Below are 143,481 nucleotides of genomic sequence, written 5' to 3'. Positions count from 1 at the left end.
TTGAGATAAGTCTCTGGGAGTACATTTGAAGTTTTAATGAAGAGTTAGATTACAAAAAGCCATAGCGGGAGTCTTATATAAGGAAGCTTTAAAGTTGGTTGCAATGTATTAAAAAACAACATTCAAATAAATTATTTTTCACTGCAGTATGCCAAGCTTTTGGAGATAGAATTAAAATTGGGCTTTCATTTTATACCAAGCAAAGCATAATATTAGACTATAATACTGCATATACTAGTGAGATCCAAATGCCCATGGTGTTGCAAGAGAACATTTTCCCTCAGGCATTTGAAATTTAATGCTTCTTTAATATTCTCTGTTGGATATTGTTAGAATGGAATTTCAAATATTTCCTGCAATTTGAGTTAAAGATTACTGAATAATGCTGAGCAGCAAAAAATTTTTGAAGCATACATCTAAAGCTGGCGTAGTAGCTTAATGTCCTGTTGTTTCTTGCTTTAGCAAAATTAATTTCTACAGTCTTCAACCCTGAATTCAAGCACCACCTGGAGATTCAAACCCATAATTTAACTGTAGCGTATTTCTAGCTGCCTTGCCTAATACACTGAGGCTAGACCCTGGATGCCAGACAGCTATAAAAGGAAAAGGCCATTGCATAGCAATACTTTATATTCTTTTAAGTCAGGCAGAATTCAACTGAAACAGTAGCCGGCCCATTATTGTAAATAAATGGGATTACCTGCCATGAAATAAATGTACATGGTTTTGCCTATATTAAAAGTATATAGAAGTACATCCTGAAAGAGTAACATCTTTCCAATAGGACTCAAAATATTCAAAAGGCTTTTATCCAGTTAAGTTACAACTTTTTCACCATACATGTGTTAGTGAATTACCAGGGCTGCTCAGGAGCTAAGAGTAGGCTGCAAATTAAGGCTAACAAAAAGATGCAGCTGTATCACTCTAGAAACAAACTAGAAAAAAAATTAACCAGAATCATGATTCCCTTTGCTCGATTGCTTCATGGAGAAGCTTTCTTCACCCAAAGATGAGGTTACTTTCTTTTCCATCATTTGTGTCCACACTATGATGTGCAGGATGCTCTTGATTTTGTTCCAGGGCCATGGATCCCTTATCATTCATACTGGGCACACACTGATTCACTCCTTGGCTCTCCTATAGCAAGGTTTTTAACTCCCCTCAAAATGGTTCACAACACTGCTTCAGAAAGCATGACTACCACAAGTTCATATGAAATAATTCCTCAACACCATCCCTGCAAGATAACGCAATTCTAATTGCCTTTGTGATATGCTCAAAAGTTTGTAACATTGATCCTCGGCCTCACGCTATAAGAAATCCACTCTAATGGGGTCCAGCACAGCCCCTTTTGACACTTTGAACTGAAAAAAAAAAACCACCACCACCAACAATGTATATTGCATGTTTCAGAGGCATGGGAAACCTGAAGTTACGCAGCATGGGTATAGCCACTAGGTGCCACATAGCTGGATCCAAGGGCTTTTCACTTTTATCAAGAGATGGAGGCAGTCCAGCCTTACAGTGTGCAACTGATCGTAGGCAAGCATGTGCAGAAACTGAGTACTTGGGTTTACGTGAGCAGAATGAATAAATACAATTTCTTCTTTCTTTCTTCACACATCATTTAAAACTCTGAATAAGAACACTACTAAGAGCAACACTAAAGCCATCCATAGGCTCTGCTGCTGTTTACAAATCAATTTGGTAAGGTTCCAAACGCAGGCCAGATAGTAAAATGGATGTATGAAGCTGCAGAAAAAAACATCCATACAGGAAACAAAGGGTTTAACTTGCTCTTACACTTCTTACTGATCAACTCTTGTTTTAAAAGTTATGTTTTACCCAGAAAAAATATCATTAAGATAAAAATATTAACTATGGTAACATCTATTGGTATTTCCCTTATGTAAAGGTTTGATTTTTTTAAAAAATTAACTTTTAAGAGTCAATAGCATAAGCCATCATTCTCCCTTCCTGGATACTTCTTTTGATATTTTACTTAAAATAATTCTTAAAAGAGAGAAATTCAATCTGCATAATGATAGCTATTAATAACTTAATTCTGTGCAAATACAGAAACAAATACAAAGGGATATTGTGTAACAAGCTGAAATATTTTAAATAAACACTGTGTTCATAATTCACGGAAATAATGAGAACAGTTCAACATAGAAGAGCATCCATCAGTCATTTGGACAGGATGGATAAACAAAGCCAATGGACTCACCCACCTGCACTGAGTCTAAAAAATGTGAAGTAACCATTATGGCTGGTAACTTTTCGTATCAAAAGTTATTCTTTGATTATCAGGTTATCATGAACAAATGCCAAAGAAAATCACTATGAGAAAAATTAAGCACTGATTTTCAGTAGAACCTGTTTTACCACTTGATTAAATGTTTATGTTGTTTGAAAAAAAACTACATGGACACCAGCTTAATGTCGAGGTTTAATGTGGGGTTTTTTTGTTTGTTTGTTTGTTTTTAAAACTGTTGTAATAAATTAATTTAAGAGTATTGTGCTTGATTTTGCACAACTTCAGTTGTCACTCAGATAATTTATTCCATGGAAAACCAACCTACTCTTCTGATTGGATTTAAAACACATCAACAGTTTTACTATGTTTTATAAAACTAGAGGAAAGGGAATGAAAAAACTTTTGTATAATAGCAATAGTTTTTCAATGTTTATATAAAAACAACAGCAACAGATTTACAATTACTCATATGCTTTCAGGTAGCATGTTAACCTGTTAGTTTTACTGAACAGCAATGTATTAAAACAAGCCGGTTTAATAATCTTCATTCAAATGTCTCAAAAACGTCGATGCTATGGATATGCCTTGGAAACCCACTACATAAACACAACAATTTCATAACACTCAAAAAACAAAATGACACAAAGAAATGTACCACTTATTGTGATAAATGCCTAAGTGGCTTTTTTTTTTTTTTTAATGTGAATCCCTAATCTGACATTCTTCTCAATAGATTTTAAATGGGAAATCACATTTCCAAATGAAGTTGCTTTATTATGCTCATAAATCTGTACAGAAAAAAAATAGATGCTCTTTACTGCAAGCATTTCAAATAGCTAATAGAATCCATGATGTCCTGATTATGGATTTGCAGTTTTTGTCACTAATGTACAGTTAGCTTCTGTGCTCTGGAAAACTGCTTGACAGAGAGAGCCAGACCACAAATACAGAAAAGCGACTTCTGCCATACTCATGCCATTCTCCTGCTTGCAAAGGATGCTCTTACTCTTCCCTTCCTTCCATTTCCCATCTCCTGATGGTTTGCAAAAACCTCTACCACCACAGCTCACTTACTATGGGACGAAGTACCTAATTCACCCAAGTTACAAAGCACAGTCAACCTCCACATGTCAGCCTTAGTGAGCAGAAAATCTGTGCTGCTGATACATAGTCTCTGCATAATCAAGAAAAATACAAATTTCTGCTACGTGAAAGGAGTGAAACCAAGAAGACTATTTGTCAAATGTGTAGCAGGTGTTTGTACTGGTGGTGTACACAAAAATAAGCAACAAAAAAGAACATTCTGGTCATAATTTGTGTTAAGATTTAACTCATGAATAGCTCATAAATATTACTAATAGACGTTACAAGTGCGTTATACGTCATTTGTTTCTTCACACTACGCACATGAGTACAGAATGTTACATGGCATCCTATCCACCTACTGAAAACATACTGGAAGCTTTATAAATAACTTAATGAATGTTCGATTACCTCTAATTACGTAAAAGCACACCCAAACTATTAAGTAAAAATGAAGCTACAGGATGAAACAAACTGGTTCCATAGATAGAAAGTAAAACTTCTTAAGAAAGTTTTCTGAACCACAGCAAAAATATATAAAATAAAGTCAGGGTTATTAGAAGAATGTCTAGATACTTGACTTTTTTCACACCATTTAATACCTGTACAGTATCACATAACTGAAGGTTAGAAATGAACAGTGAAAAAGGAAGAATTGGACATTCGAGTTGGGAATAAAAAAAAAATCTTGTACAAAAACATCAGTTCCTTATGCAACATATCTATTTTCATTTTCTAAGCTAAGATCTTTATTGTTCTTGCTTATATCTACATGTTTATCTTTTTTAAAAACTTACAGATTTCTCATAATTTTAAAAAAACAGGTTTTGATCCTCTTAATCTCCTTTCACTATTTTTTTAACACTTTATTTCTGAAAAATCCTTTACTATTCCCTTGGATCATAATGGAGAGTAGGCTTCCAAAATTGTTCAAATTCTACTATTATTTCTAGGATTGAAAGCAGCAATTATATAGTTTTGTTTTTTTTTTACTTAGTCTTAAACAATTCAGGAATTACTTATATCACATAGGTTTAGCTACCTGAGACACATTTTTGTATAAAAACTGTAAGCAAGTGCATTAGGTAAAAGAATAACTGTATTCTAAATGGAGAAAATAAATAGATAACTTCACAAATTATTGGAAATGAATGTAAAAACTTACCCAAAATAATTCAATAATTTCTATAGATGGCAATGAAGAAAAAGAAAATCTGATCCAAAATATAAAGAACACAGCCGCCTGTTAACAGAGAATAATTTATTTTAAAATATTGAAATATATATATGTGTACTTATATAAATAAAACATAGAATTCTGGAAGAGTATCCTTCAAAACTAATAGTCACGTTGAGAAATAATACTTAATCCTCACAAGATGGAGATCGAAACATCTTGAGTATTAATTGCATTGTTTAATTACACCAATTTCCACATAATTCAATTCTACTGAGTGAAAAAACTGTAAAATATATTTCAAGAATCATCTTAGAGTCCAATCTGTGCGCATGCTGAAGTTCCATTACTTCTTTTGCACTTAATTTTTTGCATTTACACAGCTCTTTGTCTGCAAGCGCTACTTAAGAGATATACATTAATAAAATATGGGGGACGCATTAAAGAATTTTTAAAGAATTACATGAACATCTCACCATCTCAAAAAATAGAAGATGAAACAGTGGCAAGAGAACTAAGAGACAGTAACAAATTGGAGGAAATCTGAATACTGTAACAAAATTGATCGGGAAAAATGGTGTTAAATTTTCAGTGAAAATATCGGAAACATTGAAAAGGTGTTAAGACTAATAAATCAACAAAAAGAAATCAAATACATCACAGCTCTTGAAGATAAAGAGCACACGGATTTGGAAGAATGGGATGCAGAAACTCAAACACTGTATGTTCATAGATTCCTGCAGTGACGACAATCTGAAGTTGATGACATGAGCTAAATGCAATAGGAACGTGACCAAGAACCAACATTTCCTGGCAAGAACGCCAGAAAGGTTTATATCCAGAAGCAGAGGATTTTAAAAATTAATAAATATCAGGAAAAAAAAGGTGTAAAAAACAGATGGAGAAGAAGGAAGCATCTCGCATTCCTCTTGTTTAGATTAGTGCAGTTATGTTTTGCTTGGAAGACATAAAAGCCTAGCAAATATAAAACAAATTTAAGCCAAGAAAAAAGGAAATTGCAGAATTGTTATATTTTGCTAACTAGGAAAATTACACCACATTCACAAAAGGCAAAACTTTAACATATCTTCAGTTAAGTCAGCACAAAAGACAGAGTTAAATTGGCTTAAGACTGCACTATCTGGGACTAATTATAAAAGGAACAGATTTAAAATAAACTGATATACACATCTCTGACAAATCAGTTTCAACACTACGTATGTTACCTTTATTAACAAATAAGCCAAGGAGCACAAGCTTGGACAGAAGAGGACAGAGAATGAAAACAGATCCTTACCTACAGAATAAATTTTAATTAGCTTAACTGAAATCCATTAAACCAATATAATCTGCCACATTGACAAGCAAATCAGTTTACAGCATGCTTACATTGATTTAGCTGAAAATTGATAAGGAATCAACTTAAAATGAACTCATTATAGCAAGTGGAAATTACCTTATGTGGGTCCACACCAGCTTTTATGTAAATTTACATCTTAAATAATCTTAAATAGCAATAATTAAGTCTGTACAATGTCTGGGTGCAAAAAAATACTAGAGCCACTAGTGTAAAGCATCTTAGGAAGCTCTGGGAATACGTTTTGAAACTAGGGGCCCTTCTACATAACAGGCTTCTCTGGGTTTCACAGCAAGCCAGAGCCCAGCTTTGCTTGCAGCTATTTAGCTTTGAAATTCACCCCCAGCACAGAACTTGGGTATAAACTTCATTCATGGTAAAAGCGTACGGTTAATAACGGGTACAAGTCAGTACAGTGTTGAGGAGTTTGGTATTTAAAATAAAACTGAGCACAACTATACCTTTCCAACTCTGACACCGCAGTTTTCTGTACGTCAGAAGCTGCCAGAGGTTCAGCTAAAGTCTCGGCCAAGCCACAGGAAGCCTGGAATTGTGGCATAAGGACAATTAGCGATGAGACTTGCTAAAAATGAGCACACTTTGCACGACTAGCACAAACATTTCCATTTTACACCCGCTGCCCTGGAGGAGCAATTTACTGCTCCCTGAGGGGAAACTGACGGATGTCAGCCTGCGCGCTGCCTGGAGTATTAAAAACCAAATCACCTACGAAGCCTGGAATAGGATTAACACATAATCCTGCCGCAAAGCGTTGGGACGAGCGAGCCTGGGCTGAATTATGGGATTTGTCCTCTGAGGAGCCCTGTGGGGACCCGGGGACGAGAACATCAATTGTGCCACCGCCGGCCCGGCTGCGGGCACGGACAGAAGGCTGGATCCTCTCCCCCTCCCCAAACAAAGCACGACCACGCCGATTGTTTTATGGTTTTATTATTTTAACTGCCCGCAGCCCGGTGACGGGGCCCCGGCTGTGAGGGAAGGGGGGGGGGAGGTTCTGAGGTGACTGGGGGGGAGGGCAGCCCCGGGGTCTCTCGCGCGCGCGCCCGTCACCTAGCAACCACCGAAGCCCCGCCGCCTGCGCACGCGCGGTGACCTCGTCCCCCCTCCTTCCAGGCCGGGGATTTCCCGGCATACCTCGCGCCCCACCCCCAAGCCTGGCGCATGCGCAAATCTCCGCGCTGCCGTAGCCCCCGTCCCCCTTCTCTCCGGCGCGCATGCGCAGTCGCCGCCTGCTGCCCCCGAGCTGCGTCCGCTCAATGAACGGGCCCGGTGGGCCAATAGCGTCGGGGGGCCTGGCGAGCGTGCCCCGAGGCACGCTGGGAGTTGTAGTTCCTCCTTAGCAGCCACCCGCGGAAGGCGGCGGGACGCGAGACTACATTCCCCGGGCGGCTGCGCGGGGCGGCGCGCCCCGCCCCTTGCCTCTGTAACTCAGCGCGGCGCTGCTGGCGGTCGCAGTCGCGCCGTAGAGGTGACCTCGAGGTTGACGGGCCCGCCGCTCCCAGCCATGGTCGGTGCCGTTGGGGGGCCGTTGGGGGGCCGTTGGCGGGCCGTTGGCGGGCCGTTGGCGGGCCGTTGGCGGGCCGTTGGCGGGCCGTTGGCGGGCCGTTGGCTCGCTCCTTCAGGCGGAGGTGGTCGCGGAATGGCACCCGGCGGGTCCCCGGAGCTTCCCCAAAGCCCTCGCCTCGGCTTGGGCCCCGCGTTCGCTTCCAAAGCCTGTGAGCGTTTGCCGGTTTTGTGGGGCGTCCAAGGGGCCGCTGCGGTTGTCTTGTCAAGGAGAAATGCCGGCGAGGTGTTCGCATCTCGGGTCTCGGCCCTGCGTGCTGTCAGAGGTCCAGGGGGTTTGCTAGGCTCTGCAAGTTGTCAAGGAGCTTCTCCAGCTCTGCACTGAGGGTGCATGGATGAACGGGAGTGCTTGGGTTTGTATGTACACGCACACGTGTGCATGCATCTTGTACAGAGACCTTGCTTTCCTTTATAATCTTGAAAGTATTTCTTTTCGCTTTTTCACCTAGCCATTATACCTTCTCGTTCAAACGTTTAATTTTAGTACTTATCTACAAAAAAGATGTCTGCGTGACCTGAAACTTGCCTTTTTTTTCCAGTTATATCCTAAGATTACATAAGCCTGTAAACTTTGTCTGTTCTACTTTTTTTTATTATTATTATTATTATTCAATATATCTGTTGTCAGGAGTGACCTCAAGTCAAAATGTTCTGTTTTGCACTTGAGCTTTCAAAATGCTGGCTGCCATGAGGTTGTTGGTCTCCAAAGGATCTCCTAGTTGAAGATGTTCCTTTGGTGCTCAGACTCTTCAGAGTATTGCTCTTTTCATTCTTTCTTTCAATATTCTAGGTATTCTTCTGCTGTTGGGCAAAGGCTTCAAACCTCTGAAACAAAATCTTCTGTCTATTGATGCAACCGCTGTTAGCTAAATGAAACGGAAAAAATTTTTAAGGGCACCTTCCTGAAGGTCACTTGGGAAGGAAAGAATTCCTTTGGAACTCTGTCTGTGAACCACAGCGCTGCTGGGTTACTAAAGTACACGGCTGTCTTGATTCCTTCTGCCGCATTTCCAGACAGATTTATTGTGAGTGCTTCCCTGCTGCATTGGGGGCACAAAGGGAGGCCCCAGGTTTCCAAGGCAGTGCGGTTAGTTAAGCTCACTGGTACGCTTGAAGCATTCTTGTCAGCAAGGTGGGATAGCTTCGTTGGCATTGACGGTCAGGAATAATGCAAAGCTGATGGCGTGTTACAGAAAGTAAACTTCAGCAGCAATAATGCTTATTCAGTTCTTTAGTAATTGCAATTAGTAATGCAAAGTCCATGAGTAGTGTAAACAGGCCGTAGATTTTTCTCCTTTCCACACCTGGTATATAGCAGGCTATTTAATATTGCTCTTTAACCAAACTTTGTAACCTGCTGATCTGTTTTGCACTGTAGTGCTATTGTCATGTATGGCACTGATATTTTAAGTCTGCTGATATCACAGGTCATTATATTAGGTCAGCAGTAATCACAAAGATAATTTAGGCATAGAGTTCTTAAGCCAAAGTTGGATTGGGAGAGGTGTTAAACCCACAGTTTCATCATTTGGTAACAGAATCTTCACTTTTATCTGTGATGATTTGGAGGCGGGGGGATCCTACATGATTGTTGAACTAGAACATTAGGACAAACATATCTAGGGTTGCAATATTTACACTTTTTTGCTTCCTTCTTATGATTGTTCTCTTTCTGTTTCTTAAAACTCTTAAATTACATATCTGATTTACGCAGAGTGGAAAAAACTTTGGAATTAAATAGCTCAGTTAGATTTGTTATATTTTTTTTCTCTAGCTCATGTCTACCTGAGGGTGAATAAAGGTCACCTCTGCAGTTACCAACGCATGAAAGTATTCTTGTTGGAGGCCAGCGCAGGAGCCAAGTCACGGATTAAAGTGCCTGAACACAAATGTGTGGCACCTACAACTGCCATGCAGAGAAGCTGTCAGCTCGAGAGCTGCATTCTTCTCTAAGCTCCCTACTCCAAAAGTAGCCTCAGATGCTCAGTGCTACCAGTTCTTAGATGTGATGTGACATTAAGTTTTCTAGGAAGAGTTAACTCTTATTAATCCAACATACTTAACCTTGTTAATCCAACATACTGAGGGCTTGGAGAGAAAAAACTAAATAGGAAGAACTCCTCACTTTGTTAGCTGTCGCATTTCTTCCAGCCCAAAATAGAGGGAGGACAACAGGAAGGATGGTAACAAGCATTATTTTTTGAGAGGGTGGATCTGCGTCAGACTGAGGGTTTTTTAACAAGGCTAAATGCTAAGTCTGTCCCAGGAAAAAATAGACCTACCTCTGGCATTTTTATCTTCTTGTTCTGTTGCTGTGCTAAATATGCACCATAATGTTAGTAGATTTATTAAAATTTTTAATGTTTAAATCCCAATAACATATAAAGTGGAAAGCATATAGTGGAAAAAAATTTTGTTGAATTTGTTCACCTTCTGTGACACCAGCGTAGATTGGCTCACAGTTTGTGAAGGAGAAAGAGCCTAACTTCTTAGTCTTCTATTTCGGCAGAAATTCTCATGTCAAATTCAATGTTGATTTAAGTTACCATGTAACACCAAGAAAATGCGTTTGGCAGTTTTCGCCCTGAGTTCTGGCGTAGAACGTGTAACACAGGATCTGTTTTTATATGCTACTGAGACAGGATTTTACCAGGCCAAGTTCTTGCAACGCAGTAATTTTTCCAGTACTTACTTTCTAAACTGATATATGATTAGCTGCCTTAAAACGGCGTTCATTGTTCCATTTGCTTAAATAAAATGTAGGGTCTCCTTAAAAACACCTGGAAATGTTGGCAGCTAAACCTGCTTAGTCTGTGCTGCCCATCATCATTCAGACATTATAGTACATTTGTAGGGTATAACTTCCCTACTCTAGAACAGTGCACTGAAACTAATTTTGAGATTTTAAAATGGGAAGAATTGATTTTCAGCTTTCTTCCTCTCTCTTCACATCATTTTGGTGAGGTCTGAGACTCCCAGTAGGACAGGCTCGAAAGAAAATAATGCAGTTCAACACCTTAGCTGGCAGCTATTTAACTAAATATTTGAAGAGTGTAATGCAAAACAAAGGTGAAGTCACATTGAGTTCTACATCTGTGTGTTCAGGAGTAGTAACTTCATCACTTCTGCTCTCATTTTATCTATTATGGGGTAGAATGGGATGGCTGCTGGGTGGCCTCATTTTTGTGGTTATCTAATGCTAGCTTGATGCAGCTGTGCTTGGCTGGTAACTACTGCAGGGAGTATATACTCAAATCCCTAAATTATCTCCCTATAAATATTCATAGCAGGAATGTTGTTGGGAAGGATGTCTAGAGGTCATCCAGTCTGACCTCTGTCTTGCTCTGAGGTTGTCCACGGCAGCCCGACAGCAAATCTTTTTTACTGCTGCTAAATTGGGCATTGCATGGCTTTTTCATCTGAATCTTGAAAGCCACCAAGGGTGAAGTTTGCACAAACTCTCTGGGTACCTTGTTCCAGTGCAGCAGTACCCCCTTAGCCAAGAATTTTTCTCGTAATGTCCACGCTGAACCTTCCAAGCTGCAATTTGTAGCCTCCTTTTCTGCCATCTGCCATTACCAAGAAGCATTTGGCAGTGTTATTTTTGTAGCCCTCCTCGAAGCAATGCTAGGCTGCTGTTGGAGCACCCTGTGTCCTCTACCTTTCCAGACTACGTGCAGCTTCCTCAGCGTCATCTTACAGCACGTGAGAGCTGGGCTCCAGCCATCCAAGTCATGCTTGTCTGGACCCTTCCTGGTTTTCGACATTCCTCTAAAATTCAGAGCCCCCAAACTGGATTCGGTATTTTAGCTGCAGCTTCTCTAGTGCTAAGCGAAACAACTGCCTGTAGTCTGCAAGCTGTACTTTGTAATGTAACCCAGTATGCAACTAAATCGCTTCAGACATAATTAAATGTGTAAAGTGATTTGTCTGTAACTTGAACAATCATCTTTTAATTATCTGAAAAAAATTGAGTGTGTAATTCCAGCAGGCTGGTCAGAGTCTGCTTGTTCCTGTCTTAGCATAGTCTACCGCAGCCATAATGCCTATAGGGAAAAAGGGAGATGCAAAAAGCAGGCTTAAAGAATATCAGATTATGAACAACAGCCTTTGGCAGGTTTTGCCTTTTCAGTATTAACTAGCCTCTGGAGTTCCCAGTGTTCTGGTTCTGATTAACAAAATGGACTTTTGCTGCTGAGTAAGCCTTCTGGTTGTTGTTTGTTGTTGTTCTTAGTTACAATATAGCAGCATGTTGGCACAGTGTTCTCCCAGTCTTTTTGGAGTTTTTGGTTACTTTGATAATGGACAGTTATATCAGGGTTATTAATGTCTTTATTTGTCCATAATGTAGCTTTTGTCTGTGGATTTGTTAAATTGCTGTGTAACAGTTTAGAGAGGCATTAGTTATAAGTCCAACAGATCCCTTGGCTTATGGCATTCAGCAAGTTTTTGGTTGCAAGTAAGCATTCAAAATGCTTAATAAAATCAACCGTCAGTATTGTAAGAATCTGAAAACTGGCAAAGTGCAACAACTTATGAAATGTCTCAGTGAGGTTAAAGTGTAAGCGGGTAGTCTAATGAGTGGGTACGTGTTGCAAACACCTTATGCTAAAAAAAAATAGCACTGTTAAAAGGCATACAGAGTTTTTCAGACTGTCATTCCTGGCGTTTTAGGAGCTTTTCCAGGAGTGTTTCTTGTTGGGGATATTTTTGAAAGCGTGGTTTGTTTCTGTAAAGGCAGGTAGAGAAGTTGCTGGTGGTTCCAGCGTGATCCCAGGAGCTGGCCTTGATCCACATTTAGGCACATGATATCATCCAGGTTAAATAACCTTATTTCTGTAGTAACTTAATTTTTACTGCTCTGAGGTGGTGTGAGCCTGCACTGTGTGGCTGTGGATAAGTCTTCCCAACTTTCTTCCAGGGTGAACCTATCAGAGTCCTGGTGACTGGAGCCGCTGGGCAGATTGCTTACTCGCTGCTCTACAGTATTGCCAAGGGAGATGTCTTTGGCAAAGAACAGGTAAATGTCAACTGAATTTTCACTCCTCTCTGCTGTGCACTAATGAATAGTATCAAAACTGCCGAGTTCTACAGAGCTGTAAGAGGCTTTTTTTTATTTTTTGTAGGCACTCAATTTTACCAATATGCTAGCACTTTATTCTTTAGGAAAAATGAGTCCTGCTCTGTTAGGCAAGCTTATGTAGTTGTTTGTGGAGAAGTTTTACAGCTTGTGTAAATGGATTTGAAGTTGATACCCCTTGCACTAGATAATTTGTCCTGTTATCTGCTAGAAACTTAATCTTCAAAGCAGGTGACTGACCAATTCACATTCAATTGTTCTTTTACAGCCGCTTGTGCTTGTGCTGCTGGATATCACCCCCATGATGACTGTTCTGGAAGGTGTAGTGATGGAGCTGCAAGACTGTGCCCTGCCACTGCTGAGAGGTGGACAAAACAAGTTTTTCTTATGTTTTCGTATACTTAACAAGATGTTCTAACATAGCTACTGGATTTATAAGTTTCTTTAAATGGTGATAACCAGAAGAAATATTTGGACGATCCTTTTCTTGGTTTTATATTTTGTGGAAGTTAAATTCATTTGACTTAGGCAACGTGCTAGAAAGAGTGTCATGAAGTACATCAATTGACTAAGTAGATATCTGAGTTTTGGTGTACATAATCTAAACCTTGGTAGTTAGCATGTACAAAAAATCATCACTAACCTCTACATATACATATACATTGCATTCTGGCCTAAAGGTGAAATAACTTTGAATCTTTGGCTATGGCTACATGCTTCTACCAAATGAAAAAGCTTTTCTTTAGAAATACCTTCTTCATAAAGAGACAAACTGAGAAATTGCTCCTCAAGTCACATAAGCAAGTTAAGTTCATCTGTTCTAAACAAGCAGAAGAGAGGGAGCCAGTAGAAGCTACAGTAATTATTGCAGTACTTAGTTGAAGAACACGTACCTTCCAGCTCTTGTACAAATCAAACCTTCTTCAGTTTGAATTGTTGTTAAAGGTAAAGGAAAACCTCATTTATGTTGGTACTTGGTACTTTACATTGTAAATTAATTATTTTGGCAACAGTGAAGAGCAACATATATATGTATGCGTGTATGCATATGTATTTATAAATATGTATACACGTATGTATTTAGAGAGAAACAAAAGGTATATTTTGACATACATCTTTCTCCTGTACTTAGAATTTATAGTTTTAAATATTTGTATATAGAAACTGTTGACTAGTATGTATTTAATCTTTGGCTTTAAGGCCAAATTACTGTATTTGTATTTTTGGAAAGGAAAGGTGCTGCTGTTTTCAGATTGCATTAAATATTATTTATGAACTGAGGAATAATCCAATTAATGCTTTGCCATAAGTATTTATCTTACTCAGATTTTTGTTTTCCCCTTTCCTTTTTTAGAGGTCATTCCAACAGACAAAGAGGAAGTTGCATTCAAAGACCTTGACATAGCAATTTTGGTTGGCTCCATGCCGAGGAGAGAAGGCATGGAGAGGAAGGATTTACTCAAAGCAAATGTGAAAATTTTCAAGTCTCAGGGTGCAGCTTTGGACAAGTATGCCAAAAAGACTGTCAAGGTAAATACAGAAACTGAATTTTAAAAATTAACTCTTTAGTGAGTTATTTAGAGATCTAAATACATTGTAAAATGATACTGTGCAAGGTGGAGCCTATTCAGTGAAGGCATTCCTTTTCTTAAGCCGTGGAGAATATACCACAGTCAAGGTTTGAGATATGGTATGTTAAATAGGTAGATGACTTAGTTCTTAATTCATTCAGTGGAAAAGGTAAGTCTTAGAATGTATCGCTATATTCCACACATACTCTGGAGTGGTTACCAGCAATTCTTAAATTAATAAATAAAAGCCTATATTTTAAAAAAGTATTCTGCTTGTCCTCTCTTCTCTGGGAGAACTGTATTATCCGCATGCAGCTGCCTACTTTGTATCCATCTGTGGCTTTAACATAATGACCCTTAACTTCAGTGTCAATATGGAATTACAGTTGCACAAAAAATTGGCTTTATTTTAGTTGTTTGTGACTTGGTCTTTGGAACATTGGAAGCTTTTAATTGTTCTCTCTCAGATCGCTTCAGCACAGTTAATGGGATCATGTGGCTGCTCTCCTACTGCTCTTAATCTCGGACCCAAACTCCAACTGTGCTTTGTAACTGACTTTTTAATGTCTACTTCCTCTGCTGATGGACTTCCTACTGCTTCTAAAGACTTGTTTGCTGCTTTATACAGTTGGAATAAAAACTATCAATATAACTATTGCAGAGTAATGGAAAATTTACTGAACTTATTTTCAAAAGGGGGAAATACAAAGGAAGGTTTGTGGATTAGCTTGTGTGATTGAGATTATATGGAGCTAGACGTTAATCATTTGAGGCATATTAGTAGATGAAGGGTGCATAAAAATTGGTTTTCCCATTGTAATAAATCAATCTAAGTTCAGGCAATATTTTACTTCTGCCTATGAACATTGAGATAAGCAACTGTTCTAATTATAAAGCAATTATATAAAGCAGTGACAGCCAGTCTAGGAACAGTTTTTAAGGTGATAGTGAATTTCCTGTTGACTGACTAGTATCTATATATCGTGGCTTTCATGCATCCAGTAGCATGGAATTTGAATTCAGGCTGTGGGTCAATGTGCAGATCTCTCTGGAAGTCTTGTTCTTTCACATTTGTCGAACTGTAAAGGAAATACCTAGCTAGAATTTTTTTCTGTGCGCATACAGAAGACTCAGTGACTATGAACAACACTTATAAAACAATCATGTTGGACACAACCAAGAGATTGTTGTGTCAAAGGCAAAGCCATTCCCTATATACAGTGTTTTTGTATTTCACTTGAAGGAGTTGTTTTGCAAAAACAGTATTTCTGACTAAGTATATTTTTTGATGCTTCATCAAGGTTGTGGTAGTTGGGAATCCAGCAAATACCAACTGCCTGATTGCATCAAAGTCAGCCCCATCAATACCAAAGGAGAACTTCAGTTGCTTGACTCGTTTGGATCACAACAGAGCTAAATCTCAGGTAAAAAGAACCTTTTCAAAGTAGAATGCTTTCTGTTGTGTCTGCTAAATACAAACAGCAGCACTTTCAAAGAAGTTTGTGAATTGAGAAGTTTAAGTTAATACAGTGGATGTCTTTAATTTCCAATTAGATTGCTCTCAAACTTGGTGTGACTTCTAATGATGTGAAGAATGTCATCATCTGGGGCAACCACTCCTCCACTCAATATCCAGATGTTAACCATGCGAAGGTAAATGTGAAAGGGAAGGAAGTTGGAGTTTATGAAGCGATAAAAGATGACAGCTGGCTGAAGGGAGACTTTATCCTGGTAAGATCTTGATTTTTCTTTTTTTTTAAAAAGAACCTTCTGTGCTTCTGCTTTCTCCTAACTTCACACAAAACTGTAAACTATATACCTAACTTAGTCCACCAAGCTCTTCCTGTGTCAGAACATCCATTTATCTAGAGTAAATCATCTTCAGATAGCTTGTCTTAATCAGTTATTTGCTCTTGAAAATTCAAGCCGTTATGAAACTTGTGTAAACACCGATAGAAAAATCCACTTAGGTTGCTCAAATGATTCAACAAAAAAAAAAAATTTGGTCATAACTTAGGCGCAACTCATCTGACACACAAGCACTATTGGCAGCTCACTGTAGTGGCTTTGTGGATGAAGCAGGCTGCTTCCCACCCAGCCACCAAAAAGCCTAGCAGCCCTCCCTGCTGTGTGTGTGGTGCACCCCGTTCCCCCCTCCCGCAAATCATAATCTATGGCCTCATCATCAACATTTCTCAAAAATCTGAAGGAAAAAAAAAAAGGAAAACATGCAAGTCTTTTAATGTGGGTTAGTAATAAGTGAAGGTATTAAAACAAAATAATGGTAGTAATAGACAGAGAACAGCCTACCTAACTGCAATATAAAGTGGAAGAGAATTACTAAAACCTTTCAACATGACTCCAAGCAGATGTCCATTGGTTGGTATTGCAGTGTTACTGGTATGTTGACAGCCAAATTCTACTTCTTAGCCAAGACACATTTAGTATGGGGCTTGGGGTGTGTTTTGACACATGACTGTGCTCTGTCCTATCTTGATTTGGATACAACTTATTCTACTCCATGCTTGCTGATAAAGAAAAAATGATTGTATAATAGCAACCAAGGTTCATGAGCCAGTGTGTAAGCAGAAACCTGTTACAGGAGTTTCTCATTGACATGTCCTTGATCCTGTCTTGGCCATGCAAAGTGCAGCAAGATACTGGTTTTGCATTCTAGGTACATTGTAATGCTGATCTGTGCTCGTATAGTTTGGCTAAGATAAGGAGGGGCTGAAGGAATCTTCAGGGACTATGTGAATTTTATGCATTAAGTACCATAGGATTGAGACCATCAAAAGTTCATGTTGGCATTCAGCTAAAAACCCAAATTCCCAATGAGGCTCTAAGAAGTCTGTTACTATTGACATGCTTGAAGTCTCTTGGTGGTAAAAGCTTGAAAGATCTGGTTAGTAAGAGAAGTTAGTGGGCTGCTAACAGTAAAGCAGGTATAAAGAAGTGAGCAAGCCTTTAAAATATTCCATCGTGTTCTTGTCTTAGCAAAACTCTAATAGTATTTCTGCTTTGTATGCCATGTTCGTTTACTGATAGAAGAGCATCTTGACTGATGAAATTAAATCACGCTTGGAAGGCGGATTTTCCGTATGGCATTCACTAGCAACAGTTAGACCAAACCGTGATTTTGCTGCTTATAATTTATTTATTTTCTTAATTGCAGACTGTTCAGCAACGTGGAGCAGCTGTTATAAAGGCTAGGAAGCTGTCCAGTGCAATGTCAGCTGCCAAAGCTATCTGTGATCATGTGAGGGACATCTGGTTTGGCACTCCAGCGGTAAGATGTAACTCTTGAGTAAGTCCTTGTTTGCCTGATGCTTTGATTACATGCCAGTGTCTTTGAACTCAGGCATCTATGTGTGTTGAGAAGGGGAATAATCAAACTCTCTTCTAGTCTGTGTCAGGAGGTGCAATATATTGGAAGTTAAAATTTTGCTTACTTTTAGCAGTGAGAAAATTATCTTTGTTCTCTCTTTCAGGGGGAATTTGTTTCCATGGGAGTCATTTCTGATGGCAATTCTTACGGTGTTCCTGAAGACTTGCTATACTCATTCCCTGTTGTGATCAAGGTAACTCGTCTGTATTTACATCTAAGTGTTTTCTGCAAGTCCTAGCTAAGTTGTCACAGGAGCTTCTTTAACAGCAGTGCTTTTGGTATGGAACTGCAGTGGCTGGGACTTGAGGGTTTTAGCAGTCTGTCACAGAGAGGACTGTTGTTCACTGTTTTGGAAGTAGTTGTCAAATAAGTACAGCAAAGCAATCTGACATGACTAGCTACTTCTGGAAGTTTTCTTTGAAAACAAAATTCACTTCTACTTGTTGTAAACTTTTTCTGACTGCATAGATCATGTTTGAAAAAGCGGTCTTACTCGGTTCTTTTACAAGTTCAGATCTTTATCCAACAGCAGGAAAATACGATTTTTCATTTAGCTGTGAACAATGCTTACCACCTTTACTAAGGTACAAACTCAGTGTTGTACATCATTAAGAGCAAGCTAGTTTTAAATTAGCCAATTTGAAAATTCTCTTCAAAGGTGACATTTAGTTCTCTGTAGTTCGTAGACTGTAAAGTTTCCTTTGTGCACACTGAGTGAAGCTTGTTCTCACGTGGAGGGCTTTTCTTTTTCCCCAAACAGGACAAGACCTGGAAGTTTGTTGAAGGTCTTCCTATTAACGATTTTTCTCGTGAGAAGATGGATCTGACTGCTAAGGAGTTAACTGAAGAGAAGGAGACTGCTGTGGAATTCCTCTCTAGTGCATGACTAGGTGATCCAGAAATACAAGATCACTTGACAATGTCAGAATCTAAAAGTCGTCTCTAAGTCTGCTACCAACACTATTACTGTATTCAAGTCAACTGTCTGTGGCAATTGTGCATTTTAAAGTTCATATGCTCACTGGTACTGTTGTGCCTATTGAGTTATTAGCGAAAAAGATTATTAAGTAAGTGAAACTAGTTTGTTGACCAAACTTTGTTCAATACTAGTTGCTTTCTGTGTATGATAAAATAATTGAGTAATTGTTTGCCTCTGCCTTGGCTAGTAACGCACAACTTCAGTTTTGATTAGAATTTGGCACTATTGGAACATATCCTGGTCTATCATCACTTCAGCATCCTATGGCTCAACTGGGAAGGAAATTAAAATGCCAATAGGTTTCCTTGAACTGGTAGTTCAGTGACAAGTCTATCACTGGGCATACTCCAAATATATACTGTTCACTCTGGTCATGCTTACAATGTTTGTCAAAAATATTAAAAGATGCTTAATCACATAATGTCTAAGAGTAGTCTGTTGGACTTTACTTGCATGTTTTAATTGTGTAGGTAGAAGAATTTAATAGTACAACTTTCTAAAATAGGTTATTAAATTTTATTTTTTAAGCTAGTTATGAGAACTTTGTTAACTCACACTTCCATTTGTCTCTCCCAGGCAAAATTACTGTATATCAACATCAGACATGAAAGCCTGAAGGCAAATTTATACTCCAGCACTACAGCTCCAAAGCAGTTTTAGTACTGTAGCTCAGTACTAATTTGGTTGTGGCTTCAAAGGCAATCAGAGCCTTTTGTCCCAGGAGACAAGAACCTCGCTTGGTTAAGGGCAAGAAAGGTTAATACATATGCTTGAGAATTCTTACTGCAGCCTCCAACCACTTCACTGCAGGAAGCTATTTCAAATATATTGAACTGTAATTATTCCTTTGCAATCACAAGTGAATGTTTCTGCAACTCTTCTAGACTCCTGTTTTGTCTATATCTAGTGTAGTAGCCCACCTTATGTATTACAAGACTTGGACTAGGTTTGCTCAAGGAATTTCTTAGATGTGCTATGTGTTCTACTTGTTTTCTGAGCACTAAGTACATCCCACCATGGCTGCAGAGTACAAACTCTCGTGGTAATGGGATTTTTGCTTAAACAATGTTGGTGTTAAGTTTTTGTCTGCCCTGTTCCAATATCTGTCTTGTACTAAAGTAAATCTTGAGTCTGTCACAGCTGGATTCATCTCATTTCCATCAGTTAAGGACAACAAACCAAAAAAAGGATTGAAGAAATAACCATTTTAGAGAGGGAAGGAAAAAATACCAGACCTAAAAGCCTTTATATATTCTAAGCTAAAGAAGTGGCTTCTTTGGGGATTTATTAATTAGAATATAAAATAAGTCAGCAAACACCAGTAAGCTAATCCTTAAAATAAGTTGCTCTTGTAACACCACTGTAGTTGTTAAATAAAATGACAGTATGTTGCAAAGAAGTACTAAACATAATCAGTTGAAAGGGGGGGGGGGAAAAACAAGCATTTTAGAAAATGGAGCAAAGATGAGAAGCAAACTTCATACATCTCTTTACATGACAATTTGGGAACTCCTACAGGAATTAGGGAAGTAAGGAAAGCTGCCAATGTGATGAGTGCCTTCTGGTGCTCCACACACAGTCAGTAAAAATTTCATTTCAATGTGAGCCAAGGGACCAAAGGTGTTCATGCCAGTAATTACCATGATGCATCTTGTTTTAAGGCAATGTGTTTTACAGTAAATGTTACAGGGGATAGCTGCACTTCGCACAACTCTGCTTGACAAGGCTATGGGATAGTGAAAGGCAAAAGTACAGATCTGTGCCTCGATATCATAAATAAGAGGTGATAAATCTTGCAGTGTGTTTTGTGCCATACCTACAGAATTATTACAATATGGGGAGACTTTTTTTTAAAGAAAGGGAAGATCTGGCTTTCCAGGTTGTGTTTTTTTGGTTGGTTGTTTTAAAGCAGCCTTTTCCAGGTGAAAACATAATCACGTAAAGTGATGCTTACAACGCTCGGTGTGTCAGAACAGATGCATAATTGACCTTAGTACTTGATGGACTATCTGGTCATACCCTCTCAAGTTAACGCTACCTAAATTGATTGATCTCATATTATGAGTTTTAAGCACTGTTTGTGTTTCTTCCATACTTCTGTGAAATAATTCAGAAATCTTACTAATTCTTATTGACCACGTGCTTAACTACCAGCCTACTACCTAAAAGCTCTCAAACTAGTGAGTGGCGGATATTGTTTGCATTCGCTCTACTTTCTCTAGTTTTTAGATTTCTGGGAGATGCCTCCCTCTATGGTTAGCTATCTCTTCTGCAAAGTGACAAAAGCCACAAGAAGTGCAGTGTTTCTGCAGGCAGCTTTGCTCTTGTAGTAACAGACATATGAAAATATGCAGATGAAACCAGAAGTAGTAGCCATCCCTTTTCCTTCTAGCCTAGAGGCCGTTACAGCTTTCTAGTACAAGAGGAAACTTGCATCTTGCTTTTCATTGAAATATTCCTATTCTGGGATTATATTTTTGAGTAGTAATGTGCTGGAGGACATAATGTATGAGAAGAGGCTGGGGTTGTTCAGTCTGGAGAAGGAAAGGCTCAGGAGATGTTACTGTCAACAGCTACTAAAACAGAAGTTGCAGAGAAAGCAGAGCCAGATCTCTCAGCAGCATGCAGTGGAGGGTCAAGAGGCAACAGATTCAAGCTGGAACACCAGAAACTGATTAATCAAGTCTGAGGATGATCAAGTACTGGAGCAACCAGAGGTGTTGTGGAAGCTTGGATGTAGCCTTGGGCAGACAGGTACAGGTTGGCCTTGCGTTCAGCAGGAATTTGGGCTGGGTGGCTTCTGACCTATGTGTCTATGAAAGCCACTGAGCCTTAGACACCCCCTCCATCTTCTAAGCAACTCTAAGTGGGTAAGTTAAAAGGCATTCTTCAGTTAGCAAGGAGGGTACTTTCAGTAAACACAGAGTTCCTGGGTAGCAAGGAATCTCACTTCCACTTTATTAGCTTAGTTACTTCCCCGAGAGAACAAAAGTTAGGGCTCCAAGCAGCAACTCCAAGATGAGGACGCATAAATCTTCCTTGAGAATCGAACCCAGGGGAAATCAAGATTTGAATTGCAAAACCCACTCCTGGAAGGTTTCTAGATAGAGCAGCTAAGAACATCAGGGCTGCTGGCTGAGCTCATGCATCAGCAGAAAGGCTCCCAGGGAGGAGAGGAAGCTGTTCTGCATGACTGGCATGCTTTGTCGTGGAGTCCCTGGATGTTTGGCATGAGAAGAACCTGGAAAACCCTGCGGATCCCAAATCCTCCCTCCGTGCTATTGAAAGCTTATCAAGACAGTTCTGCAAAGCTGATCTTCGTGTGTGCTTTCTTGACAGTTTTCCATTCCCAGCAAGAATTCTTTGAGAGAAGAAATAAAGCTGTTCCCCAGTGAACAAAAAAATTGATTTTCAGTTTTTCTTGCATTGTTGTTTTTCTCCTCTTGCTATTTTTTACAGTGACTGCAGGTGAAGCTAGAAACTCTATCTCATATAAACAAATCTAAACATTATGCTGATGCTTGCCGTAAAGATTCACACTTTGGGCTTATAAATAAGGCATCATGTCACAGTAAATCAACGTGATTTGAATCTCGCATTGCATAAGGTAAGGCAAAAGAACTCTGGCAAGTAAAACAGACACAGCATGCTCTCAAAGTACCTAACTTTACAAAAATTAGGACAATTCTACTGAAAAGAGTTTATTAGCAACATTTTTTCCCCTTGCTGCTCATGTTTTTGTTTGGTTTGTTTGCTTCAATAGAGACATTTTACATTTGAAATAGCAAATCCCAAAGTATGACTGCTGCTCAGACGAAAGGAAAGTGGAACTTCTGTAAATATAACTATTTGCAGCTCGAAATGCAAATAACTATTTTGTGTTAAATACCCACTTCAGTTGAAAAACATTCTGACAGTTTTGAAGCGTCAGCTTTGCGGAGGAGCATGGCAAATGGTACATGCAGCATCTAGTCCATGATCACATCGTGTGTTCCCTTCGCATGATGATGGCCAAACCTCACCTCTTTGGCTGTGTAGATTGTTTGGTCCAGAAAGGCAAAGAGCACAGTAAGGTGGGGAAAGAATGAGGCTTGATCAGCAACAAGGAGGGCGTAGAAGAGAATTTAAACTCTCAAAGGTTTTATCTAAGTTGAAAAGAAATGTCCAAGAGGCAAAGTTAAATTTATCTCTGACATTAAAGGGAAAATTGACTCCAAAATAAACGTAGGCCACGTCCGGGCACAGCCACGTTATGCACATATCCCCCAGGCACATGGGGATGTCCGTCAGGACAAGGATGAAGAAGGGCAGCACACATTAGGTGATTGAAAATATATAGGTCTACTGGGGTGAAAACCAGGAAAAATAGCTTAGTAGGAAGTAAAAGGTAAGATTCTTCCAAGTTTCTACTTTCTAGATCAGCAGGTGGTCCTCTCAGGGACATACGCTTCTTCTATTGATTTCCCTGTACCTCAGGTGAGGGCCCCAGAAGGGGAGCACATCTCTGGATTGGTAGCTGCTCTCCAGCTTTGTAAAGAAGTGGAAGCTGCAGCAGGAGGAGAGTGGTCACCAGCTTTGCAGCCCAGCTGGAAGCCTGAGTCCCAGGAGGATGTGCAGGAGGTCAGTGGAGGACAGCTTGCAGTTCAAGCTGTAACAGGGGTCAGGGAGCCTCCAGAGGGGTGCTGCTTCTGGTTACACCGTGTCATTGCGACAGGACAGGAAAAGATAAGGAGTGCGGGTCTAGGCGATTTCAAGAGGTGATTTTACTGCATCCAAATTTTGCCATTGTGCCTTTCACGTGCTTCATGACTAAAAAAAGGGCAGGTTGTTTCCCAAAATAGCCTAAACTAACAGACTTGCCACCGCACAGCTGTTTGCAGACTCAGAGTTCAAGAGCAGCGGGGTTGGGCACGAGCTTCCAGCATGGATTCGTTATCAGCTAGAGGAGAAAAAATAAATTTGGCAGCTGACTTAGGAGCACGCTGGGTATGTTACACAGCGCTCTGGTGCTACTCTGGCTGGGTGCGTCATAGCATCCAGCTTTTGGGATGATTTTCTAATTCAGAATTGTCATTCCTTATTGACAGGAGGGTCCTTCTTTATCCCCTCTTTCTGGTGCTCTCTCCCCATCGGCACTGGCCGTCAGTCACAATGCATCTTAAGCATTTTGCCTGGTGAGAAGCACAACTCCACAGGCTGCGGGTGGTTGTGCAGGTGGTTCCTAAGCAGGAAAACCTTGGAGAAAGGGGGACCGTGGAGTGGCTGCTTCTGCTCTCAGCTGGTCTGGCATGGTCCCTGCCCTCCTCACTTCGATATTATCAGTGACTGCTCTGGAGAAGGGCAGTGTATGTGTCCCTGATATGATTTTACTCTAAAAACAATTTGTGATTAAGCAATCTGGTATTTATGCCAGGATAGAGTTGAGGAAAGCAATTTTAACATGGATTTTTGAGCTGCATGGGAGACAGTGCTTCTAGCTCTGCTTCATGGGTCAGACAGAAGCAGAGACAGCTTCTGGAGCTTGTTTAGATGCACGTACTCTTCTCACCAACATCATTTTTATGCATGAAGATTCAGGAGATCTCGCCTGCACCGTTCACAGAACAGAAGCAACAACGCTGTTTTGGTAATGAGAGCAAACCTCCAACACAACATCTTTTCCAGGGATGCTCAAATGGCACATCCCTGGAGTGACACCAGACTTCTGGAGCAAATGCTCTTATCCCAGAAGGTTGTGTCAGCCAGTTGTGACTCCTTGTTCCACAACCCCTCTGGCCAGGGCTGCTCCTCTTGTCTAGTTAGTCTTGGGACCTGGGTATGCTGAAGACTGGGCATTAAGCTTTTTGGCAGTAGTGTTTTTCAACACCAAGGCAGCCTTGAATCCAAAAAACTAAATAAACGGGTAAATAAATACATGAAAAAAAATCAGATTTTTATGGAGCCTCCAGGTGGAGCTAGTAGAGAGGGAGTTACACTGGGAGGACTTTTCCCCCTCAATCCATGAGCCTGAAGAATTCAAATACTTGACCAAGAAAAAATAAAAAGGCAGATCTTCTTCCACTTCTGCAGTTCCAGGTCTGGAGCAGCCAGGAAACACTCAGCAGGAGAGGTGAGGTATCTGCTACCCCGTGTCCCCACTATGAAGAGGCCCGTGCCAAGTCCACACTGGTTGGACACCTACCTCCAGCCACGGGAGGACAAGTCTGCATGAGGTGCAGATTCCCTTGGGCAAGAAGAATAAAACTCAGACACACTTTGTGACAGACAAATTGTGTGTGTGCATGAGTGTGTGTGTGTGTGTTACTCGTACTGGTGACCCTCCCTTCCATTCCCAAGCAGGAATAGTACTTGAGATTAGGTTATAAATTCAGGAAATGATTTCTGCTCCTGGCTCTGCAGGAGATATCCTCTCCACCAGCAGCCAGATAACCTGTCTTTGCCCCTCAGTTCCTTTTCCCAAACCAAGATGATAACATGGGGTGAACAGTATCTAAAAGTTAGCTGATATTTGCAAAATGAGCTGAAATCCTCAGCTGCAGGATGTTATTAAGGGTGTTGTCAGTTTCCTTCCAAAGACTTTGGAGGAGACAGGGTGACTGTGCACCAGGTAACACTGACATAAGAGCTATACAGAGAGAAAAAAATATGGAGAAGTTAAATACAGGTGAAGATGGTGAAGATGGCTAAGTTACTTTTTCAGGCTTTTAAGGAAAAAAATAATTAATAATTATTATTATTATTAATAATAATAATAATAATAATAATAAAGTGCCTCCCTGTAGCAGCAGGAGGAGAGGGCCCATGTGAAAAGCTCATCTCAGAAACGGCCATGGTCCACCTCTGCAGGGCTGGGTCCTGGTGATATTGCTGCACTGAAATATCCAGAGGATGGGGGGAGGCACCTGGTGTGTTTCCAACCGTTCCCATTGCTCTCTGTGCAGCCGCAGGAGATGAGGTTGGCTTTTTTGGAAAGTGATTCATCTGTGTTTTGCACAAATAGAGAAATAATGAATACAGGCTCCACATAAGCAATGCTGCTGTCTAGCACTATCCATCACTGCAAAACTGGGCATGGGATAAATTAAGTTTCTCTTGAGCGCTCAGTCTGATAACAGTAAAATCCAAGCAAACATTTCATTTGCAGCAGCTGCTACAAAGCAATTCCCCCGAGTGCCGGGTGCTCCCCATAACCGAACCCCCCGCAGCACCATTGCTGGGCTGGTGGCAGGGGGCACACCTCTCCACCTGAAAATTTGGGGATTTCAGCTCAGCCAATTATTGTTCCCTTAGGAAGGCTTCTGTCACATATGCATTCTACAGTTATTCTGATTTAAATTCCATATTCGATGCCCATGCAAAATGCATCTAAAATTTATGTAACCCACCCAAAATCCACGTGAATATTTCAAAATAAAGATTAGGATCATATTCTGGCAGATCATCACAAGCTTTCTGAAGCGTGAAGAGCTCTGTAGCAGTATTTCTGAATTCATGCATGCGACTTTCATCGCTTTTATAAATTTGTTTGTCATTATAAAAATACAATGATTGTATATTGTCACATTGCTTGTCAGCAGCCAGTTGTTCACTAAAGTGTGTAATAATGGCATGCTTGCTTCTACTTCTGTTTCTTTATCTCTGTCCAGCACAGCCTAAGCGGACATCTCCCTGGCACTGCTGGAGTTTGGAGGTATGCCGGGAAGAGGATATTGTACTTCTGCACAGCAAAACCGACATTGCCTTCTGCTCTGCTTCAACACCGGACACATACAACAAAAAGTGCACAGTCTCTAAAATACCATCCCTTCCTCTGTCACCTTTATATCCTTCTCTTTCGTGGTGGAGAGAAGGAAAGAGACCTATGTCATCATCTAGGCACACGTGCCCTTTGCTGGAGGCAAGGCATGTGGCTTTGCCATCGCTGGGCTCCTGCATTAGTGGGGAGTGTCTAGGAAAGCCTGGTGGACTAAGCTGTGCCAGCTCACGATCTTATCCCCCTGTTTTTGTCAATTTTCTGCTTGTGTTGGAGCTCCTACCCATCTTGAAGCTGTAACAACACTCATGTTGTCCTGGAAGAGCAGACCTCAGTATCCTCCCTGCAAAACATGTTCTTCTTCTTCAAAGATTTACAGGAGGCAATAGTCCCTCTTTAGCTGCCTAGGCTTACCTGTCAGAGCTCGGGGTGTGTAACCATTGCTGAGTAATCACCTGCTTCTTTCTTCTTCCCACTCCAGCTCTGGGACTGTCTGCCAGCAACGCTGCAGAGGTTGTGTGGCAAAAATAAAATGTGGGAAAGGACAAATGGACACACATGCATGTATGTGCAAGTATCTGGGCATCAGATGGCAGCATCCAAACCCGATTGCCATTGTGAGCCTTGTTTGAGGGAGCTGGTTTGTGGTTGTCTGAATGAATGTTTTAACTGCAACTGTAGTGTGCAACATTTCCCTGATTTTCTAGTCTGCACCATTTTGTTATAAATCAGAAATACCTACTTACCTGCAAGACTCTTTGTAAGTGGTAAAGTTCATGTATTTTGATCATGTTCAGGATCTCTGCTTAGGAAAACAGAAAATTTTACACAAGGAGTCACTAGCCAGGGTTGCCTTTGCCACTCACCTTGGAAAGTGGAGGCTTTCCTGGAGTGCTGTGACTGTTTTTGCTAGAAGGATCTGACTTTCTGCTCAGCGTGTTCTTTCCACAAGAAATCCTCTTTGATTTGCAGTACCTTGGGAAAGCAGCACGTCAGGCATCAGGGTGGTTTTTCCGAGGCTTTCTTCTCCCTCGCCAGCTTCCCATCTCTTTCCTCTCACTCAGGTTCCCAAGCTCTGGCTCTCAGAGCTGTGTTTTCTTTAACAGCAGGGTGCCGTGTATCTGTTTGTCTTTCTGTCATCCCACGCACACACACACGCTGTTTTCATGTTGCCTGCCACATGTGTGGGTCTGGCAGTCAGGTTTTCTCTATAATACCCCAGTCAAGAATTTGAGCCAAAGAAGATGAAGCTTTTCTTTCAGATGCTTGCTGATTCACTTGGTCTGCTGGCGTCTGTTGGGCCATCTCGGGGGCTTTGCCACACAAGCTGGGTGTTGCTTTGGCCACCATGCCTGGGTCTGGGCCCTTCCACATTTCTTCCACTTTCTCAGGTGCTCCACAAGCCAGAAGCACCATCAGACACAGGGAAACAATGAAGGAGGTGGGCTTGGAAAGACCTACAGCCTTCTTTTTGTCCCTCCACCCCACTTCAACCTTCCCCCTCCAGCTGGTGAGCAGTAGACCAGAAGAAATTATGTTCTCTACGGAGAACATGGAGCTTTCCTGGCTTGCTGGCTGGGGCCTGGCTGGGAGAGCTAGTGGTGAGGGAAGAGGACCTTTCCAGAGTCATCTGTTCTCCTGCATTTTGGAAATGTAAACCTTATGGTTCTCGAGCCCACTTTGCACTGACAACTGAGGGAGCCTTTGTGCAAAACAGGGCGCAGGCCTGTCACGCCTGTGGTGAAACAAAATGGCGGAGGGCCGGAGCTGTGGGGGAGGCTGGTAAGGCAGACCCGCTCCTCATCTCCACCACGTATCTGCCAGAGGTTATCTTCACTGGACAGAAAAGGCCCAAGCTGCTTGCCCTCAGTCTTTGTTATGGCAGGGGAGGGAAGCAAGGCCTCACCACACCCCGCTTTTGCCTTTTCTGGGCCCTTCTTGCCATGAGCCACGTGGCTGCCTTGTCACCTTGGTGAGGAAATCATATCTGGATGTTCTTGTAGAAGCACTCTGTTAAGTTACTCACACATTATAAATATGCGTAAGAAACAAAGTAAACAATGTAAAAATAGTTACTGTTTTTCCATGTGGATGTCCAGGCATCCAGGCAGTACCTAAGATTATAGGCAGAGCAATAACTGCAGGGAGGGACGTCTTTTATTGTAGGTGCTGATGCATTTGGGAAAATCAGCCTCTGTTAGGCAAACAGGTCTTCACAGGAAGAACAGATCCTTTTTTTTTTTTTTCCCAAGTAGAATATTTGTTTTAGTAATAAAGCAAATACAAATCTCTGAGGGGAAAAAAATTATGGTATTATATAGGCAACGCCAGGAACAGAAAGACCTCGAGGTCACACAGAGAGAGGGAGCAGGACTTCCCCTGAACAGGCCGAGTTCACACACATGTCACTTGGCTCAGCCACATCCTCGGAGCTGCGTGACACACGGGGAGATGGTGGCATTGCAACACAGTGCCGGCAAAGCAAACACACGGCTTGTTTGCCTTAGGCTGAGGTGGTGAGCCATGCTTGAGGGACGGAGGTTCCTGCTTGGGGCAGCGGTCTGGTGACAACGAGGGCTGATGGTGGGGTTCTGGATGCGTACAATGGATCAGCTGCAGGCGTGTGAAGACTGCAATTGTGGTCCGCCAGGCCCGTGGGACCTGCCTGGGACCCATTTGTCTTCTGTGAAGCCAGTAAGGCTTCTGTAAGTCACACTGCACCCGAGCTGACCATGCCCATGATAAAAATGCCCATGCAGACTCTGTAGCTCAGGAAGTTTTGTGCAGGCACCGGAGACATCTCATAAAAACAACACACGGTCCCAGATGATTAGTCTCTCTCGTGCTAAAGAAAGCAGCAAGAAGAGATCAGACAGATGGGCTTTCCACCAGGAGGCCAGCATGACAAATGCACCAGAAATGAATAGCGTCACCTCTCTCCAGTATAAAAAAAATAAACAGATTTTCTCCTCTGTAGGTCATCCCAGACTTCTTTCACACTCAGCATGACAACAGTGAGTCTCTCACAGATCTTCACCCAGATTCTGTCACATCCCCGCCCACGGCCAGCTACCACCACAAACCAGAGGCCAGCGTTTACCACAGACACACGGCAAGCACAGCTCTAGAAGAGGAAAAATATCTGTGGATGCATGCACACATTGTTGGTTCCAGAGGGACTACTGCCTCTCCTAAGTCCTTGGAGGAAAGGGATGTGTTTTGTAGGAAAAATATTAAGGTTTCTTCTTCCAGAAGGGTAACATGAGTGCTGGTATAGCTTCACGATGGGCAGAATTTTTAAACAGAAAATAACAATTTTCCCTCTATGCCTAATAGACATGTGATGGAATAAATAACTTAATTAAAGTCTCCATCAATGAAGTGCCCATGTTCTGGTCTGGTTTTGATACTCCCTGGCCTAACTGCTGATTTCTCAAAGATGTGTGTCTTAAAACCTTAGGAATTTGAAAATGGATTCATGGCTTTATTATCCAGCAGCAGGTCCATTTACCATATTGCTGTAGAATCACACAGGTTGTAAAGGATCATGAAAGTTCCCTGCCTGGTACAACACCTGCTCAGAGCAAGGTCAATGACAAGATCAGACCAGGTTGCTCAGAGCTTTATCCTGTTGGGTCTTGAAATCAAAGGTGGAGACTGGGCAGCCTTTCTGGGCAACGTCCTCCAGTGCTTAATTAATCTGGTAGTGATTTTTTCTCCCCTAATACCTAGTGAGAACCTCCCCTGTTTCAATTCATGTCTGTTGTCTCTTGTGCCCTTGCTGTGCATCCATGAGAAGAGAGCGCCTGCCTCTGTCTTCTCAGAACCTCCTTGTAGGTGTTGGTAGATGACTTTTAAGTTCACCTCAAGCCTCTTCTTCTCCAAGCAGAAAAAATCTCAGTTCCCCAGCCTCTCCTCATACACCATCTTGGTGGTCTCCCCTGTGCTCTCTCCAGTTCGTTAACATTGTTCTTGATTCAGAGGCCCCAAAACTGGCTGCATCATTCAGACGTGGGATAACAAGTGCCAAGGAAAGTGGAACATCACCTCCCTCTATCAATCAACTGGCTGTTGGCGTGACCGAAAAGTGGCAGATACTCAGGGTGACCAAATCTCTCATGCTGGGTTTTGTCTGAAATGGGTGTTAGCAGCTAAAAATCATTAGGAGAAGAGTAAGCATTTGGCAGAAATTATAGGCCAGACTTGTCCCGTTTAGATCCCACCTCCAAATTTGACTTCATGTTTCACCTCCCAGATGGGACCAACAGTTTTAACCAACAGTTAAAATGTTTTGTGCAGGTTGTAGAGCCAAGGAAGAGGTGCAGTTTCCCTGAAGCCAGCCAACAGCACCCAAACCGGAGGTGCCTCTTGAACCACGAGGTGTCCCCACAGGGCAGCTACATGGGCTTGGGAAGGACACAGAGGGAAGCCACAGGAGAGGACTCAGCCCTGCAGGGTTGGACATGCAGATCTACCTCTTGATATTTCAGAGATTTTTTAATTATTTTTTTTAAGGGGAGTAATGTTTTCATTTTGTATTATGGTGGAAATGGTGCTCCCCTTTCACTTGGAGAGAAAAATACTCAATCTTTTCCAGTCTCCCTTGGACTCCTAACCAGGGTAGGTGAAATACAGGTGCAGGAGAAAGCAGAAGTGTCATTTGCCTTGTCCTCCCCTGTTCCCAGAGCCCTGGTTTTCCTAGGTGGCAGCCAGGCAGAGGCAGGGAAGTGATCTGAAGAAATGATGCTTCTTGGCTAAACAGTAACTTCACAAAAAGTGATCATTTTGGTGCAGAAATTTTCCATGACAGTTCCCATTCTTCTGATCCAAAGCGCAAAAAGGTGGGGTAAGGCTATTTAACTCCTCATGGAGATTATAGAAAATGGGTCTTGAGTGTTTTTGAGTAGGTTCCTGCAACTGTATGACTATTTCTACAGGGTGAGATTAGGAGAGGTTCCCTTTGTGTCCCAAATTATGCAGGAGGCTGGGCATCTTCCTGAGCAATTCAAACCCTCTCAGGCAAAGAGGACAGCAGAAGCAAGAGCTCTTTGTTAAGCTCTGAGCTACTTGACAGGCACAACCTAAAGCACCACTGCTATGTGAAACTAGCCCTTCCTTTCTTTTCCTTTTCATCCGAGCACTGAAACAAAATGCATCGTTTTGATTCACAGAGAAGCCTTTGATGTTGGATGAAAAACCCAGACATTTAATTTATTTTTGGTGAAAGGAGGAAAAATGGTGGCCCCGCATTCATGTTTCTGCACTTCCGTACCTCACTAACTGGCCCTTCCTCCATTACTGGTATTAATTTAATGAGGTTGTTATCCTAAAACATAACAAAGATTTTGGCTGGTGTTGATGCTCTTCAGCACTGTTTCCCCTCCCAGACTAGAAAAGCTGATAGAAGGAAAACTGAGCAAAATCTGACCAAAAAATATGTCTGCTGAAGCTTCTCTCCAAACCTACCAGCTAGCTGCTTTAAGACATGGCTCTGAGTAACCCATGCTGAATAAAGTCCTTGGATTTTTAACCAGGTCTTTAACCTGGATAATGACCTTGGTCATGCAATGAGGGACTGTGAGTAACCCCTTATCTTGGGATTTGGCATGGAAATTGCTGACGATGTGTTCAGCGAAAGCAGAGCTGGATGGTGTGTGCAGGGTGACTGCCCTCCCATATTTGCTGTGGGCCAGACAGAGGTACCCAAGTCTGAAGAGTTGCTGCAGCTCCTCTTCCAAATCCCTGGTGGTCTTGTTACAAAGCATCAATGACACTGCCAAAACCCTGGGAACTGACACGTGTCCCTCTTGAAGCACCCAAACTATATTCAGATATTCATCAACACAGCTGTTACCCATATACCTGACTCCTAACTATGCCTGGCATAGAGATAATTTGGGCAAAACTGCTTGAATTCTATGGGGGGAAAAAAAAAAAAATAAAAGGAAATGTCAGAAATATTGTCTACAAAGTTCACCTACTTACATGCGCTACATACCTTTATTAAAAACACCAATCAAAAAATCCCCAAATACGTCAGCAGTGAGAGAAGGGCTGCTGTGTTCTGTACCTTTATTATCCATTAAAGACACATGGCTTATTACATTTTTTCACATTATGAGCCGCCTGATTCCCGGTAGGTCCACAAAGGCGCTGATGAAGTCCACACCTACTTGGACACAAATTTTCTCCCAAGGCAATGGGAGTGATACCTGGGCAAATAAATTGGAGTCTGACTCACAGCGCTCCTACGTGGAGTTCCTCGGCCCATTACGCGGGCAGCGCTGCGGAGGCACAAGGAAACGGTCAGGGAAGTGACTGCAGAGGAGCCATCCATCCACGTATATCTTCAGGCACACAGTTAAACAAACAGAAGAGTGGCAGAAGAAGCCATAAATGATTACTCAGAGTTTACCTTGGCTCTTTTATTTAAATGAGCTAGAAAGGTAAACGTTGGGGTAACATGGCACAGACTGAGTTATGGATACTCTTTTTTAGGAAGATCTAATTGCAAAAAATCAAGAAAACAGAAAAAAGGTCAAGTGACCTCAAAATGAAAATCAATGCCACAAAGATGTAACCTGATCAAAGCTGTCTTGTGGTTTCCCAATGAATTTTGCTATTGATTTTGACTGGGGTTTGGTCATGGACTTCAATAAAAGCATGGCCAGGCACAAAATCGATGCTTCTTCTCACCCTTATTTTCAGTCCATTATGTACTATTGATAGCACCATGTATTTTTCATCATGACAAGTATTTATCTTACCCTGGTTACTTCATGAGCTTCATCTTAAGATACCTTTTGCCTGTCCAGCAGGTAGACATTGTTCTGCCCAGATAACTTATTTTTTAAGAGAGCTGTAATGAGACCTCTCGTCTTCAGTCCTAGCATCCTTCCTCAGCCTTCCTTTTCGTTTAGCATTCTGTGCCATTATCTTCCAATTGTTTCAGATGAAAGATATGTTCTTTTTCCATTATTTTTTTTTCTCTTTTAGGAAGCACTGAAAATATTGTGTATATTTATTAACAAAAAGAGCTTTCTTAAATTTTTCTCTCAACAGAAGGTGTGTTTTTGACTCTAGCACAGGCTAACCTACTTTTTGGAAGTGAAGTAAAAGAAACTAGTCAGGAAGAGTGATTAACAGCATGAATGTCAAGAGAGGGGAGACAGGAGAAAATGAGGAGGTGAGCCAAATGAACCAGTAGCCTGAAGCTCACAAGAACAGTGGCTGAACACCAAAAAGAGAAGACGCGAAAAGGAAATGTGTGACTGCTGTAGAAAAGCAACCTGGCTGGGAGGGAGGACGTGAAGGTCACCTCAACTTATGAGGAGCCGATGAAATGGCGGTGATAGGAGAGGGAGGAGAGTCAGGCTGTTCTGAGGGAGAATCTGAGTGTGGGAGAAGGGGAATATGGGCAGAAATAGGGAGAAATCAGGTCAGCAGAGAAAGAAGGATGGATTAGTAAGGAAAAAGCAGGAGGGGAGAAGGGACAGAAGGTGGTGGTGGGAGGCAGATGTAGGGCAGAGAAGAGCTGCGTGTTTGGAGACATGGGGTGGATGGAGTCCATCCCATCACCCAGCCCAGCACTTGGGCAGGTGCGAGATCTGAGGCAGCGCCGTCACGCCTGATGCCTGAAGGAAGCTGGCAGAGGACCAGGCTTCAGCAAATGCCGTGATCAGACAGCTGCGAGTGCACGTGGCATGAGAAGTGCCTTTGCCACGAGGTTCCTCTGCCGTGTTTGCTTTGGCGAGGCAAATGAGCGTAACTGCAAAAAGCAGAGCACGAGTGGCAGCCAGCCAGCCTGACTGGGGAGGGGGGGAGGGGGTGGTGTAGGGGGGGGTTATCTTGCCCTGCTGGAGTCGCAGCAAGGAGGCAGGGACAGAGAAAAAATGTTGCTCAGGCAACTCTGGTTTTCACTGTCAGGGCAAAAGCCAGGTTGCAGGAAAGGCTTAGGAGGAAATCATGTGGAGCAGAAATCAAGACGGAGGCACTGGCAGCTGGGGAGGGGTGGAGCTCGGAGGTGATCCAGGGCGCAGAGTTTATTTCACAGAAATCTGTGAAATACTCATGAAAGGGGCAGTTCCTCCACCTCCAGTTCCACCACCACTGAGCCAACACTTTTGGTTAACACTTTTGGCATGTCCATGTCACCACCAAGACCTCATCATGGTGGGACACGTCTGGACATCCAGCAAGGACCCGCTGCTGCCAGCTCTGGCTTGTTTGGAAATTCACCCACAGCAAAAACACATCCTGCTGCGCATTTGCATACCTGAAAGAAGAGGCTTTTCTTTCATTTTCAGGCATCTACCACCTAAAAGGTTTTATCTGAGCCCATGAGCTGACCTCCCAGAAGCCTGGAGAGCAGGTAGTTTCCCGAAAGTGTGCTCATTACATCAAATGGGCATGGCACTTTGGTACTTAGACTTAAAGGCTTCTCCTCCATTTATAGCACTTGACTGAATCAATATTATAAAGACAAATTGGCCAAATGGCTGTTTCCCTTGAGTGCACACATTTGTGTTAGCTTTTGTACATGAGCATAGCTCTTCAGAGATTTCTGACGTTTGTGTGAGAGGGGAAAATCATTAATCCCCATCATCCCCACCTCTCCTGACTCCACCAACCTGCAGAAGACGCAGGGGGTGAATTTCCACAATCCTGTTCATCCCCTCAGAGTTAGTCTTTTGGCATCCTTGTGTAGCTGTGTAATCACTGCTGAAGTCGAGCTGTTGACGCGCTCGCCGCTTCTCAACAGATCTGCCAAATACAAAGGAGATAGAAATTAGCTGCAATTGCATACAGTGCCTATCGGGGTATTGTGAGTGCAGCCCTCACTTTCCAGGTGTTTCTTTTCCTCCTGTGGTTTTCTAATGACTACCCCGAATTTGCCTCTTTAGAGAAGAGGCCAACAATTTCTCTCACTGTTCTGCAGGTGATCAAAAATTTTGTCTACACAAAAAGCTGCAACCGGTGCTTTACTGAAGAGTATTACAAATACAGAAACTGAAATCATCCTGCCAGCGGTGAGAGGAGTGGTTTGGGTCTATCTGCCTGGACAGTTTCACTCAAAGGCATGTGACAGCCCTTCCCGAGCAGTCACCGAGCAGACGAGGTGGAGAAATGCAATAACCAAGAGCCTATAAATCAGTCTGGAGGCGTTAAATGGGAGCTAGAAGAGAAGGCTGGATGCTGCCATGCTATTTATAAATTATGCCATCATTACGCTCTTAAGGCCATCCCAAACAGAAGCAGAGCACGAGCTCACAGCCTCACCCACCCCCAGCACTGGGCACTGCAGCAGCTCCACGCCGTTCAGCCACTGCACTCTGGGGAGAAGGAGCCTGCACTGGACCCAGGGCAAAGCAGGAGTATTGAGGTAAGTGTTAATGTTTAATGGCACGGGCTCACCAGCGTGCCGACACGTGCAACATCAGAGGCCTGAGCTCATGCACTGGGATCCATTCACGGAGTGCACATGCTGTTCTGTCAAGGACGAAGTCTCACACTGTAGAAAGTACCAAAGTCCCTTTGATAAGTTGAATTGGCTCAGCACTGCTCTCACAGACAGAGGAAAAAAAAAAAAAAAAAAAAAGGTCAAGGAAGTTCTGAAAGGGCTGGGTTCCTGCTCGGGCTCTCACCAGCACAGCAGCAGAGGCTCCAGCCTGGGTTACACTGCAGTGAGCCCAAGCACCTCTCATGCTGCCGTTTCGAGCCCCAAGCAGCAATGCTGCAAGGTGCATCGCCTATCTGCCACCCCTTGGGATAAAGTCACTTTTCCATGTAAAAGCCTGTGGAGCTCGCTTGCTTCCTTAAAGAAGAACAGAGAAACTAAAACTACCTGCCCTGAGCCAACCACCTAGGCACTTGTAAAGCACTGCCAGCAGTCATAAGTCCCCCTGATGTCACCACTGTCAAAAATACCTGGCTTGGCTTCAAGAGGGAGGGCAGGTAGTGGAAGATGTTATCAGAAAGGAGAAGGTGTTTTTGGTGCTTGTTCCCTTTCGCACGGAGCTGTTTAACTGGCTGCAGTGCCAGACAAAGTACAAAAGAGGAGATTTGAGGTGCTGAGACAATTATAAGTTAATGAAGTCTTGGCTGAGGCAGGAGGTGACACTAAGAGACCTGGTTTAGTGATGGGACTTGGCAGGTCAGGTGGGGCTTGGTGATCTTGAAGGTCTTCTCCAACCTAGATGACTGTAGATATCTCATCGTGTCAGGAGGCTGCCCAATTACAAGTAAAAAGGCACCTAGAAAGTGCCTTTTACAAGTAAAAAGTCATCTAGAAAAAATGGCAAGGATGTCTGTATTTTAAGCTCACTGTCCAGGGACAAGCCACTCCACAGCACGGGTCATGAGCGCTCTTAGCCTTGGCTGTTGCCCACAGGACTTTTTCAAGAAGCTGACAAAAAGCGACAAATCAATTTTATTATTCCATTTCACTCTGTGAAGCTTCTGCCTCTCTTCCATGCCCCTACCCACATGTGAGCATCCTTCATCCTTCCTCCTGCTTGGCCCCACAGCATCTCTGCTGCCACTCCGTTTGCAAGAGCAACATTCAAACCCAAGAACAGGCAATGAGCAGATGTTGCATTACTGCTGCTCGAGATTTCTGCATCGTCTTAGGTGTGCGGCCATCTGGGGCAGACTGTGGTTTGGGAGAGGTGGTAACCTCGGAGGCTGAGCAGAAGTCATAGCGACAAACAGGCATCTGTTAGAATCACAGCCCCGATGACTGCCCCTCCTCTACGGGGGCAGGAAATGTCGCCGTACGCTGGGTACGTGCTGTACGTTTCAGTCAGAAAAAGCAACGCAGAGCCTCACAGATGCAGGGTGCTTTTAGAAATGAAGACCCAGAGGCACGTGTCTGAGGATGTGCGTTGCAGGTCTGTCTTACGGGAAGAGGAGAATCTCTTGGTGGGTCTCATTATGGGCTGAATTTACAAGATGGTCGTTTTATTGCAGGAAAAATATATTGTGCTTAGCAGGAAAAACTCCTGGTAGACTGGCAGGAACGCACGGAACAGAGAGGCAATGAAAAGATTTAAAACTACAGCATTGTTAGGACTAGAATTCCTCTTGGTGCTCACAGCTTTGTCCTTGCGTCATGCGTAACGCCTATATGGCAAACGCTTGCGGGCAGGAATAACCCACTTTCTCAGAATTTTACAGCAGGAACTGGGTTTGGTCCCTGCAGTTGTTAATGTGACTCAGTTGCTTGCTTATATCCTCATTCGCAAGATTAGGAAATGAGTTCTCTATAACTGAGATTACTGGCCATTTCGTTTTCATTTATCTGGAAATGAAAAGTTGTTAGCAAAGTTAACAGCAGCTGAATATCAGAAGAACAATATCTGGTAAGAATTGCTGACATATATTTAGTGTCTGTCCCCAGTAAAGTATTTGAAGAAGGCAGCTGGATAAAACCAGATCTAAAAATAGCACTTCTTAAGAACTGATGACAATAGACATGCTGTCTCCTGCGCTAGGAAAATGTGCTAGAGGTTTATTGTCATGTTTATTATTTAACCACAGGACAGCAACTCACAGCCACTGGAAATATTCCACTTAAATCCCAGCGTACTGCTGAGTCCAGCAAGGATATATTTTCAAGAAGATGTAGAAAGAGGGGTGTGAGGAATTGTAAGCCATTATGTTATCACAGGCTTGGGGGAAAAATAAATAAAAAAAAAGGTATGGAGACATTCAGATGGCCAAAGCTCCCCCCAGAACACATACAGGAAAGATTAATGTGAGGGATGCACTGCCAGACTCCTCCCTGTCTGGCATCCCTCCTGCCTGGCCGCGCTCATACAACAACAGGGCATTAACTTCCCTTCCCACCAAGCATTGCTGCCTGGTCTGGCATTTAGCTCTGAAGCATCCCATGCCCCCGCAAAGTGAGAGCCCTGAGCTAATTCCTATTTGCTGTTTGTGCTGGAACTTCAATATGCCTAGCAACCCTGGATGTTTTTTCCATGTTGGTTTACCATTATTTATACATGTTTGTAGGAGCAGATGCAAACATGCAAAAGTTCCCCTTGGAGCTGTGCCAGCAATTTACCCACAGAAGGGACTTGGATCCTGTGCGTGGGATTACCCCTGACCATCTTTGCTGTGCTGGTGTAAAACCAGGCTGGTTTGGACCTTTCCCTCCTGAGATTTTGGAGCAGTTCCTCCTGCAAAGGCATCTTCTTGGTGAGGGACCGGGCAGCCTGCACCTCATGCCCTTGGAAAACGTGAAGCTTTGGTTAGGTGCGGCTTTATGATTGTCCTGTCCAGGCTGGGAAACTGCATCTCAGGTGCTCTTTGGCACTGGGAGCCAGCAGCAAAGTCAGCTTGCACCCCGACTCTGAAACTCTGTCCCCCCGATCACATCCAAGCTGCCTGGGAGGAAGGTCTCCGGCCACGCCGCTGAGTGGGACGCTCTGAAGGGCTGGGACAAAGTCCGGTGCTGCTGATGCAATTGCAGCAGAACTGCAGGTTTTACAGAAGTGGCAGATATTTTAAATTCTGATATTTTAAATCTGGTATTTTAAATAAAAATAAATAAATCTGATATCTTAACTCCCGATATTTTAAAATCAGTCTCCATATTTTCTGCTCGCTAACACACTTTTTGTTATATGCCTCCATTCCTGGTTTGGTGCCGGGTCTATAAAACATCTAAACCCTCCCAAGCTTCAGAGGAGGTGGCTCAGAAATGAGCAGCTGGACCCATGTTTTAGCAGAAACTCCAAATCAGGATCTGAGCATCCCATGTGTGGGAGAAGAGCGATTTGAATTTAGATGGCTGCTGTAGCATTTCTCTGACCTTGCAGCTGCTGTGCTTTAGGGCTTGGTATGGCTTCTGTCCTCTGCAGGGTGCAGTCCAGCCAGCACGAGGGCTATGAGGGAGGCTTTTCTGCTCTTCCCCAAAATGTTGAATTACGCAGAGGGCTGCAGCTGAGGAAGACATGGACACCACTGCCCACACACTGGTGCAACAGGGCCAGAACCAGTGTGTGAAAGCCAAGCATGCTGCAGCCCATAAAGCAGAGAAGATCTGGGAGAAGGAAACGGAGAGGGAAGAGACCTTGCAGATGAAAAGGATGGAGCTGCCCAGGGGAAAACAGAGAAGGAAAGCACAGTGTGCTTTTCTGTGCTGGCTGCACCCAGGATGTGACTGTTCAGTTGCAGCTACACCAGTAGAAAGTGTTTTGAGCTTGAGCTGCGAGGTTCCTTCACCCCTGTCCACCCAGCCTGCATCCTTCCGCAGCATCTCTCCCGGTCCAGATGCTTAGACAGGTGAGGGCAGCAGGGCATGAAGAAATCTTTATATCTTCTTATTTGTTTTAACATGAGATTACAAGCCATGCAAACATGTATTCATCTCTAAACCAGGAAATGCTTGTATACACAAACACACATACATGGATGTGTGTATTTATACACAAGCACCTCTTCGCCATGCAGAAACCTGGTGCTTCATCCTACTGAACCCACAATTTCTCCTAAAAGAGCTGTGGCTGCGATCCAGACTCTAGTTGCTTTGTTGTTGGAGGCATCCACGCTCATCCTGTCCCCTCCATTAACTGTCTGGCTGTGGGGCTGCCACTCCGTTTTATCCCACAGCTTTTACAGGCCCCCCCAGCAAAAATCCCCATTTCTGAGGAAAGTCCTTCCTCAGGCCTCTCATCTACCAATGCACAAAGGTGGCCACAGAGGATTTTGGCACCCCTCCTTGCCCGAAGCCCTGGTTCTGGGGAAAGGCCACGTGTCTGGGCTGAAGGAGATGGAGTCCCAGTTTCCACCAGCCAGGGTCAAGCCACTCTTCCTGATACTGCCAGCTGGGCATACTGGTTTGGCCAGGTTTTCCACATTCTTGCACCTATCACGGGTTCCCCTGGTGAAGTAGCGCTGCCTCTGCCCTGGGAAGTGAGTGGGAGGCAGTGTGGAGAGTTTGGGCTTCTCCTCAAAAAATCCCATGGCCACCCAGATGGTGGCACCCAGGACTTGGTGGTGCCTGAGGTGAATGGAGGTGCTGCTCCCGCCGCTCATCGCAGCACGGTTCGGGGCACCGGCCTGGCTGAGAAACAACCTTGCACCCTGCCAAATTTTGCATGGTTTTACTGGCAATGAAACATAAACCCTTGGTTGCACCTACTTGCTGAATAAAAGCCGTGACAGATGATGCCGTAATCCAAATGTCGCTGCAGCGGTAACCTTACACCGAGTGACTGGGGCAGCGGGTCTCATGACTATTGTCGTATTTTTGGAGCTGCACTTCACCCGGAGATAAGGCTTCCTTTTGCAGCTCCCTTCCCACCAAGATTATTGCTGTGTGTGCCTGGTCTCCGCCCTGGGACGCCCTGGGACATGGGATGGAGCAGCTCTCGTGCTGCTGGGGCCGGTGGGGTCCTCTCCCAGAAGTTGTTCTGCGGACAACAGTGTCCACAGTTGTTTTGAGTTATTTTAAAACCACTCAGCAGGTCGTTTTCTTTCTCTGTGCCACTGATGTAGAAAAGTTGAGCTCTTCTTTTCAGGTTTATATCGAGTTTAAAATATGCCTCAAGTTTAGGGAGAGCTCAGATGTGGTAAAATCGACCTGGGGAGGAGTTCTACCAAGTCATTGAGGCCTTCTCTTAAGACAACTCTGGAGGCGCCCACAATGGACTCCACAGGGTTTTGTTCTGCTTTTATCGGATCGATATCAGTCAGCCCTTCAGGTGGTTGCCTGATATTTATTTATTTATTTTATTAAAGTTTTTGGTGGAGGACCTGGCCCTCTGTTAAGAGAAAGACGCTTTCAGCTTGGTCGAGGGCAGATGAGGCCTCTGAGAGCCTCATCGGATGCTGGCAGTCAGTAGCGTGTGCAGGCTGGCCCCTTGGGCCACAGACAGATTCCTCCCATTTGCTCACAGAGCACTTTGCATTATCCTGGTGTATTTTAAGGCCAGGTCAGCGTAAAGTGGCTTTTGTATTACCGAGTATCAGACCCAGCGATTTTATAACTCCACTTACTGCAGTTCTCATAATCAGCTTGAAGGCTCTAATTAGCTGCAGCAATGACTCAGCCTTGTCGACAAACCTTGAAGGTGAAGGGCAACATGCTAGAGCTGCTCTCTTATTAGGGAAAGGCAGAGATATATCATGCTTTTTTTAGGGAAGAGCCAAGCAGTTAAAAAGTTTACCCTGTCCCAGGTTTCACTGGCGATGCGCTGACTGCATCCTATTTATTTATTTTTTAAGCCATCCGATGTGTTCAGAAGCCAGATCTGCCTCTATTCTCACCTGATCAGAAGTCTCCCTAAATCAGCTTTAAAAGATCCAATTGCCAAGTGGCGCAGCTTCCCAGGTGCCACCTGTTTGACCTCAGTAGAAGGTGAACAGCAGAAAGGAGGAAGTTCTTGAATACAAAAAGAGTCATGCAAGTACCACACAGGAATGCACATGTTGGGAGAGGCCCAGGGAAAGGATGAGAAGCTGATAAAGTAAAGCAAAGTCCGCGAGGTGTGGGATCCTTGCACATACTTGCAGCTCCTTGCCACCTGCGAGCGGCTGATGAGGTAAGGTGTGACTGTGACATACACCTGCTGGAGCCGAGCCACCTTTGCATTGCCACCAGGCTGGAGGACAAGCTGGCACCAGGCTGGAGGGATGTGGTGAATGGCTGGTGGCATATGGAGGCAAAACCAGCACATCCTGTGGAAACACAGCACCTGCCAGTCTAACCTCTTGCATGGTCATGCCAGCTTTCTGACCTTGATTTTTTCAGTCTGTTTTCCTTTAAGAGATAAATTTCCATTTTTTTTCCCTACTTTTTTTGCCCTGTGCTTCCCAGAGAAGCAGAATGGCAAGCCCTGCCTTAACGCCCAGTGTGGCAATGCAAGTACAACAGATGGCAATGGTTGGGCTGGCTTGGTCGCCCTCGCTGCCCGTACAGAGCGCCTCCAGCTGCTGCCTGACCCAGCACCAGGTCACATCTGTGTGGCTCACAGCCACAGCAGTGCTGTCCCCTCACCGTTGACACGGGAACGTGGCCCAGCACATTCACCACAGCAGTACATCAACTTGTTGCTTTTCTTCTTGGAGGCTTCCAGCTGGCAAACCCCACTGTTTGCTGTTCCTAAGGAGTCGGTTTCCAGGGTTTTCACTGAAAGCTGCAGGATTTGGCTCCTGCATGCAGTCTGCGTTCAGGGAATGCTTTGAGCTCCTCCACCAACTAGACCGAAACTTCTGCCAAAGCCTCTTCACTGAGGCAGAGAACCTCGTGTTGCCCTTGATAAGCCTGTAAAACATCTCTGACTGTTTCTGGATTTCTCCAGAAAAGTTGTGTAGCAGTTATGTTTCACCACATAATAGAAACTGTAAAAATGAAAAGGGCTTTCAGACAGATCAGGTGAGGTTGAGGTGGGATGACTGGCTTTGAAGGACCCACTTTGGTATGATCAAGACCCAACTGCAGAATAACAAATGCTATTGCTGATGATGCTGATGGAGCAAAACACAGCTCAGAGCACACCACATTATACGCTCCCAGTACCAAGTACAGCCCAAGGCAGCTGCGAGGAACCTGGAGATGACCCCGGGTGTCCTTTCCTTCAGCAGCTTTAGCTGTCTCGCTGCCAGGTGCTAAGGTGGTGGTTCAGGCTGCCCACTGGCCCCACGTTGCCCAGCAGTCACACGCTCGGAGGCCTGCTTTTCAATCCTCCCCTATATTTTTTTCCCTTGATAGAGGGCTTTTTGGGGCGAGTAAGACTTCTCCTGGGCTTGTTGTGTGCCTGCCCTAGTAGCTGCACAACCTGCACTGAGGATTTTAGGAGCTCCCATACGAATAACACCGCACCAGGAACGGAAAGGTTTTGCATCATGTTTGTGACCTTTCATTCCCAGATTTGGGCCATGGTGACGCGGCTGGCTTTGGAGGGGCTGCAGGCTGTGTTTTCAGCAGCCTTCCTGGGGTCTGCTGTGACAGAGGAGGCAGGAATGGACCCGCCCGAGAGAGGCTCCCCTGCCATGGAGGACGAGGAGTGGAGCACAGACCTAATTTGTGCCTGGCTGGGTTTTAGCATCTCTTACTCACGCACTACGTTAGGCAGCAAATCACTTGGGAGTGCTGCAGAAAACCGAAACATATGTGCACCGGGACTGTCCGCCTCTGCAGAAGAAAACATTGCCGTGCGGGAAATTGTTGAGTAATGGGGAAAATATGCCACTGCTCCTCTCCAAGCCTCCTCCCAGGACATGACACCTCTCAGCAAATGGGGTGCTGACGCAGCCCCCTCCCTTGCTGCCCAGAAAAGCATGGAAAGGACTCACAAGCTTTGGAGTCTATTTCTGGTCACAAAAAGGAAGATCCCTTCTCTTGGGAGATACTGTGATACCTTCTCAAGAAGGTTCAAGGTGCAAACATGGCTCGCTCTCACCCACTTTTGCTGGAGATTTCCTGTATGGCTTTGGTGGGGAGAAGAGCCCCACTCTGTGATATAGGGTTGCTTGCTGGTCTCATTGCAGTCCTCTCCTCCCCTCGTGCTGTGTCGTACAGACACCACCTGGCTCCAGAGGAGGGACCACTGTGGCCCTCAGGACCTCACCAAAAGTGTGGGCAATCCAACAGTTAAGCCTCTCCTTGAAAAACTGCCAAAACAGTAAATGTGATTTGTATTCCACAGACAGATTTAGAATCCAACAGCAAAGGAATGGCTCTGGGACAATGTGTGTTGCCACCAGCAAAGCCCGAGCAATGGTAACATGTCATTAAAATGAATTTGAGACTCCGCGTTTGGCACCACAAGGAGATACAAGGGAAGTTGCATGTGTCACTACATGTACTGTGAGCACTAGAAATAAGTTGTTTTCTGGCATTTCATTTAGCTTCTTTGTGAATATTTAGTACTGTGAAGAAAACTAAAAGCCAGGGTTCCAGCCGAAGCCTTTTGTTCCTCTGTAACTAAGAAAGGGAAGAAAACATGGCATTAATTAAGAGGATTTACTAAGCGGTCTTCCTAGTGAAACAAGCTTGTTTCAGCTGAGATGAAGCATGTGTGAGCAGGGAAGTCTGGTGTGGGGCAGAAGAGAACCAAAAGGATGAAACCCGCCGAGTTCCCTCAGAGAATGGGGAAAGGAGTGGTGCAGGCTTTGTGGGGAGTTACTGTGCTGGGGAAAAACACAGTGCAGTTTCCAACCACAAAAATTGTGAAGACAGAGATGGAAACGACACATGTTGCGGTGGTTTTGGGGGTTCTGGGAGGCTCACCTGGAGATCACAAACTTGGCTGAAACTCTAAGACACAGAAGAGATGAGAAACATGCTCCTTTGTAGCAATAAAGATACAATCTTCTCCTTTATGCTACTGACTTCAACATGCCCCAAGCCAGCAGAACTAAAACCAAAAGCACTAAGTCAATGATGACAAACCCTTTGCTTGAAATGGCTTAGCAGCTGACACTTCTTGACTTCCTCCTACATCTCCTGAAATATAAGCACCCCAAGGGACAGCGGGGACACAGGGACCAAATATCTCTTGCAGGTTTCTCCTAACCGTGAGAGGATGCAGGTCGAAGGGGCAGGACATCCTCAGTGAGCTGGGGCTCCAGGCTTGTTGAGGCCATCCTGGTTTTTGTTCCAGCAAGAGTCTGCCAAATCTCACTGGGGATGCCTCATTCCTCTACTGTGAAATTGCTGCAGAACAACCTCACACAGACAGCATTCACACAACATGTTACATGTACCAGAAGAAGGCATTGGGTGGCACTGGGCTGTTGGGAAGCCCCATGTTGATGGTGAAGCATTGGGAAGCCCTATGTTGATGGTGAAGCTTTGGGAAGCAGCAGCAGCTTTGGTTATGGCTCTTTGTTGGATCTTCCTCACCCTCTCACAGTGACACTATTCAAAAGCAACCAGTGGGCCCAGTGGCGTGTCCCAGTTTCTCAGGTGGCTCCCCAAGGGCAGGACTGCGGACACGGCACAGGGCACATGACATGGATCAACTGGGAGAGGTCGCAGCTCCAGAGGCCTCCACCAGCCTCTGTTCTTCTGCAGATCTATGACTCATGAAGAAAAACCCACAGTCTACTGGTGGAGAAACCAGAGAACTGATAATCCTTTAATCTTGTTCTTAACCAGTTTGTGTGCTTTTTCACTGCCAGGTTCACCATGCTCCAATGCACGCCTTGTCTTGCTGCAGGTACATTTAGTTTCTAATTACTTGCCAGTCAAATGTCTACTCAAGCTCTGCTTGGCCAGGTGGAGCACGAGAGGCCTGAGCAACCCTCTCCTCCTCACCTCTGGTGGTCTGTCAGCTACCAAAATCCTCCTGAGATGATTAACCAGACCCACAGGAGGAGTCACCACCCGGACTAGGTCTTCAACCACCAAACGGGCCCATGGTTTGTCAGGTCAGCACAGAAACCTCTGCAATGAAGCAATGCCAACATCTGGTGGCATCTTTGTGCCTTGGTAGGATCACTATGAGACTACCTTGACTTTGGTGGCCTTTGGTGGCCTCAGCTGGCCTGGGAGCGCAGTTATCTCACTCCATGGGGCCTCTTTCTGCTGCTGAAAGATCCTTCAAGGGATGGTAGCTAGAAACTTGGCCACAAGCAGCGTGACCCTGATTCCTCAGTGCTCCACAGCCACTCCATGGCAACTTGAGAGAACATTAACAACTTTCCTCCCCCTCCCAACCAATTTTTTTTGTTGTTGTTATTTCATTTTGTTTTGCCTTTTTTTCTTGTTTCTTAGCTACCCTTCAAGGGAGAACAAGCCCCCTTTTCCAACCCTCCCCTTGAGCCTTGTGTTGCACCAATTAAGTTGGATGTCTTCTCTGCTGTTCAATGGCTGTGGGGAAGTGGTTAGGGCTTCATAAAAATGGCACTGGGTGGTTCTTCGTTAGATGAACGTTGTGCCTTGCAGGCAAGTCTGTGATGATAAGGCTCATCAGATTTTGGATGCGCTTGTGTTGCCCCACAGGGGTCATGCCCAGCCTCGAGGGCTGTGAGCCCAACCTGGTGGGCACACAGATGTTTAGGTGGGCACACAGACACATAGGTGGGCACACAGATATCTAGGTGGACACAAAGAAATTTAGGTGGGCAGACACATATTGGGGAAATGGAGCCCATTTCAAGCAAGCAGCAAAATGGGGAATGCTCCGATCCTGTGACAAGCTTCTTCCCTCCCATCTTCCACAGCTTGGCTTCAGGCATTGAAAGGAGAAGCTGTATGCCAAGAATTTTAAAGGCTGTGTCCAGCAGAGCGAGCCAACACCTGATTTGCCCTTAATTATAGCAGTGAGAACGGGGCAGGGGACAAATGGGAAAGGGTGAGGAGCAGGCGATGACGAGGACAGGACTGGCCTGTCATGTGCCAGAGGCCATGCCTCAGCCAGCACCACACGGGCTGCTTGCGTGCCTGCATGCCGCTGGGCAGTGTGAAGGGAGCACAGGGGGAGCAGGATAAAAGCAGTCACCAAATTACACCAGAGCTTTTGTCGAGCCCCTATTCCTGTGTGACATGGGAGCAGCTCAGGGGGTCCCCATGACCACCTCCAGAGTTGTTTCTGTGAGGGGACATGGACACCTCGAGCTGCTGGCAGGGGACCCTGTGTTGGTATGAAAAACGGAGAAAAAGGGTGTTCATAGGAAACCTAACAAGAGGGGGGCGCAGAAAGCCTGTGCTTTCTGTGCAAACAGGAGCAGGTGAGAGGAGTGATGCGTGTGCTTGATTCACACAGTTCCCTAGGAAAAAAAAAGTAATAATAATAATAAAATAATAATTAAAAAATCTGTATTTGGGCAGCGGGGGGGGAGAAGAGCATTTGGGGGTGATGGGGACCCCTCAGCCCCACGCTGCATCTCCATTGATTAGAGCCCAGCAGCACCGACTTGAGGCAGAGGAACGCAGCCCCGCCTCCCCCCTCAAAACTGGCCAAAATCGGGGTTTCCCCCCCAAAAACCTTCCCCCCCCCCTTCCCGCGCATGCTCGCCCCCGCGGGGCCCGCCGGGAAGACCCCGCCCCCTCCCCTCGCTCCCCCCGCCCCCCACCGCGCCGCAGCGCCCAGGTGGGTCCGGCGGGGCCGCGGCCATGGCGGCCGCTCGCGCCGGGGGGGGGGCGGGGCCGGCCGCGCGCCGAGCGCCCGCTCCTGAGGAGAGGGAAAATGGCGGGGGGGCGGGAAGGGGGGAAGGGAAAATGGCGGCGCGGGGGGCTCGGCCGTGCCCTGCCGACCCGGCCCGTCCGGGAGCGGGGAGGAGCCCGCCGGGAGCCCCGCGGAGGCGGGAGGCTCGGCCCGGGGGAGGGTTAGGGGAAAGGGGTGGTGAATGCCGGCGCGCTGCGGGTCCGCCTCTGCCACTGATGAAATTTAAATTGCTCGGGGCTCGCACCGGGCTGCGCCGGGCTCGGGAGGCTGCTCCCGGAGGGGACGGGGCCGCTGCCTTCCTCCTTTCCTCCCTCCCGGCCGGGTGCGGCTCCCTCGGGCTCGCCTCTGTTTTCCCTGCGCTCGCCTTTACCGAGGAGCGAAGATGTCGTTCGCCAAAGGTAGGCTGGCTCCTCCGCCGCAGGGACCTCGCTCCGTGCCCGCTTGGTTTTATTTCAGTTACTTTGCTCTTACTCTGTGCCGTCTCGTTTTCTCTTCCAGCAGCAGGCTGCACGGCGTGCCAGGCTTTCCCCCGGCAGGTGACGGGGCCTCGCCGGTGCCCGTCCCGCTCTGACCTCCGTGAACGTGTCCGTGGATGTGGACGTGTCTGTCTCTGCCGTGTAGCGGGCCGATGGCCCCTTGCCACGGCTGACACATGCAGGAGGCTTCCCCCCATTGCCTCTCCCCATCTGCCCAAGTTTTTGGAGGTCTGAGTGTGTTTCGGTATTTGCAGGTCCCTGCCATAGGCTCCGGCACGCTGCCTCGCTCCCTGGGAGCGTATTGCCTGGTCTTGAGTTGGGAATCCTGCGTTGGGAAACGGGGAACCGGCCCGCAAGGGGTCATTTCAGGAAGAAAAATTACTTTGGTGCATTGCCGTGGCACTTCTCCCCCTCCCTCCCCTCCTTTCTGGTATTCCTAATGGTGCATGTGTGGTTTTCTGTTGCGGATTTCATGCCTGTAGGTTTTTTTGATATAAATCCATGCAGGCCTATCACTGCCTGTAGAAAAAAGAGTGGGCAATAGTAGGTCTTTTGCTATGTGAACTTGGGTCCTGCACAAATCCAAGAGCTTTTGCAGGCTGTGGGAAATCAGTTGCTCGCCCAGTGGATGTCCAGGACTGTTCAGCACTTGCTGTGTAAGTGCAGTGACAGTTTGTAAACGTCCTGTGACAGCTGGGTGAAACGCACAGCGCTGGTCAGGGGAAGTGCTGAAGTCACGCTGCTCACCTGGTGTCCTGAAAGTTGTCGAGACAAGCCCCTTCTTGCTGTGAAACGAGTGACAAAAATAGGCTCTGAAGCCTTCTTTTTAAGCGGAATTGGCTTATCTCAGCCTACTGCTGGAGGTAGCCATCTTGCAGGCAAGTGGTACTATGTTAACCTATGTAAAGATAAAAAACAGTTCTTAAAATATTGCCAAGGTTTTGACAACACTAGAACCTTTTTTAAAAAAGTACTTTTCCTAGACTGATAGCATCAAAACACGTTGCTGATGTCAGGTGATATTTTTAGCACAAGGATCAGCCTCTAGACTCAGAAATCGCGCTGTGTCTGAGCGGTAACATCGCAACCCTTGGTGTATGCAGCTGGCGAGGACAGCGTCCCGGGTTGCAAACTTCTGCATGAGCTCAGGGTAAAGTGCTTCTCTGCGATGGGGAAAGGAGAGCGTGGCTAGGTTTCACTTCATGTATGCTTCGGTGCCATGTATGTTGACAAATTTTGCCTGTAGTGATAGGGAGAAAGAAGTGTGCAAATGCTAATTGGGTGTGCTGAGTTCTCAAAAATCAAGCAAAGTAATAATTATTAGTTTTGTGTTGGGCAGTGTGGGTGTCTGTGAGATTTTTATTCCTGTCAAGGATAAAAATTGCCTTGAACTTTCCAGTGGAGTCGGTGGAAGTTAAGGCATTCACTCTGTACCTTCAGCCCCGAGTTCAAGGATAGAGCATTTAAAGTTCAGCTGCATGTTTCAACTTACGGGCCAACCTTCCGGATTTTTATGCAAGTAGTCTGGCTCCGAGGAAATAGAAATAATTTTCTGGTGTAGCTCTTTCAGTGTGCTTACTTGGATTGCAGTACTAATTACAATTCTCAACCCTCAGCCCAAAAGATCCCTACATTTTCACGAGAGGACTTCTTGCTTGGCTTGTCCCGTGACTCCTTCCTGTGCCGTGACCCCATATGCTATGTACTAAGGCAGTGAGTTCTCTTCTGAGTGAGTTAATGAGTTCTTAGGGCAACAAAACTGAGCTTTGTGTGTTCCCCCTTTTAATGTAAAATAAAAGGAGGGCTGGCAGAAAGGAAATATGCTGCTGTTCTGTTCATGTGCAGTTGGGGAAGTCTGTCCCTTATTTTATTTCCGATGGTTCACAAAGATCTCCTTTTTAGTAACTTGATCTGATTTATCGTATATTGTTTTTTTCCCAAATGTCAGTTATAAAATCATGCACCATAAACCTAAGAATAGTGTGCTCTTTACCATAGTTCACGGTGTGAGAACAGTGGCAGGCTAACTGGGAGATAAGAGCAATGTAGAAATAAAGGCGGGGACAGTAGGGTTTGAGTGAAACTCTCCGCTGGTGACTTGATTAAAGGTCTTTCTGTATGACTTGACGGAGCATTTTCTGGTGAAGGCATTAAAATAAGTTGTCCTGGGTGGTCATTTTTTTTTTTTTTTGAAAACCCAGTGTTTTCTGGAGCCTCATCTATTTCATCACATGTTTCTGTTCTGCACTCATTCCTGTGTGGGCCCATCCCTTGTGAGTCTTCCACTGCCATATCCTACCCCTTTCTTCCTTCAGATGGGAGTTGAAGAATAGCAATCCTGTAAAAGTGAGCTTCGGCTGAAATCCGAGGCAGTGATTGCAATGTAGCTTGGAAGAGGCATTTCTTTTTAAAGGTAGTTTGGAAGCTTAGGGCAGCATGTCCCCTGGGAAGTCTCTTCCTGCAGTTATCCAGCACCCCTGCCTCCCATCTGGTTTTACAGAGGTGCAATAACTACTCTTCATTACAGCCTTAGGAAATTCGCCTTGCCTGTAGGAAATAACTGCCTTTAGAAATGCAGTCGCACTGGCTTTTCTACATCATTGCCATTACGGTGAAGAGGGAAATAAACGTTAACTCGGGCTGTTAAATTTAACAGCAGCTCACGCTAAAGAACAGTGGCTGTCCTCCTGCCATCGGTAGGCTGGAGTACATAAATACCAGCTTCTTCCCAAAACCCCGGAGGGATTTCCCTTAGGGAAGAAATCTCAGCAGGAAGGCTGGTGCTGAGCTCCTCGAGGTTGGGACCCTCATGGCTGTTGGGTACAGCACTGAAATTCTTACCCCTGCGCAACAGATCCCTCCCTGCACCCGTAATACTTGGGTCAGAAGTGTGTTTTTGTAGATTCCAGCTGTGCTGGCTCTGTCATTCCTCTTTCCCCCAAACCATACCAGTATGGGCAGCACCAGCAACGCTCTTCCCGGGCACCCACGTCCAGGTGGGCTGGGTGAGGCCAGGCGGTCGTGGTGGTTGCCAAATGGTGGCCACAAGGCTGCGGGGTGGTGGCTCTGGGTGCGGACGAGGCGCGGGCCATTGGGCTGCTGCTCCACACGCCTTCAGCATTTGCTCATTAAGCCTTGGAGAATGCATTATAAAAAAAAAAAAAAGAAAGGAAAAGAACTAGGACGTTATCACATGTTTACTTTTACTATGCCTTATTCTTCTGGTTTGCTTCTGATATTGCTTAATCTCCAAATGCTCTTTTTATCTGGGAGATACGTGTCTTTTGGCCAACGCGAGCCAACAGGATCTTCCTGCTTACATGGCAGCCCGGGACGGTTGTTTGCTGGCTCTTCCTTAACAAATGACAGCCTCTGTTGAATACTTGGTATTTGCAGAGTTTCTGCTGGGCTGTGTTGCATCATATCGGGAGGTTCACATGTTTTACAGGCTGATGAGCTGCGAGAAATGGTTGCTGCTGTTGCTGTAACCCCAGCCCTGGGTTACAGCTCCTTGCAGGGAGGATTACAAACAAACATCTGAAAGTATCTTGTAGCTGTTGTTGCCTTGGAAGTTTAAACACTGTTTCCACGTGCATCAACTCAAAATGAGGGAATGAAAGCTCAGCACTTGCAGCAGTTCTGCACAAAAGTATTCAGGTGGTGTAGATCTAACATTTCTGTAGGAGGAAGTACTTTCAGCAAAGAGCTCTAGTGTTTTTACATATTTCACCTGGAAAGATAAGCGTAAGATGCTTCCAACTGTTACCTGTTTTTATTACCAAGTGAAGCACAAGATTAAAAAATGAACCTATTGTTAATTGTCCTATTCATCTTGTGCTGGCATTTCCCCTGTGTTACACCACGGCGTGTGCACTGCAGCACTTGCCTCTTTTTTTTTTTTTTCTTTCCGTACCTGCAAAACAGTGCAGTCAGGAAAATGGCTTCTGTGGGCTTCAAAGCAAGGGCTCGACACTGTGACCGAGTCTGAGGCTGCGGAGTATTTTGCTTAAAAATACGATCAAAACCATAATGAAAATGAACTGCCCCTGGCTCTCCTAGGCATTCTCGATAGAATAGCCCTTTAATGCATGTCCCAAATAAGGAAACTTTAAACACGGCTGTCACTTCTAACTGTTTCCTGGCACTATCACTCAGTTCGTTTGCAAAGTTTCCTCCTGCCCCTTTTTTGTACCAGTATTCAGGGTGTTTCTAAAATTCCAGCTATATTTGGCAATACATCACTCTCTGTGTTATAGAGAAGCGATTACTCAAGGGATTTGGCAGAAATTAAATTAACTGAGGTCTTCAGAGAACATACTCGGAATGCCTTTTGGGAAGGCACTCACTTCACATGCTTTCTTCTGGAAAATAAAGCCAAGCTATCTTCCGTTTCTTTCTGTGAGGTGCTTTGACTATGGACTTCACTGCATGGACTGTTTGTGTATTTACTCTTTCACGTCTATGGAGCTTATCACTTTCAGAAGCAAAATAAATGCTGAAGTGATGGACGGACTATTTTTCCAGGTTGCTTAGTAACTGAAGGGCATGCTGTAGTGTGAAAATACTCATACGATAAAGTAAGGGAATATTTACTGGAACAAACAGAATATTGTGTGAAAATGCACAGCATAAATAATTAAAACATGTTTTTATTTGCTTCTGTGAACAGAAGGATGCCCTTGATCACAATGTTCTGCATAAAATATTTTTTTTTTAGTGAATGGCTTTTTCGTGTTTTTACTTGCTAAAGGATGTTGATGTGGTAGGACACGAACACTTTAGCTGCCTAGCAAAAAAAAAAAAGTGTACTGCTGTGGATTTTGAACATTTCTTGTGACAGATCATTGATCTTCTGGAACTTTTTAGAGTTTTGAGAGAAGGTTGGCTGTTTTTTGCTCCCACTTTAAGATCTGTTCTCCAAGTTACTAGGAGCAAAAACTCAAGGTTCCTGGAGTGCTTGCACAGTAATAAAACAAGACTGGATTACACAATTTTTTTTCCCTAAGAAATCTGAAAGCTGTCTACAGTCTAAATAAGCTAGTTTTCTTTTTTCTTTTTTTCCCTTTAACCCTTTTTTTTTTTTCTTTTAATTTAAGATTTCAGCAAAGCCATGTCTCAGTCTGGCCCCTCACAATTTCAGGAAGTCATTCGACAAGAGCTGGAGTATTCAATGAAGGTAGAACTTGATAAGATACTTGCAACTGCACCTTCAAATGAGCTGGAGGTAAGAAGTATGATGTGAATGCAACCCAAAGCCTGAGAAGTTAGAGACAGGAAACAAGCAAATTTTATACAAGGGGGCAAATCACAGAATAATGCTATCCTTATTTTTAACGTGTGCTCTAGTCATGTGTGGAAGAGTAGCCTGGTTACAGTGTCAGTAGGAGACTTTCAGTTGCATACAAACTGCACGGCAGAGTTATTACTAAGTGTTTAATCACCTTTAGTTATTAAAGGTTCTATATAATCTGTAGTGGATTACAGAAAGAGAGGGTAAAGCTGATACTGTAAAGATTTGGCCGAATTCTTATGATTATAGTTTTGAATAAAGACTTGCCTTTTAGGTATACAAGGCTTTGGATGTCTTTGTTGTTTTTCTTTATTTTTGGCCCCTCCCCCCCCAACCCTCACTCCCATCTCGATTTTTACTGAAAATGAACTTTTGGCACCTTTTGGAATTTTACATTTTAGCACGTCTGTACTTCACGAGCTGACAAACTTGCTCTTGTGAATGTGTTGTATATCAAATTTGTAAAAATGCTTCCATGATAGAGTAGGTACACAATAAATACCAGTATTAATTAACATTATTTCTTCTCTGTAGCACACCAAAAATGACCTGGAAGGATTTAAGAAGCTATTTCATAGATTCCTACAAGAAAAGGGACCATCTGTGGACTGGGGGAAGATTCAAAGACCACCAGAAGATTCCGTAAGTTGCAATGGAGACACAGTCAGTAGGGGACATAAAACTATATACCATGGAATAGGTATAACTGCCACAGTTCTATAAAATCACATAGGACAACACTTTGGGCTCTAGCTGAGAAGTAATAATTTACAGACATATGCTGTGTGTGTTCCTGAACATCAGGTCCTGCTTAACATATGCATCAAGTTCTGCAGTGTTATTTTGTTAGCTGTTCTCTGAGCAGGGGAGCAAAGTGGGACAGATGCCATCTTACCATTTGGTACCTTCTCTGGAGTGACTGGTAACTTTTGTTAGAGGGGAAGTAGGTAGGACTCTTGTTGTTCCCCTTTCCTTCCTGCCCATGACAGAAGGTCGCGCATCTCAGTTGACTGTTTCCAACAATCCATTCCGCTAAATAATTTGAAAGGGACATATGGCAAGTGGGCTGGGTTATATAGCTCACTTAGCAACTTCTGTAATCTACAGCAGCTCTGTAAAAGTGAGGAATCTGAAACTTGTAGTTGACTGAGGGTTTTTGAGCATCATTTTCTAATGCCATCTCTGGTGTTGTAACTTATAACCTGCTACTTGAGATGTTGCTGAAAAAGCACTAAACATTTTTTTCAGCAGTATTTTATACTGAAATAAACAATTCCTATTAAACTTAACCTCATTTGGTTGATTCATCTGCAGCCCGGGGCTGTCCTTTGACTCTTGCGTAACTAACGGTGTAGCTGTGCTATGAATTCTTGCTTTTCCCAACGTCGTAATCTTGGCATATCCTGAGACTTCTGTGTCCTTACACATTTGTGGTCTCTCTTAGCCTCTGTGGTGATTCAATCAAGGCTCTGTTTGCAACTGAAAGACAGGCTGGCCAGTTACTTCCAGAACAGATGCAGCACTGCTTTCTAAAGCGTTGATGAATGATGCTGTTTTAGAGCAAGTATAGGGCTTTTTCCAAGGTTGAGTGTTTTCTTTAAACTTCAAAAACATGTGATGTCTGTCTCTTCTGTACTATAACACTGAACGAACTGTTGCTTTGGGGAGAAAAAGCCACCTTGAAGGAAGAGGCCAAGGTGAGAAGTTCTAGATAACATTTTATAAGGAAGCCTGCAGAAAAGGGGGCTGCTTTCAGTCTAGAGAGGGGTGAGGCTCTAAGGGAGTGATGACTCTTTTGAATATGTAAAAAGGTAGCTGCAACAATCAGTGAACGGAATAAGCTGTTCTCTGTGTCAAGATAAGGCCTGGGATTAAATTACAGTAATTTGATGCAAGTGAATAGGCTGCTTTGTGGAGAGGGAGAGCTATTGTCTGTCCATTTTTAAAGTTTTGCATGCTTTCAGCAGAAAAAAAAAATCAAGTTCTGTAAGTGACTGAAAATTACTGGGCAGGACATTGGGAGCAAATGTCAAACAGGAGGAATGAGACAACACTGAAATAGGTTGTTGGAGATTCCCACGCAAGGCAAGCTGTTTAAAAAGATGGTCTAACTTAAGGTCAAAAAAGGCTGAAAGGAGGGCAAGTTTAGAGATGGTATCTCTCTTCTTCCTTCTAGCCTGTGCTGGCTCATCCTCGTCTGTTTCCCTTAGCTAGGAAGCAACTTCTGATCAAAAACAGGAAAAAAAGATGCATCATCCTGTTGCTTTGGTTCAGGTGAGATGTGTGCATGTTCTTAGATGAAATTGTGCTTCCTAGCATGAACTCCAAATCACATGGACTCACAGAAGATGTCACAGAAGAAAGATAGGGAAAAATACCCTCAAACAAATTTCCTTCCCATCCCCCCCAACTGTAAGGGTTTCATTTCCCTGTCCTACTCAAAACCTTCTTGTATTTATCCCAGGTCCACCACCTCTATAATATATTCATGTTGGGACTGTGGAAAGTGAAAGGTGTCCTAAATGAAAGTGTTTTCAGGTGACCTGCAGAGAAACATCTTCCAAATTATTCTTTGCTGAGGGATATGACTTGTGGAATTATTCGATAAATCTTGATTTCTTTACAGCCAGAACTATCAATCTTACTAGTAGATGAGAACATTAGGAACTTTTAAAAGGGATGAAGAATGATAACTTTTAGAAGGGCTTCAGAATCAAGTCTGCAGTACTAACTTCTTTGGAACAGGTATCTGTGAAATATATGCAGATTGAGTGCTTTTATTCAGCTCTCATGGAGTTTTCATCCCCTAGCTATAAAAACTTACAGTGCACTCTCCTCCTGGTCCTGTGAGAACAGCACAGAGAATGTTACAGGCAAGACTCTTTTGGAAAGCTGGTTGGTAATCCTGTAGCTGATATATAATCTCCAATTTTGATGATATCATTTTATGAGGTGGGGGTGTGGGTGGCAGTGGGGTTCACAGCTGCTTTTGAGAATCTTGTGCTACAAGTAGCATGGTCTAGAGAGGAAAGACTTACAGTCCCCAGAGTGAGTTGATTTGCCTGTGATTTTTCTGGGGAATTGGCTTGCTGCTAGATCTGTCCAAAGTATCAAGAATTCTGGCATGTGTAATCTTCAACTGCCAGCTAGTGAAGCTCAAAGTATAAGTTTAGGTATATAGGTGCATGTGTGTATGTATACACACATACACTTATATATAATATATCTATATACATACAGGTGTACGCGCACACGTGGCTGTATGTATGAGCACACAAAAACATGCCAAAGATTTTAACAGCTTAGAGTTAATGACTAGTTCACTGCATTTTTAGGCTTTGGCTTTTAGTTTTCTATTTTGCATAAGGCACTTCTGAGTTTCATGTTCAGTGGGAAAGGTGTTCCAGGCTTTTGTGCAATGCTGTGCTGCGCAGGAGAAGAATTTCTGATCAGACTTCCATGGGTCACTTAATGTTTTATCCATGGTACTTGTTCTTGAAATGTGGTGTTCTGTTCTGAAGCATCTGCTGACAAGTAAAGACTCCTGTCAGTAAACCGAAATGTAATTGTGTTGTAATGTTCCCCTCTTTTTCTCTGCAATGGGAGATTTTATTCCTGAACTCCATGTTTTAGTGCAGCAACTAATACTGATGGGCAAGCAAGTTGTAGGCTCCAGACGAAGATAACGCAAGATTGAACCCATTTCACGCTATATTGGTAAACTTCTGACTTGTTTTTTCCTTCCAGATGCTCTCCTTCTATATGTCCAAAGGCTTACAGTGATAGCTGGCATAGTTAGGACCCATTACTGTTACAGTCTTCAGAGAAGAAAGTGCACTTAGAGTGCTGGTTAACGAGGAGGAGACAAGGTAAAGAATGTGGACACAGCAAGTGTAATTTAATCTTGTTGATGTAGATTGCAGTGATCTGTTTGTTTGACTTGGAAGCAGTAGCAAAGTCATGGTGGGAGGCCTCTGAGGGAACAGCAGTGAACAAGTTAACCTCAGAGCAGCAATGCAAAACCTCATCAGTGAGCTAAAGAGAGCATCCAAAGCAATCTGAGTGTGAAAGGAGCATGTCTATTATTATGATTATTTTTTTTTTACCCAGTGCTTGGATTCTTGTCTACAGCTTGTGTTGTCATCTCAAAGAACTATATCATGAAGGAAAAGAAAAAAAAAAAGGCATGCTTTTAATCAAAAGTCAAACGTCTTCCTGATCCTCAAATCTGGAAGCAGGTTTTAAGGGTTCATTCAGTGCTATTTCCATTTAAACCGTCCTTTGGTGCTGAGTAAATATTAGCTTGTTTTTCTGTAGCTACATATTGACTAATATGGGTGTATTCCTTTCCAGTCTACCCGTGATGATGGCCCAGATGCTCATTTTGTCTCTCTGGCAAACTGTTCCAAACATCCTTGCAGTAGGAGTATACTTCTGAAATCAGTTAGTCACACTCCCAGTGTTGCCTCATACAGACTGTTCCAAAAATCACTTCTGTGACATTGTGTGCAAAACCAAATGAAGTTAGATGTTATGGTAGCAGAATCCCTGACCACAATTTTGAGACATGTCTCAAATGACTAACACTGTAGTCATGCGTCTGTAAGCCCTGTCATTCCTGCCCATTTTTGTTCCTGAAGTATTTCCCTATCAGCACTCGCTTGTCAAGTCCAGTGTTCCAAACCCTTAGAGCAATAAGTGATTTTTATTACTGTGGAGCACTTTCTGCTCTTGTGTATACGCTTAGAGGTGATGAGGCAGTTCCTCTGCATATTAGAGCCTACGTGTGGCTGGAACAGCTAAGTGGTGGCGCCGACACCTAGCAGGCCCGATGCTGCAGGGATCCTGCTGGAATTTGAATTCCCGACGTTTGTTGTTCTCTGAATTAAAGACCCTTCAAGATCCAGGGCTTCGTTGCCAAGTTGTCATTTCCAATACCTGTGCCAAAAGGAACTGAAATATTTAGCAAGGCTGAGTTACATATTTTGTGTTGGAGCTGATGCAACCGCAAATGAAGTACATGCTTGACAGAGGCCTGGGTGGAACTGTTAACTGCATCAGGATCGGGTTTTTACTCTGAGCTTTCTGCTTAAGCTCATTTCAGACACGATAGTGAAGACATAGGAGGGGGAGTTGGAACTTCAGCAAAGGCAAATAATTTTGAGGCAGTCTGGCCCTGAACTGAGCGGCAGACTTTCTTCTTTTTGGAGAGCTGTATTGGGCATGATGCAAGAAGAATGTAGTAAGACTTTAAAGGTGAAATCATATTTTTGGCTTTTCAGACAGCATCTGAACGCTGTGGGTGTGACTCATGTCCCACCTGCTAAATGTTTAAATCCCCTGGCAGCCTAATACGGGGTGGTATTGACCTTGGAGTAGACAGGAGGTACTGGCAGGGAGTGAGGATTTAGCTGCATTTCTCTTCTGAATGGTGCCCAGCGCCAAGTATAAATCTCTAGATCCTGTTTGTAGTGAATTGTTCTTTAAGCTTTCTGATGCACCTTCAGCACATTAAATTTGGGGTTTATAACCTATTTGTTAATGAGAAAAACAGTTGCTTTTAATGATGTCTACCCAGCCTAAACACAACCTCTGTTGACAAAACACAGCAAGATTCTACTTTTTGTATGCTTCTGTTCCTGAGAAATTCTAGAAGCTTTGGAATTAAGTTCCCACCTGTGTTCTCTGTGAAGTGGCAATATGGTGTGTATTTCTGGGAGCAGTCTTACAGTCACAACATGTGGCTACCCTGGCCCTTGAGTAACTCATTTCAATATTGACCTTTGGAAGGCAAGGGTCTGTAGGTACAGAATTGTAGGGCTCAGTGTAGTTACAGATTTAAAAAGAACAACAACAACAACAACAACAAAAACCCACCTTCATAGTTTGGGCAACAGTCTTTTTAGATAAGAACTGAGAGATTGCCTGCATATTTGCTAATTCTTCTCAGTGGGCACTTGGAATTGGATATCTGCTGTCAATTCCTGCATTCGTGACCCATTCTGCTGTATCAGCTGTCCCTGCCTTTCTGACAAATCTATGCTTGTAACCTTCAGGATGTTTTATCTTCTGTAGTTTGTTCAGATGCATCCTGCACCACTGGAATGCTGTATCCACGTCCTGCCTCTTCCATTTGTTCTACATGTTCCCTTTTGGAAGTATAGCAGAATAAATGGAGTGTGGATAGAATAAACCGACTATGAACAGATGGTATTCCTGAACGGATGTGCAAGTGGAATAAAAGCGGGATTGCACTAGACCAAAAAGCTTCAGTTCTGTCTGATTTTTGCATATCAACATTCTGCAAAAACGCTTCTGTCAAAGATCCTTGCATAGTAGCTAGAAGATTGCTGAAGAATTTTCTTGTATGTAGTTTCCCGTGTAGTGGGAAGGAAAGGGTTGTGTGAGATGGAAAGGATTTTGTGTTCTCCTGCATGAAAATCCTTCTGCCTCAAGTTCAGAGTTGCCTCTGCTATTCTTGTCTAGCACGGCTGTAGCAGTGGTAAGTTAGTGCTTAAGGTCTTAAAGTAATTTATACTTTTATGAGAGGATGGCACAGCTGGTGAAAATGGTGATATTTCCAGTTGGAACTGGAATAGCGCACGTTATTTGTATCCTTCCTCTCTCTATCCTCCCATATCTTCCAGTTAGCAATGAATTTCCTGTGAAAAAGGTCCCATTTTGGTGAAGGTTCCTTTGAATTGTTCTAATCTCTGGGTCAGTAACGAGCGGGTGACCAGATCTGCCATGCAAACACATTGCTGTGGCTCATCTCTAAGCTGTGGTTTTGCTCCAGGTGTTACTGGCTTTTGTGATGTTCAGCTTCTCTCCCTCCCACCTGCTTAGCTCCTAACAGCCTCAGAATACGCTCACCCAGTAAGTGTGTGTGGCTGTGTCATGTCAGTGCAGCAGGCATCCTGCTCTCAACTGGTGGGAACAGGTGAAGTCTTTTTGTTTGCCACACAGCCCCGCCAGGGAATGCTGAACTCATCATGTGGAAAGTCTGGTGGGTGCCGTTTTAATAGATCGCTTTGTGATGGATACAGTCAGGGCTGCTGCCATCGCTTTGGTACATGCTATTTCAATTGTGTCGACATGCTCTGTTGTATGAACAGAGACACCCAGAGATGCTAAGGCATTGCTGAAGCAAGACCAGTCTAGTGTGTGCCTTCTTTTGGTTGCAGAGCTCTTCGCTGATAACCAGTTGCTGGAGCTGTTCTTGCCGCTGTCTTTGTGCAGTGTTTTGCCTGGGTCAGTTGCCTCAGCTGTATGCAGCGCGGGCCATGCAGGATCTCTGGGGTTGCTGATGATGAGCTCCATAAACATGTAGTGTTCAGTGATTATTTTCAGGTCAGCTGTAGCTGACTGGCAGTCCCTTGAGGCATGATTACATGAGTGATAAAGTTTTCACTTTTGTTGTGAAGATCGCTGTACAAGCTTCCCATTCAGTAGATGTCATAATCCAGCCTTTTTGCCCAGCTAGCAAAGGTATGGTACATATAATCTCTTTTCCCCTTTCCTCATACCCTAAGTAGCTGACTTTCCTAGTCCTTGTTTCCTAGTCTATGAAAACATCTCAGTGTTTTCAAGAGACTTTTCTGTTTCAGAGTGTGCCTGCGTGTGTATACCCAGCACACGTGTAAGCGATAAGCCATGTATGTCTATGTTCTGTTTATTTTCTTTTTTCTAAATATTAGTCTCCTGGTTTTCTTCATCTCACTTCCTGGAAGAAATGAGCCTCTCAGCTAAGTTATAAATAAAACAACTCTGCAGACTTGAAAGCTTTCTCTGTCTTAATTTAGCTGAATATTGCCAGTCATAAGTTTCCCGATGAAGGGCAGTAGTGTTCCTCTGTAACATAAAGTGCTTGTGTGGGCAATCTGAGATGGTCCTGTACGAGTCTGTTCGATGTGGGTATTTAGGAAGTGGCTTTGAAATGATGTTTGTCTAGGCTGCCACGGCTGCCCCGACTTAGTAACCTTCCCATCCTGGTATTCTTTGGACAGTCGAGGTTTATGCATGTGGCAGAGTCCAGGACAGATGCAAGTGACAAGTATCAGTAGCTTTGTAACCCTTGGGTTGTGTGAATACAGCTCAGGGTTATGGAGAACAATTTCCCCTTGCAGGGCAGGAAGGACAATATTTGAGAATGTCTGGAGATTTGTGGGCTCCTGCCACACACGGGTAGGTCCGGTTTCTTGTTTGACAGCTTGTCTCCCTTAGGAACCTGCTGCAGTGGATCTGACTTCCCCTCTTGTCCCCCACCACTTTTGGTGTGGGGGAATAAAGAGTAAAAGCCCCGTTGAAACAGTGCAACCATTGCTGCCTTGGGCCTGCTTCCATTCCTTCTTTACCCTTCTAGCAAGCAGGAGACATCAGGACTCATGTGTGGTGCGTCTTTGATGCAGAGAACGTGCTACTGAAAAAACAATTTGACAGCTACCAGTTTGTTTCCAGACACTTTCCCTGTGTAATATTATAGTTTCATGCAAATGTACGTGTTCTTGTTTATTTACCGAAAGTACAAAGTACAGATAGACTTTTTTTTGAAATAGTTTGTGGGTTTTTTAGACTTTGAATTTCTGCATAAAAAAGAAAAACAAAAAAAAAGCGTAGTTATATTCAGATCACTTACCTGTTGGACTCTTTTTTTTTTTTTTTTAATCAAATGAAACCCACTTTAAACAAGGAAATGGTAAGACAAAGATCTACCTCTGTGCTAAAGGAGCACTGAGACTACATTGACCTGTGGAGGTTATAATATGTTAAAGTCTTGTTTCCAGTTTCCTCTAAAAACACAGATCGCTTCCTAAGCCTCCAGACAAACAAACTCATTCTGTAGACCTCACAGGATGGCTGAGCTCCTGACTTGACAGGCACAAACCCAAATTTAAAAACAAACAAACAAAAAAAACACAACAGACCATTAAGAGTGTATTCCCCAGGGCACAGTATTGCGGCGCAGGCTTGGTGTGGGCAGGCTCCCTTCTGGGGAGGCCACGCATGCATTTGGGCTGCACCGTGGTGGGGCTTTCATCCCGGGGCTCTGAGTCACAGCTGAAGTGCTCTGGAGCTGCGTTTGGCTGCTCCCAATTCTGCTTATCCTGGGTTATCCATCTCTTAAGCCTTTGCTGAAGTTGGACTGTGGAGATGCTTCCAAAATCCTGCTGTTAAATTTAAAACGCGAAGGGGAATGTTTTGATAAGGCTTAGTGGTCTTACACTGGTGTACCGGTGCTTTATTTCCTGGTATTTCAGGTCTTTTACCCTTCTGCCCTGGGTCTCCATTCATTTCTAGCTGCCACCTTATCTTCCACCTTCCTCCCTCTTATCAGCCTCAGCTGTCTCTTTCCTTACTTATTTCAACCTTCTGTCATCTTGGGATGATGCAACTGAGCATAATTTATAACCCGGAGGCAGCAAGCTGTGCCACGCTTTGGGGTGGGAATAGGCTGCAGCTAGCTAGCACGTAGGGGAGGGCATGGGCAGTGTGGTTGGCTGGGGAGAGAAAAAAGCAAGCCAAAATGGGTGAGTATTTCCCTTCTGGTAACAGCCTCTTTTACCCTGCCTGTGTTTCTTGGAGTCATACATGGCACGTAAACTGGACACTGTGTGACTAACTGTGAAGATGTGGTTGTGATTGGAATGGTAGTTTAATTTCTTGATGTTGCCAGATACCAAATCTTTTTTTTTATTTTTTTTTATTTTTTGTGTAAAATGAACTCTGTCACACCCTTACATGAGAAAGCTGGAGTGGAAAGGCTTACCTTATTGCTTCCCAAGTGGTCAGACTGAAGTATCTTTTGGTTGCGTTTTTGATTTATAAAAGGAGCTTGCATAAATTATTCATAACAAATTGTAAAGTTACCACTTTAAGCCACGTATTTCAAACTGTCAGACTTCTTAAGTAAGGGATTTTGGAGACCTGTTTTAAGCCAGCTGGTTAACAAGGAAGGAGCCCTTTATTAATCCTTCGTTCAAGGCAGCAGAAACCCAGAGCAATCGTTTTAGTTTAATATTCCTTTTTATGGGGGTTACTTTAGACATGCATTTTTTGTTCAAGTGCTGTGCTTGATTTCATGATCTTACGATACAGAATCAATATGAGAAACTGGCCGTCAAATTGCTGGGACCCCTTGAACCCTTGTTTGAAAACTCTCTCTTAGGTGCGTGAATCAAATTGTGGTGCCATAGGTACATTTCTAGGGATTAGAGTTCTGGTTATCCTGAAGTTAGTGTTGGACTCAGTGTCTGGTCTGACAGACCGCCCCCCCTTGTCTTTTATTGATGAATATAGATTTTTCTGACAAACCTGTGTGCTTATTAATGACAAAAAGGCATATTATTTCTACTGTTATCACTCTTTTCGGATTAAATGGAAAATAGCATGTCAACGTCACCTGCTTTGTTTAATCAGCTAATTTCTCCTGCTAAGGAGAACTTGGATGTTAGCAGATGACTGCAGCAGTGGTTGTGTTCCTTCTTGCTGCCTGAGCCACGATAACGCTGTTTACCTTCTAGCTGGCTTGCTGGGAGAGTGAAATAAAACCTGTCGAACTACCATGTCTCTTACTGTGACTTAACTGGAAAATGGAGGTTTAAATGCGTATGATTTTCCTTTTCATTCTTACTTTTACAAGCAAAATCACATTTATCTTGAATGCAGTGATAACTGTAGCACTCGGGATAGTTTGTGCATTACTCATAAGGCTCCTTGCCTTACCCATGAGGCTGTCTCAAGGGTTTCTGGCATAGGGAACCTCTGTCGCTTTGAAGCATGGAGAAGTACAGTTAAGCCTGAACTTACATGTTGGCTTGGAATGCAAGAACTTGGTAAAGAGCATGTAGATGGAAACATTCCTATCTTTCATGTGTTGGCTAGATCTTAGCATAGAGTCATGAGCGAGTCTGGATGTTACCTCTTTTCCTGGGAAGTGTGTAGGCTGGGGGTACTGAATTCCCAGTTTCTGCTGTGTTAGGAAACATTGAGAAGGGTCACACCTGCCAGAAACAACCAGAAAAGTTCCTGCTAGTTGTGCAGAAAGTGGCTTTTAAAAATCACATTGAAGGAAGATAATTGGTAAGCTTATTGGACAAACCTCTTGCTTTTAGTTGTATTCATTTTGATGAGTGTGTATCACAAAACTATTGAAACTTGTCTTGTTCTCCAGTAACACTGCCCACTGAGCCAAAAAAAATAAGTCACAACGTTGACATATGGTTTTCTGTTCAACAGCTAGTGTGTTTCAACAAGGAACCCAGTGCTATTCTTATAGATATTTAATCTGTTTTCGTATTAGCTAAAATATTTGAGTGAGGGAGTAGGGCTTTCAAGTCCAGTTAATGTCTTGCTTTTTTGGAGCACGTCTTTCGGCATTGGGAAACATTTCTGGGTAGAATGTGTTTAAGCAGTTGCATCAAGATGTTCCTCCCGGGCCAGTTAACACTGTTTGAGTAATGAGAGTTTAGTTAGTCATTACGCTGCAGCTTGTGGAGTGATCTTATCTTTAAATATATACCATGAGCTTTCCAGATCATGCAGAAGGCAGAATTTCCCTAATGTGAGGGATCCGCTCTAATCTGCCATCTGTGGCCTGCTGGAATTGCACAAGTTTTCCTCCTAACCTCCCCACATCCGAGTAAGAAATTTGACTCTTGTTCCAGTGCAACGTGAATTTCCAAGGAAATTCGGGCCTGACTTGCCTGAAGCAGACACAGACTTCTGAAAACGACTTGGTATGTGTTTGTTTTCGGAAATCAGCTGTGCAATTTACAAATCCCTTATCAGAATTACAATCATTTTCTTGCTGCTAGAATATGTGCAGCACTGAAACACAAAGGCTTTTCTTCAAAAGGAAATCTCTGTACGGGCAGGCTAAAAGATGATTGTATTGATTTTGCTGGCATGATACCTATCGTTGCACTACTACCTTTGTTTCCTTGACTTACGTGCTTTGGACTGGGGAGAAGCAATGCCTAATGGAAAGCATGCTGACTTTCATTACAAGTCTGATTTTGTTCTCTATCCCTAGCTCTAAACATAGCCCATACTCTGTTTTTAAACCTGTAGGATATAGCTATCAGCGAAGTAGAAGGCTTTCTGCAAGGTTTGAATGCATCCTGAAAATATCAGGATAAGAATTAGGAACTTTCTTTATTCCTTCCCATCTTCTATTTGGAGAGATGAATTATTATATTGGTCTAGTAATTTGAATAAATATTACTTCAGACTGAGTCAAAGAACCAACCTTTTGCCAGGAATGTTGTTTCTGAAAAACCCTAGTGCAGTGTATCAAAAAAAATCTGCCGTGACTTTAGGTTGCTCAAGGAACAAAAGTTATGTCCAGTGTGCGGAGCCTGCACTCTTAAATTGCATCCTGACTGAAGGAGGACATCTTATGGGGAAGGGAGTTAGATGAGTCACAAAGAGACCCCTTCTTCTCCTGCAGGACAAGAGGAAGCTCGTGTTAAGCAGCATAACTGGGCTGACTTCTTCCGAACCCCTCTTCACCATCAAGTCAGCTCCCTGTATCTGGAAGGAGTAGACTGAGATGTGTCTGGATGAAGCTGATGGTGACTTGTCTTGCAGAGTCTACAGAGCTTCTCTAGAGAATAGGTTATGGTGGGAACAGATCAGGTTATTTGTATTGTACCAAATCCAGTTGTTGTACACTCATTTTACAAATGTTCTGTAGTTTCCTAGATCATGTATGTCAATTTTGGTATTGCTACCAAATTTGAAGTTTTGAAAGCTTTTAGGAGAAAACAATTTCCTTACAAATATGTGACTTTTTGAAAAATTTGCTTCTTACAGATCCAACCCTATGAGAAGATAAAGGCTAGAGGGCTGCCTGATAACATTGCTTCCGTCTTGAACAAGCTGGTGGTTGTGAAACTTAATGGCGGCTTGGGCACAAGCATGGGTTGTAAAGGCCCCAAAAGCCTTATCGGGGTGCGGAACGAGAACACCTTCTTGGATCTGACTGTGCAGCAGATTGAGGTAACTTTCGATGTGCTTTGAATATTGTTGTGAATGCTTTATTTGCGACCTACTCTGAAATCACCTTCACCTAGAGCTGAAGTCCTTGCCAGTACAGAAACACTTTCCATTAGAAATCTGATCTCAGTGAACACACGGCCCAGGAAGTGGTCCTACTTCCCCTTTTTGGGCGAGGGGGAGTTTGGATCCAATTCTTGATTTACTTTATGAGCTATGGTCACTGAGTGTGCTGGGTATCTGAGTTGTACTTTGGGGTAGAGCCTTCCCTTTCTACACAGGATGAAGCGAGGCACACTGAGCTTCTGTATGAGCCTCGAGAGAGGTCACAGTGGAGGCCTGCCAAAAGAAAGAGGGAAAGGGGGCCTGGTCTCAGAGCTAGTGGTGAAGCAGAGAATTGCTTTGGAAAAAATGGGCACTAGTGATGTGCAGCACATGTGGATAGAGGGGACGGAGCAATCGGTGACTGAACTCTGTCCTCTCTGCACATGTTAGCACAAGTGTAATTCAGCCTGTGCGCACCAACCGGAACAGTGGTGGTTGTGTCCAGCAACACAAGGGACCAAATTGTGGAGCTGGCCTGGCGTGGCTAACGCCTGGGCTTGCTTCCGACTCCTCCAGGTGCAGGTCTGAGTGTAGCTTTGTTCGTGTGCCTCGGATCAAAGCTCTTCACAGCAGCTCGGAGTTCCTTCTCAAATTAAAACCCTCATCGTGGAAGTGATTGCTAGGATTTTCCTCAGAAGGAAGAAATGAAAGTAACAGCTGCTGGTGTTGGGAGAGGATGTTTCAGCTTATGGTTTTAATGCAGGATATTCCTCTTGCAGCAGGTATTTAAGATGGTCATTAAAGTAGGAATTTGGGTGTGCTTGTTCCATGGTTTTTAGAACTCCAACGATTTTTTGCCTCATTGTGTTTTCTGTTTGGAGTGACTATCTCATGTATGCAGGAGAGTCCTATACATGACTTAAATTTATGTCCAACTAATGCAGTCCTAATCCTTCACTTTTGTGGGTGCTTCCTCAAAAGGGTTATTATGGTATTCTGACTCCCCCAGAGGTTAATGATCCCAAACATTCCCCAACAGACAAGAATGAGCTGGTACACCAAGTTTTCAATTCAATTAAAGAGTCTTTTCTGCATGTTCTTTCGGTGGAACACACTTGTGTCCTGTTGTTTTTTTCTATTTTTCCTTTCCTGTGCTGAAAATGCTCACATGTGTTTTAGTTCAGTTTTAAAGATGCCCAGATAATTACCATTGCAACATTTCATCCCTTATGTAGTTGTGATAATATTTTGTCTCATAGCCTGACAAAAGGGCTCAAAACTGCTTGCTGTGCAGAGAAGTTTTTGCAACCTTACCCTCACAGACTTGAATAATTTTGGGGAAAGCATGCCTTTTGTAATCAACAGTAGCCTAAAATTTAAAAGAATATTTTTGCAGCGTCATGCTCTTTAAATTTTGAATCTTGAAGCAGATTTAAAAACAAAGATTAATTATACATTAAGTAATGGGTCTTATCTTAAATACCTCACTGCTTACAAGGATTTGTTTTCCTTTACTTGCTTTATTGTATATTCTATTGGTGCAAGATTTTTTTCTCTTTTATCTAAAGGATAGATAAAGCAGACTGAAAATAATAAGTGTATTTCCTTTTTCCCCAAAATCTTAGGTGTCAGGAGTTAAAGCTAAAAATACATGCTGAATTTACCATTTCTTTCCCATCTCAGCACTTAAACAAAACCTACAACACCGACGTTCCTCTTGTTCTTATGAATTCCTTCAACACCGATGAGGACACAAAGAAAATCTTGCAGAAATACAGTCACAGCCGTGTGAAAATATATACCTTTAATCAAAGCAGGTATCAAAAAACTTTTCTACTTGAGGTGAAAGGAAACACTAGCTTGCATTTTCTCATATTCCAAATAGTATGGTGTTCAGTTTGAGGTGGTAGTAGTATCTTCTATACTTATGTTCAATCTCATTTTTTGAAAGACTGAAATGTCAGGGGGTTAAGCAGAGGCAAAGGCAATGTGTTGAAGAGGGATGCAGGGTGGGGACAGGCTACAGTTTCAAGAAATGGATGTAATGAAGTGCTGGATGCTGGCCACTTGGTTCCTGAATTTGCTTTTAGGGTGGATACCTGGGCTCTGGAGGGAGACAGAACGTGGTTTCCTTATCAAGAGAAAACTTTTATCTAAAGTGGCTGATGGTGTTGCAGGTGTACTTGGCATGCTCTGAAGCCCTGGGTCAGAGGAATGCTGCTTTACCGCATGGTCTGAGAACTGTGGTTTTAAATCTGTGAATGAAAGATTGCATTCTGCAACTTCTCAGTGATAGCTGAGTATTTGGACGGTGCTTCCAGGGCAGAGTACTCACACTAACCTAGCAAGCATAGCATCAAAAGCAGCATGAAAAAGCCCAGGGAGCTGCACCTGAACTAGTGCATTTTTGTTTTACTTTGTGCTAGTCTGACACTGGCAACAACTTAACAAAAATGTTGTCTTCCCAGGTATCCTAGAATTAATAAGGAAACTCTGCTGCCGATAGCCAAGGATGTATCTTACTCGGGAGAGAATACGGAGTGCTGGTATCCCCCAGGCCACGGAGACATCTACGCCAGTTTCTATAACTCCGGTCTGCTGGATAACCTTATTGGAGAGGGGAAGGAGTATATTTTTGTATCCAATATAGATAACTTGGGAGCCACTGTGGACCTTTACATTCTGAATCATCTTATGAACCCACCCAATGGAAAACGCTGTGAATTTGTCATGGAAGTCACAAACAAGACCAGGGCAGATGTGAAGGTAAATGCCAACAGTTGTGCAGCGTGTCTGAGTGCCCGCATGTTGGTGCAAATCTGTGCCTCTTGTCTCTTCTGTATGCATGAATTCAGACATACATTAAATCTTCTTATAGCTATTTCAGGCACCATTTAACACATCAGCTGTGATCTCATTTGAGATGCACAAAATCAGCAAGTTTATGAAGTTTTAATTCATGGAACAAATTGGATCTAGCTTCTGGGCAACAGCAGACAAGGACAGCCTGGAGTTGACTGATTACTGAAAACAAGTAATTTCTGCAGGCCGTAGGTCACAATCTCCTTACCTTCTCCGAACTGTCACTTACACGTGGGAGAAGTTTGGGGATGGTAAAAGCACTGCACGGCTGGGATATAGCAGTTGTATCGCTACTGACTGAAACCTCTGTAAGCTCCTTGTGCAGCTGTGAACGCGTGCATTATGCAACACAGCTTGTCAGGGCTCCAAATCCCCTCCTGCCCCAGCTGCCTGACTTCGCACAAAGTCCAGGTTTGACAACTTATCAGATATTTAGGGCTCATATCAAATATTCCTAGTGAGTAGTAATTTGTCATGTAACAGAACTTTACCTTTGCTCTTTTAAGTATGAGGATGGAGGAAACCTGGTTTTCCCCGCTAGTTGTTAGATATCAAGAAAGGTCTGACAGTCCTGTAACCCCACAGAAATGCACTGTAAAAATACAGGGCTTCATCCATGGAGAGTCAAGGTTGTCCAGGAAATGGTGCAGAGCTAAAAGACTTGATTTAAATTTTGCTCTGTAATCTAGCAAACTGCTAGAAGATGATTTTTGACAAAAGCAGCACTTGCAGAAGATTCTCAACAACTTTCACTAACAGAAGTAACTGTTCTAGAGTGCTGAAACATGATCATTTAACAGTTCTGACTGTAACTTAAACACTCTCTATAATTAGTAACCCAGTAGCTGAACACAAGTAACATGTTTTCACTGAGGTTCAACTTTAAATGGCACCAAAGCAGTGCATGCATCTGGGGTGGTGGCTTCTCTGTTGGCAGCTCATGAACAGGACTTAAAACTTCTTCTTTTACCCCTGCAGGGTGGGACACTTACGCAATATGAAAACAAGCTGAGACTGGTGGAGATAGCTCAGGTCCCAAAAGCACACGTTGATGAATTCAAGTCTGTGTCAAAATTCAAAATATTCAATACGAACAACTTGTGGATTGCTCTGTCTGCAATTAAAAGGCTGCAAGAGAAAAATGCTATTGACATGGAGATCATTGTTAACCCAAAGGTAATCAGATAGGAAGATTTTAGAGGAAATGGACTCAAAAATTTGCTTCTGTGTAACTAAACGAGGACTGCTGCCTTCAAAAAGGAGCCAGTCTGTTGGTAAATGCGGAACTCTGAATTAAGCTAGGCTCTAGAGCCGAGTGTCTTTACCTGCTGGTTGTGCTTACGTGAGTTCTCTCTTCCAGACCCTGGATGGAGGTCTGAATGTTATCCAGTTGGAGACTGCAGTTGGTGCTGCTATTAAGAGCTTTGAGAACTCTCTGGGGATAAACGTACCTCGTAGTCGTTTTCTGCCTGTTAAGACCACGTCCGATCTCCTGCTTGTGATGTCTAACTTGTATAGCCTTAATGCCGGATCTTTAACAATGAGCGAGAAGCGAGAATTTCCGACAGTGCCTCTTGTCAAACTGGGAAGCTCTTTCACAAAGGTAAACAACTCCCATAATTACACTTCTATTTTATCTCATGATATAAAAATACAGTCCATAGCAATAAATAAGTGAGATTTACTTTATCTACTTCTGCCCATCTTGCTTGCTTTTACTCTTTGTAAAGAATTGTTAGGCTATTAGAATAATAACTGCTTAAGATGTGTATGTACTGTTCTGTTTTCTTCACCCTGTCAGTTAAGGAAAAGTAAAGGTGAGCTCGGTTGCATGCGGTCTTTAGAGCTCACCCAGCTTTGATGGGATATTGCCCTTACTGTCCCTTGGTTGTAGTTATCTCAGACAGAAATGACAATACAAATTTTGAAGTAGCAACATTTATAGTTGTCAGACATAGATTCCAGAAATACCTTTAAAAAGAGTTTTCAAGAAGCTCCAATGTTTTTCTTAGTCTACAAAGGGATTTAAAACAGTCTGTATTCTTTCTTCCCTTCAAAAGGTTCAAGATTACCTGCGGAGGTTTGAAAGTATTCCAGATATGCTGGAACTGGATCATCTCACAGTTTCAGGTGATGTTACGTTTGGGAAGAATGTTTCATTAAAGGTGAGTTTGCAAGCAGGATGCTCTTGCATATACATGACTAATCTCTGCTACTCTGTAAGAAAACCAATCCTAAGTCATCAACTTCCACTGGAAGCATTCCTAAGAATTAAAAAACAACAGAAGAGCCTGCAACAAGGATTGCAGTAGTCAAATTTGAGCCAATATTGACCCTTCTGAATGAGGACAAGGTGTTACTAGGATAGGTGGCTTTTCTGTACAGTTCTAGCAAAAGCTGAGTTTTTTCTACAAGTACAGACCACTGAAAACACCACAGACCTGGTGACTCTGTGTTCAAAACAATGCTTGCGTCTTTGTACTTTACCAGGCATGTACCACCTTGCTTCCCAGGCTGGCTTTACAGCCATAGGCCCGTTTTCATCAGTTTGGGGTTCTTGATTTATTAGTAAACATTGGAACTCAGCAATTTAGTTTCTATTTCAGATGCTTTCTTAGGATCTGTGGCGCAGCACTTATGTATATTTGCCTTATAGCCATAATGGTGAGCTGCATTACCAGCTAAGGCAGTAACATTCTTGCACATAAAAGCAAGCAGGCATGATAGATGCTTGCTTTATGTGATCCTATCTTTACAAGCAGGGTTGATAACTTAATCTGATGGTATCAAGTATGCTGGTGTAATTACAATAGTTCCAATATTATTGCTTATTTTAAACCTTTGTGCAAAAAAAAAAAGGCTCTGTAGAAACAGTAATTCAGTTGAAGCACATGCAGGGTCTGGCTGTTACAGCCTCCCAGCAATGCTGCTCTAACTGTTGACTTGGAACGAGCTATCCTACAGTAAAGTTTCTGACTGCTTACTTTCGTCTCCGTGACTCCAGGGAACAGTTATCATCATTGCAAATCATGGTGACAGAATTGACATCCCCGCGGGAGCTGTACTAGAGAACAAAATCGTATCAGGCAATCTTCGGATCTTGGACCACTGAGTCGGTGGAAGGGCATGGCCGGTTCTGTAGGCTGCTGTACTAAACCAGCCTCGTCACGGAAGAACCTTTTAAGCATTAGAAATAAGTACACAGAGGGCCTACGCTTTGTCATCTTCACAGTACCCTGCAGTATTAATTTAAAATTAATTTCTCTTGCTTATCTTTTTAAGCAAACACATAGCGCAATGGATGTGCGTAAGTAATGTTTCAGTCCTTAAAGAGATTCTGTAACTCAGTTAATATAACCTTGAAGTGCAATACTGTTTGTCTTGAGGTAAGATGGACAGATCTTCTTTGATAAGAAGTTAAGAGGCTTGCCTCTAACATTTATTAGTTTTGAATTGCTTGTAACCGCAGAAATAAAGCTGTGAAGCAATACATGTGGGACATGGTTAGCTACTCATGCAACTTTTTTTAAATGAAGTGTAAATGGCAGGCACAGTTGAAAAAAAAAAACCAAAAGTTTCACTACTGCTAAATGGGCTGTTAAAAACCCTGTAGTTCATGTGCTCACAACTCTCCCAACCTATAACCCTCTTTAACCCCCACAACTGACAGGTGGGATTCCTATCACGATTATACTGTACGTCACAATACTGGGGTAAGGCTGTCAATACCTCTGTTTCTGTATTGTGAGAGAGTGGGCATCGCTGATGTTCCAAACTCACCCAAAGAATCTAATACTTGAGAAAAAGGCCTCAGTATCCACACGTGGTGTTTGCTTTTCATATCCCATTTAAGACTGGATCACCCATTAGTATCTTTATCCTTGATCTGCCCTCTCTTTCAATAAATGGATTACATCACGTTGACTCTGTCCATGTTCATATTGTCACAGCCACATGTTAATTTATCTGCTTTTGACTCATTTTTAAATTTGTACAGGAATTGAAATCCCTGTCCTGATCACTATTGATTTCTTAATGTTTTTCTTGTATTTACATGCAGACAATTTATTTTATAAGCTTAGTATAACACTGGTATGTATCATTAAAGAAGTTGGTCTTTAAAAACAACTCTGATTTTATAGCTTTATTTTGACTGACAATTAGTGACATCTGTTATGCTAACAGATAAGCATGCCTGTCTGAAGAAACCATAGGCGCACACACACTATAGACCATTCCATCATACATAATCATCACAGGGTTAGGCACTCAGACTATGCTTAGGTAAAGAGGTGTGAGGTGAAATACACAGGCACTTTTACTTAGTACTGGCAGCATCCAGTCTTAAAAGGTAGTATTTAAAAAAAAAACTCTTAAATTAATTTCAGTTGCACCTTCCTTAATGGTACAACCCTTTATAAGCAGCCTAAAAACTTTAAAATGCCTCCGGGCCCATTTTCTGTGTCCTCTTCTGTCTCTATTTAGTGAAAAAACAAAAAACTCAGCACAGTACTTACCCTAGCGTAAGTGGCAATGCCTAGTCGGCGGTGGGGTAGCCACAGGAAGCCATCTGCGCACCAGCCTTTTTATTACCTTCAGGTTCCACGAGAAGCCTGCTGTTATTTTGTCATTGCTAGTGATTACAAGTTCACAAGTCTTTCCTCTAGTAATGGTTTCAGTGAACAGGCAGTTTATTAGAAAATCATATCTTCAGGTGGCAGTTTAGAGCCCAGCTGTGAGAAATACCCTGAAACAGGACTGCTTCCTAACAAATCTGAATCCTATATGCAAGCAATCAAAAGACATTTATTTATATAAAGTTCTGTAAAAAAATAAATTTTAGAACAGCATAGTTTCATAGAGAAAAACATTTTCTACAGAGTTCCAACTGCAAGATTCTTATATTGTACCATCATTAAATAAGGTGGGACACCATGTGAATTTCATTGCACTAGAAGAAATGCAAAGCATCTTTTTAATATAAAGATATACAGAGCATTCTAGACAACTACAGCTGTGTTACAGCTATGTGTTCTTTTGGATTTGGTCCAAAGAAACCTGAGTCTGTTTCCAGAGAGAATGAAAAACATTGCACAGACAGCTGATCACTTGTTTCTTGCTGAAGGACACTGAAAAGATCACTCCCTGCAGCTCACTCTGAGTCTAGTTTCCCCGACTATCAATAGTGTCCTTTCTTGGCCTCTGTTCTTAAGTATTCACCTCACAGTCGTCATGCTTCTTAGAAGAAAGTCGGTCTGTTGTCAGAGCCAAGTGACTGCTCCCCATGGATTATCACCTCTTCTGCTCCCAAATTTCAGCCATGTTTAGGTCTAAGTTGTTAAGGCCTTTCAGCGCTTGAAGGTTTCCAGTGTAAAAAGCTACATCTGACGTAACCAGTCTGCATTGAAACATACAATAAGATTAGCATCTGAACGTACCAAATCTAGCTCTAATATTTAGAAAAACCACCAGAGGTTATTTATGAATCAAACAATTACAATGATGCATGTTCAAATACTACGACCAGATTAGGTATGATAAACATCAGTCCAAAACTCAATGTGATGGAGGTTTTTTCTTACGATGGTGCTAGTATGCAACCTGTGATTCCTGCTAGATGTAAAACTAGTTATAGGGAAGGGAGATAAAATTCAGCAGGAATTAGGCACCCAAAATTTCTATCCTCTTGCTGTAATCCCAGGCTTATCTTGACTTAAAATTCTGATTCCATCACAACTTAGAATACTAGTTATTGCAATATTAGCTTCTGTATTCTGAAAGATTAATAGAAAAGCAACCAAACAGCTATACTGAGTGTTTACAACACTTACATCCAGAGTTAAAACGTTGAAACACATCATGGGATCACACAAACATGACCACAGTGTTTCTGGTTAGGAAACAGCAAGATGTAGGTCTAAAAGCTGTATTTTCACAGTTGAAAGATAACCAAGATTCACAGATCTGGATTTTTACTATCGTTACAGAAATGAGCAGTTTAAATATGGGATGAGAAACAGAAAAACATGCTAAAAACTAGGTCGGTAAAGACTGCTGGAACAGCAGCAAATGAAATTCAGTGTTTGATATTTTCCTTCTCAAAAGGCCCCAGCTGCATATTTGGAGAGATGTGTGCACTAAAGGAAGTAACTGCTGCCATAAAAGAAGCAGGCTTGGGGCATCGCTGCTTCTAGCTGGAGGTGAGGGACCCTTCTGACAGGGAGGATGACCGCACAGCACTGCTAAAGGGATCCTTTTAGGCCCTCCAACTACAGGCATCGACCAAAACCAAAAGCAGCAGCACGCAGACAGCACAGCATAGTTCAGGACTACGCAAGAAGCCCAAGATCAAACACTCCACAAAGCACCCCGAGTGCTCGAGTTTGGGCTGTGCAGCCTCGCTCTATTCAGTAAACTTGCTGGCTTACATACCTCTGTTATCTGTAACTACACCGCAAGTACAGAAAATCATTTCACATAGGCTCACGTAGAGGATAAGGATGAATAAGCTTAAGCAGGACAAGAAAGAATAAACTGGGACAGGAACAAAACTCTTCTTCCTTCCAGCAACATTTAAGAACATTTATAAAACTTCCTTCTCTGGCTTCTTCAACCTAAGACAAGGCTTTCTTGCAGGTGGGTAGGCTGACTGTATTCCACCCCTGCTTCACCACATGTAAGAGTCATTAAGAAGCCTTTTGTTTCAGGGCACAATCTGACTTAAAATAGAGGCTGAGCCACAAGAGGCTGCACGCTTTCTCCTGAGGTGACCAGGCACCGTCAGCACCCAGCCCGTGAGAAGTACCGCTGACCAGTTATGGCAAGGGAAGGTTGTACTGGGACAGGAAGGGGCAATGCGCTCACAGAGCTTATCTCTAGTTCAAATCTCTACTTCTGCCACAAAAACAATTGCTGTGTAGAAGCTACCCGACACACAGATGGGATGCCACTTTTTCTTATTTTACTCTGCTAGCACCATGAGTCATCATCCACATTTTAACACCGCTTCAAGGATCACACAATTCTTGCAAATTAAAACGTGGCTACTGCTGTCGCACTGAAGGGGAAAAAGCAATTCACAAACTGAAGAGCCCTACCCAAGTCTCACAGCAGGCCTCCAGTAAGTCAATGCCCAACTCCCCAACCGATTAGCAAGCTGATTGCGTTCTGACAGTTACTATGGGAAGGCACAAGTGACGTCCCTTATCATAAGAAGGCTCCAAACAAATCCTTAGACATGGGAGTGTGGCTGCATTCTGCTTTCCAAAATTCTTACAGAGAACAATGTCCGCCCATTTAAATTAAGCAGTAAAAGAAGTGCTCAAACTCACCCATTCTGAGGTCCTCCGTCATTGACTACATTTAGGTGGGCCAGCTGCCTCTTCAGATGAAGTTTGTAGCTTGCATTAATTCTTAAAAACAACATCTAGAAGAAACCAAAGAACCAGGATAAGGAACCATCCCCATGCTTGCATCATTGCCTACAGAGAAGAAATACCTTGCAAATATCTAAAATCACGCTAACCTTCTGTTTTATTCATGCAATTCGTGTGATTTTCCCTTCTGCCTCCTAGTCCTGCTAGCCAGGCACAATATATAACCTACAGGAAAGTATACACCTGCCTTATCTGTTACACGTTGCACTTAGAGACACATTGTTTTAAACATGATCTTTTTCTTCCCTGTTGTCTGGATCATCTGGCAACTTGTATTCAGGCTAGAAGACAACGTATCTTTTTCCTGAACTATAACCACTTACAGTCTTTTTTCCATGAGGAAGTACAAAAACAGTTTGAAGGGAACATTTAGTTTAGTGTAAAAAGAGAACCTACAACTCAGCACATTCAGTGACTATCAGCCCTTCCTAGCCTTAGATTTACAACTCTGCAGCAGACTCAACCGCAGCAAAATACTGAAAAAGCACATGTGGTACAATTTGGCAACAAAATACATTTAGGGACCTTCAGAACCCACTGTGTTTGAGCAGTGTTACAAAGGAATTCCCCAAAAGGGCTGTCTTTGAACCCTGAAGTGTTGCCATTTGCATAGAATTTCAGCACTAATGTCTGAATTGAAGATCCACCTCTCTAGACACAAAACTGCAGCTCCAAATGCTGGAACCAGTTAATTTTGTGTGTCTCATTGTTCTTGCTGCACACTCAAATGTTTATTTCAGTCCAGACCAAGCTGTCTACGTGACTGCTGCCAGCCCCTCTCATGTGTGGGTTTTGCAAAAACTTGGTATTTCCCCCCCTTTCACAGATAAAGCAGAAGTCTCTCTGTTACAGAGTGAATGTGCGTTTGCAAAGGAGGTGTTACATGAATCTCAAAAATAACATTCACCTGAGTTTGCTCCTCGGGAAGGAGATCATATATAGCTTCGTGCATCTTTGCCATTTGCTTGCAGATATTCCTGAAGCATGCTGAAGGAACAGGAGCTTTCACTTCATACTGGAAATAAAAACAAAACCAGTTACTCCTTTCTGCCACGGTTAAATGGTTCACACAGGAGAGTTTCCATCGGCCATCTGAAGCCCCGCATTGCTGCTAACGGTATCATGGACCAAGGCTCATTTAGCACACCACAAATGAAAGCAGTCACTGGGCACGATCTGTTGCTCTTCACCCAAGGACTAACATCATACAATCTTTTATCACTTCCTGCTTTATAAACAGTCACATTCAGAGCAGTATGAAAGCTGAGAATTTCCCAACTTCATCTGCTCATCTTTGTTAGTTTTAATTGCTTCTCCTCGCTTATTATTTTTGTTGGTTTCCATTACCCTATGAATTACAGATGCAGACAGAACGATCACTGCAACGGCTGAAGAGATGCACGCAACGTGCCCTGCTAGCTGGCCCACTCCACTCTTCTTTGGATTTATATTCTCACCAGAATCCCTGACAGAAACGATAATACCTCTGAAGAACATGCCCCCCAGAACTTCACCACAGGAAACTGCTTCTCTAAGATTACACGCATACAAATTTCTGAAGGAACAAGGGAAGAAAAGCATAAAACAGAAGGTGCTGAAAACTCAGTGTGGGCCAAGAAGCTAATAAAAACTGCTGCAGAAATATCTGGGAAAGCAAAGTAGGAAACTTCTTTTCTCTAACAGTGACTGAGATCTGAGAAATTAGGCATGGAAACCACCAGAAGGCGAGTGATTTGCTACAAAGAGAACAAAACTCTTACGTCCCCACCCTGGAAAGGGAAGATCTGACTGTGATCTTCATTTTTCCAGGTACTTCTATCCCAGCACCAGCAGAGAAGCCAGCTCTTCTTCATCTCCTGGTGGAGAGGCTGTGCTACCACAGGCCTGGGTTAAACACCTGCGGGTCTCCCTCCCTAAGGAGGGCGATACTTCCCCACACAGGCTTGCACAACTCAGCGCAACGGCTGACTCATTATAACTAATAATTTTCCAGCACATAGGAGGAGATGCTTGCTCATATGCTAGCCTGAATTGTGAAAGAGAACAAAGCTTGCCTAAGTGGGGGAGAAAAAAGAAACGGGGAGTTTTGGGAAAGTCTTTAAGGAAAAGCCAAACCAATAACCAACAGGAGAAGTAGCAGAAAGGTAGTACTTAGTGCTCCAGGAGCCCTGCTCCCTGCGTGGGACAACCACAGAGCGCCCTGGACTGTGCCTCAAGACACGAGAGTTAGGCAACAAACAATTTACCAGCGTGGTGTAAAGCCAGAGGGAACTGGCAAGCTGCAGCTAAGGCTCTTGCATGACTACAGACAAACTCCTCATGATGACAGGGAAAAAGCAACAGCACCAGAAAGAAACATGAGCTCCAGCCCTGCACGTAGCTGGCCATTTATATCTCCCGCTAAGGTCAACAGTGTGTAACACCACGAGGGATCAGACAAAAATTCACTGCTCTTCTTTCCAGTCACAAGACAGCAAGCTGCAAGAGAAGCAAAGAACTCCAGCTGTTTTGTTGTTTTTTTTTTCCATGTAAAAACCTATGCCTTTTAAAACTGTTAATTATAGCTGTTACACAGCCCTGTTCTCACTTCATGCCTGTGCCAAAGCCACCAGAGGGATGCCGGGAGCTGGCTGCGCACCGGTACAGCTCCCCGCAGAGCACCCGGCCTCGTGGCGGTGGGGTGGCAGAGCACAGCTCCTGCTCTGCAGGGCTTGGGAAGGCAGAAATAAGTTGTCTGCACTGCCCAGGTACCAGGCCAGTGTCCTACCTACTGGACTAAACCATTTCTTCTGTACAAAGCAGCGTGGTTTCCAGGCTGCGCAATTTATTTGGTTTTAAACCACACTGGATGCGGCACTGCCATGAAGCTCGCTTCCTCATTCAGATGTACGCACATAAAAGCAGATGAGCACTTTATCCACAAGCTACTGAAGTATCTGGACCCTCACAAAAACCCATACAACAAAGCTACTGATATGCCCGTTTGCAAATTTCCCATGTTTTTACATTCTGCACTGCCTTCAGTGCCAGGACTTTATTATTGCAGGAACAAGAAGAGCCAAATTATGGGATATGCTAGGAAGGGAGGCAAATCAACACATGGCCTCCTCTTCTGTACTCTGTGGGTTGCATTCGTATGAGCCAGGCACTCTCACTCAAGCCTTTAGGACCTTTAAAAATCAGGAATATTCTCAGCTTGTATCTCATGCCAGCTCACAAGAGGTGAACAGGCTGCAAAGATAGAAGGACAGTAGGGGATAGATGGTCACTAACTAAAATCAAGAACAAAAAGCGTGCTAATGATCTGCTGTGAGCTAACTTGTTTAGTATCAATAACCAACATTCTTGCACTTGTCTTTTATTTTCACGAGGAGTAACAGAAAGTGATCAAAAAACCACGTTACTGCACAGAACTGCTATTTATAAACATCAGTAAAGGACATAAACATGTTTTTAAAATGTAAACACAACAGAGAGAAAAAAAGTTCTCATTTAAATGTTTTGGATTTTTTCCCCACATTTAGGTAACACTATGGCTAAAAGAAACACATGAAAAGAAAAAGCACAGCACAGAGTAAACAACAAACAATAAAATAATAGAAACAGCAAGGAAGACAGAAATTCTGCCTGTTACAGCTGCCCCACTGCAGTGAAGCCCCCAGCATACCAACCCATGCCACATCACGGAGATGCTGCGATTCTCATAAGCTGCCACAAGGAAGAGGTTGGCCAAGGTCAATCAATCAAATCTGACGCTGAAGGATTAATCTTTTTCCTCTCATGAAAGAGCTTTTTTTTTTTTTTTGTAAGAGCATAAGAGCCAAAGCAAAGCACTAGGCTTTAAACGCTCACACACTTTATCCATCAGATTAGTGAGCCCAACAGGCCTGTCCTGGGGCAGAGTCTCTTCCGTAACCCCAAGGAGTGCAACGTTCTCTGCCTCTAGGGGAGTCAGTGACTGGATCCTGCCCAGGGCCAACCTGTTCAGCTGACAGGCACTCATAAAACACGAAGAGAACTTAATGGCACAGCTATCAGCTCTGCTATGCAGCAGGAACTACTAAGCACAGACTTCTAGTCCCCAGGCTTGCAGCCCTATCAATGAGCAGGTCCTTCCCCTCAGAAGACTGTTCCTCCTCAGCATTTTTTTGCTGTTTCCTCAGCTGCAGGAAATTACACGCACAGAGGCACCATCTGGATGAGCAGGAAAGGAGAACCAGCAATTTGGGACAGGCAAGAGGCAGCAGCAACCTGACTGCAGACAAGCTGTCAGGGATAAAACTGCCCAAGGCAGGAGAGCGCTTCAGCTCCTAAACACCAGAGCATCCGTGCCAGCCAATGTCCATTACTGATGATGAAGTAAATCAACAATTTTTTGGGGGTGAAGATGAATGACACCCATGCGGCAAGTGTTAAGACAAAATAAATTCCCAAGTACTGCACAGAACTTTCCGTATACACGGTTTAAAGACATTCAAACGACTCCCGATGAGGAAAGTTTAAGACTTCATTTGAAACATCTAGGCTGTATACAGTGAGACCTCCAACTGCAATTTAGAGTGTGTATAATTATTTCTTAAATCATTACCTTGGATAATAGTTTGTCAAACAAGCTATCCATTATGGCAACAAGCTTTGCTGAAATTTCAGCTATGTGGTCGTGATAATCCTGTAATGAAAGAAAGCAGGTTTTATTTATTATCTAATGACATTCATGTTTTTCAGAGCACAACTGAAAAGCAGAACTTCCCGTTTAATTAGGAAATGCCAAAAGAATTACCTTTGTTATGTGGTCAAAATGCCTGAGCATGCTAAACTGCTTCGGCTGCAGTCGAGCTTCGAAATGAGCCCTGATAATAGGAATGTAGTGTACGATTAGCTGTAGGCAGCGTGAAGAAAGGGCTGTAAATCCAGAAGTGAGACAGGAAAAGAAAAACAACAATTATTACACAAGAAGAGTCATTTGGTACAGACTGTGTCTCCTGTAACATGAATGAGATAGACCTAATGCAATTTAATATGCTTTAAAACAAACAAACAAGGTAACAAGGTAGGAGGTAAGCACTTTTTTCCACTGAAGACCCCACCCAGTGGAGACGCCAGACGAGTACCTGGCCATTCACACCCAGATTCTGTAAGATACAGGATAAGGGACTAATTTTACAAGAGGCTTTAAGTGTCTGCTTGACATTTTGAGCCCTGAGCACATGCAGACATCAGAGAGACCTCACAAGACCTGACTCATCAGCTACCTAACCTCGGCAGCCACATTCTCAAGGCACCAACATTTCTCCCCCGACAGATGTACACAAACACGCTGCCCTGCCAGTGCCGAGCTGCCCAGAGCCAGCTCCTGCCTGTGGTGCCGGCAGGACTCCCAAACCCGAGCTTCTCCTGAGCCAGCAGCAGGACACGTGGTGGTGCCCGCTTGATCGCCAAGCCTTCTGGAGCAAAGTCCTGAATGCAGCTTCTCTCTGCTCGCTTGTGTCTGCTGCAACACCATGGCCAGAAGCCTCTCAGACCACTCTCAAGCTAATTTCTCTTTAAAAATTAAATGCAGTTTGGTAATCAGTACACCCTGAAACATGGGAACTGGAAGCTCAAACACCTGCTTTAACCCACCACCAAAGGCTCTTAATTTCAGTTTAAAACTGGGGGGTCTGAAGTACCACGTCAGGCTGTTCTGCAGCATGGAAGCGTACACCTAGTTCTCCCTGAAAAGGGCAGATAAAGCAGTCCAGGCAGGAAACTCTGCACTGTCAATTCAGCTAAATAGCTGCACACTTCAAATGAGAAATTCTAAAGCCCAAAGCAGAGTTTGGATTCAGCACACAGACACAGAGCCCTAATTTACCTGACTGCACTGAGACATTCGACCACATAAAGACTAACTGTTTGATTCAGAGCCACCCACAGAAATCATTCTGCACATTACTGACATGCGGTTATAACCCACAGGAGCTGCATTTGGACACTGCGTTACAAAACACAGCACCACAGGGCAGATGGGACAGCACAGCTCAGCAAAACACATGGGGAGACTGGCGTTTGGCTGGATTCCTCTACCTACATACCTCCCGTCTCAAGACTGAAACACTGAGCAGCTCCCAAGCATGCCAAAGTCACCACTGAAAAAGTAACTACGCCTTCCCACAGGCAAAACATTTTCATGGAAAAACTTACTAACCTGTTTATTTCCTTCTCACAACAGAGCAAAGCTTTGTATTTGCAAAGTAATGTGGTAGACAGCAAAGGAATTTGATGGATTTTAGTGCACCCCTTGAACAGACAACTCATTAGCCTTTATATGTGTTTTACCTTTTAACAAGGAAGGTTTTATCACTGTGCTCTACACACAGCACCGCAACACAAGCACAGCTTATCCTAAATGTTCAGTGGTTGTTTTGTTTGTTTGTTTTTTAAACAGACAGGAATACAAGATCTGACACTTCAAATACAGAAATCCATACCTAGATTTTTTGTAGTGATGGTTTTCAAGCCAACAACTTGCAACGCGCCAGCTCCAAGCACCAGTTGGCAGCTTCTAGAGTTGAAATACTACAAGACAAAAAAAAAAAGAAAGATAATGAAAAGGTATGCTGACTCTGTAAGAAGAACACATAACCACAGTTTAGAAATACTATCATTAGAATTGTGCAAGGTTAAACAGATAATTACAAAATAAACAAAGCCACTACCAGGGTTTCACATACTCATACTACAGAGGAGTCCATGACTATTAACTAGTAAGACAAAAGGAACTTTTTTTTTTTTAAGCCAATTTCAGCAGTCACTGGCCTGTAGTATTTTTTTTGACTCAGCTTAGGCTAAAGCACTCAAGGCAGCGCTTCATGAAATGGAAGTAGAAATACTGTTATTAAAAATACAGTTAGCTAGTCAGTGATTTCAATTCGGGGACTAATTTCTGCTTTTGTATGAGACCTTTGGGTGAGGTTTCTCTGAGTCTAGAAATAGAGTATTAAGTCAGAGGTGCTGCAGACTAGCTAAATTCAGCCTTACTTTGAAGGCACCACACTAGCAGCTTTGTACTAGAAATCTAAAAAAAAATGTTCTTCTCAAACCAGGGCCCTGAACGAAGTGAAGGGTAAAGATCTCACTAGTTTTGCTAAGTAGAGTGGAGGGAGTAAAAGTGTAATACCAGAACGGAAAATATCAAAAGGACTTGTTTCTAACTTTGGCTCCAGACTTTTCACACTGTTCACGTTACAGGAAGCTTGAAAAGAAACAAACTCACTGCTGCTGAAGTAGCCGAATTTGTGTTTCTAACACTACAGAGTGCTGAGATCTAGGAAATGATGCACAGAAGTCTTGAAACAACATCAAAAAACAATGCTACAAGAATTCCAGGTATAATGGATGACTTTTGACTTGATCTTCCTAACTTAGCTCCAACAGAAAGTAGTAATTAAATGCACACAGGCCAACGAGGTCTCTGGAAGAGTATGACAGTTCCTCTTAGCACATTCTGTCTTATTTTGGAATTCTGCTCTACCACTCGGCTCAAGACCCAAAATACCCTAGGCCAGGCTGGGTGAGGCAGTAGCGATGAAGGAACTGTTGCTGCTGTTCCTGACCCCTGCTCTGAATGGACAGCAGGAATTCCAGGGCTCGTGTTTGAGTGGAACTGTGACACTGGGGTGGAAATCAGGAGGTTAAACCTAAAGAGTTGGCACCTTTTCTTGTACTATTTTCACGCTATTGCCTGAAACTAGTCACCAAACTCAGGACCGCAGGGGATGTACTGTGAGCAGCAGATGTGCACCTGCTCTGGGCTGCCAGAGTAGCGAGTCGAGGGCAAGAAAAGCAACCCAGACCTAGTGCTCCCAACTGAACCTGAGCTACACGTGGTCCCTGAGCTGACAAGGGGCATAATCTACTCTGCTCTCAGTCAGAAGTCAGGATCTGAAACTGTCTGACATTCATTTCATCCCCTCCTCCTGAAAAGCAAGGCCTTTTCTTATGCCTCCTGGTGGACTTTAGAAGCAGATCCACTGAGCCAAAGACAGACATCCTACACAGTCTAAGCTCCTCTGAGGTATTCAGCTTAGGTTAGCACCAGCTCATCAACTGTGTGGCAGACCATTAGAAGCATGTTCTATAAAGGATGACAGACACTTGCACTCTCCCCCTGCCTTTCAGGGATATTGCTAACTTACCGGATGGCCTGTTGCAGACAAAGCAGCAAGGAAGTAGCGTGTCTGAAACATCAGAAGAGCAATACCCCCTCCTTGTGTCTGCTTGGAGGAAAGCATTTCCACCTTCTGGCACCATGGCTGCAAACCTTCTCTTGTCCGCGCCAGGTAAACTCCAGTAACAATGACTGTGTTTTTGATCAAACACAGGTGTCGTTTCACTCAGGTTACAGCCACAGCTCAGATTTCATCATCTGGGAACCACTTCACAGCTTCCAATCACAATACAAACTAGCTCGTTACATTTGTCATGCAATTATCACATAAAAAGTACAGTGACTTGCAAGGACACCTTTAAGGAACTCTATTTTGTCCAAAGCATAAAAAATGCACTTTTGTTTTGGTTCTTGTCATCTTTCTGATGGTCAGCTCACTGCCAGAGATAGGAGCTACAACAATTAAACTGCACATGCTATTTGGGTACCAAGGAATAAAACATGACTAATTTATGTAGAGCTCTAACAAGATATAGTAGGGAGAAGGAAGTAACACAGAGATGCAAATCTGGCCAAGTCTGAGGCAGCTGCTGCTGTTCTGCCTGCCTGCAAAAAGGTGCTGCAAGTTCTGTGTGAAGCAGCAGCTTGAGAACAAGGTGGAAAGAGAGGGATCCCAGTCCCAAACTAGCTTGATCCTCCTTGGATGGTACTTAGGGGAAGGTTTGTGGACGAAGCTGAATGATGACTGTAGGAAGGAGTGCTCCTGTGTCTGGATATTCAGGTAAGAGCTACCAGCCAAAAGGAATATTATTTAAAGGTGTCTCTCCCCAGGTATGTTCCCTCCACGGCCCCTTTATGTAAAACCTACTTTTGCAGAGTATAATCTGTTGGTCTTTTATCAGTTATGCTTATGTTCAGAACTCTAAAACCTGGTATAACCTCTGTGGGCAAAGACACAAGCGAAAAACTTGAAATGAATTAACCAATGAGCTTTGGATATATAAAAAAGTTTTTAGGAGCATTCATGTGCTCCTTTTATTCTTGTTTACTTGTATCACCTTGCAGTATCTGCGCTATATCAGCTTTTTCTTCTCTAGAGAGAAACAGATTAATAAAGGGCCTGGTCTTTCATCATCTTTGCATTTTACAACAGCAGCTTCATCCTATACTATTTTTCATGCTTCTACTGACTTGTAGAAATCACAGGAATAGGTTCCTTCCTGAATACAGATACATCTCTGTGACATCTGGAATCAAATCACTTCTTTGTCAGTAGCATTAATCCTACATCCAACCCTGAAGGACAGGCAGCTATGACAAACACTACTAGATGGGATTTCAAACATCCCAGGTGACCAAGAGGAAGGACGGCCTTCCTGACACAAGAAATTGCATCTTCAATGCCTTTAGCTTAAAAACCAATCTTACAACACAAAACAAATGCAATCATTTCTAGATAATTTGTATCATCTATATCAAGTCATAAAAGCATGTGAAACATTAGAGTAAGACACGTTTGCTGCCCTGAATACCCCGGACAAGTACAGACTGTACATTTGGAGTCATACCTTCAGTAAATCAGACAGGCGGGTAAGCATGTCAGTGGTGATGGAAGGAATGTTATCCACACACTGGCAGTACTCAAGGATTATTCTTATTAACAGCAATACTGTCCTGCAAGAGAGGAAACAGCCAAATATGTTATCTCAGTGAACACAGGGTATCAAAAAATTATAAACAGGCCAGTCATGCTGATAGAAAGCTACCTAATGCTGGAGATTACAGCATTAAATAAACCCAGTAACTGATCTGAGGTAAAAACTTAACATAAAAAACATATATAAAGAATACCCGTTTCAGAGGGTGGTGTGTGGATAAAGTACTTAATGTGTATGAGAGAAAACCTCTAATATTCATCAGCATAACTTTTTAATCTCCAAAAATAACTATTGTGGAACTAGAATCCTCCGTGCAGATGTCAGCTGGGGAAAAAGTCTAAAGCTCCTTTCTTGTAACACTGTATAGTTCTGGCCAACTTTGAGCAAGTATAATCCAGAGCCTCTAGACAACAGCCACTGAAAAGGATGCAATGGGTGTTGAGGAGTCAAAAAGAGAGAAGGCAGCTATCAAGAAACAGCACCAAATATTCAAAGACGCTGAACACCTATAATTTGCCATGAATTCAGTGGGGACTAGAGAATTTCGGAGGTACTGCATGGAATTAGGAAGGCACCACAAAGAGCAAGTACACTCCCTTGAATTCAAATGCAGAGAAGACAAGAAAACTGAGGCCAGATCCAATTTCAGAGTACGTATCCTAACGCTTCAAAAAAAAAAAAATAATTCTCTTTCTTCCTTTAGGCAGCAGGGTATGGATAGAAGATAAACAATCGTTGAGAATAAACACCTGAAGAATTCTGGGGGGGAACATCTAGGCTTTTTTTAGTGAATGTTTTTTATTTGATTAAACAGAATGAAAATGTATGTAATAGTGTGTGGAACAGTATTTGTATTGATGTGAAGCTGACAATTGGTTTGTGGAGCTAAAAATAAAGTTTCAAATGAGCAGAGATGAATTATCTAATGTATAGTCTATTAAGTAAATTTTATCCTTCCGAGTGTGTTCAAATGCTCCTACTTGACCTGAAATGCTCTTTTGCAGTAATATCGGTAGGCTGGCACTGAAGTTCTGAGCCATCAGCTTCTGTTTCTAATTGAACAATGGCACATCATCATGAAACAACGACAGCTGGTCAAAGACATTATGTAAATCAGCACTTTTCTGTTTAAGTTTGGGGTAAATTGATGTTAGGACTCTGGGGAGTGAGATCTTCCTGCTCTTACTCCCTCTCCAAAAGCACTTTCATGCATATTTAATGCTTAAGGCTCTCAGTCTTTGGAAACACAGAATGCTTTTGAATGAAAGAAGTGTTTCAGTATTATGTATTTTAAAATATCTCTGATATGGCCAGTTTTAAACTATTTTCAAACGTAAAGCAATCAGGATATCAAGAAATAAGGAGTGCAGCTTCTGAGATAGCCCATATCTTATTTCTTATTCTGAGTAAGATAAGCAATCATTCAGTAGTGGACTATTGTATTTTGCCAGAGATAACCTATACTGTAAGAAATAAAAAAAATATTCTATGAAGATAAATCTGTATTTTCATGAATAAGTGTCTTCATGAAATAATTCCTAAAATCAAATGAAACCGTACGTTCAGTCTGGTCATTCAGAGAATAAAAAGCATTTTAATATACAGAAGAGCTTGCAATGCTTTATAACTGTTCAGGAACTAAAAAGAAACTAATCTGTGCAAGAAGAGGTTTTCTCTCTATTTAAATAAGATTGCTAAAGCTATTAGTATTTATCACAATTCTACTTAAAAACACTTGCCAAATAACCCACTGCTAAGAGAAAAATGCTTCTTACCCAACTGTTGCATATTTTTGTCCTTCAACAATAAGAAATTCAGTTGGCTTTCTTTCTTCAGTAGCTAAAACATTTAGCAGAAAGGAAAAAGATGAGTTAAACTTAAAAGAAACAAAAAAATGCTAATTTCTAGAAATCAAGTGTTCCCCTGCCCAAGTTCGAAAATAATGAATCGATCTTTGGCATATGTCTCTATTTAAAAAAAAATGTCATCCCTCATAATTAACGTAAGTAACCTTACTGGTTATATCTGCTGGAACGCAGATGGGATTTTAGAACAAAAAAATCCCCCAAAGTCCCACAGTCATTATGGATTTAGAAACTTCAAATGCAGCAGGTTAGAAACACAAGAAGAAAAGCAGAAGTCACTAGGTTTTCTATTGTATATTCTCTAATGATTTGCTGTGTATATTAATACTTTAGCTTCAAACCACTACTTCCCTCAGGCTTCAGAGTAGAAGCTCTTACTGATGCAGTTTTTCATTCTAAATTCGATGCCTCCAGTTTCCTATCTGCTTGAAGGAAGCAGCAAAAGCTTCTTTTAAGAGGAATGGCAGATGAGCATCTTTTGGTATTGTGTTCCATGATTTGGGTGAGTATTGCCTAGTACACCCCCCATCTCTGCTGTGCTCCTTTTGGAGGAGCAGGGAGGGTTTCCACACCATGATAGTACTGCAGTTTCCTCCTCCTTATCTCTTGCCATTTTCCTTCCCCTCTGTATTTTCTTCCTGTTCTAGCTGTTCGCACACATTTATCGCTGCAATATTGGACGAGAATACCCGCAAGGTAAAAATGCATTATGCAGTCCCATTTTGCACATGGGGAAATGAGGCACAAGGAGAAAAAAGTGACTTGTCTGAGGTCAAATGAGGTTTCCGTGGTGAGGTAAATAATTGAATGTACATAAGTTTTCACTTCCATGAGCAGCCACGTAGCATGCTGCCTTTCATTGGAACAACTGGGAGATGAAGCCGTGGAAGAAGAGCTAGCACTGTTTTACACAAGGGGGACTGAGCACATGCACGTGCTTCTCAGTCCCTTGCAGCATTTCAGCGGTATGTTCTGGGGGAAAAGACTAAATTTCTGCATGGACTGGAAGCCTCTACAATGCGAATGCTACTGTAAAGAAGTAGCTCTCTTAAATCCATTTAAATGTTAGCACAGGAAAACAAAAACAAATTTAAAGTCAGCCCAAGTTTCAACACTACTGACAGGGAAAAAAAAAAACAACTATCTATTTCCTTCCTTTTTGATCCTGCCCCCAGAACCCAGAAAGCAAACACGGACCAAGAGTGACATAGTGACATCAGAATATGTCCATCAATATTAATCAGCACCATTTGCTGATAACACATTTAAATTCAGGTAATGGCAGAACTGCAAGATACATACCTGTTGTTTTTTTTTCAGGGAGAGAAATTCTGCCATCTGACACAGAATCGACAAGATCCTGAAACTCGGCAGGAACTTCAGCTTGTTTCCAGCGCTCATTGTCCAAGAGTAGGCTGGTTATAAAGACACAAGAAAGGAGGCTGAGAAAATGAAATACCTTGTCGTGACACCTCTCTTGCCTGTACTGCAGTGGAACCAAAAATAAAGTAACTAAAAAAAAAAGCCCGTGGTGCAAAATGTTACATTATTAATCCTTATTAGAAAGAGGTGCAGTAGCAAGCCAGAAAAACACCCTCCTTGGCCTAGAGATCCAAAAATTCATTCATTCAAACTATCAGAGGACAAAGGACTCTTCTAGGGAATAAAGTTTCTTATGAGATCAGTGCCACTGAAATAATGTAGAAATACTGAAACTTTAAGAACTTATGATGAATGAGAGTAAAAAGGTGTTGACATGTATTACTGGGAAGGCTATTTCCCAAGAGTGGTTTGGTTTTTTGTGTGTGTGTTTCTTATTTTTATTTTTAATGTTTTTAAAAAACAGTTGGGAGTGCACTATCCTGGAGTTACTAACCACTGAGACAGGGCATTTCAGCCCTCCAAAAGTCACTTTTGAGTTCTTCCTGTAGCTACTAACTGCCTTTATTTAGATAACCATAGAACAATCCAGTTTGAAGAAACTGTTATGAAAACAGTAAAAATCTAAAACCATTGAGACAATTGTGTTTTAAAACAGTGTTCCACACTGCCCCCACTTCTGCTAAGTACAACTGAATTACAAGCCTTACAGGCAACAGAAGATCCGTGTTTGTTTGCATGGGAGTGATAAAATTATTCAAGTAAGAACATGAAGGTTTTCTACCCAGATACCTTAGCTTTGTCTTCCTCTCCTCGTGGAACCTATTCACAAATTTATTGGCTTGACTCTGAAGTGCTCCTCGCAAGGACATACTTTTTCTGCCGCAGATCTGCTCGGTGTCTAAGATAAAGCCTTCCATCAGCCGAGAAAGAGCGACAAACTCATTGGAATTCAGCTTCTCTAGGAAGCCACCCTATATGCAAAGAAAATCCTTATAAGGAAACAACACCACAAAAATTCGGAGAAGCCAAGAAACAATTAGTCAGCATGTCTGAGGGCTACTAGTATTTTAAGAGGCACATTATTTAACTCTAAATGAAACAAGGTAGGCAGACTGCAGCGCAAGCAGCTATCTCGTCATAGATATGCATTCTCTGCATGGAACTTCAAAGACAGCAAGTCAGAATACTAAAAAGAAAAAAAAAGGTAGCAGAAACCCACATTGCCTTACATTGACATGATATGTCAATGCCTCTGTGCTCTGGGCTTTAATTAACATCAAGTGCCTGTGACAGTGGGAACAGTTAGTTAATTTCAGTTGAGAAAACCATTTCAGAACTCTCGCTCATTAAGCCACTAACTTGGAGTAACTGCTCGTTAAGGATGAGACACCGACTGTGGTCTGGTCCAAGCTCCTTACCTTTGCTCTCGCCATGAGGAACTTGACTGAACGATCATGGCAGATATCAGAAGCATTATAAAGCAACTCTTGAATATTGTTTGCCAGCCTGCCCAGTTCCAGTTCAGTTAGCTTCATGTCATCGCTGATCCTACAAATGACAGAACCATTTGCTTGAGCATCAATTTATAAAAAACAGTATTTCTGCTCACAGTTTGAAGGAGGAAAGAACCTTGCAGCAGCTGTCAAACACAGACAGTCAGTTGATCACCAAAGTCACTTTGTGCAGATGGGACCTTCCAAGCTGCTGTCAATGTCATGTCAGTCCCCGTGACAAGCAAATGCACAACTGCACTGTCCTTAGATTTTGTTTAAATTCCATATCCTAATTGCTGCTAGTTGAGAAAAAAAACATGCAGCCAGGACTAATACAATAAATAGTAATGTTTACTGAACTAAACTTTAACTGTTACTCCTGTAACATTTGAGCATCAAAGCATTTTTCTTCCAGTGCAAGTATAAGGCCTACCACAGATACTCTGCACTCATTCTGCTAGCTTTTTAGCCTTCAGGCTCCGAAGTCTCTGTTCTTTAAAATAATTTTGTGGCCTGTCTACTGTTTTGAAGCTAGGCGAATGGCAGAGCCGTGCCATGTGCTAACTAGTTAAGATAACAATCTTTTGGTCTAGTCTGCCTGTTCAAGTGCTGACAGTGCGAGAGGAGGGAGAAAACCTGGGATGCTACAGCACAGCAACTGGGCTAACGTTGCCATAATTGAGTAAGTTTATTAGCCCTCTTCATATGTGGAGCACAAGTACAAAGAAAACCAGAAAAGGGATGAAACAAGTTCATTTTGGAACAGTTTCACAGCCAGCCTCAGACACTCCTCTACTGCTCGACAGCTCTATCTGGATGGCCTGTTTTTAGCCAACTTGGCTAACTGCTCCAGGCCACTTGGGATCCAACTCCCTCCTGCTTCCTTGCTCCTCACCGTAACCCCCTGGACTCCTCTTCGCACTGCGTTTTTTTTTCCCCAGCATAGGATGGGTGTTCGGACATACCCTGGCCTGGATCTCTTTTAAGCACAACATATTTTAAATAAATTCTCATTCAAGCAGCATTGTGATTTAGAGGGGGAAGGTCCCTATCAAATCTGACACAGAAGGACTGACACTTAAGTACCAGTCAGCAGCAGTGAGCAGGCCAGTCGCTACCTTCCATCCTTCAGCAGGGTAAGAAGTGGTATTTCAATTTTGCTTCATAAAACTCAGTATCCAGACATGCTGGCTTTCGAAGTGGCTCAGAGCTGAGTCCCACACATGTTATGCCTGGTTCTTTTACAAAGGCAGCTGACTTACAGCCATAAATAAGGAATGCATAAAAGGTTGTTCAAGAAGTTTATAGCTCTGGAGTCAGGAGCACCACAGGGCAGCACTGCCTATGCTGCCAAAGCACTGAGATGTATTTGTCTAATCATACAAGTCTCAGAGTTGACAACAAGCAGAAGATTTTTCACTAGGATTCACCAAGGTGCATTCCATGAAGCCAGCTTAAAAGAGAAAGGAAAAACTAGCCACGGTGAACATGTGCAGGGAACAGAGATGCCTTTGCCAGCTAAGGCTATGACAAATGATCTGTGCCTTTCATGTAGGGCAGATTTTGCATCTCCCCCTGCTTTCTACAGCAGCAGGCTCCCCAGCAAAACAGACAGGAGAAGGGGCCCTTTTCTGTACAAAGTGACAAAATCAGTACCTATACCACTACACAGAGGAGATGAAAACAAAGCTAACACAAAGGCGACAGTGCAGTCGGATGGCAGGCAACAGGGACTATCACAGAAAGCCACTCCACATCATTTACCTGGAAAAAGACATTCCTCCAAAGTAACTTTTGTACCACACAACCAGCCCCTAGCGTCCAGCACCTTGTTTCTGACAAGCTGTACAGTCGACGCAGGTAGTGCATTAACTTACATCATCTCCACTCCTCCTGGAGTAACAGAAGAGGACGTTTGCTCTTTGCTCGATGAGGAATCGGTAGTGCATTCTGGTTCAGAGACTGAATCGCTGCTACAGGGCTCGCTGTTTGGGGAAGTGTTTCTCTGAGAGGTAGTGTCAGCTGCTACAGGCGGGAGGTCCGCTTCGCCGAATGCATCGCTTATAAACATGCCTTCGTGAGTCAGGTAAGCCACTTCTGTGTCCACTGTGCTGTCTTTAACAGAGTGCTTTTGTAAGGTGTCCTCCAGGTCTCTGGTTCTTTGGTTCTTGTCTAGAACCAAGAGAACCACGCTACGGATAGTATTTAACGTTGCCTAGAATCAAACATAAACTTTTACTACACAGCAAAAGAAAACCCCGTACCACAAGCTTGCACTGCAAAGATTTTCTTTTACCCACAAAATTAAACTAAATCCTGGCTTTATTTTCTATTGTGCAATTTGCATTCAGAGGCAGACCCATCTGTCTTTGATGGTAACCAGTATCAGATGTTTCCGAGAACAGTGAAAGAAACCTCATTTGGAGCAATCTGACACATACAAAAGTTCTGCCCTAATCCCCAGCAGCCTGAAATGGATGTAATCACGCTACAAGAGGTATTATCTCCTTCTCAATGCTCTCTTTGTTAGCACTAATCATTTCTGCCCTGGATGCCGATATTCACATATCCCTCTTTCAATCAAAAGTTTGAACTCTATAATCAAAATGAACACCTTGAAACTTCAAATGGAAAGTAACTTCATCCCATGTCACGTCTGAACCAGCTATGTGAAAATCTCGGTAAATGATGTCTTACCTTTATTCTCTTGAGGAAGATGGTAAACTTAGAAAAAATATCCTTCAGTAAGTCAAACCACTGAGGAAAATTCATCATCCTTATCTGGTCTGCAAGCCTAGAAAAAGAGCAGTATTCAGTAAACAGCAAATATTTACTAACCATGCTGACTACTGGCACATAAAGAACAAAACTATGCTGTAAGTGGAATTGTAAATATAAGGAAAACTGTGCAAACTTTTATCTGGCAAGACGACATCACCTGAACAACAGTCATGATTAACACAGTGTATGCAAGTGGAATAGGGAAGGAGGTGCATAAAAATAGATCATGTTAGAGAAACAAAAGCCTCACATTTACCATTTAGCTTTTCCAGGGCATAGTGCTCTTTTCCCCAAGATAAGTATGTGTTACCATCAAGGGAGGGAGTTAATAACGTTCTCACAAATCGTGTGGAAAAAATGAAACCACAAAAAAATTAAATACAAACATTTTGCAAGTATTACAAAAGCCGTGTTCTTAAACCCATTTTGCTGCATTGCAATGAGACCACTTCTGCTATTAAAGTGCAAGTCAGCTGTTTGCAGCAGAGGGCAGAAAAGTCACTGGCCAAACAAAAGTTAAACCCTCTACTACCGAGTTAGGGCCTAGTTGCAGAATAGTAAACGCTAGAGAATGGCAAACAAATATCCAAATGTTTAAAAATGATGCTGTGCCCGGTCTTTTCTCAGTTTCAGCATGAACGCCATGCAGATTCTGCTGCTCGCTTTGCTTTATCAACTAGTCTGCTTGGTTTTACTGTTTTGGGGTAACCCCTTACTGAGCCAAAAGAATCAGAGACACAGAAAAACAGAGGCTGGTGGGGTCCTCTGGAGCTGGGACCTCTGAAGATCCCGTGTCCAAACCCTGCTCAATGCAGGTCCAACTAGATCAGGCTGTTGAGGGCCATGCCCAGAAAAGGGTTGAATATGTCCCAGGACAGAGATCCCACAGCCAATCTGGGTCTCTTTTCCAAGGTTTGACCACCCTTACAGTAAAGCCTGTGTTTCCTAACATTCAATTAGCATTTCTCAGCTTCCATCTTGTTCCCTGCTTGCCCCTCGTCCTCCCCTTGCCCACCTCTCAGAGGAACTTGGCTCTGTCTCCATCTCTGCCAGAACTCTCCCATGGGGTAGCTGCAGGCAGCTTACCCCTGAGCTCTCCACTCCTGAGGCTGAACAAACCCAGCTCCTTTGAGCACTGCCCTCTGCTGGATCTCAATGCCTCAATTCTTGTACTGGGGAGTCCAAAACAGCACAGCCACCAGATGTAGCCTCGCAAGTGCCAACAGAGGGGAAGGATCATTTTCCTCGACCTGTTGGCTGTGCTAACACAGCCCAGGCTGCAGCTGCAAGGAGGTGCTGCTGGTCCACGGCCACCTTTTCTCCTGCAAAGCTGCTCCGAAGCCAGCCAGCCCCTGCCTCTCATCTAGCAAAGGGCTGCTCCCTCCCAGGCGTAGGACGTGGCATTTGCCTCTGCTGGGTTTTGTGAGGGTCCTGCTGGCCCCTTTCTTAGAGCTAGTGTTGCCTGATCTGTCAAATTTTAGTACAAAATCCCAGGTTATAACAACAGGGAATGCCCTCAGGTAGTTAATAGATGCCTAGATATGGTAGTTTAGGCTTCCTGCAACGAAGGTCAGAGAATTTTTGTATTTTAAAAGTAACTTTAAGGGAAAGATTTGTAGCATTAGAGTCTGAACGAGAAAAGGAATATGGTATATTCTCACAGAGGCAGACAGGAGCAGAGGCTTAAGGTGAAACAGAAGGGTAATCCTTGTTTATAGGGAAACTGAAGCAAAAATTAGAACAGTTAATTTATCTGTGCTAAAAGCATCCATCTCCTGTCCCCCACCCACCACAAAAAAAAATAATCTAGCTGTATACTTACTTAACAACCACTTCTGTATCTATTTCTTCTATCTGCGATACCGTATTAACCACACACTGTCAAATTTAAAGGGGAAAAACAAAACAAAAAAAAGATCTTAGCTTCTAACTGCTGCTGAATTTCATAGCATGCACAATAAACCTCAAGTTAAATAAGGAAAAATAAAACCAAAAAGGAAAGACATGTATCATTTAACAGCTTGTTTCTCTAAGGAAAAAAAAATCAACGAAAGCAAAACAAACAAAAAACCAGCAAGACAACCCCCCCCCCCCCCCCCAACATCTAGTTGCACAATACAGAGGACCTCTGTTGCTAGATTTCTCCACGCTTATTGCTGTGCTGTGGCCTTTCCTTAAAGGATGCTGTGGGGTACCACTTCCAGCTAGTACACATGAAACTGGACGGCTTCTTCAGGTCCCCAGAACGGTTGATTTTCATTTCAAACCCATCTATTGTTTTACAGCGATTTGTTCACTGGTCTCTTTTCATGTTACTGTCTTGTAAGCCCATGGTACAAATTAACTTTGTTTAGACTGAAGTAGGGGTTTTCTTCCAAATGTCAATCAATAACCTGATGAAATGAGTCAGCAGCATACGGACTCATCTTGTCTTTACACGCATGTGTACAACCCAAGCGGTGACTGATGGCAGCCATCTCAAGCTACACTGATTTTACCCGAGCTTTGCGTAATGGTGGTCAGTACAGAAGCTTCTTGAAAACAAAACTTGTTCCTGAACTACGCAGTGAGTTAGTTAAGTGCTTACAGATCTCTGCTCTTCCACCTGCCTGGCAGTAAAGAGCTACTGAAGTACTGACCAAAACAGCCCAGCAGTGCGCCTGAACAGGAAACACATTTGAGACATGGGAGGGAAACGGTTTCCTCTATTAAGGAAAAATGTCTTTAAAAGCTCAGACAATAGGCCACAACGACGCAAACATATTCCACAAGCCACGCAGCAATGCTCTGAGTCTGTCACTTTTCCCTATTTAATAGAAACTTTTACTGGAAGTTGATTAAACTTCATCTATTACTGAACAGAGGTGGCAACTGAAAAACCACAACATAAAGACAAATATTCCCAGCAGAACGGGGAAAACAATGTATGGCTGAAGGTGAGCAGGAAAACAGAGAGCTACATGCCCACTATCTGAGCGAGCAGAATTTAAAGGGGGAAAAAAAAGGTCTCCTCGTGACTGTCTACATAGGCAAGTGAAAAAACAGGAGACTGATGGGCAGATGAACAGCTTTATCCTGGTGTTACCTATTCATGCAGCTGTACACACAAGGTGTATGCCCTTGTTTTTCCAGGCTTATAGTAACACAGCATGACTAGAAAGTAGTGCTCGCTCCCACCCGCCGCTGAGCTTTCAGGGAGCTGGGCAATGACCCAGCCCAGCTTCCCACTGCTTTCAGGTGGGAAGGGAACAAGCAACGAGAGGCAGGGGCACTTAACACGATCTAAATTGTGTTGTCAAGTGAGAAAGGACTCGTATCATAGCCAAGTCCTTATGTGAGACAGTGGTGCAGTCGCACACTTTGTCACTTTGCCTTCTCGTTCTGCCACCATAAGCATCAGCAACGCTGGCTTCTCTTATTTATGCCCACCCTGCTCAACCAGATCAACAGAACCATGGGGTTGCAGTCCAAGATGGACTCGGGAAGCTAATCTGGCTTGAAACAAAACCTTTAAAATAATAAAAATTAAAAGATTTCCAAACTTTTAAAAGCTGGAGAAGTTCCCAATCTGATTCACAACACAGCTGTGAACTCTAAAGGCAAACCCACCACCTAACTGTCTCCCCATCTTTGGGATACAAATCACGGGTGGCTGCTAACACATCACAACCTGACTCCTGAAATAATCACGTATCTTTAAGGGGGAAAACCCCCACCCCTACATAATATCCCACACGTGCATGCAAACAAACAAACAAACGAGATGAGTAAAAATTAAATTCCAAACATGTTCAAAGTTCAGCCTAAGTTTTTGTTTGTAAACAAAAGCCATCACGTCCCTGTTCAAAATAATCCATGCATTTTTCTCCAGAGAAGACAACTGGAGTCATTCGTTCATTTTTTGTTTTAGCTGTTTTTATCTACAAAGACTTTTGGTTTGAAAATACAGATATACTGCCCTAAGTAGCATGCAACCAGACTAACGCAGACAAAGGTTCATTTCTGACGTAATTCTTACAGGCAAGCACTTCTACCTTCGTCATTAACTCACCTTGCTCTCTTCAGAAAAGGCAGGGATGTTTTCCAGCTTTTAACCACATGCCTATACTAGGTCTGAGCTAGCACTGAGGCAAGTAATGTTTTCTGTATCATTTGCTGGTATTTTGTCTGTCTTTTTCAATTGGGATTTATTTATTTATTTATGTGTTTATGCCAAGAACCTGATGTTTTGTTGTTCTTGTTTTGGTTTGGTGGTGTCTTTTGTTTTTTTTTTTTGGAAACGGTATTATGAAACTACTATACTATTTGGGAAAGCTGTGTGCTAAAAGAAAAAAGAAAAGCTAAAATCAGTGGATTCAGGATAATGGCAATCACACAGAGAAAGCTGTGATCTTTGGCCATACTTGTGCTACTTGTACCTACTCCTTGCAGAAGGTCTTCTCTGCAAACAGGTTTTTGTGCTTCAGGAAGTCCTTTGTGTTTGTAAGCTCAGCTGCTCTAAACATGAGATCATGCACCACCAAAACATTTCAAAGTTGTTCTTAACTACTTGAACAACAGCAACACATTTTTAAGAGATTGAGGCAACCTTGTCAGATGAGTTTGAAACTTTTGGCTTACCTGTTTAATTATGTTCTTTGCCGTAATAATCATTTCATCTCCATATATTTCATAAAAATTGAGATTTCTTTGCTTTAAAAGTCCAAATACTAGTGATACAAGTCTCTCCTATCAAGAAAAAGAAACACACTAAAAACATGAAGATGAAAACAAGAAACAATTTTAAGAATCTGCACAGCAATAAGAGTTCACGTATCAAACGCACAGTGGACAGAATTTAGATCAGTCCAGTGCCTTGAGACTAACGCCATGGTTTAACCGTACAAAGTTTCCTGTGGCAATACCAGCTAACGGAGTCCCTTTCTCACAGTTATTTTCATTCTTGTTCCTCAGTTGTGCTCATGCAATTGTGCTTGAAAACACACGTATTTCCTAAGATTAATGAGTTTCCTTACCGCAAGCAAGAATGACGCTCAACACAATTGCACCAGCACAAGTGAGAGGCTACCACATTGCAGCACTGAGACAGGGAGAAAATGCAGGGCAGAAATGGGAATATTTAAATGCTTCTGCCATTTGCCACATTTCATGAAACCCATGGATTATACAAGACTAAACAGTTTGTAGGGTCTAGCAATTATGGCAGAATTGTACAGGCAAAATCCAGAAAAATGTGTATCTTTTTCTTTTTGAGCCAGAAAAGATCTTTTTCTGGCTCAAAAGCAATCACAATAGCTTAATCTTCAGAAATTCGTGATCTTCAAAGGAAGATAACCTGCAAATGAAGTATGTACTCAGGGCAACCATATGCTTGATATAAACACCTGTAAGTGCATACGGAGACAGAGAAAGAACAATATGCACAACTTTCACTGCAAAACTGAATTTTTACAATCAAGCAGATACAAGGGTCCATGACCTCTTCCACTTACATGTTGAGGTTCATGAAGTGTCCAAACTAAAACTCACTATACATTTAAAATCGAACTGATTATTAAAAATAAAAAAATAAAGCAGGACTGGATTGCAGTTCGATATGGTTAGTTACAATTATTTAATTAGATGAAGTACAAATAGGTGTGGGGAAAATTTGGATGAGAAATTGTGCGAAATGATAACGTTGCTACTAGGGACCTGAATGAATTAGTTAGTGCTAATTAAGGATGTTACAGATGCAAGCATATTCATCAGACAGTTTATTTCAATAACAGACATACCTCTTCTAGAATTTGGCAATCATCTTCTAGGGGTCTATTTAAATCATTGCGAGCGTAAGTTGAAAACTCTGCAATCATCATTTTATCTATCAGCTTTTCCAGTTCACAAAGCTGTGAGCCAAGATGCCTAAGAAAAACAGCCATTGAGATATGAGCTAAATAATCAACCTGAAAATGAATCATTAGTTCACAGTTGAAGAGAATAACCACCCAGCAGGTAATTTCCATGCAATCAATGCTGGCTTAATGGGAGGCGCAAACCTTTCAGTTCTTAGAGCAGCTGAAACCACACGTTTTTCAGAGGCACCATCACCTTGCAGCAAAAACATATGGACTTGAATGTTAATGGAACGTTAAAATTGGATGCAAGACTTTGTCGGAAGATGCTGAGTACCCTCTCTTCCCAATGAAGGGAACCAGAACCAAGAATACTCAGTGCTTGACTGTATCTAGCTGTTAAAAAGAAGAAATGCTTCTTTTGCTGAATATTCTTCCACTTCAAGCATTTGAGCTTTTCATACGGTCAAGGTATTTACTTTACATGACTGAGATACAGAAGCAGCTTCACATGACAGAATGGCTTTCAGAGAACACAAGAATTTTAAAGTTTTCCATTTTTATACCATTCAAAATTAAAAATACTTTCTCATATATTGCAGATTTTAAACCATATTTTGCAATTTGTTTTCATACAAAGCCACGAGGGAATTTCTCACATCAGACATGTCGACTAGTCTTTAAAAGCTGTGCAGCTAGAGAGACTTTTAGCAGAGTAAAAATAAAATTGGGAACTTCGGAGGTGCCAAACACTCCTGGTTTTCCAGCTTCCACTGACCGCTGAGATCACAAGTATCTGTAAAAATCAACCCCATGTATTTCAACCCAACGTAACCTACCCTCTCGCACTTCATAAATATGGAAACATCTGACAAGAGCTGGACAACTGTAGTTGGACTAAAACTCCCTTAAGTAAAATTGTTAGTGCAGGGCAAAAATTCATTAAAAATATACAGATGAGAACAGTGCTTCCAGGCATCTGTGCTTTGCTGTATGAAGTCTGATTTGTCAACACACCCGTGTAAAAAACGTACTGGATCTCCAACACCCCAAACAAGGATTGTAAAAACAACATAAAAACTGGCAGTATAGATTTGTAATTTAATTAACACGCTGTTTGTTCATCTTTTTAATTAAAAAGACGAACTTGCAAGTGTTAAAGAGCTCTAAAACTGTAATTCTGCCCTACGATAGTAGCTAGTAACAATCATAATGCTATAACAGATACATATAATCACCGGGGATATTAACCTATATTAAAGACACCAATTTGCATTGAATGATGCTGCAACATGACTTGATTTAAAGCCAACAATGTCTGTTTAACTACAAACTCCACAAGCTGTCACACGCAATACACTAAAGCAACAAGTTTGTTTGGTTTGGTTGTAGAAAAAAAAATGATACTGAATATTTTAGGAAAAAAAAAAGAGATAGCAATTATTTGGAAACTTGTCTCTCGTCCAGATAAAACAGGTATTTATCTCACTTGCCAACTGCAGTGTTCTTGCTCACAGCAAACCACGAACAGCCATTCAGTATTTTGTGGAAAAAAGATGAACTATTTGTGTATGGCATTAATTTATTATTATTGTTTTCAAAACCAACATTCTACTGAGCAGTTTTCATCAAGTTCTCCATCTTTTCATTGCACATTATTTCTCCAGACATGCAATACATAGAGGCTATTGTAAGACTTGGGAGCAAGCGTGCTGGGTTTGTCAGAGATAGAGCTGCGTTTGCATCCCTGGTGGGGCTGAGGAGTGAAGCTGCATTTAATTCAGCTCTCTGAACCTTTACTATCCAAGGCAGAGAGGACACTTCCCACTCATACCACTTTTTTAAGAAACTAAAATTATTTTTAATTCTACCATACCAACTAACTCGACATTATTCACAGAAATCACTTTTTATAGACAAGATATTTACCTGCAAGTATGTACCACATCTGATTGTGAATTTAAAATAATGACACATTCTTGGAACATCAGGTATACTACAATGACAACATAACTGCACTCTCTGCTAATATTGCAGGTAACTTAGGTTACTTGATAGCAAAAAAAAGCTAATTCTGATTGATGTTCTCAGGTTTGTAGAAGTACACTCAGTATCAGTAACTGAAATACAAATATGACTTGGTCAAGTTTATTAGCTTTAAAAAAAGGTGGGATATTTCTCTTTTAAAGACTTTTTCTGAGTTTCTTCTACGTAAAATTTGATTCTTTTTCTGAACCAGCTAGAAAGGGTGTTAGAAGAGGAGCTTGTCAGCACAGATGGACCACAGTAGTAACCATATAAAGTTCTCAATATTCATGTTGCAGTTATTGAGCAACAACCACATTTTTAATTACAAAAACTGGAAACCATTGGGTTGCAGGAACCACATAGCCTCAAAACCAAACAAAAAAATAGCATCAACTTATGAAACTAAGTAGACAGCTCCTCAACTGGCTAATACAAGCCTCTGAACCTATTTAACATACACTGCTTCTACCAGCATCCTATCACAGTGGCAGCTTTGCATATGACACTGTTGTAGTGCACATGGCAGTTATGATAGGTTATTTTGCACCAGCTAAAAGGATTCTGATGTACTGACACTCCTGCGTATCACAGAGGACCCTGCCCAGTGCAGCACCATCTCCCAAATAGAGCTCTGAGTACCCACCATTAACAGCAGCAACCAGCACGGGACCCTGGAATCACTAACTCCCGTGACAACAGCAAACAGGTGAAAAACCAGCAGCAGGAGCTCAGGCAGCACCTTCCCACTGTTTCTTCCCAACTCCAGCAGCTTATAGAATTGGATTTCTCAGCAGGGAAGATGCACCCCTGGCCACTGTAAATAGAGCTCTCCCCAAGAGGAGGTGCTGCTGAACACATCCCATCTGACCAGCTGTCAACCTCAGACTACATTTTGAGCCATGATTTGATAGCTTTGCGCTGGCTTTTGCTTGCAAAGCTTCTTCCAGCACGAGGACAGGCTGGAGGCAGACCTATTCTGCATGAGGATTGCAGACCACCACTTAGAAACATCTCTCAGCTCTGGGCTATAAACCCTGCAAGATGAAGGTCCAGTCACTGCACCCCTAAACCACCTGTAGACAAGAATGAAGTACAGAGCATCTCAATATTAAAAGTTCACCAAAATAAAATTTATCTGGCACATGCAGCAGTCACACTACATATGCTTTACTTACGTTTTGTACCTTTTGTACCGTGTCCTCTAAGAATGAGCTAACACAGGTAAAACAAACCCAATCAGCCAGCAGAACTTGCCTGACACCCTCTAGCTCTGCTTGCATTTTATTAATTTCCTAGATGGTTACCTACCGGAAACTGTGAATGCCTTGAAGTTCTTGCTGCAACACCTCTTGTGTTGTTGCTATTAAGTCCAAAGCTCCAACAAACTCAGAAGTGGACAACAGCAACTGTACTGTGGGCTGTGTTTGGTGTACAGTAGCCATTAGCTTCAGTTTATTGTATGCTTTTATACAGTTATTTCTTGTGAGCGACAGTCTTAAAACTCGAAGTGATCCTTCACACATTACTTTATCAATTTTGGAGATTTTCTCTCTAAGTAATTTTACAGCCTGGGAGGTTTTCCTGAGGTAGTCCTGCAACTCATGCTGAGAGGTCATTGCATGGAAAAATGCTTCAGAGCGCAGAGAAATCTGATGAGCAATATTGACTTCCACAATGTCCAGATAATGGCTCAGCTGGGAAGAGGGAAGGGGAAATTGAACAGCATTGTTATGGCTTGGCATGTTTATCACCATGAAAACATACATTGAGAGTACAACCGAAACGTCTTATTGTATCACAAGGACATTTTGCTAATAATAAAAAAATGCTATAATATTATATTAAACCCTTTGTCAGAGTGGCAAGCAAATACCACCTGTTGTGGTTTGTTCATTTGTTTCTCAACGAGCTCAAAAAATCACTTTGGGAAGGCTGACCTGATGTCTCTCCTGCTTGAAAATGACAAGATAGAAAGCCAAATAGTTTTAAAATACCCAAGCTTTTGTACCACATGGGTTGCACACTGGCACTGTTACAATACAGCCATTAACCAAGAGACAGTTCTGGGTACTGGCTTGCATGTAAGGACAGCATACATGTGCAAATATACTACGTACTTAGAGCCATTCAAGTTGATAAAGATGCATCATGACTGCGCTTGATGGCACAGCTCTGGGTCTGCTCAGTTAAAAGGCTGTAGCATCATCTTTGTAGAAAAATCCTCAGGAGATGTCTGGCTGCTGTTGCTTTATGCCAGCCAGCTGGAGCTCCTCCTAAGGTTATATCATGTGCGCTGGCACTGTTGGACTCCCAGAGACAGAGCATACCTACATGTTTGGAACCTGAGATTCAAATTCTGTGCGTTGAACAAATTCAAATTCTTTGTGTTACCAGGCCACTGGGTTGGCCTGATCAGTTGAGCTGCAAAAGCTCTGTGTTTTGGCTTACGCTGAATATGCAAACTCAAAGGACTGAGGCATTAGGATGCTCATCTGAATGCTAATACTCAGATGACCTGTTTTTTTAGGAGGTGCCATGCACTCAAACCTCACGCTGAATTTCAAAAGGCCCATCCAGAAATTGAGGGGAAAAAAAAAACATCAGAGAAATGTTTCTGTCTTATAGCTATTTTCATCCTGCATGTATTTAATGCCGGGGATTTATGCAATATGCAAAGCCATCTTTTTTTGTACAACATTTAATCAAAAATGTCCTCCACCAGCCAGCTGTGACACACCTAGCCCATGGGAGAAGCCGAGACAGGCTGTGACACAGGGATCAGAGAAAGGGTTATCATGATCATTTATTTACATGATTGTCGCACCCAGATGCCCTTTCACTATGCCGAGCATTATAGAACAAACAGAACAAAAAAATACTACCTGCCTCAAAGAGCTGACATTCCCAACGTAGGGCAGGAAATAGGAGGTAAGATGGACAAATGTCAGGGGGAAGTTGTTCGAGTAGGTAAGCAGCAATAGCCTAAATATGTGTGCTTCTGGCGGGGTTTTCCAAATCCTGCTGAAAAATTGTGCCTGGAGCTAAGGATGAAATTTGGGCAACAGGATGCATATTTACACCTGATAAGTGAGAACAATTTTTGGGCAGTTCAGAGCCTTTAAACCAAGTAAAACAAAATTTGGGCCAATTCTGGCAGCATGAAACTGTAATAATTTGGTTGTCATGCATGTGGCTTTCAAGGCAACAGAACTGCTTTATGCTATTTAGATATTTCTATCATCTCTCTACAAAAGCATGGCTCACAGCTACTTATAACCTTATTCTCATTCTGCTGGAAAGTGGGCTCTGGGTCTCTTTCACTCAAGTCCCTGTTGAGTGTCCATCCTGCTGCTGGCAGCCCTTCTCCCAGGCACACTCTGAAAGTTTCAAGCACGTGCCAGACACTGCCTTTTCAACTTCAGACAGCAACTGCCAAAAGCTCCAAAGGAGTATTTCCAAAAGCCGCCTCTAGGCATGTGAGGACAAAGCAATGAAGGAACAAGTTATCAGTTATCTTAAAGCAGAGCCTGCCTGTCCCTCCTGACCTGGAGGGAAAGCAGGAAGACTAACGCCTGGAAATTTGGAAACATCTTCCAGAGGATCGTGTTATTTTTTTCCTAGTCACCTCACTTTTTTTTTTTTTAAATGACAGCTCCAGAAGCTTTTGTAGGTTAAGCAGGAAGGAAAATTAAAGTTAGAATAGACTCAAAAATTATTTTGATTTTCTATAACTACTTCACAGGTACTTATACCTTAGAAGTCATTCACTAGGGGATTTCTATACTGAATACATAACTAAAAAAAAAATGAGCAAAGACTTGTTTCCAATATGAATGAAACAGCTCTGCTTTCTTGCTCTCCAACATATGCAAGTCCTTTGTGAAATGCAAAATGGATCAGCACAGATGACATAACAAAATGTAAGAGGAAGTTCCTGACATACAAAAGCTTGGTATTTAGTATTTCTTTTAGCACAGAAAACACCGTGCCTTGGAGTTTTCCTGAGACATGAGAAAGCAGTAGTCTTAGCAGATGTTCTAAAACCTCTAGCTTATCCCTCTCATGGAATGTAAAACCAAAGTTGCCGAAGTCCCCAATACTGATGTCTTAGCAACTAGTACAGGACAGCAGCAATGGACTTGGCTGCCAATAGCTTCTCTGTAGTAACAGCTAGGATGTATCGTGACACGTTGCATCAAATTCTTACCTTTTCTTGAAGTAACTTGGAGGAAGCTGCGTCACGATTTCCTTTTCCACCAGCAGTACTAAAATGGGACCATGGTAAAACAGCATTAAATGTTAAGGAATCTTCCAAGGCAAAATCTGGTTTCATAAAAATCTGAAACAGAAAAGCAAAAGAAAAAAAAAAAGCATGTCTCTCACCCCTATGTTCATCCTTGCCAGTTTAACAGACATCCTGGTTAACAAAACTAATCTTTTTTTTCTTTTCCAAAAAAACAAGTTTTCATTTATCCAAGCAAACAGATCTTATAACTGATTCACTTCATACCGTAAAAGCATGCGTGATCTGACAAATGCTTATTTCCATAGAAGTGGAAATCCACTCCAAAATGACCTGGGTCAGGATCTAAACAACAAATTGCAGGTGGATCCTCTAAAGGATCAGAGCAAGCAGAGGCAGCCCACTGCTGATACGCTCATTTCTGGGGCCCTGGTTTCTGCCAGACTGAGGATCCAGTCAGCTGTTCACGTGCACCAAGTGTTGCCTGGAAGGGAACAGGGCCTCAAATGTATCTCCTTTAGCACAGCACAGCAAATGCGCTGATCGTAGAAAGGTTCAATAGCACTTGACATTAACTCTACACATCTCAGAGAGCTATCAGTCTGAAGTTCTCTCCGATCATGTTATTTTTACTTGACAAAATTGGTATAAACCTGGAGGTAGACAGTACCTCCCCTTTCCCTTTATTTGTGAAGTGTAATTTTAAGAGGTTCAACACAGGCTACAGCATCACACTACACTCACACACTCTTTTTTCTGGGGCTTTAAACATTGCAGTCACAGCTGTTGAAGCAACAGGCTACACAATTGGCACAGAGATGCTGACCCATATTAACACTCTGACTCCTTAATGTACCTCTAAAAAAGTATTCAGACTGAAGTGGAATCTAGGGTTGTATCTTTTGTCAACCTGTCACATAAAAACATATCATATATGCTGAAAGCACCTATGCAAGAGGGCTTTCCTTGAGGATTCAAGGAGTTAAACCTAATGCTATGTTGCACACTATGCAATACTCAAACATCTATCAAACTCCCCAGTTTCCGCTTCCTCCTGAAACACAGGGTGGCTAATTCTGCCCAGCTCTAAGGTTTTAACTATTAAAGATGAAAAAAATAACAGCATTTGTATTCTACTTTAAGTAAGAACAACATTAACATCATAGTCAAAATTAACAAAATGAACAAACAAAAAAATGAAAAAGAAAAAGCAGCTTGTTCTTAATTTTTGTAAATTTTGAGCATTGCAGACACTCTTGATAATCAGTTCAAGTGATCAGCTTGGACAAGACTTCCACATAACAGGAGAGTACATCCATATATTCAAGGATATATGTGAGAAATCCTTATAAAAGTTTAGAGTTCACAGAAACCATACCTTAGGTACTTGTTCCAGATCTGTCCTGGATTTATCTAAAATAAAGCAAAACACAAGAAGTCATTCATGAGCAAAGAATTAAAAACAATTTTCTTGAATACTTTAAAATGCTACAAGGTTTTCAAGACAACAGTGCCAGACTCCTCACAGTGAGTGGACAAGTAACAGGGTCATAAATTGAAACAAAAAAAAAAGTTCCAACTGAACAAGAAAACCTATTTGGCCATGAGGACAGTCAAGCAGGCTGTCCAGAGATATTGGATAGCCTCCATCCCTGAAGGTGTTCAAGACCTGACTGGATAAAGCCTGTACCTCAGCTGGACAGTCTCCCTGCTCTTGACAAGCATAGTAACCGGTACATCAGAATTATCTCCCACATTTCTCTCTCCTCTTTGTTATTTGATTGGTATTGAAACACAAAAGGAAACCTAAGAATCATCCTGCTGTTCTCAGTGGTTGGACAGACCAGCTCTTATGGAAGTGAAAGGCCACGTCTTGTGGGCCAGAGCTAGGCGAAAAACAAGCAATGCCTAAAAAAGAAACTATAGAAAATCCGGAGTTTCAGTTTGCCAAATGATGCTCCTAGGAATTGCCCATCTACAAAAGGAGCATCCAGATATTTTGGTGACACGGTATTTTTTTCTTTCTAAAACCAAAACTCTTTCAAAATGGATAAAACTAAGCCTAAAGAAGGAACTTGTATTTCGCAGTATGTGCCACAAACGGATTCATTCAGGAAGAGCTACTTCAAAATAACAAGCCCAGGGAAACCCTGCAGAAGGACTGCCTTTTGCATGGAAAAGAAGGAAGAAAGCTGATCGGAAGAACAACGCGATCACAAGCAGTATACTACTGAATGCTTCTTGCTGCATTACATGTAGATAATTGACACAGATGAGCCTGATCAAGCAGTGATTTGCAAATTAATCTTTAATTCATTTTCTCAAAAACATTAACATAAAAATTAAATATTACAAACTTGCTACAGCTTATAAGGGTTTATTTTCCTTTTGTTTGTCTTTTGTTTTTCATTTTGCCTCTCCCCTTCCTTTGTCCAGTTTCATATTAGCTGAACTACTTCCATAAAATCTTGAAATTCAGCCTTGCTAAGCCTGCAGACACCAAAAAAAAAAAAAAGTGCTCCAGGTAGTCCTTGTTAACAGTAATGATAGAAACACTAAACAGAATTGGCCAGAGTGGAATTTCATGAAGTTCAACAATAGGAAATGTAAAGCCCTGCACTTGCGGGAGGAATAACCCCAGGCACACTACACACTGAGGGTTGAGCAGCTGTACTGCATCTGTGCAGAGAGGGATCCGGGGGGGAGTCCTACTGGACAACAAACCAACCGTGAGCCAGCACTGCACCCTTGTGGCAAAGTATCCTGGACTGTACTAGGAAAAACACTGGCAGCAGGTCATGGGAAGCTGATCCTCTCTCTCTACACAGAACTGATGAGACCGCATCTGGAGTACCGTATCCAGTTCTGGGCTGCCCAGTAGAAGAAAGGAACGGACATACTGCAGCGAGTCCAGTGAAGGGCCACAAACATGAATGAGGGACTGGGGTATCTTTCATACAAGGAGAGACTGAGAGAGCTCAGACTGTTTAGCATGGAAAAGCTCGGGGGGAATCTTATCAGTGTTTATAAATATCCAACGAGAAAGTGTAGAGAAGAGGGAACCAAACTCTTCTCAGTGGTGGCCAGTGACATAACAAGAGGCGACAAGTACAAAATGAAACATGAAAAATTCCATCTTCTATTGTGCAGGTGGCCAACACTGAAACAGGCTGCCCAGAGAGGTTGTGTAGTCTCTATCTGTAGAAATACTCAAAACCAGACTGAACGGGGTCCTGGGCCCTGTTTCAGCAAGGGGTTTTGGACTAGGCCATCTTGAGAGGTCACCTGCCACTTCAGCCATTCTTTGATCCTCATGGCAGAGTCAGTAGTGGTCCACTGCTGCTGCTTTTTGTTGCAAAGTCAAGAGCTGCTAGAAGGTAGCTGTAATAGTTTCAGCTTATCTTAAACAAAAGAAAGTTAAAGAAAACACCGCCAGGGACTTAGTGACCTACCATGAATGTAAACATGCCAAGAAAAAAATTACGAGCAGGTCTCAAGTATTTTGGCCTATCAGGTATGAGCAGTGGTCACAAATACGTCTAGTCAATCATGCCTGGGTTTTCAATTATTGTTACAAAGAAATCACCAGCGGCTATTTTTGCACATGAAGCCTATGAGCAAGTAAAAGAGATGATCAGTATGTTATAGTATTCATTAAAGGAATGACTTTTTAATGACTAAAGGAGGGGTTTGACTATACCATGGGTGTGTAACAGAGTCCTGTCGAAGGTATCTTTAGGTGGACAAATATTCTTGCATCTTTCATGAACCTTCTCTCTCTGTAAAACAGTAAATATATTAAAGAATTACACTGAGACTTAAAAAAAAAAAAGATTCTTTTTCTTTGGAACAGAATATTTTCACGGAAACATACTGCATCATGCCAAATAATTCTGACAGCTTCACAGTAATATTTTTTCCTCTTAAAAGCTCAGATGATGTTTGTCCAGGTGAAAGGTACCACAGGTTAAAAATTTTGGTCGCTGTATTGTTTTTTCAGTTATTGAAAAGCCAGAATAACCTCTCTATATAATAGGAGATAACCACAGATTGGTTGTAATTACATATCCAAATGCTTATTTACTCTCTAACCCAGAAATCACACCGACTCAAAATAAATGCTTCTTCATTGCTAAATTAATTGAATCAAAGTAGATATTGTTTCTACGCCTTACTAATGAACACCTAGCTGAAATCACGGATCTTGTTTTGTCATTCTGAGCTTCAAGTTTTACCTACAGGTGCAGTCAGCACTAGAGACCATAGTGATCAGAAATCATGCTTCTAAAGACCACCGATAGCTAGATCTCTGCTAGAAGCTACATCATGGGCCAGTTCCTCTTTCCAAAACCTTCTTTCATTTTGCAGTCACTGCATTACACATTAATTTTAAGAGCTCTTAAATGCTTTAAATGTCGAGCGTGTGAACGAATGGCATTACAGACAATTCCCTTTGACATACTTTAACTGTGATTTACACAAGCAACACTTCCTGCAGCCAATTCTGTAACAGCAGAAAGGTAAGAAAGTTACAAACCAAGGAAGCAGAAAACAGTGGGAGACTTCTGTATGTTCTTTCAGTTCAAAAGAAAAAAAAAAAAAGAATGTTACTACATACTTACTGACACCTGTATTTTAAGAGTTTTTAGAAGTCTCCTACTGGTCCTGGTGTCCTTAGATGTAGCTTAAAATTTCCTGTTACAAAAGAAATCATTGAAATAATAGATCTATTTATAGTTTTAGAACTTCACGTATAAATGTTTAAATTGGAGATTCTTTAGAAATATCTCTACTCCTTGCAGCACCTAGTCATGTTTTATATTTGATCCAAAGGTCTTAAAATGTTACATTGCACTGTAGAGCTCAATCATTAAACAATCCTTACAGAAAAAGGATTGATAATCAGAAAGAACGAATATGAAATGCAAGCCCTGGTGCAGACTGCGGTATTCAGAAATACAAGTGAAAAAACATGAAACTCTCTAGACTGAATTTAGACATTTTTCACGCTAATAATATTGAGATTATAAAACAAGAAATGCCTAATGGAAAGTCAACAAGCACCGGAGAACAGCTTAATTATTAGCTAACTGTATGATGGACTACTAACAGGGACAATCACTAATTAGATGCGGGTTCTCATATCTCTTTCTGGCCCCTAGTACCACGTGCATCGAATTTTGCATCCTTACCGGAGTGATTTCCTGTTGGTATAATGCAAAATGTTCCTTGGTGATCTGTGGGAGGTAGAATGAAGGCGTGACTTCAGTGTCCACAAAGTCCACTCCCCATGTTTTTGTAAAGAAATCAGATTCCCTTTTTGCTAACCTAGGATCATTTAGCGCTGCTGGGAGATTGACTTTGGAATGATAAATAGTCCATCTGTGCTGATCCGCAACTAGAGATGGGCTGTCACATAAATTACTGGGATCGCCTGTGGCACAAAAGACAAGACAGTTTTTTTAAGGTGAGAAACTGGAAGTTGTGTTTTTGTGTCTTCAACGTCACCTTGCATTTCTTCTATCACATTAACAAACACAAGTTTTGAACACAAACGCGTATCCACGCTCACTAAGTATCTTTAGCTCAACACCATTAACTTCCACAGAAGAGGAAAAAAATCCAACCACTTGAACACATTTTTAATAGTCTGGACTACTTGATCAGAAATACAGTTGAAATTCATTAGAATCATATTCCTTAATTCCTAAGATCCTCTCCCACCACCCCTCTTTATCAACTAAGCTTTGGCATACTGCAACAGCTATGACTTTGACCAAAACCTGGTCTTATGATAACACCAGAGACTTATGACAGTGGTACAGACCTTGGTCTTTTGCTTCCCACTACAAAAGGGCTGGGATGTTACACCTAAGTAAAGCACCAAGACTCCAAGCATGCTGGATAGATGTGTTCCACATACACCTTTTTTCTTGTATGTGGTAAGAATCATAGATAGCTACAGTGTAGAATCACACAGACAAGACCCTACCTATAATGTGGAGATCTAAAAAGAAGCTGCAAATGGGGTCTCCTATTGCTCCAAAGGAAAACTGGATGGTAGGAAGCAGAACTACAGCATACTTTGAAATAAGGCCATGGCTTAGTATTCTGTGTTTAGTGTACAAGAAAATTTGGAAATTTGACTGAACAATTGAAAATGGATTTTCATACTAGCAAATGTAACTGCATTTTCACTCTCCTTGCACAGCAACGTTACCTGTGGGCTCCTTGGGACAGACATCAGGCAGTGACTGCACAGGTCGAAAGCGCTTTGCAACATCCATTTCCTTTTTAAAGAAAGCATCGCTGCTGTTTGACTGAGGCACTGGTGAAGAACTGTGGCTCGATGCCATTGCATAAAATCACCACTTGATAAAAGCTGAAGGAGAAACAACAAATATCAAGGCTTTAATGAAGTTCTGGTTGCAGACTAACAAAAAAAAGACACTCTGTCAGCTACATAGGTATCGTGGTTTCTTTCACACTGCAACAATTTAACTGACACATTTCAACAGGAACATGAAAAATACTTTAAAGACGAAAATAAAAGGCAGAATGTAACTTCACTATCCGTTTCCTCCCACACCTTCAGGTATGAAGGTTGGCTTGATCTTGTGCACAGCACCAATAAATTCTTACGTTAACAGCAACGGAAATCTTTCAGGCACTTCTGCCTTTCTGCTGCCAGAAGCACTGCAGTCACAGCGCACACGTTGGCAGTAAAACTCCCTCCGAGGTATCAAAAAGCGCGGGTAAAGGAATGTATATAGAGGGAGGAGGTCACCTTCAGCGTCTGATCCCCACAGCCATTTTCTGTGTGTGCTTCATACCGTCCTGGAGCTGCCCTGCACACGTACAGCAGGGCAAGGGAAGACACAAAGGATCCCAGCACCCGAAGCAGCGCTTCACAGACCTGCAGGACCAACGCTCTGCAAAACCTGCCTTCGTGACGGGCTTGGCTCAGCACTCCAAGCCTGAAGCTGGGTGTAAAACCGCTGCTGGGGGGCTCACGGAAGCTGCTGGAGCTTCCTGGCCTCGCTCTGGTGGAGGCAGAGGCAGCGTGCCAGACGTCTGCACAGGTAGGCAGCTGTGCTCAGCGAGGCTGAACCGCGGCGTGTCGCAGCAGGTGCCCTTGCTCCGCCGCCTCGCACGCGCTGGTTTTTCCAAAGGAGCTCTAAAACCTACGCCTGCTGTTTGGGGAGAGCCCAGCGGCGACGACCCACGCGAATGATACAGCGTTAATCATTTACAGCAGCTGAAATCCGATGTCGGAGGGCATCCTCGAGTTTCAGACAAATCAGGATCTGAAGAGCACGCCACGTGCATCAGAAAAACACGAGCACGTACGACTCAGAAAGCACAAACATCTTCTGTAACTCCATCCAGGAAAAAATGGCAATTCCACTTCTCGTGGCTGTCTAGCACAGCACAGTAGAGTTTATTTCCGTACAAAAAGCACTCGCACAGAGAAGACAATCATAACACAGATCAAAAAGCCCTGGAGGAGGGAAAGTCCCACTAATCTTCAGTTGAATTTTAAAGACTTCATTTGAAAACAAACACCCTTAGAAATTTTACACCAGGACTGAACACCAACACGAGTTTCCTCCGTCTGCAAACAAAGCTGCATTTCTATCAAAGTGTTGGCCAGCTCATTCATAAACGGCAGAACTATTACAGGTTGGAGAGTTTATTAAAACTTCCCTATAATGCCCGGCTCAAAGAGTGCCTGTTCAAAGGGACTGATCTGAATCCTTGCCTCTAAAGAGAAATAAACACATCCAGCAAAATCTGAACGCTTAACTGCCAACCCCTAAGGGACACCTAAATTACTTACTACCCTGCGAGGGAGCACAGGAAGATAAAAGGCCTATTTCATCTTCAATCACTCGAGTAGGCACCGAGGGATGACTGCACGTCACCGTGTCAGCTTCTAACAGCAGCACATACGTTGCAGCCAATCTCATCTGGAAAAAAAGTTCTGCTTTCTAACCGGGGTTGGAAGTGCCCTACAAAACAGTTCTGAAGACAAGCTAAGATATGCACAGCTATAAGACAGCATCCCAATGAGCAGGGGCATAAAAACAAGCAAACGCTGAACACAGTGCTGAGGCACACTTGCCTCTTCCCCCTCCTAACCATGCTGTACGACAATGAGGGTGACGTGCTTCCACATGCTTTAAAAGAGATTTTTAAAGGGGGTGAAAATAGACCAGCAGGACCCACAAACATGCAGAAGAGCTGAAAATCTGTCTCCCCTTTTTGGGGGGAAGGAGTATCCCAGGTTTCCAATTCAGTCAATACTGAAGTTATCTCTCAAGAGAAACAATAGGAGCACTAAGGGAAGCCTGGATGCAGCAGTACAGGGAAAAAACAGAGCAAAACATCTGAAGTGTCTGACAGGCCTTCCTTAGACATCATTAAGCATCAGTCTCTCTCCCTAAAATGTTCCAAAGAAAACTTTTTTCAGTACTACTTTTGTTACGCCTTCACATTTTTGTGTCTCTCAGCATTTCCAAAGCATATTCTTTCTTTATGAAACTCTTCCCTAACGTTTTGGGGTGTTTTGTGAAAAATCTCGCTCGTGATAACGACAGAACAAAATCACTTCAGCATTCTTGAAAAACACATCCGGTGCTAAGATGTAATAATCAAGTCTCCTAAAGGCATACAGTAAATTTATCTGCACTTGGAACTGCTTCAAAGTTGTGTATTTGCAGTTTTTCCTCCGAAAAAGCCTCCGTAATGAGAGACAGTCTGCTCTAGCCAGATGTGTGAGCAACTAAAGCAATTTGTAGGAAGCACCAAAATCTTGTACTCTTGTTAGCGAGTCTTTCATTAAACCTCTCTCCTTCCCCTATAATGAAGTATTGCTTCAAAGTAGTTTCTAAGATGCAAATTGTCTGAAGTACATAAATCTCAGCGGAGAAAATGCTAACTGCACTGTGCGAGAGCAAGATTCAAAATACATTTAAAGGCCAATTTAACAATGAGGACAAGTTTAATACCTCAAATTTTCAAAAAGGAACAATACCTCCTCTTTCACAGGTACGTTTTAGGGTAAAAAAGTAATAAAAATTCACATTGCCTTCGGACGCCGACAAAACCTTAAAACTGAACGAGAAGAGCACAACAGAATTTCAATGAGTGAAGTGGATTTCAACAAGATATAAAGATTCACAGACAGAGGCCTTCTTAAGTGGCATGCAATACGATGCTGCACTAAATTATTCATAGTTAACAGCTATTCTAGTAGACTCATAAGTCAGGGCCTTATGGATAATTAACCTCTGCGAACATTTGCAGAGGAATATTCTTATCTATGCTGCCAAAAACGGGCATTCCCCAAACTGCAGTCCTTAAATTAGGAAGTATTGCTTCACATAGAGGAAGAAAAAAGAAAAAGACAACTGGACAGAATTACCAGAATTAAATCCAAATTACCAAGGAAAATGTGAGAAGCCTATATTAAGACAAAAATGCTGGCCTACACCTGAGCCCTTCTGTGTATGTTAAGCTTGCAGACAACCCAAAAATGTTGTTTCACTTGCCCACCAGCAGAACAGCCTTTCCTCGTGCTACACTGCTAACCACTTCCAAGATAAATGGATTTATAACCAGCCTTCTGAATCAGCGTTTTAAAATATGCGGCGATACATAAAGTTGCTGATTTAAACACCCTAAAAACAATGACTTTCAACGTTAACGCAGAACAAAACTGCTGCAGGATATTTTAACTCTTTCAACTTATACAAGTGAAACGCAGGTAAATGGAGTGAACTGCATAAGCTGTGCGGGATGAGTTAGGAGATGGTGCATCCCCTGAGCCTCCTGCTTAGGAGAGCATATGTGCAGCAAGAAGAATACGCATCTGGGTAACTTCATGACATCAATATTTAAATGACATCCAATTAAAACCGGGTTAGATTAACTCTGTTCTCTCCAGTAATCACTGTAATTTACTCACATCTTGTCTAGCAATGCATACTAAACTAACATAGTAAAAAATTTAAAGGGATTAGATGCTAGAGAAATAATGGAAATAGAGGATTATGGCTGTATTTGCAACATGCCTTCAACATTTTAAACCTATCCTGTATACACTATTAATTTCCTTAGTTAAAGAACGACGTTAAATTACACTGCTGTTGTAATGACTTACTGTCACTGAAGTTAAACTTTTTTTCCCCTTCAAATTCAACCACCACAAAGAAAACAGCTTTGATGATACAAATTTACAGCACTCTTACGGACTGAACACATGAAGATTAGTATTTCGTATTTAACCATTACACAGCTTCCTCTAGAAAACATTCTCATTCAATAACAGGCTTGGCAACTATGATATGACACAGTCGTACAACAAACAGCATTGAACAAAATGCCTGTAATGATAAATGCAATAACCACATGCTTGGATACTGTACACTCAGCACCGTATGAGATCTGCACAGTTAGTAATATCTTAATCACATCAATTTTAACAAGTTCTGCAATGACTGCCCTATGACTGAAGTTACACAAGCAAGCTTTCAGCAGTTAAAAGAAGAGCACAACAAACGATTAAACTTCTGAGCATTACTCAGAAGTGATTGCACGGGATGGTTGTAACTCCTGTGCACGTGTTGGTTTTTTTAAACTCTTAACAATTGGGTGAAGTTCCTCGGAAACTGCCTTTCCATATTCTGTTACTCACCCTCTGTTTTTTAGATGGTGAAGCCTTTGCTACTGAAACAGCAGTATGCAGCTCCATAAACACACTATATCATACAAGGCACAAACTAAACCTCACCTATTTGTAGTTAGCTTCGTTCTCATATTTCCTCATTTTCTGGCAGTTTGCTGTTAGCACTATCGAGCACTTTTCTGTTTGCTACTTGAGGTAGCAACTTCAAGTGAGTTAATCTTATTTTTTTACTGGGAATTTTCATGTGTGCATGCTCTGGTTTGTAAAGCTGTAATTTTGTACTAACAATACAAATTAGAATTTATGAAGCCAGCACAGTCCCTGCAAGGTGCAGAAGTAAGTAGTAATTTCTCCTTTATCTGCACTCTACCTCTCAAATGAAAATAAATCTAACCTACTAGCAATACCTCCAACTTAAATTGGTAGTTTTGATTAGTTAGCTGGTACTACAATAGACACCCAGGAACACGGAGCTTATTAACTCCAAACCTCCATGTTATTCATAGAAGCTCCTCTCCAAATGCAGTTTTGGCTTCAAGCACAACACCTGAGAAGAGGCCCTTTTGGAACAGAAAACCATCAGAAGCCACCCACAACTCACATTAAAGCAAAACATTTTACTATTTCCAGAGAAGTGATAAGTACTGGAGATACTTATCAGGAAAGGAAAACCTAAAACGTTACTGGGAGAGAAAAATGCACCAGGGATTGATTCCAGGACCTCAGCAGGCAATGATGTGCCTGTTATTGGTCCGGTGTATTTACCCGGTCCTCAAAAGTCTAGGTTTCCCACTGCTATTTTACAGCTCTTTGTTGAATCAGCAGGATTTAACCTTGTAACAAGGAAACCGTGGCACGAGCAAAGTACACACCACCTTTGTAAGACAATATGGAACAGCCTGGGCTAATGCAAGCTTTCAGTTTCCTTCAACCCGCCAATTCCTCGGGCTGAAGTTTCCTCGCTTGCCCCAGCACCTCAAGACAGACATCTCTCTTTCAGGAGGGGAGCCAAGAGGGTTAGCTTTTAGAAAAAAGATTTAAGCGGTTTCAGAGAATGAGGTTAAGGCTGCGGAAGCTGTTCTGCGAACTCAAGCTTTTTCTGAATACCTATTTACATCCTGAGGCTCCAGAGCAAGAAGCAGATTGCCGGGGGAAGGCAAGGCTAGAGTCGGAGGAGAGCTGTGACTTGTCCCCAGGAGAAGCCATCCACGCTTGGTGTGCATCCCAGCAGCACGCTTCCTTACACAGCTTGGAGAGGAGCCTGTGTCAGCCCAGCCTTCTGAAAACTGAATAATTACACGTGTATTTCTGTTCACACACGCACAAGTATTTCAGTGCGTTCCCGCACACCTTTTAATAGCATCTCCAATCTCATACTCCCACCTTGTCCACAAAGTTAGCAGGAGTGATGACCGCCCAGATGAGCTTTGCTGGAAGGAAAGCAACCCGACAAGGAAGCCGTTTATCAGTTATCCACATCTCTCATTGGCCCTGCTCTCCGCCACGCGTGCTGTCACAAGCCAGCATATTCCGTAACCAGTTGGGCCGTGCTGAGCCGAGACAGACCGTGCTACTTGCTCAGCAACCCACTTCCAGGGACCACGTAAAAGTAAGAGCATTTGAAAAGCTTAATGAGCAACGCCACCATCCTGTCTTGTATCATCTCCTTCATAACGCCACCTCGCAGAGCCTTCCTCAAATGAGGAAACTGGCAAGAAAAAAAAGTGATCTGACTACGAAGGACAAGACAGCTACATCCCCGCTGCACTGTGTGCAGACTACAAGGCCAGGGCAAAACAGCACCAGATTTTCATACCATGAGAGTCTGTACCAGTTTCTTTTGCCTTCCCTAGCTGAAGTCACCTTGACAGTAGATTGAAAATGAAAATAAAAATGAAAAAGAGCAACGTGAGCTTTAGCTGAGCATCACTTCTTTAAACATAAAAATAAGATCCTCTGAAAAAAGTTGCCCTGTAAAGCCCCCAGTGCTGAATAGTCTATGGTTGTTTGAGTGAGCATACCCCAAATTATTCAGAATAATAAAGAAGTGTAAACATTTTGTTAAATATTTGAGAGAGATCTATCTCCCTACAGACAAGCTATGTCAGAAGTACTATTTCACAGTTCTCCAGGTATTAAATGAAACAAATTAAACGGAACATCTGTGATATACCCAATGTACCAAATGCATTTCTTCTCATCTGGAAACCTAACTTCCCAATGATGAACACTAAGCTGAAGTCAGAAGGCAGCTTCTGTGCTGGAACAGTCTTTTCTACAGCTATTTAGGTCATTATGCATCGAGTTCTTCAACGCCAGGAGTGGTAGAATCATTCAGAAACAATTAACAAAGGAGTAAAAACCTATATCAGAAAAAAAAAAGGTGTTGTGGTTATTTGCCCACACTATCACACAATAAAGGAGTGAAATCTTTGTACTCTTGTCAGGCATCGGCATTACAGTGCACATCATCTCCTTGGAAAATGGTGAAATACGAGCATCTCATATACCTCCACAAAGGTACGTGCAGCTGAACAAAGATCAAGGAGCCCCGGCAGACACTCCAGCTAGAAGTCTGTCAAAGGCAGAGCCTGTGGAGTAGTGGCATTTTGAGGAAAGGCAGAACTACATCAGCCACAGCAAAAACTGTAACAGTAAGGTTCTGACTTCTTGAAAGGAGTCTGACAGAAACTCACGGGGCCTTGCGTCAACAGCAGGTTTCCCTGCGCAGGCTTTCCACTTGCTGTCTTTGTCAGGGTTAGGCCCAATTCATTAATCTGAAACTAATTTTCTAAAAATGTGATTTTCATGAGAACCATGCCTTTCCAAAGCCATACCACAGCTCTGAAAAACTGCAAGCAGCTATGAAATAGCCAAATAAAGATATTTAACAGTTTTGACATTATGCAAAAAGCTGAGATCAGGGGTTATCCAAAAGCCGGCACATCATACTTTGTAGAAAGTCTTATTGAGCAACCCCAGTCCACGAGCGAGAGGCAGGAAGCCTCTCTGTAGGGCAAGTATTCAGCAAGCAAGACCACCAAAACTTTACCTTGGGGTGCATCAGCAAGTGCCACCCGTGCTTGTTACAAGTTCTTGTGATCTTAATACCATCCCAACAGATCATCAATTGAAAGGGATCACCTCATCACTGCCTTTTCATCCCTCAAAGAGCTTCCACTTACAAGAGTGAAAAATATTTCTATAAACATAAAAAACAGAGCATGGTTATGCTACATTTAGAATATCAAAAAATAAAAGCAAGGTCTTACATTGTTGCTTACAGTAACTGTATAATACCAATGGACACACTCTACCATATTGCAAAGCACCAGATATGCTACCCCAACTATAATAACCTACTGCATGCCACCTTAGGTGGGGTGCGTGCGTGTTTCTTTTTATGTTTTAAGACCAGATTCATAGTAGAAATATCCTAGCATTTTCTCTACCCAAAAATGAGTATTTTGGAACATCTGGTCAGAAAACATATCCACTATTTTTAAGTAGGAAGAAAATAACTTAATACATTCTTCTGAAAAGAATACATAGATTTTTTTAAAGCCTAATACCTAGGTGAGGTAGGTGCAAAAAGTTAGATACAGAGAACCTTATATGTGTTGGAGAATATTTCTTTGGAATTAACCATATGAAGCCCCAGAAATATATACATAGAACATCCATTCGTTCTCACCCTTTCTCTCTTTATGCCTTATCCATAAAACAGCAAGAATCAACAAAATAAAGGTTAAAAAAAAAAAAGGTTGGCTGAGCCTGACAACTTGGAGCATTTTAAATCCTGGATTTTAAGATGTCTGTGGCCCTTGACTCTTATGCTCAAGAAACATCCGGTTCCTCATTTCCCCAAAAGTCTGAAGAGGGAAAGCAGAAGTGGCTTTTACACCAAGTTGGAGCCCCAAAAGGAGAAATGATACCTATATGATTCCACTTCCCAACTTCTTCTCACTCAAACCAACAAAGAACAAGTCTGCAGACTGCTTTCTCTGCCCTCTCTAGTGGCTCCTGACACTTCTCAGGGAAACGTTTCTGTTCAGCCTTGGAAATATATGTCCCTTTTCTCCTGTGAAGTTCATGCTGGCAACAGAAAAGCAAAATTCCACTGTATGTGCACCAGACTCCTACAACAGAAAGACAGTGATGAAGACACAGGGACACCCAGGGGGGAAGTCCCCAGATGTTACTGGCAAACGGGATGAGAGAGGTTGAGCTGTTTCTCAGCACACCGCCTTCAGACCTCATTGATGAGGCTGCCAGCATGATACCGTGGCTTTTGCTTAGAGAGCTGTAGATCCATCAATTAGTTGATTTTAGGCTTGTTTTCCTACCCAATGGAAGTACTGTCTGACTTCCAGAAGATTTCAAGGGAACTACACCTTTTGCATATACTACGATTTGGGAAAGAGTCAACACTGGCTCTCACACTAAAGCAGCAATTATTGCAGCCACTACAACAATTAACGTACTGCAGTTAGGGTTTTCAGTAAGAAGACTTTTTCACGGGGACACAAAGCTGCTGTAGCTGTACAGGGCAACTGTGGTTACACTTGGGGATCTTTGTTCCGTATGCCTTCTTCTTGTTAAGGACTCCATCAGACAGGATGCAAGTAAGACAGTAAAGTCAATACACTGCTTCTACTTGAAAAGTCTCAGAAGTACATATCCAAGTCTTTCATCAAATAAATATTTTGATGTACTTTAGAACTGGTACTTTGCAAGTTTGAGATCACTCGATGTTCTCTAACAGAAATCCGAAGTATTTATAGAATATAAGAACAATGGATAAGGAAAAGGGAATCAATAAAATGGTAAGGCCAAAACTGGACAGTCAAAGAGAGAGGAAGTTCATGTTTTGGTGATACAGGTGGTCAGCATTTGACAAACACACGTAGCTACGTCCCCTCTCAACAGGGCATACTGCATTTGGAAAATTACAGTAAAGAAAGGTAAGAAACAATGTTTCTCTACAATTTTGTCATAGAATCACAGAATCATCTAGGTTGGAAAAGGCCTTAAAAAATCGTAATGCTAACCATCAACCTGACCTACTGAGTCCCATCACTAAACCACGTCCCTCAGTGCCACAACCATGTCCCTCAGTGCCACAACCATGAAGGAAGTGGCTGTGATTATGTTTGTCTATAAACTCAGGAACCGTCACACTTCTGAATGGTATTTGTAAACAAACAAATCCTTTTGTGCTCCCCATCCCAGTTGGGCATGGAAGCAAGCGCAAGCATTACTGTGAAAACCCAAAATACTTGCTCCAAGCGTTAACGCTGGTCAGTATAAAAGCCAAACGTGACGAGCACGGTACCACCACGCCGTACCTTAGTGAAAATACTCCAAGAGCATCTGAAGAAGGCCGTCGTCATATCTCTTCCAGTTGCATCATACAGAAAACCGCCTGATGTTGTAGCCGGGCAGCAGCGCGCCGAGGACCTGCGTGGAAGAGCCCAGTTAGAGCCCGGCTGGGGAAGGCTGACACAACGCTGACATTTCCACACTCAACGCCTTCCCGCGGGGGGTGGGGGGGACAACACAAAACCACCAGGCACCACTTTCAGAACTGCCCGGGGTTGCCATGGAAATCCGAAATATATATTTAGAGAGAAACGCTGCACGCTCCCCGACTTGGCGCCCCTTCCCTCAGCGCCCCGGCCGCACGGCTCGCAGCGCACAGGGGCCGGGGGCGGCCCGGACAAAGGGCCCCGAGGAAAATTATTCAACTTTCCCGGCCTCTCCCGAGGGGGGGCCCGGGGCTGAGCCCCCGGCCTGGGGCGGCACCTGTGCGGGCGGCCTAGCGGCGGGCGGGCGGCCGGGGGCGGCTCCCCGCTGCCTACCTGCGGCGCCGGGCCGGGCGGCGCGGCCTAGAGCGGCGACACGTCGCTGCCCCGGGCTCAGGGCGGCCCCGGGAAGCGGCCCGGGCGGTGGCGGTGGCTGTGTCGGCCCAGAGGAGGCACGGAGGAGGCAGAGAGCAGGAGCCGAGGCGCCGCCTCTCTCCCCGCCGCCCGGGGGAGGAGCGGCGGCCGGCGGAAGGGGCTGCCCCCGGCCGGCCGGGGCGGCCTCGGGCTGCGCCGCCATTTGAGGGGCCGGAGCGGGGAGGTCGGCTCTGTTGTGGGGTGGATGGGGACGGAGGTGTCGGGCACACGGCGTGGCCTGAAATCTGCTTCTTTGTAACGCCAGAAGTGCCCCTCAGGCTTGTGTTTTAGGATCTAATTGCGTAGTAGGCCACCAAAGGTGGTGAAGTTTGCGATAGGGGAGGGTCAGGATGGGTGTTAGGGGAAGGTGCTTTGCCTAGAGGGTGCTCGGGCGCTGGGACAGGCTCCCCAGGGCAGTGATCCCAGCACCAAACCTGCCAGAGCTTGGGAAGCATTTGGACAATGCTCTCAGACACCTGGTCTGATCTTTGGGTGCTCCTGTGTGCAGCCAGGAGTTGGGTGTTGTGGGTCACTTACAGCTCAGGATACTCTCGTCATTCTGTGAAATACAGGGGCATGTCGCATCCCAGTGAAACACCTCATGCCTTACCATGTCTTAAACACACTCTGAGCAACAAAAGGTATCACAGTGCAGGGGCACTCGAGGCTCTGATTAATCAATAGCAGCAATTCCATTCGCATTAAGGAGCAAAAAGGCACGTGGACGTGTCATCACGGGCCGATGGCTACGTAAGCTGGGTGAGTGTGTGTCTGTGGAAATTCACACCCTGCACATCCACGGCTTGCCAGCTCACGACTGCGCCTGCCCCTCTGCTGACATCAAGCACTGTTTGTCCTGCCTGGCGTGACTGCAGCGTAACCGCATGAGAAGAATTTGGCAGCCAGGCCCAAGCAGTCCAGCTTGCTCAAACACGTCACCACAGCTGGGTTTAAGATGTTTTCTCACTCCTCGGCGGTGAATGTTGACAGACCTTAGTTAGGTACAATCTGCTTTGCAGACTCCGGAGCAGTAAGTCCCAAATGGCAGTCACCAGGATCGAGCACCTGAGAGTTGCAGGGATTCTTTGGTTGTTTCTCTGAGAGCGCTGGACCTGACCTGACCTGTGTTTGCCCTTCTTCTGCTCAGGGTGCTCCTCTGCCAGGTAGCAGGCCCCTATCTTTAGCTTTTCACTTATCATATGTAGTAATGGCAACAGAAAACCACCGACATCCATAACGACCCCCCCCTACCTCCCCAGTTGCTAGTGCAGCAGAGTGGGCTTTTATTGCCAGAGAAGAAATTAGTTGTGGACGCAGAAGAGAGACATACATACATGCACACACATTACACAGTAGTGAATAACAGGAAGCAAATGCAAGACACTGCTGCCCATGGAACCCTGTTTTAAGGACGTTATTTTCTGCATTTCACTGCTGGTTCTGGGGAGAGTTCGTTTTACGAGTGCAGTATCTCTTTTCATTTTTCCTGTCTGACTTAGTTTGCAACACAGCAAATGGCTGCAACAGGCTAAAGAAATTGTGCTAGCATTGCTACCATCAGCTATGAAAGGCTTATTCCAAAGAATAACATTATAAATATAATAATCTATAACCTCAGTAAATTTAAAGCACGGACCCAGCAGCAAAGAAGCCATTGTACATCCCATGGTAGAGGCCGCAGTTTCAGGTGTGTGGATGTAGTGCTCACAGGGTGGACTGCATGTATCTTTGTCACTTCAAAGCTGTGTTTTGCTAAAACTTTGTCTCCAGCAGGCAAATGACACAGCTATTCACACCTGTGTATTTACACACTTGGGCTGTAGTTTCCAGTGGGACCACTCACTTGTCTAGCCTCAGCACAAGTGTAAGAGTTAGGCAGAGTTGCAGCTTTTGGACCAGGATGTGTAATTTCCTGGGTCAGGTATCCCAAATAGGGCACAACTATTTGTGGGACCTGTTGTCCCGCCCAGCCCACAGTTATGTTCTTGTTGGTTTGTGGAGCTCATGTCAACTTCTCAGACACTGCAGAAAGGAATGCTTGAGAGTTCTAGGTGGGAGGATTTCATTAGTGTTCATTACCCTCAGAGGGCAATGTAAATCTGTGGCTGCAGTTTATCTGCTTTCATTTCTGCTTAAATTTCATTCTCTCAGGCCACTGCATGCCTGGATGCATTCATGGGTCCCCAGTATTCAAACTGTGAAATCCTGAGTGATGCCATGTATCACAAAAAAGGGTCCTAAGATGCTTACTTTGCAATTACTTCCCTCTTGTTTACCTATCTGGAAGGCTCCAGCTGACCTGACGCTACAAAGCCAAACTCCTTGTCAACAGTCCACATGGAAGCGTGTGAGCATGCTGGCCATCTCTGCAACAACCACAGCCCCAGCCTGCATGTCTCACAGCCCTAGCTGTACAACATCATATTTTATTGAGGGCACAGGGAATACCTTCGGCTCCCTTTCATTCACAATATCAGTATCACTGTTTTCCAGTGAGTAAAACCTTCCAGAGCTGTTTGGAATTGGTAGTGTCATGCCCAGTGTTGAAAATGGACGTTTGGATGTTTGTGTTGTTGCTAGTGTTGATCCAGGTTAACGCCCTGAAGCTGAAACAACCGGAGAGTGGATCACAAGCATTTTGCATAAGAATATTCCTGCCATTTTTTTTACAATGTCTTTGTGGCTCACTACTCACACAGCACCAAACATTTAATTGCAAAGCTTATTGAAAGCACAGCTTAACGTGCTCCTGTGTGGACTGGAGTGGTGGCTACTAAGCCTGGCCCACTGATTGCCAGTTGTGTGTGACAGCCTGCTGTCACACTGCTGTAGGCTGAAACAACACTGTTAGCTGTTCTGTGTGTGAAGCTGCAATGTAACCTCATCTTCTGTCTTACCCTGCAAGAGATTTATGCAAGGTTTATTTGATGAGGTTAAAAAGCAGAAAATGTGGCACTACAGAAAAAGAATTGTTAGTTTAATATTCCTGTTACATCGTAACTGTTGACTTCAACTTCTGATGTCATCAGCACTACTAATTCAACCTCTTCACATCCATTATACCTTTCCTAGACACAATTTAGAAAATAAAGCTGTACTTTCTCTCGCTTTAAAATGCCATGCTTGGCTTTCTGAGGTACTGCTATTAATACAATTTCAGCAGAGCTCAAACAGGTTTTACTGGTAGCTGGAATAGCAAAAGGAGCAACAAAAAGCATGCAGTGCAGTGAGTCCAGAGAGTGCACTGGCACCACTGGTGATGCACTGCAGTGACTCCAGAGAGTGCACTGGCACCACTGGGGATGCAGTGCAGTGAGTCCAGAGAGTGCACTGGCACCACTGGGGATGCAGTGCAGTGAGTCCAGAGAGTGCACTGGCACCACTGGGGATGCACTGCAGTGAGTCCAGAGAGTGCACTGGCACCACTGGGGATGCAGTGCAGTGAGTGCAGAGACTGCACTGGCACCACTGGGGATCCAGTGCAGTGACTCCAGAAAGTGCACTGGCACCACTGGGGATGCAGTGCAGTGAGTCCAGAGAGTGCACTGGCACCACTGGGGATGCAGTGCAGTGACTCCAGAGAGTGCACTGGCACCACTGGGGATGCAGTGCAGTGAGTCCAGAGAGTGCACTGGCACCACTGGGGATGCACTGCAGTGAGTGCAGAGAGTGCACTGGCACCACTGGAGATGCAGTGCAGTGACTGCAGAGAGTGCACTGGCACCACTGGGGATGCACTGCAGTGAGTCCAGAGAGTGCACTGGCACCACTGGGGATGCAGTGCAGTGAGTCCAGAGAGTGCACTGGCACCACTGGGGATGCACTGCAGTGAGTGCAGAGAGTGCACTGGCACCACTGGAGATGCAGTGCAGTGACTGCAGAGAGTGCACTGGCACCACTGGGGATGCACTGCAGTGAGTCCAGAGAGTGCACTGACACCACTGGGGATGCAGTGCAGTGAGTCCAGAGAGTGCACTGGCACCACTGGGGATGCAGTGCAGTGAGTCCAGAGAGTGCACTGGCACCACTGGGGATGCACTGCAGTGACTTCAGAGAGTGCACTGACACCACTGGGGATGCAGTGCAGTGAGTCCAGAGAGTGCACTGGCACCACTGGGGATGCAGTGCAGTGAGTCCAGAGAGTGCACTGGCACCACTGGCGATGCAGTGCAGTGAGTCCAGAGAGTGCACTGGCACCACTGGGGATGCACTGCAGTGAGTCCAGAGAGTGCACTGGCACCACTGGGGATGCAGTGGAGTGAGTCCAGAGAGCGCACTGGCACCACTGGGGATGCACTGCAGTGAGTCCAGAGAGTGCACTGGCACCACTGGGGATTCACCCCTGTGAGTCCAGAGAGTGCACCGGCACCACTGGGGATGCAGTGCAGTGAGTCCAGAGGGTGCACTGGCACCACTGGGGATGCACTGCAGTGAGTCCAGAGAGTGCACTGGCACCACTGGGGATGCAGTGCAGTGACTCCAGAGGGTGCACTGGCACCACTGGGGATGCACTGCAGTGAGTCCAGAGAGTGCACTGGCACCACTGGGGATGCAGTGCAGTGAGTGCAGAGACTGCACTGGCACCACTGGGGATCCAGTGCAGTGACTCCAGAAAGTGCACTGGCACCACTGGGGATGCAGTGCAGTGAGTCCAGAGAGTGCACTGGCACCACTGGGGATGCACTGCAGTGAGTCCAGAGACTGCACTGGCACCACTGGGGATGCACTGCAGTGAGTGCAGAGAGTGCACTGGCACAACTGGGGATGCAGTGCAGTGACTGCAGAGAGTGCACTGGCACCACTGGGGATGCACTGCAGTGACTGCAGAGAGTGCACTGACACCACTGGGGATGCAGTGCAGTGAGTCCAGAGAGTGCACTGGCACCACTGGGGATGCAGTGCAGTGAGTCCAGAGAGTGCACTGGCACCACTGGGGATGCACTGCAGTGACTTCAGAGAGTGCACTGACACCACTGGGGATGCAGTGCAGTGAGTCCAGAGAGTGCACTGGCACCACTGGGGATGCAGTGCAGTGAATCCAGAGAGTGCACTGGCATTACTGAGGATGCAGTGCAGTGAGTCCAGAGAGTGCACTGGCACCACTGGGGATGCACTGCAGTGAGTCCAGAGAGTGCACTGGCACCACTGGGGATGCAGTGGAGTGAGTCCAGAGAGCGCACTGGCACCACTGGGGATGCAGTGCAGTGAGTCCAGAGAGTGCACTGGCACCACTGGGGATTCACCCCTGTGAGTCCAGAGAGTGCACTGGCACCACTGGGGATGCAGTGCAGTGAGTCCAGAGGGTGCACTGGCACCACTGGGGATGCACTGCAGTGAGTCCAGAGAGTGCACTGGCACCACTGGGGATGCAGTGCAGTGACTCCAGAGGGTGCACTGGCACCACTGGGGATGCAGTGCAGGGATTCCAGAGAGTGCACTGGCACCACTGGGGATGCAGTGCAGTGAGTCCAGAGAGTGCACTGGCACCACTGGGGATGCACTGCAGTGAGTCCAGAGAGTACACTGGCACCACTGGGGATGCAGTGCAGAGGGTCCAGAGAGTGCCCTGGCACCACTGGGGATGCAGTGCAGTGAGTCCAGAGAGTGCACTGGCACCACTGGGGATGCAGTGCAGTGAGTCCAGAGAGTGCACTGGCAGCACTGGGGATGCAGTGCAGTGGGTCCAGAGAGTGCACTGGCACCACTGGGGAAGCACTGCAGTGAGTCCAGAGAGTGCACTGGCACCACTGGGGATGCAGTGCAGTGAGTCCAGAGAGTGCACTGGCACCACTGGGGATGCACTGCAGTGAGTCCAGAGAGTGCACTGGCACCACTGGGGATGCAGTGCAGTGAGTCCAGAGAGTGCACTGGCACCAAATGGGATGCAGTGCAGTGAGTCCAGAGAGTGCACTGGCACCACTGGGGATGCACTGCAGTGAGTCCAGAGAGTGCACTGGCACCACTGGGGATGCACTGCAGTGAGTCCAGAGAGTGCACTGGCACCACTGGGAATGCAGTGCAGTGAGTCCAGAGAGTGCACTGGCACCACTGGGGATGCAGTGCAGTGAGTGCAGAGAGTGCACTGGCACCATGGGGATCCAGTGCAGTGAGTCCAGAGAGTGCACTGGCACCACTGGGGATGCAGTGCAGTGAGTCCAGAGAGTGCACTGGCACCATGGGGATCCAGTGCAGTGAGTCCAGAGAGTGCACTGGCACCACTGGGGATGCACTGCAGTGAGTCCAGAGAGTGCACTGGCACCACTGGGGATGCAGTGCAGAGGGTCCAGAGAGTGCACTGGCACCACTGGGGATGCAGTGCAGTGAGTCCAGAGAGTGCACTGGCACCACTGGGGATGCACTGCAGTGAGTGCAGAGAGTGCACTGGCACCACTGGAGATGCAGTGCAGTGACTGCAGAGAGTGCACTGGCACCACTGGGGATGCACTGCAGTGAGTCCAGAGAGTGCACTGACACCACTGGGGATGCAGTGCAGTGAGTCCAGAGAGTGCACTGGCACCACTGGGGATGCAGTGCAGTGAGTCCAGAGAGTGCACTGGCACCACTGGGGATGCACTGCAGTGACTTCAGAGAGTGCACTGACACCACTGGGGATGCAGTGCAGTGAGTCCAGAGAGTGCACTGGCACCACTGGGGATGCAGTGCAGTGAGTCCAGAGAGTGCACTGGCACCACTGGCGATGCAGTGCAGTGAGTCCAGAGAGTGCACTGGCACCACTGGGGATGCACTGCAGTGAGTCCAGAGAGTGCACTGGCACCACTGGGGATGCAGTGGAGTGAGTCCAGAGAGCGCACTGGCACCACTGGGGATGCACTGCAGTGAGTCCAGAGAGTGCACTGGCACCACTGGGGATTCACCCCTGTGAGTCCAGAGAGTGCACTGGCACCACTGGGGATGCAGTGCAGTGAGTCCAGAGGGTGCACTGGCACCACTGGGGATGCACTGCAGTGAGTCCAGAGAGTGCACTGGCACCACTGGGGATGCAGTGCAGTGACTCCAGAGGGTGCACTGGCACCACTGGGGATGCACTGCAGTGAGTCCAGAGAGTGCACTGGCACCACTGGGGATGCAGTGCAGTGAGTGCAGAGACTGCACTGGCACCACTGGGGATCCAGTGCAGTGACTCCAGAAAGTGCACTGGCACCACTGGGGATGCAGTGCAGTGAGTCCAGAGAGTGCACTGGCACCACTGGGGATGCACTGCAGTGAGTCCAGAGACTGCACTGGCACCACTGGGGATGCACTGCAGTGAGTGCAGAGAGTGCACTGGCACAACTGGGGATGCAGTGCAGTGACTGCAGAGAGTGCACTGGCACCACTGGGGATGCACTGCAGTGACTGCAGAGAGTGCACTGACACCACTGGGGATGCAGTGCAGTGAGTCCAGAGAGTGCACTGGCACCACTGGGGATGCAGTGCAGTGAGTCCAGAGAGTGCACTGGCACCACTGGGGATGCACTGCAGTGACTTCAGAGAGTGCACTGACACCACTGGGGATGCAGTGCAGTGAGTCCAGAGAGTGCACTGGCACCACTGGGGATGCAGTGCAGTGAATCCAGAGAGTGCACTGGCATTACTGAGGATGCAGTGCAGTGAGTGCAGAGACTGCACTGGCACCACTGGGGATGCACTGCAGTGAGTCCAGAGAGTGCACTGGCACCACTGGGGATGCAGTGGAGTGAGTCCAGAGAGCGCACTGGCACCACTGGGGATGCAGTGCAGTGAGTCCAGAGAGTGCACTGGCACCACTGGGGATTCACCCCTGTGAGTCCAGAGAGTGCACTGGCACCACTGGGGATGCAGTGCAGTGAGTCCAGAGGGTGCACTGGCACCACTGGGGATGCACTGCAGTGAGTCCAGAGAGTGCACTGGCACCACTGGGGATGCAGTGCAGTGACTCCAGAGGGTGCACTGGCACCACTGGGGATGCAGTGCAGGGATTCCAGAGAGTGCACTGGCACCACTGGGGATGCAGTGCAGTGAGTCCAGAGAGTGCACTGGCACCACTGGGGATGCACTGCAGTGAGTCCAGAGAGTACACTGGCACCACTGGGGATGCAGTGCAGAGGGTCCAGAGAGTGCCCTGGCACCACTGGGGATGCAGTGCAGTGAGTCCAGAGAGTGCACTGGCACCACTGGGGATGCAGTGCAGTGAGTCCAGAGAGTGCACTGGCAGCACTGGGGATGCAGTGCAGTGGGTCCAGAGAGTGCACTGGCACCACTGGGGAAGCACTGCAGTGAGTCCAGAGAGTGCACTGGCACCACTGGGGATGCAGTGCAGTGAGTCCAGAGAGTGCACTGGCACCACTGGGGATGCACTGCAGTGAGTCCAGAGAGTGCACTGGCACCACTGGGGATGCAGTGCAGTGAGTCCAGAGAGTGCACTGGCACCAAATGGGATGCAGTGCAGTGAGTCCAGAGAGTGCACTGGCACCACTGGGGATGCACTGCAGTGAGTCCAGAGAGTGCACTGGCACCACTGGGGATGCACTGCAGTGAGTCCAGAGAGTGCACTGGCACCACTGGGAATGCAGTGCAGTGAGTCCAGAGAGTGCACTGGCACCACTGGGGATGCAGTGCAGTGAGTGCAGAGAGTGCACTGGCACCATGGGGATCCAGTGCAGTGAGTCCAGAGAGTGCACTGGCACCACTGGGGATGCAGTGCAGTGAGTCCAGAGAGTGCACTGGCACCATGGGGATCCAGTGCAGTGAGTCCAGAGAGTGCACTGGCACCACTGGGGATGCACTGCAGTGAGTCCAGAGAGTGCACTGGCACCACTGGGGATGCAGTGCAGAGGGTCCAGAGAGTGCCCTGGCACCACTGGGGATGCAGTGCAGTGAGTCCAGAGAGTGCACTGGCACCACTGGGGATGCAGTGCAGTGAGTCCAGAGAGTGCACTGGCAGCACTGGGGATGCAGTGCAGTGGGTCCAGAGAGTGCACTGGCACCACTGGGGAAGCACTGCAGTGAGTCCAGAGAGTGCACTGGCACCACTGGGGATGCAGTGCAGTGAGTCCAGAGAGTGCACTGGCACCACTGGGGATGCACTGCAGTGAGTCCAGAGAGTGCACTGGCACCACTGGGGATGCAGTGCAGTGAGTCCAGAGAGTGCACTGGCACCAAATGGGATGCAGTGCAGTGAGTCCAGAGAGTGCACTGGCACCACTGGGGATGCAGTGCAGTGAGTCCAGAGAGTGCACTGGCACCACTGGGGATGCACTGCAGTGAGTCCAGAGAGTGCACTGGCACCACTGGGGATGCAGTACAGTGAGTCCAGAGAGTGCACTGGCACCACTGGGGATGCAGTGCAGTGAGTCCAGAGAGTGCACTGGCACCACTGGGGATGCAGTGCAGTGAGTGCAGAGAGTGCACTGGCACCATGGGGATCCAGTGCAGTGAGTCCAGAGAGTGCACTGGCACCACTGGGGATGCACTGCAGTGAGTCCAGAGAGTGCACTGGCACCACTGGGGATTCACTGCAGTGAGTCCAGAGAGTGCCCTGGCACCAATGGAGATGCATTGCAGTGAGTCCAGAGAGTGCACTGGCACCACTGGGGATGCAGTGCAGTGAGTCCAGAGAGTGCCCTGGCACCACTGGGGATGCAGTGCAGTGAGTCCAGAGAGTGCACTGTCCCCATTGGTGATGCAGTGCAGTGAGTCCACATAGTGCACTGGCACCACTGGGGATGCACTGCAGTGAGTGCAGAGAGTGCACTGGCACCACTGGGGATGCAGTGCAGTGAGTCCAGAGAGTGCACTGGCACCACTGGGGATGCAGTGCAGTGAGTCCAGAGAGTGCACTGGCACCACTGTGATGAAATGCAGTGACTACAGAGAGTGCACTGGCTCCACTGCGAATGCACTGCAGTGACTCCAGAAAGTGCACTGGCACCACTGGGGATGCAGTGCAGTGAGTCCAGAGAGTGCACTGGCACCACTGGGGATGCAGTGCAGTGAGTCCAGAGAGTGCACTGGCACCAATGGGGATGCACTGCAGTGAGATCCCCAGTGGTGCCAGTGCACTCTCTGTACTCACTGCACTGCATCCCCAGTGGTGCCAGTGCACTCTCTGGACTCACTGCACTTAATCCCCAGTGGTGCCAGTGCACTCTCTGGACTCACTGCACTGCATCCCCAGTGGTGCCATTTCACTCTCTGGACTCACTGCAGTGAATCCCCGATGGTGCCAGTGTACTCTCTGGACTCACTGCAATGCATCCCCAGTGGTGCCAGTGCACTCTCTGGACTCACTGAACTGCATCCCCAGTGGTGCCAGTGCACTCTCTGGACTCACTGCAGTGCAACCCCGGTGGTGCCAGTGTACTCTCTGGTCTCACTGCACTGCATCCCCAGTGGTGCCTGTGCAGTCTCTGCACTCACTGCACTGCATCCCCAGTGTTGCCAGTGCGCTCTCTGGAGACACTGCAGTGCACCCCCGTGGTGCCAGGGCACTCTCTGCAGTCACTGCAGTGCATCTCCAGTGGTGCCAGTGCACTCTCTGGACTCACTGCAGTGCATCCCCAGTGGTGCCAGTGCACTCTCTGGACTCACTGCAGTGCATCCCCAGTGGTGCCAGTGCACTCTCTGGACTCACTGCAGTGCATCCCCAGTGGTGCCAGTGCACTCTCTGGACTCACTGCACTGCATCCCCAGTGGTGCCAGTGCACTCTCTGGAGTCACTGTAGTGCATCCCCAGTGGTGCCAGTGCACTCTCTGGACTCACTGCAGTGCATCCCCAGTGGTGCCAGTGCACTCTCTGGACTCAGTGAAGTGCATTCTCAGTGGTGCCAGTGCACTCTCTGGACTCACTGCAGTGCATCCCCAGTGGTGCCAGTACACTCACTGGACTGACTGCACTGCATCCCCAGTGGTGCCAGCGCACTCTCTGGACTCACTGCACTGCATCCCCAGTGCTGCCAGTGCACTCTCTGGACTCACTGTAGTGCATCCCCAATGGTGCCAGTGCACTCTCTGGACTCACTGCAGTGCATCACCAGTGGTGCCAGTGCACTCTCTGGGCTCACTGCACTGCATCCCCAATGGTGCCAGTGCACTCTCTGGACTCACTGCACTGCATCCCCAGTGGTGCCAGTGCACTCTCTGGACTCACTGCACTGCATCCCCAGTGGTGCCAGTGCACTCTCTGGACTCACTGCAGTGCATCCCCACTGGTGCCAGTGCACTCTCTGGACTCACTGCACTGCATCCCCAGTGGTGCCAGTACACTCTCTGGACTCACTGCACTGCATCCCCAGTGCTGCCAGTGCACTCTCTGGACTCACTGCACTGCATCTCCAGTGGTGCCACTGCACTCTCTGGACTCACTGCAGTGCATCCCCAGTGCTGCCAGTGCACTCTCTGGACTCACTGCACTACATCCCCAGTGGTGCCAGTGCACTGACTGGACTCACTGTACTGCATCCCCAGTGGTGCCAGTGCAGTCTCTGCACTCACTGCACTGCATCCCCAGTGGTGCCAGTGCACTCTCTGGACTCACTGCAGTGCATCCCCAGTGGTGCCAGTGCACTCACTGGACTCACTGTACTGCATCACCAGTGGAGCCAGTGCACTCTCTGGACTCACTGCACTGCATCCCCAGTGGCTCCAGTGCATTCACTGGACTCACTGTACTGCATCTCCAGTGGTGCCAGTGTACTCTCTGGGCTCACTGCAGTGCATCCCCAGTGGTGCCAGTGCACTCTCTGGACTCACTGCACTGCATCCCCAGTGCTGCCAGTGTACTCACTGGATTCACTGCACTGCATCCCCAGTGGTGCTAGTGCACTCTCTGGACTCACTGCAGTGCATCCCCAGTGGTGCCAGTGCACTCTCTGGACTCACTGAAGTGCATTCTCAATGGTGCCAGTGCACTCTCTGGACTCACTGCAGGGCATCCCCAGTGGTGCCAGTGCACTCTCTGGACTCACTGTAGTGCATCCCCAGTGGTGCCAGTGCACTCTCTGGACTCACTGCAGTGCATCCCCAGTGGTGCCAGTGCACTCTCTGCAGTCACTGCACTGCATCCCCAGTGGTGCCAGTGCACTCTCTGGACTCACTGCACTGCATTCCCAGTGGTGCCAGTGAAGTCTTTGGACTCACTGCACTGCATCCCCAGTGGTGCCAGTGCAATCTCTGGACTCACTGCACTGCATCCCCAGTGGTGCCAGTGCACTCTCTGGACTCACTGCACTGCATCCCCAGTGGTGCCAGTGCAGTCTCTGGACTCACTGTACTGCATCCCCAGTGGTGCCAGTGCACTCTCTGGACTCACTGTACTGCATCCCCAGTGGTGCCAGTGCACTCTCTGGACTCACTGCAGGGCATCCCCAGTGGTGCCAGTGCACTCTCTGGACTCACTGCAGTGCATCCCCAGTGGTGCCAGTGCACTCCCTGGACTCACTGCACTGCATCCCCAGTGGTGCCAGTGCACTCTCTGGACTCACTACACTGCATCCCCAGTGGTGCCAGTGCACTCTCTGGAGTCACTGCAGTGCATCCCCAGTGTTGCCAGTGCACTCTCTGGACTCACTGCAGTGCATCGCCAGTGGTGCCAGTGCACTCTGTGGACTCACTGAAGTGCATCCCCAGTGGTGCCAGTGCACTCTCTGGACTCACTGCACTGCATCCCCAGTGGTGCCAGTGCGCTCTCTGGAGTCACAGCACTGCATCCCCAGGGGTGCCAGTGCACTCACTGGACTCACTGTACTGCATCACAGGTGGTGCCAGTGCACTCTCTGGACTCACTGCAGTGAATCCCCAGTGGTGCCAGTGTACTCTCTGCACTCACTGCACTGCATCCCCAGTGCTGCCAGTGCACTCTCTGGACTCACTGCACTGCATCCCCAGTGGTGCCAGTGCACTCTCTGGACTCACTGCACTGAAACCCAGTGGTGCCAGTGCACTCTCTGGACTCACTGCACTGCATCCCCAGTGGTGCCAGTGTACTCTCTGGACTCACTGCACTGCATCCCCAGTGGTGCCAGGGCACTCTCTGGACTCACTGCACTGCATCACCAGCGGTGCCAGTGCACTCTCTGGACTCACTGCACTGCATCCCCAGTGGTGCCAGTGCACTCTCTGCACTCACTGCAGTGCATCCCCAGTGGTGCCAGTGCACTCTCTGGACTCACTGCAGTGCATCCCCAGTGGTGCCAGTGCACTCTCTGGACTCACTGCACTGCATCCCCAGTGGTGCCAGTGCACTCTCTGGACTCACTGTAGTGCATCCCCAGTGGTGCCAGTGCACTCTCTGGACTCACTGCAGTGCATCCCCAGTGGTGCCAGTGCACTCTCTGGACTCACTGTACTGCATCACCAGTGGTGCCAGTGCACTCTCTGGACTCACTGCAGTGCATCCCCAGTGGTGCCAGTGCACTCACGGGACTCACTGCACTGCATCCCCAGTGGTGCCAGTGCACTCTCTGGACTCCCTGCACTGCATCCCCAGTGGTGAAAGTGCACTCTCTGGACTCACTGCACTGCATCCCCAGTGGTGCCAGTGCACTCTCTGGACTCACTGCAGTGCATCCCCAGTGGTGCCAGTACACTCTCTGGACTCACTGCACTGCATCCCCAGTGGTGCCAGTGCACTCTGTGGACTCACTGTACTGCATCCCCAGTGGTGCCAGTGCACTCTCTGGACTCACTGCAGGGCATCCCCAGTGGTGCCAGTGCACTCTCTGGACTCACTGTACTGCATCATCAGTGGTGCCAGTGCACTCTCTGGACTCACTGCAGTGCATCCCCAGTGGTGCCAGTGCACTCTCTGGACTCACTGTACTGCATCCCCAGTGGTGCCAGTGCACTCTGTGGACTCACTGTACTGCATCCCCAGTGATGCCAGTGCACTCTCTGGAGTCACTGCAGTGCATCCCCAGTGGTGCCAGTGCAGTCTCTGGACTCACTGTACTGCATCATCAGTGGTGCCAGTGCACTCTCTGGACTCACTGCAGTGCATCCCCAGTGGTGCCAGTGCACTCTCTGGACTCACTGTACTGCATCCCCAGTGGTGCCAGTGCACTCTGTGGACTCACTGTACTGCATCCCCAGTGATGCCAGTGCACTCTCTGGACTCACTGCAGTGCATCCCCAGTGGTGCCAGTGCACTCTCTGGACTCACTGTACTGCATCCCCAGTGGTGCCAGTGCACTCTGTGGACTCACTGTACTGCATCCCCAGTGATGCCAGTGCACTCTCTGGAGTCACTGCAGTGCATCCCCAGTGGTGCCAGTGCAGTCTCTGGACTCACTGTACTGCATCATCAGTGGTGCCAGTGCACTCTCTGGACTCACTGCAGTGCATCCCCAGTGGTGCCAGTGCACTCTCTGGACTCACTGTACTGCATCCCCAGTGGTGCCAGTGCACTCTGTGGACTCACTGTACTGCATCCCCAGTGGTGCCAGTGCAGTCTCTGGACTCACTGTACTGCATCCCCAGTGGTGCCAGTGCACTCTCTGGACTCACTGCACTGCATCCCCAGTGGTGCCAGTGCACTCTCTGGACTCACTGCAGGGCATCCCCAGTGGTGCCAGTGCACTCTCTGGACTCACTGCAGTGCATCCCCAGTGGTGGCAGTGCACTCTCTGGACTCACTGCACTGCATCCCCAGTGGTGCCAGTGCACTCTCTGGACTCACTGCAGTGCATCCCCAGTGGTGCCAGTGCACTCTCTGGAGTCACTGCAGTGCATCCCCAGTGGTGCCAGTGCACTCACTGGACTGACTGCACTGCATCCCCAGTGGTGCCAGTGCGCTCTCTGGAGTCACAGCACTGCATCCCCAGGGGTGCCAGTGCACTCACTGGACTCACTGCACTGCATCACAGGTGGTGCCAGTGCACTCTCTGGACTCACTGCACTGCATCCCCAGTGGTGCCAGTGCACTCTCTGGACTCACTGCACTGCATCCCCAGTGGTGCCAGTGTACTCTCTGGACTCACTGCACTGCATCTCCAGTGGTGCCAGTGCACTCTCTGGACTCACTGCAGTGCATCCCCAGTGGTGCCAGTGCACTCTCTGGACTCACTGAAGTGCATCCCCAGTGGTGCCAGTGCACTCACTGGACTGATTGCACTGCGTCCCCAGTGGTGCCAGTGCGCTCTCTGGAGTCACAGCACTGCATCCCCAGTGGTGCCAGTGCACTCACTGCACTCACTGTACTGCATCACAGGTGGTGCCAGTGCACTCTCTGGACTCACTGAAGTGCATCCCCAGTGGTGCCAGTGCACTCTCTGGACTCACTGCACTGCATCCCCAGTGGTGCCAGTGCACTCTCTGGACTCACTGCACTGCATCCCCAGTGGTGCCAGTGCACTCTCTGGACTCACTGCACTGCATCTCCAGTGGTGCCAGTGCACTCTCTGGACTCACTGCAGTGCATCCCCAGTGGTGCCAGTGCACTCTCTGGACTCACTGTACTGCATCCCCAGTGGTGCCAGTGCACTCTCTGGACTCAATGCAGTGCATCCCCAGTGGTGCCAGTGCACTCTCTGGACTCACTGCACTGCATCCCCAGTGGTGCCAGTGCACTCTCTGGACTCACTGCACTGCATCCACACTGCTGCCAGTGCACTCTCTGCACTCACTGCACTGCATTCCCAGTGGTGCCAGTGAAGTCTCTGGACTCACTGCACTGCATCCCCAGTGGTGCCAGTGCACTCTCTGGACTCACTGCAGTGCATCCCCAGTGGTGCCAGTGCACTCTCTGGACTCACTGCACTGCATCCCCAGTGGTGCCAGTGCACTCTCTGGACTCACTGTGCTGCATCCCCAGTGGTGCCAGTGCACTCTGTGGACTCACTGTACTGCATCCCCAGTGGTGCCAGTGCACTCTCTGGACTCACTGCAGTGCATCCCCAGTGGTGCCAGTGCACTCTCTGGACTCACTGCAGTGCATCCCCAGTGGTGCCAGTGCACTCTCTGCACTCACTGCAGTGCATCCCCAGTGGTGCCAGTGCACTCTCTGGACTCACTGCACTGCATCCCCACTGCTGCCAGTGCACTCTCTGGACTCGCTGCACTGCATCCCCAGTGGTGCCAGTGCACTCTCTGGACTCACTGCAGTGCATCCCCAGTGGTGCCAGTGCACTCTCTGGACTCACTGCACTGCATCCCCAGTGGTGCCAGTGCACTCTCTGGACTCACTGCACTGCATCCCCAGTGGTGCCAGTGCACTCTCTGCACGCACTGCAGTGCATCCCCAGTGGTGCCAGTGCACTCTCTGGACTCACTGCACTGCATCCCCACTGCTGCCAGTGCACTCTCTGGACTCGCTGCACTGCATCCCCAGTGGTGGCAGTGCACTCTCTGGACTCACTGCAGTGCATCCCCAGTGGTGCCAGTGTACTCTCTGGACTCACTGCACTGCAAACCCCAGTGGTGCCAGTGCACTCTCTCGAGTCACTGCACTACATACCAAGTGGTGCCAGTGCACTCTCTGGACTCACTGTACTGCATCATCAGCGGTGCCAGTGCACTCTCTGGACTCACTGCAGTACATCCCCAGTGGTGCCAGTGCACTCTCTGGACTCACTGCACTGCATCCCCAGTGGTGCCAGTGCACTCACTGGACTCACTATACTGCATCACCAGTGGTGCCAGTGCACTCTCTGGACTCACTGCACTGCATCCCAGGGTGCTGCCAGTGCATTCACTGGACTCACTGTACTGCATCTCCAGTGGTGCCAGTGCACTCTCTGGGCTCACTGCAGTGCATCCCCAGTGGTGCCAGTGCACTCTCTGGAGTCACTGCACTGCATCCCCAGTGGTGCCAGTGCACTCTCTCTACTCACTGCAGTGCATCCCCAGTGGTGCCAGTGCACTCTCTGGAGTCACTGCAGTGCATCCCCAGTGGTGCCAGTGCACTCACTGGACTGACTGCACTGCATCCCCAGTGGTGCCAGTGCGCTCTCTGGAGTCACAGCACTGCATCCCCAGGGGTGCCAGTGCACTCACTGGACTCACTGTACTGCATCACAGGTGGTGCCAGTGCACTCTCTGGACTCACTGCACTGCATCCCCAGTGGTGCCAGTGCACTCTCTGGACTCACTGCACTGCATCCCCAGTGGTGCCAGTGCACTCTCTGGACTCACTGCACTGCATCTCCAGTGGTGCCAGTGCACTCTCTGGACTCACTGCAGTGCATCGCCAGTGGTGCCAGTGCACTCTCTGGACTCACTGAAGTGCATCCCCAGTGGTGCCAGTGCACTCACTGGACTGACTGCACTGCATCCCCAGTGGTGCCAGTGCGCTCTCTGGAGTCACAGCAGTGCATCCCCAGTGGTGCCAGTGCACTCACTGCACTCACTGTACTGCATCACAGGTGGTGCCAGTGCACTCTCTGGACTCACTGAAGTGCATCCCCAGTGGTGCCAGTGCACTCTCTGGACTCACTGCACTGCATCCCCAGTGGTGCCAGTGCACTCTCTGGACTCACTGCACTGCATCCCCAGTGGTGCCAGTGCACTCTCTGGAGTCACTGCACTGCATCCCCAGTGGTGCCAGTGCACTCTCTGGACTCACTGCAGTGCATCCCCAGTGGTGCCAGTGCACTCTCTGGACTCACTGTACTGCATCCCCAGTGGTGCCAGTGCACTCTCTGGACTCAATGCAGTGCATCCCCAGTGGTGCCAGTGCACTCTCTGGACTCACTGCACTGCATCCCCAGTGGTGCCAGTGCACTCTCTGGACTCACTGCACTGCATCCACACTGCTGCCAGTGCACTCTCTGGACTCACTGCACTGCATTCCCAGTGGTGCCAGTGAAGTCTCTGGACTCACTGCACTGCATCCCCAGTGGTGCCAGTGCAATCTCTGGACTCACTGCAGTGCATCCCCAGTGGTGCCAGTGCACTCTCTGGACTCACTGCACTGCATCCCCAGTGGTGCCAGTGCACTCTCTGGACTCACTGTGCTGCATCCCCAGTGGTGCCAGTGCACTCTGTGGACTCACTGTACTGCATCCCCAGTGGTGCCAGTGCACTCTCTGGACTCAACGCAGTGCATCCCCAGTGGTGCCAGTGCACTCTCTGGACTCACTGCAGTGCATCCCCAGTGGTGCCAGTGCACTCTCTGCACTCACTGCAGTGCATCCCCAGTGGTGCCAGTGCACTCTCTGGACTCACTGCACTGCATCCCCACTGCTGCCAGTGCACTCTCTGGACTCGCTGCACTGCATCCCCAGTGGTGCCAGTGCACTCTCTGGACTCACTGCAGTGCATCCCCAGTGGTGCCAGTGCACTCTCTGGACTCACTGCACTGCATCCCCAGTGGTGCCAGTGCACTCTCTGGACTCACTGCACTGCATCCCCAGTGGTGCCAGTGCACTCTCTGCACTCACTGCAGTGCATCCCCAGTGGTGCCAGTGCACTCTCTGGACTCACTGCACTGCATCCCCAGTGGTGCCAGTGCACTCTCTGGACTCGCTGCACTGCATCCCCAGTGGTGGCAGTGCACTCTCTGGACTCACTGCAGTGCATCCCCAGTGGTGCCAGTGTACTCTCTGGACTCACTGCACTGCAAACCCCAGTGGTGCCAGTGCACTCTCTCGAGTCACTGCACTACATACCAAGTGGGGCCAGTGCACTCTCTGGACTCACTGTACTGCATCATCAGCGGTGCCAGTGCACTCTCTGGACTCACTGCAGTACATCCCCAGTGGTGCCAGTGCACTCTCTGGACTCACTGCACTGCATCCCCAGTGGTGCCAGTGCACTCACTGGACTCACTATACTGCATCACCAGTGGTGCCAGTGCACTCTCTGGACTCACTGCACTGCATCCCAGGGTGCTGCCAGTGCATTCACTGGACTCACTGTACTGCATCTCCAGTGGTGCCAGTGCACTCTCTGGGCTCACTGCAGTGCATCCCCAGTGGTGCCAGTGCACTCTCTGGACTCACTGCACTGCATCCCCAGTGGTGCCAGTGCACTCATTGGATTCACTGCACTGCATCCCCAGTGGTGCTAGTGCACTCTCTGGACTCACTTCTGTGCATCCCCAGTGGTGCCAGTGCACTCTCTGGACTCACTTAAGTGCATTCTCAGTGGTGCCAGTGCAATCTCTGGACTCACTGCAGTGCATCCCCAGTGGTTCCAGTAAACTCACTGGACTCACTGCACTGCATCCCCAGTGGTGCCAGTGCACTCTCTGGACTCACTGCACTGCATCCCCAGTGGTGCCAGTACACTCTCTGGACTCACTGCAGTGCATCCCCAGTGGTGCCAGTGCACTCTCTGGACTCACTGAAGTGCACTCTCAGTGGTGCCAGTGCACTCTCTGGACTCACTGCAGTGCATCCCCAGTGGTGCCAGTACACTCTCTGGACTCACTGCACTGCATCCCCAGTGGTGCCAGTGCACTCTCTGGACTCACTGCACTGCATCCCCAGTGGTGCCTGTGCACTCTCTGGACTCACTGCACTGCATCCCCAGTGGTGCTACTGCACTCTCTGGACTCACTGCACTGCATCCCCAGTGGTGCCAGTGCACTCTCTCGAGTCACTGCACTACATCCCCAGTGGTGCCAGTGCACTCACTGGACTCACTGTACTGCATCATCAGCGGTGCCAGTGCACTCTCTGGACTCACTGCAGTGCATCCCCAGTGGTGCCAGTGCACTCTCTGGACTCACTGCACTGCATCCCCAGTGGTGCCAGTGCACTCACTGGACTCACTGCACTGCATCACCAGTGGTGCCAGTGCACTCTCTGGACTCACTGCACTGCATCCCCAGTTGTGCCAGTGCACTCTCTGGACTCACTGCACTGCATCCCCAGTGGTGTCAGTGCACTCATTGGATTCACTGCACTGCATCCCCAGTGGTGCTAGTGCACTCTCTGGACTCACTGCAGTGCATCCCCAGTGGTGCCAGTGCACTCTCTGGACTCACTTAAGTGCATTCTCAGTGGTGCCAGTGCAATCTCTGGACTCACTGCACTGCATCCCCAGTGGTGCCAGTAAACTCACTGGACTCACTGCAGTGCATCCCCAGTGGTGCCAGTGCACTCTCTGGACTCACTGCACTGCATCCCCAGTGGTGCCAGTGCACTCTCTGGACTCACTGCACTGCATCCCCAGTGCTGCCTGTGCACTCTCTGGACTCACTGCACTGCATCCCCAGTGGTGCTACTGCACTCTCTGGACTCACTGCAGTGCATCCCCAGTGGTGCCAGTGCACTCTCTGCACTCACTGCACTGCATCTCCAGTGGTGCTACTGCACTCTCTGGACTCACTGCACTGCATCCCCAGTGGTGCCAGTGCACTCTCTGGACTCCCTGCACTGCATCCCCAGTGGTGCCAGTGCACTCTCTGGACTCACTGCAGTGCATCCCCAGTGGTGCCAGAGCACTCTCTACACTCACTGCACTGCATCCCCAGTGGTGCCAGTGCACTCTCTGGACTCACTGTACTGCATCCCCAGTGGTGCCAGTGCACTCTGTGGACTCACTGCAGTGCATCCCCAGTGGTGCCAGTGTACTCTCTGGACTCACTGCACTGCAAACCCCAGTGGTGCCAGTGCACTCTCTCGAGTCACTGCACTACATTCCCAGTGGTGCCAGTGCACTCACTGGACTCACTGTACTGCATCATCAGCGGTGCCAGTGCACTCTCTGGACTCACTGCAGTGCATCCCCAGTGGTGCCAGTGCACTCTCTGGACTCACTGCACTGCATCCCCAGTGGTGCCAGTGCACTCACTGGACTCACTGCACTGCATCACCAGTGGTGCCAGTGCACTCTCTGGACTCACTGCACTGCATCCCCAGTGCTGCCAGTGCATTCACTGGACTCACTGTACTGCATCTCCAGTGGTGCCAGTGCACTCTCTGGGCTCACTGCAGTGCATCCCCAGTGGTGCCAGTGCACTCTCTGGACTCACTGCACTGCATCCCCAGTGGTGCCAGTGCACTCATTGGATTCACTGCACTGCATCCCCAGTGGTGCC

The 143,481-nt window shown here is 45.0% G+C and overlaps 4 protein-coding genes across 12 annotated transcripts in view; 2 read left to right on the top strand and 2 right to left on the bottom strand.

Annotated features, from left to right (window-relative positions):
• The window catches only part of WDPCP (WD repeat containing planar cell polarity effector), a 152,209-nt gene extending 145,168 nt beyond the window's left edge, over nucleotides 1-7,041 (bottom strand). For 3 of the 6 annotated variants that reach the window (XM_080584724.1, XM_080584723.1, XM_080584729.1), the window contains exons 1-3: nucleotides 6,604-7,041; nucleotides 6,339-6,421; nucleotides 4,509-4,586 (exon numbers count right to left, since the gene is read on the bottom strand). Coding sequence is in view for 1 of the 6 variants with exons in the window: in XM_080584726.1 (XP_080440852.1) it covers nucleotides 6,339-6,436 (98 nt within the window). In the remaining 5 variants the exon portion in view is untranslated. The other 3 variants (XM_080584725.1, XM_080584730.1, XM_080584726.1) reach the window with 2 other exon arrangements.
• A 230-nt stretch (nucleotides 7,042-7,271) lies between these two features.
• Nucleotides 7,272-18,897, top strand: MDH1 (malate dehydrogenase 1). The gene is made up of 9 exons (XM_080584736.1): nucleotides 7,272-7,405; nucleotides 12,383-12,481; nucleotides 12,810-12,906; nucleotides 13,896-14,071; nucleotides 15,414-15,536; nucleotides 15,667-15,843; nucleotides 17,288-17,401; nucleotides 17,604-17,693; nucleotides 18,261-18,897. The coding sequence occupies exons 1-9, from the start codon at nucleotides 7,403-7,405 to the stop codon at nucleotides 18,384-18,386; spliced, it is 1,005 nt and encodes a 334-aa protein (XP_080440862.1). The 5' UTR covers nucleotides 7,272-7,402; the 3' UTR covers nucleotides 18,387-18,897.
• Nucleotides 18,898-47,420: 28,523 nt separating this feature from the next.
• UGP2 (UDP-glucose pyrophosphorylase 2) lies at nucleotides 47,421-73,151 on the top strand. The gene is made up of 10 exons (XM_080587198.1): nucleotides 47,421-47,752; nucleotides 52,927-53,054; nucleotides 53,655-53,762; nucleotides 65,934-66,119; nucleotides 67,845-67,978; nucleotides 68,630-68,927; nucleotides 70,002-70,199; nucleotides 70,384-70,626; nucleotides 71,084-71,188; nucleotides 72,028-73,151. Exons 1-10 carry the CDS (start codon nucleotides 47,737-47,739, stop codon nucleotides 72,133-72,135), a joined length of 1,524 nt encoding a protein of 507 aa, XP_080443324.1. The 5' UTR covers nucleotides 47,421-47,736; the 3' UTR covers nucleotides 72,136-73,151.
• Nucleotides 73,152-73,696: 545 nt separating this feature from the next.
• VPS54 (VPS54 subunit of GARP complex) lies at nucleotides 73,697-122,665 on the bottom strand. 4 transcript variants are annotated; one of them, XM_080587184.1, is made up of 25 exons: nucleotides 122,445-122,664; nucleotides 121,932-122,043; nucleotides 119,636-119,785; nucleotides 112,114-112,275; nucleotides 111,086-111,327; nucleotides 109,594-109,672; nucleotides 107,272-107,306; nucleotides 105,858-105,989; nucleotides 102,959-103,344; nucleotides 99,566-99,692; nucleotides 98,409-98,516; nucleotides 95,611-95,666; nucleotides 93,705-93,801; nucleotides 92,885-93,222; nucleotides 90,933-91,062; nucleotides 90,304-90,485; nucleotides 89,434-89,546; nucleotides 88,042-88,105; nucleotides 86,177-86,282; nucleotides 82,930-83,017; nucleotides 81,240-81,361; nucleotides 81,048-81,128; nucleotides 77,367-77,474; nucleotides 76,355-76,449; nucleotides 73,697-74,421 (listed from the first exon to the last, which is right to left on the bottom strand). In XM_080587184.1, the coding sequence occupies exons 4-25, from the start codon at nucleotides 112,247-112,249 to the stop codon at nucleotides 74,316-74,318; spliced, it is 2,931 nt and encodes a 976-aa protein (XP_080443310.1). In that variant the 5' UTR covers nucleotides 112,250-112,275; nucleotides 119,636-119,785; nucleotides 121,932-122,043; nucleotides 122,445-122,664; the 3' UTR covers nucleotides 73,697-74,315. The 4 variants fall into 4 exon arrangements, with proteins under 4 accessions (XP_080443310.1, XP_080443311.1, XP_080443312.1 ...); XM_080587185.1 differs by lacking the exon at nucleotides 119,636-119,785 and having other exon boundaries at nucleotides 122,445-122,665; XM_080587186.1 differs by lacking the exons at nucleotides 111,086-111,327; nucleotides 112,114-112,275; nucleotides 119,636-119,785; nucleotides 121,932-122,043; nucleotides 122,445-122,664 and adding an exon at nucleotides 110,516-110,588.
• Between the last annotated feature and the right edge of the window lie 20,816 nt (nucleotides 122,666-143,481).

Source organism: Anser brachyrhynchus (assembly GCF_964034855.1).
Source record: "Anser brachyrhynchus genome assembly, chromosome: 3".
Lineage (NCBI taxonomy): Eukaryota > Metazoa > Chordata > Aves > Anseriformes > Anatidae > Anser > Anser brachyrhynchus.
Note: the sequence above shows the minus strand (reverse complement) of the source record. Positions and strands in the feature narration are given on the sequence as shown.

Bases quoted from the DNA above. Each gene is read 5' to 3' on its own strand.
- MDH1 (XM_080584736.1), top strand. The intron at 12,482-12,809 runs GTAAATGTCAAC...GTTCTTTTACAG, and splicing joins ATGTCTTTGGCAAAGAACAG to CCGCTTGTGCTTGTGCTGCT. The intron at 15,537-15,666 runs GTAAAAAGAACC...ATTTCCAATTAG, and splicing joins ACAACAGAGCTAAATCTCAG to ATTGCTCTCAAACTTGGTGT.
- UGP2 (XM_080587198.1), top strand. The intron at 53,763-65,933 runs GTAAGTTGCAAT...TGCTTCTTACAG, and splicing joins AAAGACCACCAGAAGATTCC to ATCCAACCCTATGAGAAGAT. The intron at 66,120-67,844 runs GTAACTTTCGAT...TTCCCATCTCAG, and splicing joins TGACTGTGCAGCAGATTGAG to CACTTAAACAAAACCTACAA.
- VPS54 (XM_080587185.1), bottom strand. From the start codon at position 112,249: ATGGCATCGAGCCACAGTTCTTCACCAGTGCCTCAGTCAAACAGCAGC. The intron at 105,990-107,271 runs GTATGGTTTCTG...TTTCTGTTTCAG, and splicing joins ATCTGGAACAAGTACCTAAG to ATTTTTATGAAACCAGATTT. The intron at 99,693-102,958 runs GTAGGTAACCAT...TGTTTTTCTTAG, and splicing joins CAAGGCATTCACAGTTTCCG to GCATCTTGGCTCACAGCTTT.